The sequence below is a fragment of the Barbatula barbatula genome (genome assembly GCF_947034865.1).
Source record: "Barbatula barbatula genome assembly, chromosome: 13".
Classification (NCBI taxonomy): domain Eukaryota; kingdom Metazoa; phylum Chordata; class Actinopteri; order Cypriniformes; family Nemacheilidae; genus Barbatula; species Barbatula barbatula.
In genome coordinates this window covers 18,673,934-18,777,775 of record NC_136776.1, presented here as the reverse complement: position 1 = coordinate 18,777,775, position 103,842 = coordinate 18,673,934, and the positions used below count along the sequence as shown (strand labels likewise).

Below are 103,842 nucleotides of genomic sequence, written 5' to 3'. Positions count from 1 at the left end.
AAAAGTCAATTTCCATTTCCACATATCATCCAGCAGGGGGGACGATTTCAATATCTTCTTTGTAACAATTCACACTTTTACCAGAAGAGAGCTCTAAACGCTCACAAATCTTCAGATAAAATGAAAAAGACTGAAAAGTGGATTAATGAAAAGTTTTGTCATCAGATTTCTACACCCTCATGTCATTGAAAACCTCAGTGACATTTTTTTCTGTGGAACACAAAAGGAGATATTTTAAGGAACGTCTCAGTGGTTTTGTGTCCATGCAATAGAAGTCCCAAATAGCTTGATCGCCAACATCCTTTAAAATATCTTCTTTTGTGTTCTGCAAAAGAAACTTATACAGCTTTGGAATGACATGCGGGATAGTAAATATTGAAATAAATTTAGTTTTTGAGCGTGTGCCTGGCTTTAAAAGAAAAGGTCTCGCTTTTAGAAAAAATGAACTTTGTGCATATTCACTATTGTTCAAAAGGTTTATTTTTGAAAGAAATAACCCTTTAAAGGACGCAAATAACAAAGAAACGAAATCTCCACACTTTATTTCTGATTATAATATTTCCAATTGCACTTTACAATAAAGTTGTATTTGTTAACATTAGTTAATTCATTGGCTGACATGAAATTGCAGTGAATGATACTATAACAGCAAGTTTTAATATTAGTTCATGTTAATTTAATTTTTACTAAAAGAGTCTTAAAATCTGTAAACATTGTGCATTAGCTAATGAACTAATGTGAATAACTGCATGGCCAAGTAAACGTTACAAAAATGTAAAAGATTGATTTACCTTGCAAGGTTAGCTAATAAGTTTGCTAACATTAACAACTACGACCTTATTGTAAATTGTGGTTTTTTTTGCGTCCTGTTACATACTTCTTTCAGATACTTAATTTCTCCTGACAAATATGAACAGGTTCAGATGTACCAGATGAAATCAGTATGTGATACAGCATCAAAACAATGGACATGAACAATTAAATGTTGAACATATTACGAGATGATGTAAATTACATTTCATGCGGTGTGTAATGAATGTAAGCAGTCTGCCAAGTTGTAAAGCCGAAGGTGAATGAATAACAAAGTTATTGGGTTGGAAAATGGAGTCGACTCGGGATCACACAAGAGTCGTGCCCTAGTCTGATTCGCGAACCGCCACCGATTTACGTCACTAAATATAGTTCCCGCCTACATTTTGCTAGGACTGCCTGCGAAAACTTCACTCATCTCGTCCAAACACCGAGTGTTTCAAGTCTGACGTCATCACGCAATCGTGATCTTTGGCAAGTTTAACAATCACATGTAGTTTATGTGGTTAGAGTTAGGTTAGGCTGTGGGTTAGGGTAAAGGTTTCATAAGACTTGAAACACCAAGGATTTAGTCAAAACCAACAAGCCGCGCCAACGGATCTGACTCGAAACAATCAAAGCAGAATAGACCATCTGACCAATCAGATCAGAGTAGGCTGGCAGAAAGAAGGGGATTAGACAGATGATGTCAGGAATTGTACAAGGAAAGAACCCAATTTTTGGCAGCGGTAGGTGGTGGGAAAACAATAACTTTAATAGATAAATACACACAAAACAGAAAACCCACGATGGTGAAAACGCAACTAAACAATACAAACTTCAAAAATAAGACAAAACGAGTCAACGAAGGACAGCAAACACAGGGGCATTACATAGGGAACCAAATGAAGAGGGGAACAGGTGCGGGGCATGAAATCATTAACAATCAATGAGGAAACCAGAGGGCGGGGACAAATACGAGACCCCAGAGAGCGCATGGCATGTCTCTCTCACACTCAACACGTGGGTCTGTCATGATCCAAAGCGGCAGAATCATGACAGATGCTTCGCCGAACTAATCAATTGAGAGTAAGTCGATAAGTAAGGTAAGACAACCTGCCTAACTTAACAAAATAATAGTGCTTTTACACCTCGTATGTACGTAAACTTGTTGTTGGATACCACATAAACCAAAATAGGACCTTCAAAATCAAGTTATACTCTTTAAGTGTGCTTGTACTAACCCAATGTCATAGCTAGACAAGCTTATCTCACCAAATGTGTTAAGCAGGAGACAAATAAACTGTGTGATAAACTAAACTGTAAACATTCAGAAAGGAAAAATACAAAGAGCTCCTGAGCTGTCGGAGCCAGTGTGAGTTACCTGAAAAAATAGTGCAGCACAGAGGGTGACAAAAGGCAGAATCTGTCTAACCCAAAGGAAACCTTTCTCTCAAATGCATACAGTGTACCCGAGAGCAAAACAGACAGAGGTTTGGCGTGCTTAAGAATATGCGTGAACCCGACCTGTCTTATGCTTTTTCCAGACCCTCAAAAGCCAAAGACAATCTCTCAATATCGACTGGGACTGCAGCCAAAACACGGCCTGTTCTGCCGCTCAAAACCTATAACAATGGACAGCAGTGCGGCACTCCTTTACCCCCCCCCCCTCCTCTTGACAGTTTGCACAACCCACTCGCCAGTATTTGGCCTTCCCGCAAGCATTCTGGGAATGCCAAAATGGTGCCTGAGTCTGGGTAGACTTTGCGGTGGCGGCACATACCGCGACATCAGCCCGGCGTGATTCATGTACGCCCGGTCGCTTCAGACAAAGCACGATAATCTTCAACGTGATGACAATCGACGCTATGATGAATCTTGTCTGCCAGCGTTGAGGGAAAAAGAGCGACCACAGGAGGGAAGGGAACGAGAGCTTTGTTTTCTCAGCCTGAATGTCATGCAACAACTCATTCTAATTGCCGCCGTAAAATTGTCAAAGACAGATTCAACGCCACAATACTGGGCGCTTTGACAGGTCTGAAAAACTATCATGCTGTATATGATAAAACTTGTTGGCTTTAAACTAAGTGGACTACGGCCAAAAATCTAATGCAACACTGGAAAAAATGTGGATCACGTACAAAACTGAAATGATTTCAAAGTGGCCCTGAAAAATTGACAGATTTCATAATTATTATTATTTTCAGCATATACAGTATATGTGTGTATATATATATATATATATATATACTGGATCTTTTTTTAACTAAAGAATAAGAATGCGAATTTACAAATAACATGTAATTGACTTTACAAAAAAAGTTTCTTTATGGTATTTTTGTATCACCCCACTTCATGGAATATTACCGTTTTTTACAGGATTTTTTTACAGTGTTGATTTGCATAATGCACATTGAATCTGGTAGTTGGAAATGTTTATTTTGCCTTTAACCTTTTTTTTGTGTACAGCCCACGGTAAATGTCTTGAAAGTTTTTTCATAGAGAGACTTTGATCTATTTTACAAAGACATTTATCCATCACTGTTTGACAAGACCCCAAACCTGAACAATCAAACTGCCACCACTGTCTAAAAACGGAGAAAGACAGAAGATGTCCTCGCCAAGCTTTCCAGTGTACCGTCCTCTATTTTCTCAGGCATTCCATCCTGATTTTCCAATGGAACGTTTGCGGGCTGTTTTACCATAGATCAAAGGTCCACAGCTTTGATCTTTCGTCCCAGCACTGCCAAAAGATCACTCCGGTCTCCCTGGCGAACGAACTGACAGGACAGTAGAGCAGCAATGATAATTACAGACGCTTCATTTATGTGTCTTTCTGTGTCTTTCAAGCGAAAAACTGGCATAAACACATACTCTCAACTAAAGGCTGAATTCCTGCGCTGTAGATTAAGGCAACAAGGTGAAGGGCTTCTACTTGTGGATGCTGAAGAGAATAGAAAAACTAATTGGTTGAAAGTAATATATAAGGTTCTGCATGATAGAATTGAAAAATAATTTTGTATCAGTCAGAAGTCTTTGAGAGCCTGCACTGCAAGGTTTGCCAGAAACTTACTGTAGATTTAATTTACAATTTTGTTTTACATTTACATTACATTTATGCATTTGGCAGACGCTTTTATCCAAAGCGACTTACATTGCATTATACTATATATTATACAATACAAGTTTAAACATAAACTAACCAGATTTCTTATATTTTCTATCATGAAACAAGGCTAAATATCTTTCATGTTATGTAAATGAAGAATGTCATTTTTTGCATTGTTGCTGTTCTAATGTCAGTCTCTTCTTGCTCATTTTGAATCTCAAAAGTCAAAGTGTTTTAATTTGTATTAAAGTTTAATCAAAATAGGAAAGTAGTTTTAAGTCTATATAAATCTACAGTAAGCAAACCTGCTGCAAAACTACAGACTATTGATGTGACAATATTGCAGGATTTCTGTGAACTAAAATGCACGCATCAGAACTACGAATAATACCCAACAATTGGAGAAGGGATAACTCTTTATAGAAAGTATTATATAGAGTAATTATTATAGTTATTATACTTTTATTTTCATGTGCCCATGTATGAGGACTATTGACCATTATGGATGTGACAATTCTGTAAGCGGAACATGACTATGGAATAATATGCTTTTAAAATAGAAAAAAAAGGGTTGTAAAACATGTACTTTTACATTTGAAGAGCCTGGAGCTTTCCTGTAGTTCAGTGGTTCAGTGGTCAGAGCAAGGTCGTGGGTTCGATCCCAGGGACACATTCTAAGCACACACTTAGAATCAAATGTATAATGCAATGTAAGTCGCTTTGGATAATAGCACCTGCCAAATGCATAAATGTAAATGTATTCATATAATGGCAAATCAGAACAACGTAGATTGAAAATTGTTTTGAATATATGTTTTCAGAAGGAACATCTGAGAAGCAGAAGGTGTGTTAAACTATATTGATGTCACTTTTTATTTCCTACACTGTAAAAAAAATACAGCAGTGGGGCCTGAAATATTCTGTAAAATAACAGTTTTTTTGTGTAAATACATGTTTGTCATGTAAATTTGCATCTTTTTCTGTAATTTACTGACTAAATTTAGCTAAAAAACTGTAAAATCTGTAAAATTACAGTTTTACATTATAGATAAAAAAAAGTCTTCAAAAAATGTATAACAGTAGAAATAAAATGTTTAGTGTACTTTATGGGAAGATTCATTAAACCCTTTGCTTTCATATTATAGTCATTTCTTACATTTAAATGGCTTTGAAACACAAAGTATTACCTGACAAACCCACTGATCATTTTTGAAGCAAAAATCTAAATGATAATTTATTTAACTGTACAAATCACACTGAAATGAACCTCAAACCAAAATAAACAATGTAATGTAATCCCACAAAGTAATATTTCACACTATTCATGATAAGTTCCGTTGGCATTCTGTGCTTGGGATTTTCCTTCTAAATAGAGCTTTTCAACTGTCTATGAAGTTTCATTAATAAGACTGAACTGTGTAAGGAACAGTGGCATTGGGAATTTTCGTTGTTGCTCAATGTACACTGAAGTGAAATTACGCTGAAATTTAACCACAAACTAAAATGAACAACAGGACTAATATACACACTGTACATACTGTATCTTCAAATACCCCATTCATCACTCTGTTTAAACACGTGTAGCTAAAACATTTTACTCTGTGAATAAAATCCTATGTTCCTTCAATCTTTTGACTAACTGGCGAGATGTTCGTAGAACAGCCAGGAAAGCAGGGGTGTAAATGGACTCGGAGTTGCATTAGCGTGGCTTTTTTGGACGTCTTTCTGCCACGGCTAACCACTTAGCAGGTGTTGCTCATCATTAGTAGGCAGAACATGCTGTTGCGGTCGGTGGCACGTGGATGAAGCCAGGTTTTCATATATGTGGACCAGACTGTGGTTTCGAAGAATACAGACAAAAACATCACAAACCAAACAGAGGGGTTTGAAGGGTTGAAATATATTAAATGTTCTATTCTGCGACAGGTCGAGAGAAGAAGGTATGTTAATGTGACATAGTAAGACAGGCGTATAATCCGAACGTTACAGGAAGTCTGTTTTGCTAAATGGTGAATTAAGCACTGGATCTATGTGCATGTCAGAGCTATGGAACCCATTTCTTTTCTCCGATTTTGATGTTGAAATGTGAAAGCAGATGATTTTAATGTCTTATGATTTCCGTGTTGATACAAAGATTGGAAATCAGTTGTCAGGTTTAACCTTACATTGTTCATTCTTTTCAATAAAACGTTACATAATTTAAAATGACATTTTCACATCAATCCAATTCCTTGTAGTCGCGTTTCAGTATTTTAGAAGTCTGAACGTCATAACAAGTGTACAGACGGATGCAGTAAATGCTGTGTTAACTCAACAATAACATTAATACATAACCTGTATGTACAGAACATTAAAACTGTACTGGGCCTTAAGCTGAGGAATAAGTTAATGTATCATGTGACAATACCAGCTTCATAACTATCAAGTCCCTAATATTTCCATTTGTTGGGAGGACTTTAAATGATGATGTCCATGCATTGCTCTACATGAGAGTCCAGTCACGTGGGGAGCATAGGGAGGAAATGAGTGGATGGATGTCTTCGTCTAGCTTTGTGTCCTCTCCGCGGTTTTCCTCTTCCGTTGAGCGAGACGAACATCTGCCTGCCCTTGTGTTTCCAGCGCAGGGAGGCGTAAGTGTTGTAGCCGTTCTCCTCGATCCGTTCCTTAAACTTGCAGCTGGGGTTGTATCTAACCTGCGGCGAGTCAAATGAAGAGTGAAGGTGAGAAATACAAATTCTGTTGAACAAAACAATATTAAAGCCTTCGAAGTCATTCCATGTTGCAGAGGTCTTAACGCATTTTGCTCTCCGTTTAATCTCATTTTTTTAGTTCAGGAGATACTAAAGTGATCTCATCTGTGAAGATTCAATCTTTGAAACTTCAAAATGGGAAAGATGGTCCGGACTGAGTCAGCTTTCTTGGATGAGCGTGCAGTCTGATAAGATCGCTTGGAATGAGTAAATGTGACTAATATTCATTTCTGCGTAATTCTGCGAGGGTTTGAAGCGAAGGGTGCTTTGGCCTTGAGCTATTCCCGAGGTCTGTCATGTTTACTCTGGGGATCGGAGGAAAGATATGGCCATCTGCAAGTCATTTTATCATGTCCGGGTGACAGATTGCCAGATTGAGATTTCTCCGAGAGCAGTTAAAGCACTCAGACACCATGCAAATAGGCGTCAAACAACAAGCCACAAACAACTGTCTGATGGCACGCACTAACTTCATGAGAACAGTAAACCGCAGCGGACACGCGTTGAGTTAAATGATTACATAAAACTGCCAAATCTTATTTAATAATGATGATTCCTCACTTATTGTTAGAATAGAAGTCTTTGCAATTGTAAAGATTTATCTCATAATTATATCTTTTATTTCGTTCCCTCCGGGCTTGTTCTGGGATGTACCTACCGATCCGAAGAGCGTGCCTTTTTTGGACATGGCGAGGTACAGACCGGTGCTGACAGATTTGATGGCGACAACTCCCACACTGACGGATCGGATTTCCATCAGACCTGAGGAGCGGAAAACAAGGAACATAAGTCTAGTTTAGGAAGGTGGGTGTTCTCTATCAAAAGCCGTCCTATCATTAATGATTGGATTTTATTTTCCCGGGACAAGAGAAAAAAACATGATGCTACATACAACAGGCCATTTTGAATTATGTTTTTTGTGAGATCATCAAGCACAACCTAGTTTTAGACATTGGGTTTCCTTGGAGCCAAGTTGTTTGCCATTTCGAGATATAATGTAGTAAAGCAGGGCTGTCAAACGATCAATCGCAATAAATAAAAGTTTGTGTTTACATAATATGTGTGCTGTGCATATTAATTTTGTATTTGTCACCATACACATACATGCATATATTCAATAAAAACAACAATTATATTAATCAATAAACATTTATATATCATTTCAATTATTGGTGAATATAAATAAATACATTTAAATATTTAATTTATATTTATGTATATGTTTGTGGTTATAAATGAAAAAATATGATTATTTTAACACAAACTTTTATTAAGGATGTGATTAATCGGGACTAATCGTTTGACAGCTCTAAAGGCAATAGAAATATGAAAAGAAATGTAGAAATCTTCAAAACAAGAAAACATTTCTGCAGGAGAAGCAACACTAAGATATTCAGACTTGTTTTCGGAGAATAAATCTTGGAAAAATGCACTGGAGGAGTTTCACTTGATTTCACTTTTAAAAAAAAGAGGAAAATGTGCTAGTGAAAGTAAGCCAAAATACACTTTTATTTAAGATACATCCTTTAAAAACAAGTCTGGTATTTTACGGGAAAACTTACAGAGTTTTTAATACGCACTTAAAACTCTTAAGTAATTCATTGTTGCAGTGCAAATCCAATAAGGAATGACGCTGACGTTCAACATTATCTGTCAAGAGCATCTGTGACTTTTAAGCTTCTAAAACCTTAGAAAATAGACAGCTAGGTGCCTCTCTATAATACTGCACAGGGAAACGGTGCAGACAAATCAGCTGTTGGCTTTGGAGGACGACTGTAAACACAGTAACACATCGAGGTGCTGAATGAGATGTTGACCAAGCGCCAGTTGGGAAATGAAGACAGAAAACACAGGAACCGCAGGATGTGGGTTCAGCTGAACACATGCATTGCAGGTGTCAGGCGAAAGAACTTAGGTCTGGATTTTCGGTTCTCTCTTCAGCCGTGACTGTAATAACCCTCAGTTAGGTATGAGCAGGTGGAGCTGTTTCTATCATTTCAAACAGGGGTGGTTTCCCGGACAGGGCTTAAACCAAGTCCCAGACTAACTTACATGTTGGAGACGTCTTGATCAAAAATAACTTTCACTGACAAAGACATCTCATGTCATAAATGATAAAATATGCCCTGGTTTTAGCTCATCCCTGTCTGTGAAACCACCCCATTGACTGTTTTTGCAGCCTTGTGGATACTTGCTGAACAAAATCTGTAAAAAAAACACACTATAAGATTGTTTTAAAGCCCAATATCTGGTAAGACATCCGACCTGTCTCCCGAATGCCTGGAGCTCACATTGAGTTTATGAGGAACGGTCCAGTCAAATGAACATTTCCAGTATCTAATTTTAATTTTTAATAGGTTCTGAAGCCTGCCAGGTTTCCATATTGAAAAAGAAAGATGCTTTTCTTCTATTTAGGCAGTTTTTAATGTTTTTTTTAGAAAGTCCATGTTCTCTTAATCTTTTGAGTTCTTGTATTATGTGAACTTGTATTCTAGGATATTAAGTTGTATTATAGGATATTAAGTGAACTCACAGTCTCAGGAGTGCACAAGGTATTCAATATTTTGAGGAAATGTCCGGTTGAGCACAATAAAAATGTGGTTGTAGTAAAGTCCAACAATTTGCACAAATCACAATTTAAGAAGCACTCAATACTATTACATATTTAAAATGATTGTTACATCTTTGCTTGTTTGAGTTTCACTCATTAATATTTACAATGGACTTGCAATGGATAAGCAAAATCCAAGTTTCCACAGACGTCGGCAAGTGAAGTCTAGCCATTCTCTCCATCTCAAATGTAACTTCTAAAAGCACTTCACATGGTCTTTACTCTTTCAGTTTTGGCGCTAATCTCCCAGCCTTTACTTCTTGGAAGTCAGCCCACCTTCAGATCATTTGGCCTTTTTAACATTGAAAGCAAATCTTAAAAAAGCATAAGCTCTTAAAATGATTCCTTTGTTGGAATCATCGTTAGGTGAGAAGGAGGAGAGGCCGGGATGTCAATTCTGGAAATAAGGAGAACCAGGGTGGATGTCAGGAGGTTCCTAAAATCATGTTTCCTTCAACTGCCCCTTTGCTCCCAATAGGCTTTTGTTACCTACCTGAGATTTGGAAGCTGACAAGCTCTTAAATAATGACCCAGCTTTTGTCGCAGCGAGGAGAGATCCGCCCACATCAATTAAAAGTGAGGGAGGGGGAGACGGACTGAAAGATGGAGCTAAGTTTCTGTGCTTTTTAAAGAGGGTCTTTAAATTCCCAGGTCGCCCCCTCTAGTAGCCCTCTCTGGCCTGACGCCCTTTCAGGAGAAGGCCTGGGAATCTCTTGTCCCTGGCCGGGTGCTTATAGTTGATTGACGTACCTTTTCAAATTTAGCTTTTTTCTTTAAACGTAGAGGGTTTTGATGTTGTTTTTTTTCCGTATTCTTTCTTTTCTTTTTCTGCAACCTTTTCAAATGGCAACCTTTTCACGGAGGGTCCTTATTGCTGTGCCTAATAGCCGTGACCAGCACCTTTGATCAGATTGGACCCCTCCTAGACGCTTTTGAGGGCACTGAACTCCAGGCCTATGTGTGTGGTGAGCATTCAAATAAGCCCAACCCTGTAACCCCCATTTTATACAGCTTGAGTTTCAAGTGGTATAAGCCCTCTGCCTACTTTTTGACCACATTATCCTAAAAATCCCATTCGCCTTACGCTGTACATTGGGAATGCAGTGTTCGATCACCTTCTGTACATTTGAGGTACACACTCTACCTCACATTAAGGACACTGTCCTACCGAAACCTTGGATGTCTGAATTCGTTTGCTGAACTTTGTACATGATTAAATACTGTGTTGTTGAAGTTAACAAGCACTTTTTAATACTTATATTGGTTAGATGTTTTCAAAACCTAGTGACAAATATAAAGGGTGACTAATAAAAATCATGAAATGTGGAGATGTGGTTTCAGAAGCCCAGCAGCGAAATATTACAGTAAAAATGTATTGCAACTTCAAAATTACAGTAACACATTTTGTTGTGGGCATAGCAAGTTCACTTAAACTATGAAAAACAAAACCTCCTTTCGGTATCTTCCATATTCTTACTATAAGTACAACTGGGGTTATTTCATTTTGAATTCGTCTGTATGTTAACTTCATAATGATTTTTATCCATAAATTGATGTTTCTTTTGAATTTTTACTTCCCAAATTGAACCTAATGCCATTGAACGTTTTATGACAAGGCTCACGGTCAAGTCCATGTGTGGTCAAACACCCTCACCTGTGTGCAGGCTTATGAAATTTACGAGCTTATTAACAGCCGAACGATCCAGGGAGCATTCCAAAGAGCAGAGCCCGCGGCCAACTGTGGAGCTCTGGTCTGAATTTCTGGTTATGCATCATAACCGAGGTCTCCAAAGGTGGGGATGGTTTATTCATTAAAGCCATAAGGCTATGACACATGTCATCTGTACCCGCACTGGAAAACACTGTTTGCATCCTTATGCAGCACACACATAAGGTGGGATTGTGAAAATGACCACGTAACCTTAGCGATACTCTCCTTTCATACTTATGTCACCTGATCGTGCGCCAGCATTTGATGCAGCTTTCCGGCTTGGCTTCGGGTTTTGTTATTCGAATGATGTAAGTCATTCATCCAGTTTGAATGATTCTCATGTCATTGATCCCACGAGACCCTACACGCCAATTAACGTGACTTACGGTTGTTATTGATGTAATGAATGTGAACAGCTAAGATGTTTATAATACCGCGTATTATTAACATCTATAAAGACATGCATGGAAAACAAAATGGCTGCTCACTATGCAAAGTTGGCTAAGCCCCCTTATGTATTTCAGAACCTGCATATGACTTTTTCTACTGTGGAAAACAAAAGAAGATATTTTGAGAAATGTCTCCGCTGTATTGTGTTCAAACAATGGAAGTCAATGGGGGTCAATGTTATTTGCTTACCAACGGTCTTCAAAATATCTTCTTTTGTGTTCTGCTGAAGAAAGAAAGTCACACAGGTTTGGAATGACATGAGGGTGAATAAATCATGAAATGACAATTCTGTTATTCTATTCTAAGCTACACTCCTTGTTAGAAAAAGATTTTAAAAAAGCTATTGTCATATTACAAAACAATTTGGTAGATTTGCTAGTTGTTGACAGTATGTTATTGTATAATGCAATACATTCACTATAGTTTTTGATGTTTTTTTGCATTTCAGTAAAGTTGTAAAGAAAGGACGTCGCTCTGGCAGTACTCTGCCTGGCCTGATTTCTCATTTCGTTCCCACATTCTTGCCATCTCCAGGGGCCGGGGTGGTTGTGTACAACTACGCTGCTCTTTGATAACATCAGTCTTTCTCATCCTATTAGTCTGCTATCCATTGCACTAGAGGGCTGCGTGTGAGGTAAACATGCTCTTTTTCACGATTAAATTGGTCGTTAAATAGATTTTTCGGCAATAGTAAGCCTCAGCAAGATGCCTTGTGGCTTTGATGCAATTACTGAAATACACAAGACCCAACCTTTTTAAGGGATTCCTCAAGATTGTGAAATCCGATGTAATTATTTATCATCACACATATACTTTGTTGATGTGCTGCAGCATAATATGAACAATATTATTTCCGATAACATAAACACAGTTTAGGACTGAACAGTTCACATAAACGTGATAAAATCTGCACCACATTTTAATAAAAGTGGATTCTTTTTACTTTCATATGACATGTGTTGAAGTTAAATAACTTGCCCAAGCATTTACTGTCCAGTCTCATTGTCTCAATGTCTATTGGCTTTAATCTGAAACATCTGTTTTAGACTTGGTCTTTACCTCTCACCCTGTATTACATAGAGCTCAAGTTTTAAGCCATATGTCATATTCGTTCAAGCTAAACTAAGTGAAAGAAAAAAACCATATTCCATGTAACAAAGGGTCATGGTGGGAAAACTACAGTTTAACAGTAACTACAGTACAGATATTGGTATTTTCTTCGTAGACTGGGCTATTTTCAATCCAGTGCAAAAGGGATGAATCTAGCCGTTGGGTTGTAAATTAACCTATGCTGGGTTGTTTCAACCCAAAATTCTGGGTTAACTTAACCCAACGTTTGAGTTTGTCCTTTGTTGACCCAACACTGGGTTGAAAATAACCCAACATTTTTATTCTTCATATTAAACAACAAAACTGATGAGTTTCAATACAAACAGGTTTTTAATTCACACAATTTTTCATCTAATAATCTTTTGAAATTTGCTTGTGATTTGTCAAAGCCGACAAAGTCCAAAAGCTACTACAGTGGCGAGCCTGTAAATGTGAACCTCGAGCATTAAGACCCATCTGTTCAGTTGAGAGTGCATTATCACACTCATTCGCCAGGACAGCACACTTGGGTGACGTTCCATTTTGCACAATTCAGAGCTGTTAAAGTTTCAGGGGCCTGCCCGTGGCCTCATTCTGCCTTTATGGCTCGCTGAATGCAAGCTCTGGGGATTAGCCGGGTCCTTCAGAGGCCATAAGAGCCAGTGACAGGTATCCCGTTACCCCCCGCACACAGAGAGACGGTCCAGGTGAGAGGCACAGAGGCCATGGAGGAGAGCACAGGTCATATGGGGACAAAGAGAGTCATGTCTCTGTCTGCTTGTCTGCCTTGTCTAAATTTACAGGCTTCGTTCTCATATAAAGGTTTCGTGGTGGGCAATGTGTGTTGATGGTGCATAGGTTTGTGACTCATACGTATGAATCTTTTCTAAACTAAAATGATGTAGACTAAACTGATAACATACTGTAGGATGCACTCTGCTATCTATCAAATATGGATTTACCGTTGAATTATTCACATTACAAATTCTCCAAATCTTAGGTTTTTGATTTAAAGCAATACTGGGTATAGATTAGACTAGTTTAGCTATTTTTATCTATTTTATTATGTTATTATATATATTGTATAACTGTAGTTTTAAATTCCTCTAGATTCTATAGAAAGAGAGTTTAGAGATAAGAGTCCCACCCCTGCCCAGTAGTCAAGGAAAGACAGATTCTCACAAGACAGAGGAAGTCTTTAATTAGTCCATTACTGTCCCAGATAAATAGGCCACTTCCAGAGTCAATGGACCCAGGGTCAGAGGCCACATGACATCATCAAGCCCTAAAACAAGATTCCAGAATGTCCAGTTCACCCACTGTATAGTTCAAAGAATAGTAAAGTGAGACACTTTGGACATGTTTACTTCATAAGCTTATCACAAGTCACTTTTAGTCTTCAAATGCTTTGGCTATGTATCCAATTAAGTACTAGCTAGCTTTCTGCTCACTGAATACTACCTAGCATTTTTTTTAAACACCTAAACATAAACACCTCAGGTTTGTTCTGTTAAATTGAGTGTAGTTATCAGCTTAAAATCAATTGTTATTTCAGATTTACTCAAACGCTTTATTCAATATGTTTGGACGTGCATGTTAAAAAATTTATTTGAAACCTTGCTAATATTATTTCCATCACACTGAAACTAAAAGGTTGATGTCGAGTGCATTGCATTAGCTTCTATTCTTTTAAATCAGTCAAGAGAGATTTGAACTTGTAGCATATCGCATGTTCCTTGGAGCCATCAGCTCATTTTAAGGTTGAATGCTAAGCTTCCTCAATCTAAAAGCCTAGAATCCCCTTTGCTCCGCCGCGAGGACCGCCGAGGTGCTAGAGGTTAACAAGGACACGATCTGGTGTCTGTCCTCGTGAGGTACTTAAATGAGAGAGGTGGCACGGATATAAAGCAGACCCCCATAAATGGGGTTTTCTTTAATCATGAAGAAGGGTGTGCAGCAGTGCCTCCAAATCACGCATCACTTCCTTTGCCAGTAAGCTGCTAGCTGTTAATGGCCTGAACAGATAGTTAAAAGCTGATTCAAGGGCTACTTTGTGACTCGAGGCTTCTGTTGTGTTCCACACCCAGGACTATCAAAAGCCTGGGGATTAAGACTGAGGTCATTGTTGCGAGGAGGTTAATTGCACCGAGTTGTATGTGAAGAGATCCGTTTGCCTGCCAAGATGTAGAAAGAGTTGTTCTGACTAAAACAAGCTAGGGGACAAGAGTGTCATCCTATGTGTGGTACTTCTACCTCATCTCTAAACCACATTATCCAGATTCTATCCGGAGAGTCTGGGGGTCTTAATTCCCTGTCACACACAACAACGGCAATTACCTTAATCTAGCGCATAAATCAATTACGTCACCAGTTCTTCTCTCCTTATCTAAACCACCTAAAAATAGCATCTGAGCTGCAAAGGTTGTGTTGCAGTGGCAACAGAGGAGACGGGATTTAAAACAGGGGTGACCGAGCATAAACGAGGAGTTCCACTTGGTCAATCCAAAGCGACGTTTTCTATGGCTGGAGCTGGCTGTGCATTTCAAAGCACTGAAATGAGACGGAGCGAACAGGAAGCTGACAGGTGGCACAATGGGGCCATCAGGTTTTCGTCATATCTGTCAAATCACTCAGCTAGAGAGGCCTTGACCTTAACATTATCCTCCACAGGGGATTTCTGGCCCTTGTCCACTCAAGCCGGCTCACCTGAAACTTTGCAACCGAAATGAGCAGAGCGAAGAGTTAAAGCCGGGGTCCAAAATAAACATGCGCCAAATGAGAGTAAAAGTTGGCTTGGGCTAGTTAATAAAAAATCGTCCGGTTTCTTTATAAAGGATGTAATTGAATGGTTTTATATACATTTATAATGATACATTTTTTGGCAGGTGTATCAAAAAAGTTAACTTCAAGAGGTTTAGCATCAGCCAATGAACTCTACGTTTTACCAGTAGACAGCTGAGGTGTGCTTTTCTTTCAATGTCAAAGTTCAGACTGTCCAACTGCTTATAAATGTACCTTATAATGTATTTGACAAACAATCCCTATAATCAAAAAGCTTGTCAGTACAGTAACAACAATCAATAAATGTCCTTGTAAGCAAACACATCCAGTTTGCACCATTTATGGGTCGGTTCCTACATGATGACGATGACAATGTCCTTGCATGTCACGTCGGGACAGCATATTTCATCGGATCATAATTACTTTATTTCTTTAGGTGAGATAAAGCTGTTGAAATATTGAGTTCACTTGGCTAACCGTCAGAGAGACCCACCTGTTTTTGTTGTCACGACTGACTGATGATTTGTTAAGAGACCAAAAAGGAAATTCAGTCATCATTTACTCACCCTCAAGTTCTGTATGAACCACTTTCTTCTGCTGAAAACAAAGGAAGATATTTGGAAGAATGTTAGCAATTTTCAGTTCTGGGACATCATTGACTACCAAAGTAGAAAAAACTAAAATGGCAGTAAAAGATGCTTCAAACCTATTTGCTTTCCTACATTCCTCAACATATCTTATTATTTGCTCGACAGAACAATAAATATTTTTGTGCAATGATAATGAAAATTGCTAACAATTTTTTTTTGTTGTGGTCAACAGAAGAAATACTCTATTTGTATAACTGTTTCATACAAGTTGTTTTCTAACTATAATTACGTCTGCCAGACACTGTGAAACACACTTCCAAAAGACGTGTTAAAAATGTTCATGCCAAATTAATAGTCATTGCCCTACAACAGACTATAAAACGAATGCGTCTTAATCACATCTAACATAGTTTTTGTATTTGAAGTGATCAAAGTTCTATAACAGCATGTGTTGCCTGAAAGTGAGAGTTAACTCAAAAATAAAAATCCTTTTATCATTTACTCACCCTCATGTCAACTCAAAAGAAGATATTTTGAAGAACGTTGGTACAGAAAAGAAACACAGGTTTGAACAAAATAAGTAAATTATGACAGACTTTAAATTTTTGCCTGAACTATCCCTTTAAGGATCCAAATCTCAGGCCGATAAAGGTACAACAGGGTGGAACTGACTTCAGTGACAGAGTAAGACTTTTATTGCTCTTTTTACAATTCAGTCAGCTGTGTCACAGTGAAATCCCAATAGAAATGTATCACACTGGGTGTGTCACATTCTTATCGTGCAATATTTTAAGGAGCTGTAGATTCAAGGCCGGATTAGAGATTTAACATCATGGGCTCACTTTTATTGACTGATGTATCCTTTTAAATGATGAATACCGTGAATGAAAGTATAAAAGGCACTAATAAATACAATAACCTTTGCAAAGAAATCCAAAGGGAGTCTCATTCCAGACTATGAAAAATGAGTGTAATAAGCCTGTTTCTACTTTTGGTACTTATCCCAAAATGTCAGCCACATTATAATAGACAGCCGATTAGTGTGTTAATCCCCAAATGTCATTAATGTATACGAGGAATCCCCTAACAGTCGCTCAGAGGCCAATATTATTCGAGTCTACAAGATACACTGTCCGTGTCAAGCCAAGCTTGAGGGTGAACAGCTGTAATCAAAAGGTCAATTCAGAGCAGCTAAAATCCCGTGAGAGTGCTTCAAGTCGCCACTGCCCAGTTCCTGAACCTGGTCACAATGAGACCGAGTCTGTCTGTCTGTTTAATTTCGCCCTTCGAGCTGAGAGAGGTGGACCATGTTGCCTTTGGCAGATGTAAGTCAGCATATGGAGCTCCATGAGCGAGCCAAGCTTTGGGTTCCCAACTGATCTAATTAATACTTGTTTTACGTCCCTCGCAAAAGGTTAGAATAATAATAATTATAACTAATGACTTCTCATTCAGGCCTCAGTGTCAATTTTCTTAAAACATTACGTAAGTAGAGCGATACCTGCTAAACTGTGAGTCTGTCCATGGATAAATGCACTAGTGGGCAAAAAGAGTACTCAATCTATACGTTTACATGTAAATATCGCTACTCTCCTTCTCGAATCTTGTATATTTTGTTTATTTTATTTGCCAAATCGTTATTTATAAGTCACTCTTTATGTTTGTCACCGTGTCAAGACGATTCTCAAACTTTTTTATTGTAAGGCCCCCCTCCTTGAACTTAGAATCTTACACTGAGAATCTTTCTGAAACTAAAACATTTTCAGTTAGACAATGCTGGAACATCAATACATTTCGTTGGTGGTTTTATTTTTCTGCTGTTTATTTCATATACTCTTATATGATTCATTATAATTCATTAAATGCAACAAAAAATGTGGCCCCCCTGGATCTATCTTGGGGCCCTCAAGTTTGAGAAACATGTGAATTTGGACATCCGATGTTTTGGAAGGCCAGAGACGATATACAAAAAGAGTCGATACTGCTTTATGTAGTCAGTAGTTGTGGTTGTTTTTGTCACCATCTCATCTAAATTGACATTTGAAGTTTAATGACTTGAGTATGACAAAAGTAAGAGCGGGTTAGTTTATTTACCCCAGTAGTGAACCCCAAACTACGAATAAGGATGAAATAACATGAGCTGCGAGGTAACCGTCAATGACATTTCAACTCGTTGAAAGAGAAGAGGTACCAAAGTTAAGGCAATTTGCGGGTTTCTCTCTTAGGATGTTTGTCAATTTGTGTCTTTTTTACTTTCCCAGAGACCGAACACCTGGGAAGAGGACTTCCAGCATTTTCTTTATATACTCTGTACCACTGTCCATCGGAAGGATTAAAAAGGATGGATTTGTCAGGTTTTCTTTTTTCCTGGCACCAAAACCTCCAAGAGGCCCCCACAGGCTAAATGTAAGCAACATTCCTAGACTTTCCAGAAGCGTCTGGAATCACCTAGCACCCATGTGCCCTTACCGCTCCAACTGTCACACAGACCAGGATCACTTAGACACTTATGAAAGTAGAGTATAACCTCTCTCTTTCAGTTAACCTTAGCATGTTTGTTTAAGGTAGACAAGAATTTGACAATACCATCCAACTTTGAAACTTGTGGATGACAGTCAAGACAATCCTTTAATCCCTTTTCTAAATTCAGCATTCTGAAATTTTGATACATGTGTTTAATAAGTGAGTTGTAGCAAAAATAGTTATTTAAAACATATTTAATTCTATGAAACTGGCATGTAACAACTAAAAGAGCTGAGCTGATATGGGGCTTCAGTGATGAATATGACATTATGTGAATTCATGTTCAACTCCCATGATTCTACGTGGGTTTACACGCCAACTTTCAGTCGCACACAATCTCTCCTCTGTGGCCACTACAGGCGTTCATGGACTGACAGTCTCGCTTTTTGAAATATGTTTTAAATAATTCCACGATATATTCAGAACGGGTGGATGATTTTCTTCCCGTGACTCGGGTCCAAGCTCAACACACCTATGAAATCACGGCAAAGGTAAAATGGTAACATCTGAAGTGAGATGCACAAATGCGAGGGGAAACTTGGTAAACATGACACAACTCTTGTAAATACAGGCGAGATGGAAGAAGGAGAGCGAAAGAAAATGGGAGATGGAGGAAAAGGCCTGGCAAACTGCAAAGTGGCTATATTTTAGCAAATGTGACTTTTCTGATTATCCCTGTCGCATGACTCTATTTCCTTAAGCGCCATGTTGTTGCCTGGACTCAAGTCAAGCATTTGATGTCCTCAACCGCATACGCCCAAGACTTCAACGGCATTCTGTTCAAAGCCTAATGTTAAGGGAAAAAAGAGCTAAGCTGGTTGTGTCTGCCAGCAAAGTTTTAGAAATACCTACAACATTAAAAGTGAAAAAGTAAACAAACTGGGCTTGGCAAAATCCTACAGTGGGATTCACAGAAAATACTGGGTTAAGATGTATTTGTTTTCTCATTCCCAAACCCACTGCAGATACAGTATCAAGTCGTGGCTGGTGCTGTAGATAGTACTGCAGTCTTAATGTTTTTTTAAAGATGATTTGACAAAAAAGCAGGTATAGCTGTGAATAAGTCCAATTTAAGTCAATTGGCATCAATATAATGAAAATCCTGAAGTGCCAGCTCATGGAGAAAAAATAATTAGAGCCAGACTAAGGTTTTCAAAGCTAGTTTGTTTTTAGTTAAGCTTCAAAACCGTTCGCACAATTTTGCGAGCCATTTCCTCCAGGGTTCTTAATTTTGTCCTGACTCAATCAGGGCTATCTGAAATAAGCATCGGAACAAATAGAACTTGGGACAAAAGCAGCATGTCTTATATTGTTATGACAGAATCCTCAGAAGAAAATGAAAGAATTCCATTCCAATTCTCCCAGAAAAGCACGGCAAGGCAAAAGAAATGACACTCACGCGTCAACTGACGAGCAAAGGAAGGAAGGATGGATGTTACATAAACGGTGGAAATAACGCTGGATTTGTTGATCGTTTGAAACTGAAAGATGGCGCGGTCTCAGTACTAAAAGATGCCGGACATGAAACGCACGAGGTAAGTCAAACTAAGTCATATGTTTGTTCTTTGGTTGGCAATTGGCGTGTACATGCGGGATTAACGCAATGATGTGTTGTGTGCGCGTGCTGTAGTTCCGGCCCACTGCCTGCCTCCAGCAGATCACGTTCTTCCGGAAATAAACGTACAACTGTATCTCTCATTTATAAATTTGATCAAACTAAATACTCTTCGAAGATACGATGTATTTAATATTACTGTATAGGTAGTCAAGATTAATATGAGATTGGCAGAAACTGAGTGTGTTGCCCGATCATTAATGATATTTTATTTTCCTATTTCTCTAAATAAATATTAAAACAGGATCAATTTTCTTTATAAGCAACAGTGCATATGCTCTTTTTAAAAAAAACATACATGAACAGATTTTTCCACAATGTTTGAGCAGAAATCTAATTAAAAGGATAAAATGTTATTATGTTTAAAATACATGTTGTAAAAAATATCTCATACATTAATGTTTCGTAAGTAAATGTATCTTGTTTGATGTAATTGTATATATTTTTATATCTAAAACACACTGGTACACTTTTTGTGTCCAGTCCAACTTCCACCCCCTTTTGATTTTCACCCCATGCATTCATTCTTCTCTTTAGTGCTTCACATGGAAGCCCTTTTCTCCCCTCAGCTGTTCCAGTCTGCATTTTGCTGGGTTTTGATACAATATTTTCCTACCTCAATTAGCCAAGGGCCCGTTGACTAATTCCAACTGTTTTTGCACCTGAGAGTTTGGGAGCGAGAGTTGGAAAAAGTGAGAGGGAGTGGGGCTGTTTGGGCAACGCGGCAGTGTTGACGGACGCAGAGGGCTAAGCAGAGGGCAAAGTGGACAGCGGCAAAGTAATACTAACATGATCAATGCATGCTTTTGAATTGGAGAGCTGGCTTGAGTAATATACAATAAGTGTCCTAAGTTCAAATTTTCTTAGGGCTGTCAAAATACTTTGCATAGATGTAGTTCTGTTATACATTTGGTACCTGTGTTTTGAAGCCCTATTTCTTATTTATACTGAATAGAGAGAAAAATAAGCTAATATATTTCTACTAATGTGAATCCTAATGGCAGTATCGGGATATCATAAATGCAGGATATCTTGCTGTGAGAGGGACCGCTTTGCAAAAAAGGAACTTAATTCAGAGTCAGGAAATGAGAGGATGGTAAGTAAATGTGAAGCAAATTACCAATCAGAAGCATTCTAAGTTGATGTGACACAGACCTGGAAATAATGTCATGCAACGGTTCAATCTGCACAGTGGCAATAATGCACACACACAAGTCATCCCACTGTGATCTCTACAGTATGACCCACATCTGATCAAAATAAATGTAAACGTACCAGAAAAATGCAATGGGAGGTAGTGTCAATGGGATTCTGGGAGCAGTTTTATGTGGAATATAGGATTAACTTGATGACATGCACATCTGGGCGATTTATGACCATAAGCTTTGTATAGACCGACTGCACCTGCTATTTCAAAATGTTCTCCACAAACATATTCTGTTCTGGCACTTTTCAAAGTGGAACTATAATATCAAAATAAAGTGCCTAACGCAAGATGGTTGTCTTAAATACACGGTCCTCTTTTAGGGTAATTTGAGACCATATATACATTGCAAACCTTAAACTGGTATTAAGTCTTACAAATAGCTCACAGTGACATTCTACGATAAAACGTTTAAAGTGGGTTTCACCTTCATCTGAACTTCAACTTCTCTTCTTCGGTGTCATACAACCTACCTAGCACACACTTTTGCACACACTCCAAACAAAAAAGTCTGACACAAGCAGAGATAGTGGAATCCAGAATCATAAAACTTCAATAAAAGGTCAAGTGATAAAAATCATGATGACAAGATCATAAAACAAAGCCTACAACATAAGCCCCATTCCCTTTCTGTAGGTAAACAGAAATGGGCATCTACTCACTGTCAGCGTAATTCTTCCGACGGGTGCCGTCTACCTTGCGCGTTTTGTCGATGCAGAGAAAAAACTTGTTGGCGGAATAGAGGCGTCGCAGGCGGACGTCACCCTCTAGGTGGTTGTAGCTGCGTGCATGCCGTTCCAGAGTCCACGAGCAGTTTGTGCCCTGTGCCAACGCCTGAAGGGGGTCATGCCCCTGCGCAGGTGGGCAACCTCCAAGAGCAGAACAAGCCAGAAACAGCAAGGACAGGCATACCAGGGGAAAAGGATAAGATTGAAGTGACAACCCGGGGAGGGCTGACACAACGGAGGTGAGGTCGTTGTAGAGACCAGAAGTGGTGCGTGTCCATTTGCACATGATGGGTCAGGCTCCCAATGTGCACCTTGCGAAAGTTGTCGGCATTATGCTGGTCTTCGCTGGGCAACCTGCCTCACCAAGACCCTGTAAGCGTGAACATGGGATGAGGGGATAACAGATCCTTGACAGGAGTCATTCAATCAAAGCGTAGACAATGTGACCGGCTTCAGATGATGGCTGAAATTGCTTGAAATCCGCTGCCGGTGTCTCCTTCTGCCAGTCTTCCTTTTCAGGATGATGACTCAAAACTTTGCAATTCCATTCCATACAAACATCTCAATCTTCTCTGAGGGTTCAGACAACATCAAACTTCATTGAGCTGTGGAAGTTTGTGTCCTGTGTGATGGCTGCACCTTGCAGGGCTCTGTCTTCCCAGCCGGGGGCAGAACAAGGTGAAATGTGAGGCTGCCTGACCTGTGCCTGTGAATGAGTTGAGTGAATAAGCGTATTTAAATGAGTGTGTGTGTGTGTGTGTGTGTGAGAGAGAGAGAGAGAGAGAGAGAGAGAGAGAGAGAGCGCATCAAAGACGAAGTAAAAGGAGAGAATAAGATAGAGGTGGCAGTGAGAGCAAGTCTGACGGACTGAACGAGGCAGTAAAGCTGTAAATGGGTGTCTTTCTCTCTCTCACTTTCTGTACCTTGGAGTCTGCCTGCTGTTTGGTGGGGTGGCTCAGCTCTTTCCTGCATTTTATTCAGGGCAGGGCTTGCATCTGGGGGACTGAGAGTAGATGGGTGGGACCTGGATTGTTCATAATCACTTTAAATGTCACTTTTAATATTGGTTTATTGTAGTGTTATTCCCTTTAGGTAAATTATCATCTGTTGGTGTGCCAGTGTCGGGAATGCAGAGTATTGAATAAATATATATGTAGCACAAGCAGAGCCATATCAATTTCATGTCCTGTCTTTATTTTGGCAGGCGAACTTAAATAAATGGTGTTGCCATCCCAGTTCTATTACAGATCTGTCTTTGAAGGAGTTAGCCATTCAGTAAATTACATAAATTTAAAAGCGGAGAACTAAAGTTAGTCTATAGAACCACTTAAAACAATTATAAATGTATGTGGCAAATATAGGTAATGGTTTTATGAGAGTTATAGGCTTTTCCAATGCATAATTTTATCCCACTTCTGACCTGGTGAATATGTCTCTGAAATATCATCCAGGTACGTCTGGAAGTCCAACATAAATTACACTCTAGAAAATGCTGGGTTATTTTCAATACAGCAATGGGTCAAAAAGCTACAAACACTACCGTTTGGTTGGGTTGTAATTTGATGTATGTAATCTAATAACTCCGAAAATGTAATTTAATTTGTTTCGACCCAAAATTCTGGGTTGTTTTCAGCCATCGTTGGGTCAAATATAAAGCATTTTCAGGTTATTAAAAACTTTGGCTGGGTTCATCCCTTTCTGACCCAGCATTGTGCAGCCTGGGGCAGAGCAGGGGGGTGAAAATGATCTTGAGGTGTGCGTTTTACCAGGAAGAGACAAAGTCATTCACACTTTGTAGCTAGTTAACTAAATCTCTGAAGCTTTAGCAGTCATACTTGGCCTATAAAAGCATGTGGAGACAGCAGTCTGTAGCATTTCAGCTTCCCGCAGTCATTCACAACTACTTGGTCATATTGGCCTTTGGGTGTCCTGCCGCTGTACTTCAAAGCTTCAACTCACTAACCTCAACAATTTGGGTCACATACATCATCCATCACTCCCAATTAGACCCAACTGAGGTGGACCCCAACATATGGCATTTGGCCTACCTTTTCGCTACTTTAAAAATGGATTTCTCAGAAAAGGGAACAAAATAGCCTAAATAATTCCAAGGATGTTATTTGCCAGCTGAATTAAAAGTGAACCCGTCCATGCAAGAAAGCAATCTTGTACCCCTCCAGCACACCCAAACCACCCCGGAAATGAAACCTGCTTCCTTGGAAAATGATGGTAATTAGAATCTTTTGGGGCATTGTGAGACGTTTGTGCCCTGGGATCAAGAACAAACCTCTGTCCCCATATGAATGTCAGATGTGGAGCTAACATGTTGGTCCCTAAGTAAAACACATGAACGTAGGGTAATATTATTCAGTCTATGAAATTAATGATACTAATAATACCTTTTTGATTGATTGACATTAGGGATGCATGATAAATTATCATATTGGTATCGGCCAATAAATGGTCATTTTTAATGTTATCGGTTAGGGCTGGGCAAAAAAATAGAAAAAGAGATTCATCGTTTTTAAAATGCGGTCGCACAGGGAGCATATCGTTCATTCATTGCTTGATAAACATGGCGGATGCGGGTGTGTCGAATCGAGAGCTTGTGAATCGAATCGGAACCTCAGCATCGATTCCCAGCCTTATTAACAATATCCACATAATAAAATATAGGCCGATAAATTATGAATCATTTTTCTGTATTTTAAAAAACTTCAGCCGCACGCTGCTCACAGTTTAAATTCAGTACAGTACTGTCTTTCTGTCATGATGATTCGCTTACAGTTATAAGCAAAACATTGTTGATGTAGGTACAGTATGTAGATGACTGTGTAAATTGTTGGAACAAAACCATATTGTTTAAAGCCGATTGCCGTCTTAATTCTTTGTCTTGAGACCTGACTGTTAGACAGAAGTTCCTGGGTTGCTCTGGAAAAACATCTATAATTTGATTATTAAATAAACATTATACTAGAAAAGTTAAATATTTGAAGAATCTTTAACTAGTGTAGACTTGGTGCATGGTTTTCAGGGGGAAAAAAGAGAACTAATGGACCTTGATTTCTGCGGTGAATGTTTTCAAATAAAAGCAGTTGTCCACTTTTTGCCTTTTGTTGTTTCAGAAAATGTCATATTTTAGATACTGTATATCAGCCATTATATCTATTGTTAAATAATTAACGGTTATCGGCCAAAATGTACATATCGGAGCATCCCTAATTGACGTGACTTCACATAAAAGGCAACTTTATCTTTAACTCAACACATCACTGGCCTTCAACGGGCCTTTGCTTAGCTCCCATGATGCCATGTCTGTTGCGGCCTGAGAAAATCTGTGCGCCGTGTAGGATGCTCACTGACAAAAGGAACCTAATCTTTCCCAGCAGGTCTCCCATCAACTCTGAAAGTGTATGAATGAAGATAATATCTCAGTAATGAGGCATCAACATTCTCCGAAAGGGCCTGAAACCCGACCTCCCTCTTTGCACTGATCTCCCCCTAATAGCTCCCATTATTAATTGTTTTCTCTCTCTTGCTAACATACGGACTCTCCTCCAGTACCCCTTCATCACCCCCTCCTACACCCTTCCCTCTTTTGCTCTCAACTACGCATCATGTAGTATCATACCATATAATGGCTTTATTAGAGTTATGATTAAAAGTTATGAGCTCATTAAAGTTATGCTACCATACTCTTAAACGCTCATGACTTCCCGCTAGATTCTTCCGACGCAGGTGGCCAAGATAACCAGAGTGCCACACTGTGCGGTCGCACACATAAACATCCGTTTCTAATTCAGGATCTGTCTGCTGCCGCCACAATTACAGATCAATCTGCAACAAGCCATTTGCATTTCCTCCTTCGTGACCATTGTCCATTGTAGCTAAAATCAGCGATAAGTTAGTATTCTATCTGATTAGCAGATTCGAAGTCTTTATCCTTTGTGGATAGTTGACTGATATTCAAGTGGATAAGACACGCTGTTACTTTTTTACGAAAAAAGTTGTAGGGCATATCATTCAACACTCAAGATAAACTCGAACGCGATAATCGCAGAGATAGAGCTTACAGATGTTGCACATGTTCGGTGCGAAGTCGAGCAAATCTATATCATAGATCTATAACCAGTGCCGCTAGGATGTTAATCTTTCAGACGTTTATGCATAAAGACTGTGAATTATTGCTATTGACAGGTGTGGAGAGATTTTTTCAAAACAGCTCGCACGAGGGTATTCTTAACTTGTGTGGTTGTAAATGACACCAAGCATTGGTATATTTGAAGGACTAAAATAAGAATTAAATCTGAAGTGAGATTCCCCCCCTTTCCAGAATTTTTCATGTTCCAAGAAATTATCATAAAACCACTTACTACCAACACCAAGTCACACAATGCGTTGTCAGATCAGGTGAACATTTAAAAACGGCAGCATTTCCGACCAAAAACTAAGAAATACACCACTCCTTTAGGTGTGCAAAGAGGTCTGGTTATCAGAGTTGCAGAGAATGGCAGCCTTGTTCTGGCTGGAGTCTTGAATTGCTCTCTTCTCTTCTTTTGTTGACAGGTGATCACCCAGTAATGACTGTCACACGAGAGTTTAAAACATCAAATGGGTCTTTTAGAGAAGGAGTCCCTGTAAACCACAGCGGAGGACAGTCTATGATCTACCCCTACCAGCCACACACTCCACTCATTGAGATCACTGGCATCATAGGCACTGAAAGGAAGCGGGGGACAATGCAAAGGTACATCGTTTTTGACCGTATAGCTGATTGTACCGTACTCTTCTTAAGGGTAAAGGGTAATACAAAAAAATTGCTTTCTTAACATATCTATATGGTTGAAAGATATACCGTACATGTGTGTTATGGTGTGAAATAGCAAATATTTTGAAAACAAACTGTTAATAATGTATTATTTTAAATGATTCATATTTATAATCAAACGTAGCATAACATAGATTTATCTTAATTGTTCTTTTCTTTATTTTTGCTCTCACACAAAATGACATATTTATGGTTTATTTGTCAACTACCCATCCAGTAAGTACATAATATAAGTCAACTTGTACTTTATGAACTGGTTGGAAGTTTAAAGTTTTTTACACTGTTAATGTTGAAGAATAAATATAATAAATACATTAATACAAAAATGAAAATATGATTAATACAAATAAATAAACAAGTAAATGAAATCAAATTCATGTTTATATTATTAAGGCCAACATCACAACTAAAATATTCACTTATCAAGTGTTCCAGGACTAGATTTACCTTAGTAAGTTTACCAAAGCCTCCATAATTAAAATACACACTTAAAAAGACGTGTGCACATCCATCAGATCAGTTAAAAAGACATAATGTCTCACACAAGTGTGTAAAGATAAAACCCGTGGCTTTGTCAAAACCACTGACGCTCGCGCATGATGTGACCTTGCTAGGTCGCCCAAGGTGATCTTGGCAAAGACCGCCATCTAGAGTCTCTAACCTAAATGTTAGTTTTATTAAAATAAATACTGCAACAGTTTAGGCTACTACAATCCTCTATTATAAACGCACTTCGTAAATGCATTGTCAAAATAACAAAAAAAAACACGCGCATAACTATATATACAAACATCATTTAACGGACAGCTATTCCTTTTACCTTAACGTAAATAAATACATTCCCTAAAAATGTTTTTTTAATGTTTACTTAAGATTAGAGGTATATCATCATGGGCATGGTGTTTCATGCTATAAGAAATTGGGTCGATTCGCTCGTTGCTCTTTTGAGCAGGTCTACCTCGATGTATCCTCTATCTGCAATCGGGTCTGAACCAACATGGCGGCCTTCTGCACGCGACAATGCGGCGGCTGAATCTATCATGTCAACATGTCACTTTTAACATTGTGTGCCTTTTCAAAGGGCTTAACGCGTAGTTGTGCGGTCGACAGGTGCATGCGACTTCTCGATGCGGATTATTGCCGCATTTGTCTCAAAATACGGTATAATGGAGGTGGGCAACTGCGAGGTAAAAACATCTAACGTTACATGCTGTCATGTGTAGTGCCCTTCAGATCACATTAGTGTTGATTTTTTGTTTCGGTACTACACTACAAATGTGAGTTTGTTTTATTGCATAAGACGTTATGTAGATGCAACATGTTAGTCGGTCGCAAAGATGGATGAACGTAAAATGTTTTTGACTTTTGTTTACAATGTTAAATATCACCTACACGCCTACTTTGTAATGTCTTATTCTGTAGTCTAGCCCCATAAACACTTCGGTTTGTAAACTTTGTATTTGATATTTCTCTTCTTTTCAAGACAATCCACGGGCTCCAGTTTTCCAACGAAACTATTCGGTCGTTGCTAAGAAGGTGGATGGGAAAAAAAGATTCTGGGAACAGACTCAGTTGGTGGATGGTATGTTTATTTTTCGTTATATTGTTTTATCCTTTGTTCATTTCGATTATTTTTAACAAATAATAGACTTTTTTCCGTTGTCAAGTAAAGTGCCTGCAGCCTGGTATAACAAGAGAGGAAATGAATCATATAAGACTTGTATTTAAGTATTTGTTTTCAAAGCTGACATGTCTCTATATATGTCGAATAGTTCTAGAGGCCCGAATCCAACAGCTGCAGTCAGACGTCATTGTCGACGTCAAACATTCAAAGGTTCAACTTGTCAAAGCCCAGCAAAGAGGAAAGGAAACGTCACCAACCAACAGTCAGAAGAACTCGCCAGCTACTAAAAAGGGAGCCTCAGAAAGTGGCGTATCTTTCAAAACTCACGCGAGTCGCTGGATGGAGAAACTCAAGCGTGAAAAGTGGGATCAACCCAAAAAACAGACTTTACAACGGACTCATGATAAGCCACTTGCAGGTAAAAGCAGCAAGGGGAGTTTGATGCTTCCTTCTACATCTACAAAGACCATCACAACAGGTAAGAAAATGACTCAAGTAGATGATTCCAAACCTCCTGCGCCTGCTGCAACATCTTCCAAAGGTAAAGAACGAAGCCTCCAGAAAAAGTCTAAACAGAAGGTCTCCAGAGTCTCAGAAAGTTCTGCCTCCAAGTTATCAGGAATGGAGAAGGCTTTAAACATCTCCAGCAGTGAAGTGGGCAGCGTCCTGGAGATGGAAGAACCAGCAGTGTCTGTCGATAAAGAAATGGCTGAGGAAGAGGAGCTAGACTTAGACAAAGAGCACAAGCAGCAGACACAGAGCGCTCCAGAAAACCTTCTGGAGGACAAGGAGGGCAACCGCTATGGAGATCCCCAGCTCAGAGTGCGCTGTTACTTGGAGGCGTGTGTTTTTACTGACGATGTAGCTCGAGCTCAGCACTTTCTTCTGACTCATCACCGACACCTGTCAAGACGGAAGCACCTGTCGATCAGTGCCTACAATATCATCATGAGAATGTGGGCCAAAAAAGTATGTAGGCATCTGTTGCCATCTACATTCTGACAATTGTTGTAGATGTTCAGGATTTAGAGCAAATACAGTTCAAGTCGGCAGTGGTAAAGCTAATTTGTTTCTTTTTTTTTGCAGGGTTCCATCAACCACATCCGTCGCCTGTTCATTCTTCTTGAAGAAGCAGGTCTGAAACCTAACGTTGCCTCTTACTGTGCGGTGCTGGAGTGCGTGGGCCGCATGGATGAGTCCTCATCATTGATCATTTCCAGGTGACCACTTCAATGGTTTTCAGTCACAACAGATGATGTCATCACTGACGCAAGGGTTTAATTTCGATTTGTATCTTGTTTCCTTTGTTAATATTGAACTGTATGTAACAATAAAATATAGAGGCTAAATCAGGGCAAACTTTAATGTTTTAAGGAGGTCTATGTCTGTGTATGATGACATAAATGTTTGTTTTTGTTTGTAAACCACACTGTAAAAAAGCTCTTGATGGTTTTATCAATGTGGCACAACTGCAGGACGTGTCACTAGATGTCAGTGTTGCAGCACCGGCCAGACTTCAGTCTGCATTGTCTACAATGCCATTGTCACTCTATTTAGATTCCATATAAGCATTCAAATCCAACTGATAAACATGCAGATTGGTGATGGCACTCATTTAAACGCCTTTTTGAGTTCATTCCATGTGATTATCCGCTCATACAGCATTGGGCGCTATGAATATTCTAGGTCCACCTTGACCATTTCCAAAAATAGAAATTTTTATTGTGGTCGTTCAATTACAGAGGATTAACTCAGTCCCTTGACAGACTCTCCCCTGCCTTGCATTCACACAAGCTCCTTGACAGAATCAGGTCAGAATATTATTTTGGCTTTTTATTCTCCTCGATCAAGCTTTGTTCCCGCCACCTTTATTATATTTTCATATTTTATGATATTTTGAAAACATTGGTAAAATTAGTTTTATTACATTGACGAAAGCGCTTGTAGTGCTTTCTTGTACAAGACTCAGTGGAATGATGCTTGGGTGTTCTTGGTGGTTACTACGGCATTACGTCATTCAGTTGCTAAGGAGTATTGGGTGGTTGCTAGGATGCTTTGAGTGATTGATGGTCTGTTGCTAAGATGTTTTGCGTGATTTCTAGGATGCCTTACGTGGTTGATAGGGTGTTGCTAAGATGTTTTGGGTGGTTGTTTATTGGTCAAAATGTTAGAAAATATTTTTACGGTGCTTTCTGATTGTTTTCAAGCGTGACAGCCTCCGTCCCTGTTCACTTTTGTTATACGGAAAAGTTCCATCATTTTTTGTTAGAACTGTTTCTTTAAGGTTGTCCGTCTTGTTGTTTCTAGCCTGTTTTTGTGCTTTCAGTAAGTGCTAAAGGTAACAGCTTTAAAGCCAATATGGCACATGTGGCAGATGGCCGGGTGGTCGATCACTGTAAGCTGATAGCAAACACACTGTACTCTACTGCAATGGAAGTAATCTTTCCACAAACCCAAGAGGAGCCTTTTCTTTTAGCCATCTCATTGTTCTCCAACTCCCCATAGATAATTTTTTTCTTCATAGTCTCATTTTTCTTGTTCGCAGAAATACCTTTTCGAAACTGACTAGTCGTGCAATGCCCACGCAGTAATCGGTCGGTAGGAAGATGGGTTTACCTGACCCCCGATCAGATGGGTGCTTTAGAGGCGAGTTGCTGTCAGTGTGAAAAGTGAAACTGGAAAACTTAGTTGGGGTGGACGGTACATTTATTTAAAATAACAATTTAAAATTGTGGTATTGTACCGTTTTGTCAAACGTGCATTGACTAATAAATATTTTCCTATAGGAATTAGAATCTTGAGACAGTTTAATGGGATTACGGTTATCAGTCAAAGCCTTGTTTTAGTTAAAATAAAGAAATACAAAAAAAGTTGCATGTCTTTGCATTAATCGGCTTTCTCAGTCATTGAACAATGCTTCAGTATTAATATGCTTGTATAGTTGGTCCACCTGTCCCAAGAGAGAATGTTCTTCAGAGTAGTATCGCTTTCACAAGGCCTCACAGCCGACCTCGATAAATTCAGCTTGTTGTGCGTCCACTAGAGGGAACTGATGGCCTGTGTCTGTATGTTCCATCCCAAAGGAGCCTGTTGCTTTGGAAACCATTGAGGCATCACTGCATTTTCAGGCAGGCCTTAGGAATAACCCTGTCTGGCTTGCCTTCGAAATCACTTGAGGTTAATAGAATACAATGGCGCGGTTTAATCCGTGACTTTGTTTAGTTGGCCGAATATGTTTTAATATTCCAATTTTGCATAGCTTTGAAATAATTTCCGGCTTGTTAATCGCATTGTAGTTTCATATATCATATTGCTTTCAGACTAATAATGGCGGCTTGGATTAGTTTTAGCTAGATAAATTGATGCGATAAGAAAGTTATTGTACACATTTAAGCACTAACTGTTTGTGCAGATATTTTGTGTTTTAAATAAGATAAATTTGAAGATATAATGTATCATATGCAACTTTTAACTCAATCAGCTCTCTGAGAACTTTAAATTGATCCTCTTTTATAATACCACCACAGCCAACAGAAGTGCACGTTTGTAGAAGGTTCTAGATGTTTGTAAAATCCTTAAAGGAAGGCCATCATCACCTTTTCTTTATTTGTGCCAACTACACCTCTTTTTCTTTCATCCCGAGTGATAGAATTTATATTCGGTCAACAACTGGAACACAGCTTTACTCCACAAAACTCAGCGGTCCAACTGCGTTGGGCATCTGTCTGACTTTTTCTTGGTTTAAGTAACCACAGATTTGTAATTCTTGGACATATGGCAGTGACCTATCTGACACGACTATTAGAGGGAGAGGAACCTTCTGTGCGAATTTCCCCGTGTCAATGCAAATATTTGACATTCCGCTCCGACACCCTGCCAGTCTCAATGCCACGATCCCAGGTGCTGCAGCCGTGGACGGTTTCTCATTATAAGTTTTTTCCCTGCATTTGGATTATCAGGGACTTGAGTATTTGCCTACTTTGGCAATTCAGCCCACAATGGAAATGAACTTGAGTGGGGTTCAAGCTTTGTGCTGGGATGACCAAGAGGGTCTTGAGTGTCCTCCGTGAAGGTCAAATAACCAACAATAGAAGACATGATGAAGTGAGGTGCGTGTTTAGTCATTCAAAATTAAAGAAAAGACCAAATGACGCTTTGCCTTCGAACTCATTCTTCAGACACTAAAGTGACAGGGTTGGTTAAGCGAGATGCTTAAACAAACAAGGCAATGTTTTGTTAGTGCCACATGTTTTCAGTCAACAAATGCTGTATTTATAGTTTTCTCTGGATATTACTCAGGAACATTTTAGTACTGAGAAATAAACAGTTCAGCTTTAATTATTGTTGACAGAAGGATCTCCTTTCTGGTCCACCTAGGTGCCTGCAGCAGATGGCGGTGGATGGCATATCTGTGGACGATGTGTTCAGAGACTGTGTGTTTAAGAAGGACGAGAGAGACGTGGTCCTGAGAGCCGTTCGAATGGTGCAACCCGAATACCAACCACATTTATCCAAAGAGCAGCCACTATGTTCCTTGCCACTGGTGAAACGGTTCTATGCTGAGGTACATTTTTCTTTGTTTATTTTGTCTAATCTAGACTATGCTTTATATTTGAATTAATTTTATGCATGAATTAATTTCGTCATTTACCAGAGTTGTGTATGATATATTTCACCCAAACACCGTACACATTTCATCACCCATTAAAGACCTTGTTCCCATTCAGGAACTCTTCTTTAAGGACTATAAATCCTGTCGTACCCAAATACCAGCATCTCTATCATTCCATTAATGTAATTATTTTGTTAGCGATCCGCTTGAAAGATATGTTTAGTGAACTGCAAAAATGTAGGGACGCAGACGGACGCATTTAAACGAAGATGCTTTTTATAAGAAGATTATGTACCTCAGGCTGCGTTAAAAGACCTGCCTGAACACGTCTGTGTGTCAAAAAGCCGAGTCTCACAACCGTGACAGCTGTCATCCGCTATTTAATTCCTCCAGACAAACGTACCCAGACTATTTTTGGCCGCACTGGGTATTGTTATCAGGACAGTCTACTCCACCACCAATTACCAGCCAGCCCCCTTTTTTCCCTCGTTGATTCATTACCGCAGGTGCACACCAGCCCATTTGTAACCCACACCGACCACCTTTTTTATTTGAATGGAAACTTTCCTGGGAAGTTCACAGGAAGTGGGTCGTCTGGAGGTCTTAGCTGAAAGTGCACTCCACTGGATGGGATGTTAGTCCATCACAGACATATTAGAGTGTTAGTAATTCCCAGCAGACATTTATGTAATGATATATGTCAGAAATGCTCACAAAACTGCTCGCAAAATGCGATTTGGTCGCAGTCTGGAGGCCTGATATCATTTTTTTAAGGTTTTGGCAGATGGCCGTCTAGCAAACTGATATACCCCCGCCACCGATGTCATCGTCCATTGCAATGTTTTACTGTAGGCATCGTCCGATGCCAATTTGGGAGACATTGCCCAACTTAAGCATCTGTTAAAATCAACTTCGTCTTGTGGTTTCTGCAGGAACTCAAATATTATGACAAGATCTTCTCTGAATTTACTTTTAAAAATTAGGTGAAGTATTTACCTTTAGTATTAAGAGGTTAGTAATGCAATATCGCTCGAGAAAGGAGTGTGATAGTGCTCTTATATCAGCATGGCTTTGAGGCAATACAGCTTAAATCTTAAAATTACAAATAAATACAAAAAGTTCTTATTTAGAGGAAGATACAAGAGGATCTATAGTTGTGTAGTTAAAGATGACACAGCCACACACGTGCCATTTATTTTCCCCCTAAATATACATGGAAGCATCTGCGTCTTCATTTCACGTGGGAACAGAACGACACGTCCTTAATGCAGAGGTCAGCGCACGCTTTTCTTCCTGTCAGGCGGCAGTTCTCTGGAAATATGGGCCTCTGCCGAGCCGTCCCTATACACAACACAACCTTGTGTTCTGCCTGGCCGGGCATATTTGTAGTAGTCATCGCCGCCGGCATGATTTATCCCACCATAACCTTTTCGCTTATTTTGGCCGCCGTCCATGCGATTTCTGTTGAGGACAGATTTAGCGGACTCCCTCCTTCCCTGTCTCCCTGGCAAATATTAATGCTCAGGCCTTTCTGTCCAATCAAAATCCTTCCATGATGTGTTCGGTGATAATTCCCAGATGTCTGTGCAGACCGCGATGCCCCCCATCCCCCCCACCGAATAACAAATGGCTGCACATGTCAGCCGTTCAGAACGTGTCACGTTTTCTTAGCATCACTTAGAAGGCTGTTGCAGTAATATATGCCGTATTTACATTTTTATGAGACCACCCATTTGGCTGTCAGCCAGAACGCTAGACTCCTGCATGGGATTGCTCAACCTATTGATCAGCCATCTAGGTGTTGATTTTAATTTTTTTAAAGTAGCCTTAAGAGAAATTCTTTATGTATTAGTGTCAATAATGTTTGGAAAACTCCAGAGCCACAGGGTAGAATTCACACGGCCGGGAAACTGTGGCCTGGTAGCAATTCAGATATGCACTTGCCCTGGTGGCTTTTCACTAGCCCTGGGGAAGTTGCTATTTTTTTAATGAAGTGTAAATAGTCTTAGGATTTACGGTAATCGCACAAATGATGTCTTAATGTTTATTTTAATGCGTTTTAATCCCTATTAGACTTCACTTGCAGTTATAAGAAGGCAGTAATATTCAGTATAAAGCCTCCGGCTAAACCGTGTGCTTGTTGTGTAGCGAATCGTCTAGGGCTCACTTACAGTACACACATAGCTTGTTCCTTGTCAAAGCGTTATGAAGTCGCTTATAATGTTTCAAGGAATCCAGCTTAAGCAAACATCCACTGTTTTCAGTGGTAATGGAAAACAGAAATATTATGGAATCTTGATATACGTGTAATACATGGGATTTCTAGGCCTGTACGCTGAAAATATTGTCATTTTGTATATACATTAATATGTATAACAACAAATATTTACATAAAGCATATATGTAAATATTATATAGTATATTTGTATTATTTATACAAATAAATGACACGTATTTCTTAAATGTATACATGTATTTCTATAAATAAAAAAACACCAACATATATTTTATAAGCACAAATGTTTTGTAATTGATTAATCCCGATTTATCGATTTGGCGGCCCTAAATGAAATCTCACATTTGGTGATAACCGCGTCTTTCCTTCCGGTTGTCATTTTACCTGTTCCTTTGTGTTTTAGAGGGAAGGGATCTCGTATCCTAAGATGGACTTCAGTCTGGCAGAACTGCGGGATCGGTTCAGTCGTCAGCTTGATATGGAGGCAGCGACCACCGTCACCATCGACTCCGTGGAGGCCATGAAGCCTATCACCAACCACATGGCCAAAATGGTACAAAACCAAGATGCATCTTGTCTGTTGGTGATGTAATGTGATGTTAAGAGTACTGTAAATGCACAAGTAAAATATTTTATTTATACCATTTTATATTCAGATCAAAATATATGTGCGTATATATATATATAAATATATATATATATATATTTAAACTTTAGCTTGTGGGCCGGTATCAATATTTGGTATGACTTGGTGTAACACAGTGGGAATCCTCAAACATAGGAAAGTACCATAAAGAAGCCTTTTAAAGTCTCACACACACACACACATGTGGAAACTCCCAGATGTTCCTCGCAGCAGTCAACACATATTTTTCCAGGTTCCAGATATGTACCTGTAAACGCAGACATTTGTTCAAGCTTCCACCTCATGCCTTCCACTCCAAACTCTTTCTGCGTTGGCATTTTACTCCACTGCCCGTGGTCTTTTAGACGTGAACGGAGAAAGGTCCCTCGCGTCTCTGCAACATTTACGGTAGAGTCTAATGGAATACAAATGCGTTGTAATGCACCCCCCCTGCAGCCTGGTGAAAGCGTCACCCTTCCATTGCGGGGTCATCAGATCCGATCCCTGTCAGCCGGCTGCTCTGCTGCTCCGAAGGGAAAGAGAAAAGCACCCGATGAAGAGATGACCCAGTTTCTGCCAGGCGGCAACGACTGCATGATACTCCCGAGCTGTGTTGTGCGTTGCATTCACATCGTCATATATATGAGATTTCCATTTTTAGAGTCTAAAGTAGAACTGGTTTTACCTTAAATTGAAATTTAATAAGCACATCTCCACCCCTAATCTCAATCACTTAATCTAATGTAAACTTTTCTAAACAGTATATTGTGAACAAAATATCATGACAATGGAATTTTGGGGGCTTTTATAATCGTCAATAATAAGAAAGGAAATGTGTTCAACGGTCTTGATAATGCCACAGTTTTCTAAATTATTTTCTTTCCAAACTTCTTCTGAAACCTTCAACTGATGCAGTCCAGATCATCATTGTTGTTCAATCTGAATTTAGTGCTTTTGAATAATGTTACACGAATGCAATGAAGCTCAGAAGAAAAATGTACATGTATTTGAATATTTCTACAGAGAGACTTATTAGCCACCCAGCGAAAACGTTGGGAGAAAGTTCTGCTTCAGGCTCTGAAAGACAGGAAACAGATATTAGCCAGCAACAGCCAGAGGACATGGAGTACCTGTATATACCCTTACCTGTGTATCTTGGATGATCGGGAGTATGTGAACATCATGCTTCAGGTACCAAGGAATCAAACCTAATTTACAGTAATTTGTGCTCTTTTGCATTATGACACTTTTGTACAATATGATAGCAAAGATGTAGAAGGTTATCATTGACTCGTGAGAGAACATTTACTTAAGTCTATTTTGTTTCTTTATGTTTATCCCTTTTAAGTGGAGGAAAATGCTAAATGCTTTAGTTTTTTGTTTAATTGTCTTATTTAGACTTTAGACAAACAATCACCCAGTGGTGAATCTTTGCTGATCATGGCTGAGGAGATGGGAACCAGAGTACACAATATGTACTGCATCCAACAGAAGAGCCACGGCCAGATCACAGACAAATTGAGGAACATCTACAGCTCGTACGCTGAGCTCCTGGCACACGATTCTAAGGTATGATGTAGGGATGTTAACCGATAACCGATAGTAAACTTTTGACCGATTAATAGTATCAGTTCATTGATTTAAAAGGTGTGTTTATTTAAGTTTAATAATATTATTTTAGGTTAGGGAAATTTACCGAAATGAGCATCCCTAGTATGATGGGAATTCGATCCTAAAAAAAACTGTAGCTGGAATGGACTGTCAGTTTTGCTGAGTGTGCTCCAGCTTTAAAAATAAACTGGTGTATACACGCATTTGCTTTTATATTCGATTTACTGTTTCAAAACAGATCAATGACCAGTTGCCACGACAACGTTGGGTGAGCCTCGAGATGGAAATGTGTAACGGCCCGTCTCTTTTGAATGATGACACCCCTTGGCCGCAGGTCCTGATGGTACAACTAGGCAGCTTCCTGGTTGACCTAATGGTACGAGAGCTCAAAATTAAGGCCAATATTCTCAATCCCGCTCAAGAAGAGAAGCTTATTCCCATCCTGTATCACATGTACACTTTCCGAAGCAGTCGTAAGGTAAGTACATTTATAACAGTTCTAAAATAAAAGGGAAATAAATAAATGTAGGCGATCAGATTAGTTTTCTAGTTTTAGATATAATGTGTATCCAGTACAGACTCTGACGTCTGAGGCCAAGAGCATAAACCATTTCATCCTCACCTCGTCCCCTTCCATAACCTCTCACAGGCACGAATGTTTTCATGAATTATGCAACCATATTTTTCTATACAAATGATCATGGGTCAATGGGGGAACACTGATTGCTCTAAATCCTTTTTTACCGTCTCCTTAATTACCAGGCTGATTTTCCAGCAAAAGGGCTTGAGGAGAGAAAGACAAAAGCGAATCGAGAGATTTTTTTTACCCGTTTGTCCCCAGAGTCTCATTCCCGAACATTATGACCGTCTCACGGCATGGGCTTTAAAGATGCTGTGATGCTGGGTGTGCAGATGGCCCGTGCAGCGGGGAGAAGCTCTCGGTTTAGCGTGTTTGCTTTGTGGATTATTTATGTGACATGAATGCTGTCAAGTAGAAAATGCTTAGATTTTCTTTGTTTTAGGGTATTTTTACATTCCTGTTATCTAAAAGACCCTCAGTTAAGTTTATCTTAAATGTATGCCATGATGCTAGGGGTTTGTGGGTGGTTGCTATGCAGCGTCTGGGGTGGCTTGTAGGTCAAGCCAAAATTCTGGATTCTAGATATGCAACAACTCAAGTTAATGTTTCTTGAGGATACAGTAGGACATATTTTCAAAATGGTAAAATGTAACTTTTGTCTGTACAAATCTATATTAGATTGGCTTCATCAAGCCACACCCTATTGTGACACAAATGCAAAAGGAGGCGATGGAAACCAAACTTACCTTCGACTCCTACGTCATACCCATGTTTTGTCCGCCCATACCCTGGACCTCCCCTAAAAACGGCGCATACCTGCTGTCGCCCACGAAGCTGATGCGTTCAACCGATGGAGCCATCCAACACCAGCTTCTCCTAGAGAAAAGTCGTTCTGAAAACCTCCATGCCGTGCTGGACTCCCTCAACCAGGTGGGCAACTGCGCGTGGAAGATCAACAAACCTCTTCTAGACATCATCATCTCGATCTTCAACGACAAGGGAAGCGACAAGCTCTGCATTCCCCCGCCGTTGTCCGAAGCGCCCGAGATTCCACGCTTCAGCCCTCACGACCCTACGTACACCCAGGCAGAGAAGGCGTACATGAAGCGGGAAGGCATCAAAGCCAAGAAGAAGGTCGCCGAGATGCACAGTCTCCGAATGGATGCGCTTTATAAGCTGTCTATCGCCAATCATGTGAGGGACGAGATGTTCTGGTTTCCTCACAATATGGACTTTCGTGGGCGTACGTACCCCCGGCCGCCGTATTTTAACCATCTGGGTAGTGACGTGACCAGGGCATTGCTGCTGTTCGCCGAGGGAAGACCCCTCGGACCTGAAGGTCTTAACTGGTTGAAGATCCATCTTGTGAATCTTACTGGTCTGAAAAAGCGTAGCTCACTAACCGGAAGACTGGAGTATGCAGAGAGCATCATGGAGGACATACTGGACTCGGCAGATCTTCCTCTTGACGTAAGCGTTTACAATATTGGGAAAAAACACAACTTGCTATATTTGGACATGAAAATATGCCACAACAAAACAATTATTGGCTATTATAAGACTTGGCAATATTGACAACAGTCACGGTTTAACTGAACATGTATGTACACCAATAAATCTGAATAGATCGTCACTGGAAAATAAAACAGAATTTTTACACACAGATGTCAAATTAAGTAAGGAAATAAGATTGCTAAACGAAAAGAAAATAACAAAACAAAAAAATATATTATTTATGTTGTCAGCTCAACCAATAGGATAATCAAATGTCATACATTAAAACAATCTAAATTCAGAAGCTCTGAGGTAATTTTTTTGTGATCAGTGATACATCATTATACTTGTGAGTACTACTCCACAGTGTATAGTTTATTCAAATCTGTTTAGTCTCTTTTGTATTATTCAATTATGTTCCCAAACCAAATGCAGCATGCATTATTTTACTCGCACCTGAGCCACATTTTGTGTTTATTAAAATGTTTGTCACATTCCACGGTCCCTAAAGCGCCATGACCTTTTTTACAGGGTCGCAAATGGTGGATGAATGCAGATGAGCCATGGCAGGCGCTGGGTTGCTGTATGGAGATAGCAAATGCCTCACGTGCGCCCGACCACACCAAATACATCTCTTATTTCCCTGTACACCAGGTACTGACTCTTTCTAGATTCACAGCGTGAAATAAATAAATCCTGTCCTGTCTTTGCTTTTGAATTATGAACATATTTGGCTTTACTTGAATGCTAAAAAAGACCTTGCCAATTCAATAAAATACGTCTGCTGATGCCAGATGGCACAATGTTTTACAGTATCTTACATGCTTTTGCATTTTAATAATCCTCGGGGGTAAGTTAACATGTCCTTTATTGACTTTTTTATTACAGTCTGTGGCTGTTTAAATTTTTTCGTAAAAGCTGCTCTTGTGAGTGAACGTTTTCACATTCTGTCTTTCAGGACGGCTCATGCAACGGTCTCCAACACTATGCTGCCCTCGGGCGGGACGTTATTGGTGCTACTTCGGTGAACCTCATGCCCTGTGAAGTTCCTCAGGACGTCTACAGCGGCGTCGCTCAGCAGGTCAGTCGAACTGGGGCAGCAGGGGGCGGCAGTGGCTCTTTCTGCCTACTGTACTGTTGTTTCAAAACCTTCATAAACGCAAAGATCATAAGAAATGTTTTGCTTTTGACTCAGTTGATTTGTATTGTTTCACATTTAAACTTCAAACCATCAGTGCTGACAGGTGGACACTGCTACAATATACATGGGGGATGTAAAAAGGTTTTGGGATCACTTTGAACAACTGAGTCGACTGAGTCTCATTTTAGACGATATCTATTAATCTCCCGTCTACCGTTCTGGGAAGACTAAGCGAGTAAACTCTAAACTCTGTCCCTTCTGCAAAAAAACATCAGATTGTGCTTCTTATAGAAACAGAGAACATTGCAGTCTTTTCATTGTGATCCTGGCACAGTGCTGAATCAAAATGTGGCATAGATACAGCCTCATTGTTCCCGAACCCTTCATGAGAGCTGTTTCACAGGGTAAGCTCTCCAGAGCCCCGGTAAGACAGTCAACAGCTTTTACACCTCGTGTGAGTAATGAAGTTGCTCTGCCACTCCATGCAAATGAAATTTCATACAATTAGAGCCACAAGCATCATTAAAGGGTCCAGTGTGTAATGTTTTGGAGGATCTATTGACAGAAATGCAATATAATATACATAACTATGTCTTCAGAGGTGTATATATATAACATTACACAATGAAGCGTTATGTTTTGATTATCTTCGAATGAGCTTTTTCTATCTACAGACACCGCGGGTCCCCTTGCATGGAATTCGCCATGTTGTTTCTACAGTAGCCCTAACTGGACAAACTGCTCTACGGAGCGTGTTTCATAAATAAGATATCTCCTTCGGTGAAGAAGTGAAAATGCGACGACATCTTTGTCCTGTGTCAGCCACCATAGTTCATAACCTCATCGCTAGAGGCTGCACTAGACATTTAAATATCGTAAAAGTGTATTCAAGCATTATTCGTTTTTGAGGAAAAGGCTGAAACGTAATGAATATAATTTTTTTACGTTTGACAAAGTCATATTACGTCAAACTTAAATGTCCTGTCATATCATACCTGCAGCACCATTTATAAATCACAGATTTTTTATGTTGTTTCATGTCGATTTTAATACGGGATGTTCTGTCCCGTCTCGTAGGTGGAGGAGTTCAGGGTTCGAGATGCAGAGAAGGGTCTAAAGATCGCTCAGGTGCTGGAGGGCTTCATCAACAGGAAGGTGGTGAAGCAGACAGTGATGACCGTGGTCTATGGCGTCACTCGCTATGGGGGCCGTCTGCAAATCGAAAAGCGACTCAAGGAAATCGATGAATTCCCAAAGGTGACGCTTCTCGTTCATCTGTGAAACAAAACCAAAGTTGGCTCAGAGTTCAGCTGTCTCGACATGACACAAACCTTGTCCTGTGTGATGTTTGGATGAAGGTGGTCTGTACCTTTGAGCATTGCGGTCTGGTTTGCGTTCGAGCGTCTGACAGTTAAACGTAAACTCTGTGTCATGGGCACAGTGCATTTTGTATGTTATAGCCATACCATTTTTGGCATGGACATTAGAGTTAAGTCAAGGTTGAGCATAGCATGTTTTATTCAGACAGTCACAAGTTACATTTGTAACACTCCAGTGACCTCCTCAGAGAAAACCTAGTTAAAGGATGTTACCTTTTCTGACCAATGTTTAAGATTTAAAGGTGGATTATAAAATCAGTAAATCAACCCTTATTTTGGTCCATTTTATGGCTTGCTTCACTTCGAATGTCTCTGTGCGTGACGTGATGTGAGGATTTAGTTTCCCTGCGTTTGCATCACTCTTGATTTCCCAAGTGTGATCCTCTGTGGGCAACCATAGAAACAAGTGACGCTCCTCTACTCTCTCCATGGGGAGAATAAAAGGGGAAAGAATTATCACCTGTAGAGTCGAGGGATCTAATTTCAACTCGCTGCTTGGTAAAGCGCACCCGATGTTGATCATTTGGGATTAGGCGTCTTGTCGCTGACATTTAGTTTTAAGGTCCAGCTGTTGATGTTTCTGTTACCAAACGTATTTTTGGGGATATCGCGGCCTGAGGGAAGCCTCAATCCATGCTGGATGCTGCTGTTACTCTCTCTCTCTCTCTCTCTCTATCTCTCTATCTATCTCTCTATCTCTCTCTCTCTCAATGGCTCTGGAAGAATCATTGTTTTGGCAGTTCCATTTGACGCTGCCATTGGTCCAAAAATCACACACTGTTGCTTTAAAAACAAGTGATTGTATGTGTATGTGTGCATATCTGAAGACGTGACTTTTTTTGTATAACTTTTATCCCCAGGAGTACGTATGGGATGCTTCACATTACCTGGTGCATCAGGTTTTCAACAGCCTAAAGGAAATGTTTACTGGGACGAGAGAGATTCAGGTATACAATATCATTGTTATTAGAACCATTATACTAGAACAGCATGTGATACTGCTTAAATGTGTAGCCAGTGGCCTATTTTTACACGTAAAATATAAAACTAAAATCCTTTCTGCTACTGTTTAAGAATGAAAAGATTACGTTTGTTATAGCAAATCGTTGATGTAGTTTTTTCGGGCCACATGCCCAGCTCGCGAATTACAGCTGTAGGTGAACGCAACAGATCAAGAGCCGTCCTTTCACAGTCTCCCGTCGCGCTCCCCCAGGGATACAACCAGACATGTGAAATGTCCTCCACCTCATCTACAGACGCAAACAGCTTCCCAAATAGGTCAGACGCTATAGAGCGAGGGACTTGAGTTCAGGTAGTTGATCATTTCACAACCCACCCCAAGGCAGGCCTAGTACGGAGGGGTGCTTTGAGACCGAGCGCTCTGATGAATGGATGCACTTCAGGCAAGGCCTGCTTCCAGATGAATAGAGGAATTTATCTCCCACAAAGTGCTTCCGAGGTGCACCTTGGGAGTGTGCCATATCACAGGAAGAACTGTTGCTGTGGATCAGCAGGTCCTTTAAACACTTCCCACCTGTGCATCTGGATCTTTCCAACTAGCACAGGAGGAGCCCCGAATTGAACTTTTTTGGGCTGCCAGTTTAGCGTGTTATTTTTCAGGCGAAGTTAGCACAGCGGACAAATAACAGATGGTTTTCTCGTCAAGGTTGGGGTTTTCAATTTCAGTTTTGCTTTTACGGTACATGGGTCCGATTTATTATGTAATTTCATTTTAAGAGTCTAAAAAGTTCAGTTTCAAATAAATGCATCCTGAAGTTGATGTTGTGACTTTTTATCTTTGTGTCTCAGGATTGGCTGACGGAGAGCGCTAGGCTAATTGCTAAGTCGGGGCGAACGGTGGAGTGGGTGACACCACTGGGACTTCCTATTGTTCAACCCTACCACAGAATGAAGAACCAAATGGTAAGCGTCAACATCGCGAGAAAAAAACCTAGTGTTGTGCGAGGTGTGATCCGATAGCTTTATAGGTAAAGTCCCAAAATCCTAATTTAATCTGCCCAGAGTGATTATACTCGAAAATGAAAGTTCATTCAACACACATTTTCCCATACAGCCCTTGTAGTGTTCTTCCTGTAGATGTTCCACTTTACTTCCTCAGCAGGGAGTCCGTCCTCCCTCCACCTAGCAAGCCCCCTGCTCACTGCTTGTCAAAAAGGTCTTGTGCCGCTTGGAGTGAAACGATGGACTAACACGGTCTAGGTTTGCATGCAGACGGCCCGCACCGCTGTCAGATAGTATCAGCCACACAGCTGAGGTGGCACAGCGGTGGTCCGGGTGCGCGGGGAATCCAGCAGAGAGCATCTGGCAACCCGTCTGTTTCACAATTGCTGATTATTTGCTGCCACTGCTGTTGCTAGGCGTGGCCTAATACCATATTTACTAGATATCCAAATATTTTTCCATAAATGAAGCCATGTAAGATGGGGCACGATATTAAAAAATTATTACTTTTTTGGGTCGGTTCATTAAAGAAACAGTTCGCCCCAAAATTTTAATTCCATCTTCATTTACTCGCCTCGCGTTCTTCCAAATCTGTATAAATTGCTTTGTTCGGTGGGCAGAGCAGGTCGTCGTCATCTTAGCAGGTCGTCGCCATCTTAGCAGGTCGTCGCCATCTCAGTACATATTATTGGACTTTTTATGTGATTTCTAATGAACTTCCTCATTAATCAAAGGGCCGGTGCCCCCTGATAAATTCTTCACAATTTAAGCCCCTTTCTTTGGCTGTGTTGGAGACGTGAAGGCCGTCTATGGCATTTCTGGTACAAAACATCAAGCCACAGGCTGTTTGAAGACCATGTAATTAATGCTCAGCGCTTATTTTTCAGCTTAATTATCATTAGCTTCTAATTGTAATGGTCCGCTTGCTAAATTTAGCATGAAAACAGCTGCTTATCGGAAAATGTGTGCCGCGTGACATGGTTCTTTTGAGTTCTAAAGGCCCTTTATCCTCAATAGCAGCGGATGGGTCAAGGTCAGAGGTCAATAATGTACATCACCATTTAGAGCATCAACCTTGGTGCAGCTAGACTATATTTATTCTGCCCAGCGATTGAGACAACCCTCTCCAGGCGGCCACACCAGGGGTTTGCGGTTCTCCTGTAAATGTCACACTGACGAGATTAATGTAGCACCATTAAGACCCCTATTAATCACCAGCGAGCCCCAGCTCTAACTCCACCTGTTAGCTGCAACACCCCTACACAGATGAACTGCATGATGGATCTTAATGACCCTTAATGGTGTTGGGTAAAGGATGGGTTTATAAACCCTTTTTATTCAAACGCTATCTGTTAATATCTTCGTATTACAATTTTGGTTTCGTTGGGTATTTATGTCTTCCGGGACACGTAGTGGACTGTCAGGTTAGGTTTTGGGTGTTTCTCATATTGGGCAAGTAGTTCATGAGGATTTTGGTCCATGTGGGTGTGAAGCTGTTTGACATGATGTGCTGAAGCAATCTCAGGTGTGAGGAGCATTAAGCAAAGCCAAGAAAGTCTGATGTTGTTTTATTAGCTGTGGGTTATGAATCTATTATTTTCTATTAACTTCAAATGAAATTGAAATTGTGTGTTAAATCCAAAGTTATCAAAGTTTTGTATTTAGATATATTTTATTAGCATTTTGAATTAGCTTTTGTCTATTTTTTAATAAACATTTACTGTATATTTATTTGTTAGCTTTTATTTAATTTTTTTTATAGATTTTGATATCTTTTTAATCAGTTTTTATTTTAGTTAATTTTTTTTTGTTTTTAAATTTTTATTTAGTTTTAATTTTGTTATGTGCTTTTAGGTTTGTTTAGTTTCCAGTTAATCATTTAGTTAACATAACATCATTTCATAATTGTTAATAACAATTTAAACGTCAAGCTTTTTTACTTTGACAACAGATATTCAATAAGCTAATGTTTATTTGAATTCAATTATCAGAAATGTTTTAATAGTTTTAATTTTGGTGTATTATAATAACCCTGGTCATATTCAGCATTTTCTTAAGCGGGAATTTTTAACTTGCAAACAAAAATTTGATTTAATTTCATCAAAAATTCTTAAATGTGCTTTTGTGGAAAATGTGCTCCGCCCCAGTTGTCGATACCCAGTGATGTCACCAGGGCCACTTAAGTTTAACTATAGTGTGCTAGTGGTGTTTCAGCACGGGCCCTCTAGCATAACAGAGGGGAAAATAGATGGTAAATGCCATTTATAGTTGACATTTTACTGCTTCCTATTAAATTTGAAGGTTTTCAAGAAAAGTCCAGTAAGTCTCTTTTCTAACAAAGAGGTGCTTTCTATCTATTTTTGCAATACAACCTCACAAGATACTCGGATTCAATGTCAAAGTCACGTAAACCCTCATTACCTTTCAAACGTTCTGTGTGTGCAATACAGAACAAAATCCAAATAACTATTAATCTCAACCTCCTACTTCAAACTTAATAAATCCGGCGTTTTATCACGCCGTGGCAATGTGACTCTTCAACCGAGGTCACGTCTCTGTGATTTCATCTCTTCCAACCCACCCTTGATCTTTCTTTGAATGGGAAATGGTGTATTAATTAGATGCCGTGGAAATGGGAGCGTGACACCGTCATAACAAAGTCAACAAATAAGCCGGGGTGAAATCGGCGGTATTTATTCTGTCCCTGTGCGGCCCTGTGTCTGTAGATAGAGGGAAAGAAATGGCACTTGGGAGGGAATCAGACTGTGGATATGCATCGCTTAAGCTAACTAATGTGATTGTTTGCTGCTAATCACTTTAGAGGTCACTTTTGGAGGCTGAAATGTTTCTTTCACAAGCCATACATCAAGTAGAGTCTGTTAATATTGTGAGGAAGACAGCGGGGTAGAAAGCCACAGGGAATCGCATGTCTCCTGTGCTTTGGTGGCCAAACGCTTGAGGTGCCCTTGAAAAGAGCATGTGTGAAATGTTATGTGGGTGGGATCTGTTGTAGTCCCTGTTTACAGTTTGATCCCTAAAGGATATATAGAGCCGTGCTGATGTTTACTGCTAATGCTCTTATGATCCAGAATGTTACCTTTCAACTTCCACATCCTGCTAATTGGCTAAAGCTGAAGTTTTGCTTGGTCTGAAAGGTAGATCAAGAGCTGGGTGCTTGATGATGCAAGGCAAGATGTTTTTATATCGAGAAGATCAGGGTTTTGGCCTTTACAGCAGTGGATGATGAATCATCCATTTTAATTTATCTTTTAGCAAAACGTGCTGTTGTTTTTGTGGAAAGGTTGAAAAACTTCATGCTAGGCTTGGAACTTTGTTACAGCGGTTTCATTGCTGTAATTTTTGTTTTGATGGGGCTTTGTTATCCAGGTGTCCATTTATTCTACCCATATTTCACCCTTATGTCATTCCAATCCTGTATGACTGACTTTCTTCTGCAGAACACACAAAAATATATTTTAAAGAATGTTGGTGCCCATTGACTTGCCACAAAACCATATCTTATTTTGTGTTGCATAGTAGAAAAACGTACATGTTTTGAACGACATCAGGGTTGACACGAATCTGGTCAGGATTAAAGAGCACTACAGAATAAGTGAGGAAGATACCGTCCCGCTTCTCCAAAGTGTGTGCTGATCAAGAGCATGTGTGCGCACAGACAGCTGTCCAAACCAGGAATTATTACATTTCAGATAGGAATCCCTTCATCACTGCCCGGGCGTCACGCCAGCAGGACAAGACGGCTTGCTTTGGTCTCGCTTCCCTTCGTTCTGAGTTACTCCGAGCAACACAAAGCAACAGATCAGTGTATAACACAAACAGTTGCAGTCTTTGATGTCGTTCGGCCAATACATTTGCTTTGTTTACTATAAAGCATAGCTATGACTGCTTTACAGAGTTAATATTTGTATCACTTTGACACATTCATTGCAAATTGTTATTTATGCTGCATAATACCGTCCTATTATAATTTACATATTAGACTGTGTTTTCCGCTAATGAAAGGATGGCGTTTAATGATTTGATTTAAAGGAATAGATCATACAGAAATAAAAATCTTTCATCCCTCATTCACCCTCATGTTGTTCGAAACATGTGACCCTTTCATCTGAGCAACACAAATGGAGATATTTTATCAAATGTCTTTGTGGTTTTGTTTCCATACAATAGTAGTCAATTGGGTCAGTGTTGTTTGGTCACCAACGTTCTTGGAAACATTTTGTGTTGAGCAGAAGAAAGTCAAACAGTTTCCAAATAACATGAGGGTTAGTAAATGATGAAATTATTATTATTTTTGACTGAGCTATCCCACTAACCTTCAGTAGTCAACAATTATTATGGGTTCTATCAAATGTGTTGCTACGGAGTTCAAATCTTTTTCTTGAACCTGCCTGATATCTTCTGTGGATTTTGTTGCTTCTGTTAATGAGCTTTATTAGACTCATAAATCTTTTTTCATTAAATGGCCCCATCTGGTTTCACCCTTCACCCCACACTGTGCACGTTAACCCAGAGGTTTTTGGAATCTTTTTTAGTGACCCATTTATAGAGCCAAACCCGGTTATGATGCATTTAGGTCACAATGACCCTGAGAGAAATATTCAAGAATGAGTAAAGCTCCCATGTCTCTGACGGGTCCTATACTGTGAGCAGTCGCTCACTCAGGTGTATCGTGTCTTTGCATCTACGTGATGGATTGCAACCTTCGCTAAGGTTGAGCTACTCTGACTGTGTGAATAGTATACTTGTGTGGGTATATGGGAACATCTCTCTTGTTCGCATTCTGATTGGGAGTGTCCTACTCAAATTTCTGTCAGATGTCTTTGGGGAAGATCGATATTAAAACTTGAAGGTCACTCTGGCGCGTTTAGAAAGACTATTGATTGTAATATTCGTATGTGTCGGTTCATACTTGAGGTCAAAGAGGCAGGTTGCGTACAGGCTTTGTAAAATCGAGATAATATAGATTTCATCTCTTCTATCTCTTCTTATAAATGTTTTAATAGACTTTTATATGGAGTTAAAAAAAATTAGCAGGTCAACAATCTTAGAGTTTGACTTCTTGCAATATGAAAAATGTAATAATTGTTTGCTTTGTGTCGTAGCCACTTCCACATGGGATGCTCAAAGTCTCTCTTTGTTTTTCGCAGCTCAAGAGCAGCATGCAGAATCTGAATATCCACATCGGCCATGACGCCAATGAGTAAGTGTCTCCATAAAACTGTGACCCCTGCATTGATACGTCCCTGATCTCTGACCCCTAACCACATTTCCATGCACTCCTATTAATAGTGTTTTTACCTTCATAGCAGAGGACATGAGGATTTATTTTCTCATAGCCGCCATTTGTAACACTTGCCTCTCTGTCGCTATCTCTGTTTGAAATATAACATTGCAGGTTACATAGGTTGTTAACATTTGAAGTCAATGATGTCATATTGACACTTCTAGTGAAATGGTGCTCGACAGGTCAACTTATAAATTCTTGTCTCACTTTAAAAAAGTACCTTTGAACCAATTTGTTTTCCGAATCTTGATTAAAAATCATCACTTTTTTATATTGTTTGCTCTAAGAGGCCATCCACTCGAGACACGTTTAGCTGTTCATGTAAATATTTTGTATCGTATCGACGTTTCGTCTACACTGATCCAGCATTTTGGGAGCCGGAAATCGCTATATTTGAAACCCGGGTTCCAGAGTGGATAAATCTGAAAACGCCACCTTTGCATTTTCGTGTGTACAGCCCATCCGTTTATTTTTTGAAACCATGTTGTCATCACCCAAATGCGCAAAGTTTATGCGAATGCTCCAAGCGTCACACACTGATTCGTGGTTTATACCACATCGTTTTGAGTTGGTTTAAGGGTTTCGTGTGTGTCCATATATTTCTTGAGGTGATGCTGTGAAAAGGGACGATAAAGATTGGATAGGGAAAGCTCTGGGCACATGGGCTAAGTATTAAGTATTAACTTTCGTGCTTGATGAACAAAACACAAGATTATGCCAGAAAGCACATTTCGTCTAGCCTTCAACGAGTGAAATAATGTCTTAAATGAAGGCAAAGAGTAGTGAAAATAGGAAGCGCATTAGACCTTAAATGACTCCTCTCACTAATGTTAATCAAAGAACAAAAGAAAAGAGGATTTCAATTAGATTTTGTAGCTTTAATAAGGATTCTTCTGTATTTCATGTATTTAGCAGGAAAAATTGTAAAGTATATTTCTGTCTATTTCTACCCTGTTAGACACTTCTTATCATGGGTTGGATTAGCAAAATAAATAGTGTACATTTAATTTCACTATACGTGTGCGATTAATCGCAGTTAATCGTACGAAAAGGTTGTGATTAATCGTGATTACATTTTTATCTATTGACAGCCCCAGTTAAAACAAAACTGATCCCACATCGGCACTGAAGTTAAGTTCCATTCTGTGCAGTATTCACACAGCTTGACTGGTTTTAAATGTGTCTAAATAGCAAACTGGTGAGTAGCAGGATCACTCTGTTCTGGTGCCATCCGTGGCCGGCCAGCATTTATTATGTATGGAGACCCTGGAGACTATGACACAAGCAGAAAGACCCTCAGATGAGACGAGTGGCATTTCGTGTTGAAATGTCACTGCGGCACGTTGTCGGTGTCATTTATTGAATGGAGGGCTACACGGAATGGACAATGATCTCACATAAGCAGTGGTTTTGTCATCTGCAGACACGTGTTTGCATTCGGAGACGAAGATTATATTAGGAAAGAAAAATCTCAGGAAATGTCATGCATAAACAAGTTATAAACAACATCATCTTTTATCAAACAAACTTTTCTGTTCTTCCATCCAAACAACAAATGCTCAATCCATACTATTTAATACACCCGCTTCGTTTTTAGCTTTAACCAAGCATACTCCTCTACACTTAAGAAATATCTCTTATGCCTCCTCTGACAGCTTCAGATGCCATCTATCTGGTTCACCTTCCACCAGAAGCTGCGAGGACACGATTAAAACCACTTACAACGGCCCTCAGTTTTGTGCACTTGTACTTCCCTATCGCTGCCTCTGATAGACAACCACAGCAGAACTGGGTTGAGACAGGAATCGTATTAGCAGAACCTCGGGTGTTGAAAGGGATCCCCGTCACCGTCCTCCCCAGGCTGCCTCGCTCTCCAGAATCACTCTCAGCTAGACCGACAGCCGCCCCTGCAATCGTACGTCTCTCGCAGGCTTTGAGAAATAGCAGAAAGCCACCGGTGTCTCCGCCGAGAACAGACACCGCCATCCGGTTCCACTCAAAACCGGGCGACAGGTTTCGGTGAAGCCCTGTCAAAGCTCTCCTGTAGTACTTCATTACGGCATATGCAGCTTTCAGATGTTAGATATGCGTATAGGTGTTGAAAGAAATATTAAACCCTCATGCTGATATAATAGAGGTTTTCTGAGGACAGTTACAGGTAGATTGCACACTACCCATGCATGACATAAACCACAAACCGTGTACTCAAGGACTCGGATGTCCCTCAAGGGCTGTTATTAGAGGTTTGAATAGGCCCTTATTAACGTGAAGACCTGAATAAACGATGAAATTAAGAGGGTGTTAGCGTAGCGCCTCTCTCGTGGCCGTGACCTGATGCCATCTTCAGATGTTAGCCGATATACTGTAGATTCTATCTTGGTACATTCAGTACATACCATAATGTGCTATGAACAAATGCACATTGCTGCTATACTGTACGGGCGCCTTCTGAGTAGGGCTGTTGAACGATTCATCGCGATTAATCACATCCAGAATAAAAGTTTGTTTACACAATACACTGTATGTCTGTGTATTTGCATGATTGTTTTTATATTTATAGCACATAGGAAATATTTGCACGTCATTTAAATTGTACGTAAACATTTATTGACTTTATATTTTTCTTAAAAACATGCATCTATGTGTATGTTTTTATAAAAACAAAATGTATATGCACAGTACACAGACATGTATTATGTAAACGCGCTTTTATTCTGGATGCGATAATTGTTTGACAGCCTTACGTCTGAGTGTTCAATCCGCTTCACTCTTGATGTGTCGCAGTGTACAGTTATTGACAGTAATTATTGTTATCGTGTTAAAGTCCCCATGAAATCAAAATGTTCTTTTCATTCATTTTAGTACGAATATGTTAGCCTTAATGAATGGCTGTTGCATATTTTGATACCAGTCTTTCAACCCCACTAAATGGTAACACTGTGTTTTCTTTGATAACTCGCACACCAAATAGGTTAGAAAACACCCTTGGCCTAATTCACGGTGCTGTTTCATTCACCGGTTCCTCTTGCGCACGAGCCCAGCTGTTGACATACAACACAACTCACCGGGGAGCAGACATGACCCCTGGGTTTGTCCCGGCGTATCCAAAGCCCTGTCCATTCATCTCAACTTCTTTAGGAGTGAAGAACTGGTGTGGACCACCCACAATGCCATAATGTGCTTTTTCTCTCTGTACTCTATCAGCAGCTGAAGGACTTCAAGCTTACATTAATATTGTCAACATCTACAGTAACGCGTCAGACTTTGATTTTCACTGTAATCCCCAATATTTGCATTTATATGCATAAACATTTGCTGTTTATAACATTTGAATAGCTCCCAGCGCTTTGGGAATCACTGTTTTTATTAGTTGTAGCGACACACATTAATATATACCTGGAGCGTCTGATATAAGGGTAATGTAATATCTTGAGCCGGTATAAGCGCACACGTTACTCTCAGCCGGTCTAGCAGGTGCTTGGCGTTCACATGTGTCTAAGTGTCTAACTCGAACGATAATTATACTGCCCACCTGTTCAGTGATGTATGTCTTCCGGCTCTACAGGTGTGGGTATGACTCGGTGAGGAGATTGTGAAAGCGGGGCCCCAATTATCCAAGTATGCATGTACGATTGAGGGAAAATGAGTCTTTCCTTCTTACCCAGACTTTTCCTTTTTTTTCTTGTGCCTTATTTAGGAAACCAGACAGCATGAAGCAGAAAAACGCCTTCCCTCCTAATTTCATCCACTCGCTGGACTCCACTCACATGATGCTGACTTCACTGCATTGTTACAGGTGATGAGCCAACTCTTACATTACACATCATTCATTAGGAATCGATTAAAGGTCAATTCTCAGCTAAATTTGATGTTTTAATCTCATATCTTCCCAAATCTGATTGTTTGTTTGTGGCAGGCAAGAGAGAAGGATTTGAATATCTGAGGTCCATCTCTGAGCCAGAGTTACTATCGTTTTGTTTGTAGTTTTGATTTTAATTTTGAATAAGATTTTATATTTGTAGCTTTTAGGTTATTATTTTGTGTACTGCTCTGTAAGTTATGTGTTGTAGTTTTATTAACATTTTCATTTGGCTTTTTACATTTTTTTAGATTTAATGTAAATTTTTGTTTTAAATTTAGCAATTTTGTTTTGTAATGTTGACATTTTATTGTTTATTTTTATACTGCTCTAGAAGTTGTTTATTGTATTTTATTTAATTTTAAATGTTTTAATATTTTATTAATGTCTTTAGTAAATTACATTAAGATAGCTTTGATCTTTGCTCTCTTTTGCAAATCTTGTGGTGCACCATTTATTTAATCCTCTTCTTTAAAACGTTGAAAGGTATTCTTCATAATAAGTTATGTAATATTTACTCTTTTGTGTTGCAGGGCCGGTCTCACATTTGTATCTGTCCATGACTGTTACTGGACCCATGCTTTAACTGTGGACATTATGAACAAGGTGTGTAAGGATCACAGCGTTTACTGCAGGATGAGTTTAATGCATATTCTTTCAGCAGGAATGGGTGTACGGTTTGAGGTTAACCACTTAAGCTTAACTTCCAGATGTTAGCATGCTAAATTCAGCATATGTTCAAAAACTAACCCTGTCGGGTTATTTCGGTATTGAATGGCCAAACCTCTGATCCTCTCAGCTGAAGCAGTTTTTGGAGAGTTGCCATCAAACAGATGAGGCTTTTTTTAAATATGTATACGTTTTGTATTTGCAAAGCCCCTTTATTTAGATTTTAATAAAAAATCTCAGATTATTATAACAAACGGGTGATGCATATATTCGCAGAAATTAAATACAAAAAACAATCTTAATACATACGTAATACTGCTTTTCGCTGCTATCCTTATCTCCATATTTCTTGATTTTACTTTTTTGCCATAAACCATTATTTTCAGTCACCCTTTGTTTGTTTCCTGAAAAACAGCTAATTTGGACATGCCAGGTTTCAGAAAGACAGTAACGTTTTAAAAATGAAATTTTAATATTAATAGAAGTTACAGTAAATGAAAAATAAATATTATCAATGATAAAGAACAAATAACAATCGTTTATGTGACATTAGTACACATTTAAACACAATTACAGTTTATTATTAGTATTTATTACTGTTATATTAGTGTCAAATCCAGCGAACCCGTTTCATGTTGACATTGACCATAAGCTGCTCACTGGATGTTAACCATCATTTAATAAAATTTGCTACTTACAAAAACGTACAGTACAAACTTTACAGTATCTATATCCCAAACCATATTCAGCCGTTTGCTCTTTTACTTTTATCTTGTCCCATCCCTTTCAACCCCTGACGCTCAAAAGACTGTTTTTAAAATGCGACCGTTTGAAAATAATGAGAGCCCAAAATCTGAGAGGAGAGGCGAGGGGAAGATAGTATTCAAGTCGGCCAATAAGTGGTCATAATGATTGACGGAGTGCCCTTTGTCATCCATCCTCAGGTGTGTCGTGAGCAGTTCGTGGCTCTGCATAGTGAACCCATTTTGAACGAGTTGTCCATGTTTCTTGTGAAGAAGTATTGCAGCAAACCTCCGTAAGTCCCACATCTGCTTCTTTAACTGTCGAATTACATTAGAAAACAAATTCATATACATTTTGTCAATACATTTTGTTCCATAAATGCATTTATTTTACGAACCGTGTAAAACCCTACTACAATATTTGAAAGAAAAATGAAGATGATGTTACTTAAACCTCTTTATTTCTAATCCCACAGCGATGTATCCAAGCCAAAGAAGTTTCAAGAATACTGGAAGATGGTTAATCTCTTAGCCAAGGTTCCTCAGACGGGTGAGTTAACACATTACCCATCACATCCTCAGCGGCTCGACCCCCTGTGATTGACAGCTCGGCGGCTTCGGGCTCTTGCGTAACGATTCGTCTTCCTGCAACCCCGCACATGTGCTTTAAATGTGTGTTCATCAGCGAGATAGATCTCATTAAACTGATGACAATTAATTCTGTCAACTGGTTAATCCAGTTACGTAACGTAGCCCGGGAGGAAACGCACAGGACAACATACATTAGCCGGCGAAATCGGAAACATCTGTCACGTGTTGAATCAGCAGAGGCTGAAAAAGTAAATACAATTTCTATAGGGAATAAACGTCAGTGTTCAAGGGTCAAGAGCATTTAATGTCAGCAAGATTTATTCACTGTGTAACTGAGCGCGTCGATGTATTTCTTCGATTTTGGTCGTGATAATTACAGCTGAGTCAGGAGGAGCTATTAGATTCAGGCGTGTTGTTGAAGAAACCCAGAGAAGTCAGTCACTCAGTGTTTTTCCAGGATCCCATCTTATTAACACTAATGAAATTGGCTCTCTCAGGGGACAGCCTGTTTTCTTCAGAACAAGGTTACATCTTGTGCCTTGGTGAACGCGCATTAAAACCACCCACAATTCCATTCATGAGACGGTCAGTCATTGCTGAAACAGCCTATCACAATTCTACATTGTTGCGAAGCAGCTTTTCAGCAAATGCATATTAAATCATACAGTAGACATAACAGGAAAACCATATAGAAATAAAACCTCTGTAAAATATAGAGACGGCTTTAAAGCAACAACATAAACAAACGTATTGTGGCCCAAACTTTACTTCCAGTATCTGCAAATAACAATTAAATGATTATCTAGCAAGTTAAAAGTGCGTCTAGCCAGTATTATTTTGGGTTACCACCGGTGAAAGAAACGTTATTTGGCTAAACTTAAAAGCGACAGTTACACCACCCATTCAACAAATTGTTTATATAATAAAAAGAACATACAATCAAATTCAACAAATTGTTTATTTAATAAAAATGACATTCAATCGAATTCTATGAATTGTTTATTTAATACAGTTATTATACAATAAAATGTGAATTTTTATTCATATTAATGAACTATAAAGTTATATTAGGCGAGTGCGTGCGATAAAATCCTCTATAGAATAAATATAGAATACATGCTTTACTAAATGTAATAAATATATTGTCTGAGGGATTGTTATAAGACCGATGTATTAGTGCTATTTAGCACGACTGACCAATCAGAATCAAGTATTCCAGAGAGCCATGTAATAAACCTGCCATTTATGCCATGCAAAGAGATTCATTGACAGAAATTGTCTTGCAAGAAAATGTTCATTACGCTGCATTGTTGTTTATGGTGACTTTCCGCCCATTTAAGCACATTTGACCTAATTTTGAGAAACAAGTTAAAACGAGTTAGTTTTATTTTTTTTCATGATTTTGCAGTAAAATATCAGAGACCCTGTGGTACCCATTTTGCGTAAACCTTTTTCTGGACACACTTGTAGTGTTATAAAGCAGAAAAAAGGAACTGCCTCTGGATCAGTGTTGTTTACGTCGTACAAAATGATGTATAGAAGTAACAAGTAATATTGTTGCTAAAAAAAAGCACACATGAATGAGAGCGCACAAAAAAAACATTAAACCATGTTGTAATAACGGTTTAAGCTGGGCATCTGTCTCTTACCACCTTAATCCATTAACTGACCGCCACCCCGCAATTTCAGTTGACTTTATAATGAGCGCTTAACTTGGCATCTGTTTAAAGTGTCAAATATTTTTTCTAAAAGTCTAAGTGTCTGTGTAATCATGTAATTGCTCTCTCGCAGGTGATTTCGATCTGAAGAAGGTGAAAGAATCGGTGTATTTCTTCAGCTGAGGAGCGCATCGTACTGCTGATGGACAGGTTTCATCAGGAAGCCAAGGGCTCTTCACAGACCTCATCAAAACCGATTGCTGCTTTTCGCTGCGCCGAGAGCGTGCGTGAACTGGTTGATATCTTCGAAATGTATGCGTGTGTGCGCCCGTCTGTCTTGTCATATTCTCTTAAAGACATCACTTAAGCTGCGAAGAAGAGCAAACAGCAGGAGTCGCTCGTGTGGGTGCGTGTCTGCGAGAGTCCTTTGCCGGTACGAAGCAAGAACGATCTCTCAGCAGGCCTGTGATCCGCTTACGAGGGTTAACGCTGGGCTTAGTAGCCGAACCATCCCGGCTCTCATCGATTTCAAGGCAACCCATCTGAAAGGTTCTCGCTGACATTTCCACTTGGATATGATTGACCCCTTGTTCACACATTCACAAGAACATTTACGATAACAGAATGCTAACACGATACATGTTTAACACACTGTTGAAGACGTACTATATGTCGAAGACTTTTAAGCACTTAAATGAGTTTTGTAAATAAGGCCTTTTGATAGATTCAGTATAGAGGAGCGGTGTATTATGAATGAGTGCTTATCAAAATGTGTAAACATGGCATCGTCGAGAAATAAAGTCAATATTTTTGCACGACGGGACTGCGAAAGGTTAATTGCTATTGAAATTTCAAAACCCAATACATCGCCTCAACTCACTCTTGCTCTAGTTTTTCTTTTCCGGAATTTCTTATTCAAATAGGCAAAATGAACCAAAACCGATTAACAGACGTCATTACACAAGCGTTGACAACAATCATTGGTTCATATCGTGGGCTGTCTCCATATAAAGGTTGCTTTAGCACAAAATGTATGAAGTCTAAAAGAAAAACAAATATTTCATTTGTTGTAAAACATGTACGGAAGAATATGTCACTTTTATAATTTTTTATTAGATAAGGACTTGAATATTGACAGCCTGATATATAGAAGTTTTAGTCGTAATGTAACAGAGATGAGAATTTCAAAATTGTGTTCTGTACTCTTCATGTGAAGTTCTCATCAGCATCAACCCTCCAAAACCCATATTTCACAGCGAAAAAGTAAACAAGTTGCTCTCAAATCAACTGATTGGATGAAACTCTGCCGTTAATCATTTCTATGCTGGCTCAAATCCACCAGACACCGCTTAAGAAGTCAAGCACTCTTTAACCATCAAAAGAATGGGTTTCGTAAAAAAATAAGCGTTTTGGCAGTCATGTTTCTCATATTGCTAAACAGTCAGCAGCAAAATAGGTTTGAAACGCACATTAAATTTTCAATTCTTTCGGTGGATGCATTTGTGTATGATTTATCACATTTATAGATGTAACTTGAAAAGTAAAGCTTCAAAGCTTTCCCGATTGTCCATGTTTGGATAATTTGACTCAGAGGTGCATCTTGAAGCGGCCGTTGAAAAACGTTATTGTTCCCGATGAACGCTACATGCGGCAGATTTAGCGGAGCTGGCTGAGACAAAACCCAGAGTCGGGTTCATTTTCATAGTACTTGTTTCCCCAAAGTGCAATGCGTCTGTGATAGAGCCTGTCAGTTTAGGGAAACTGAGAACAAAAAAACGCAGTGAATGAGGATGAATGACTTAATTTACCCAGGAGACAAATGTATCCCTTTAAATATGTGTCGAACCACACATTTGAAGGATTTATTTTAAACATCACCATAATGGCTTTTTACTCAAGTTGGTCAAACTTTGTAACGTAAGTTTCTCATGTCACACGTCGTGATGTTTTGCCCTCATTTATTGCAAATTTTGTCATTCTTTGTGGAACACAGAAATAATGTTGTGGGTAAGTAGAAGTGAGACAAATATTCATTTCTCATGGACAAATCACGTCATTTCTGTGCTGCAGTTATTAGAATTTGGCAAAAAAAAAGTAACACTTGGCTTAAGTTGATTTTTGTGAAACATAAAATGGACAAATATTGCATCATTACTATCAAGCTATAATTTTTTTAATAAGCATACACGGCGAAGTTATCTCTTGGACTACAAAGCCCAGAGCTCATTTACTAGACTGTTTTTTTTGGTAAGGAAAAGATTATTCAAATTAACATTGAACTTTATACCCTGCATACAATTCTGCACAAAATCCTGTGCCTGTTTCATACTCAACACATGGCTCAGGAGAAAATAAAACAAGCTACAACAGCGCTTATAGCTACTCACTTCTAAGATGTGAAATGTATGCACTGTAATAGAAGATTATAAATAGATTTTCAAGGAATCGCAGACCAAGAGGATCTCAGCTTCTCATTAGGTACCCTTGGCGAGTGAGTTATTTAGCGTTGCAAACAACAGATAGTGGATACAGTCACATTTCAGAAGCGAGTAATCGCCGACAATGTACAGATTCGCATTCTTTTCTCATAACCTTACAGTCCCTTGAAAAAGTGTGAACCTCTCAAATCATCTCAGATGTTTTTCATCACTTACCCTCGTGCCATTCCAAACATGGTAACCAAACAACATTGATCTCATTGTACGAAAATAAAACCACTGAGACATTTCTTAAAATATCTTCTACAGAAGAAAGTTTGGAATGACATAAGGGTGAGTCAGGAACGTAAAGATTGATTTGTGTCACAATACTAAATCAAGACATGGATTCATTGTGTGTAACAGAGCTAACACGCACACATACACACAGTCTTAGTCAAAATCAAGGCAATGAAATTATATTCATTTTCATTTCATATAACACACCTTTACATGTATATTTCATGTTAACATTTTCGTTTGGCCAACTTTGGTCTTAAGGAATAAAATAACTAAACAGTTCCATTCCAGTAAGAATTACAATTACTCTTCAGTAGTGGTTTAGGACTCTGTTCAGCAGCCATTTAATACGTCATCATTTTCTTAGTTTTCTATAACAATAATGTGCATAATAGGTTAAATATCAATCGTCTAGCCGGTCCGTCTTAAGAGGAGGGAAAAAGCTCCTACATTGTGATCAGAAGCAGCTATGTTACGTTATTTCGACTTACACCAGTTTGTACCTTAATACTACAGTTTATAAAAGGAGGTGGATATATTTGTAATCTTTGTGTACAGCTACAAAAAAGAATACCATGTTAAAGAGGCAAATTGTGTGTGGAAGCTACATTAACATTTATATTTTAGGTACAATTTAAAAGTCCTGATCGTGTAAGAATTGTACAGACATGTTCTTGTGGTATGCTGTCAAGTCTGAGGGGTCTCTTGTGGCCAGTCACACCACGTACATTCTGAGAGTCAAATCCAAGGTGTGACCGGGAACGGGAAAAAGTTCTTGGTGAAAGATAAAGTCCACACGTTCCTGACAACAAGAAGTGGCCACCAGCTCCATCTCCGTCACAAATTTGAGGATAATCTCGATCTGATATGATGTTCTGTTTCTGGCAGGCTGGTTATTGAATCCTTCTTGGGCAGTCCTGAATCCAGGCTGGGTCGCATCTGGGGGAGAGAGGCAGGAGGGAATGCGCCAATGGACATTTGGTGCGGTAGAGCCATTCTTGGAGGGATGCCACCTCGAAAACCTACCGACCCTGAGAGGTTCTGAGGGGGACCGATGGAAGTAGAGGAGACTCGAGTGGATTGGGGAGGGCTTATGGCAGCTGGCTGCGCCATATCCTGGGGTAAAGACAGCTGGGAGGCAGATAAAGCTCGGACATCCTGGCTCAGAGCGCTCCTGGGGCGTGGTAGACGATGCGTGGGGCTTGGAACCTGTTGCTGAACCAGGGATAGCTGTGACCCTGAGGGTGCACCAGGGGGGCTGGAACCATACTGAAATGTTCGACCGATAGGTGCAAGGGGGCTGTGGACAGGTGTGCTGGCGAGAGCTGAAGCGAGGGCTAGGGTGGAGTACTGGGACCCTGGAGGTGTCTGGCTCTGGACCACTTGGAAGCGCCGCACCATGCGGGGAGATCGAACTGCCCCGGAACCCACTAGAGAGTCGCCCATCTGGGGGCAGAAGCTCATGGCTACGGCCTGTTGGAGAGTCGCAATGGCAGAGCTGGTGGAAGGTTCAAATATGTTGCCATGAGTCGAAGTGGTCATAGACATGGCCCTGGGTCTCTGCAAGTCCCCTTCTTTAACCAGCTTAACCATTTCCCGATCGTACTTAACAATCTCCTGGATCATCTCGTTCTCGTGGTTGTTGAAGACGCCAGAGTTAAGATCGTGCTGTACTTTGTGCATCAGGATGGAGTTCTTCTTGCCTGGAAAAGGTACAGATTGAGAACAGTTATAGCATCGTCTGTGTATCCATGGTCAAGTTTCATTCAAAGGGATAGTTCACCTAAAAATGTATATTCTTTGATCATATCATTCCACACTTGTATGAGTCTCTTCTGCAGAACACAAAAGAACATATTTTGAAGGATTATGGTTACCAAAAAACACTGATAAATCTTCATACATTGGAAGTCAATGGGGGTTAAAATATCTTCTTTTGTGTTCCACTGAAGAAAGAGTCATACACAGATTTTGAATGACATAAGGGTGAATAAATGATGACTATCCACACATATTGCACATATTCAATGCAGTATTTAAATTCACAGTTGGCATATTTGTCTAGTGTCTTGTGAACTGGTAAGCCCAGAGCCCGGGTAAGGAAGCTATGATATATGTGTCCCTCTGCTGAGTCACCGCTATGCTTACTCTAACTCAAGACATGGCGCATGTCTATCACCTAAACCCTGCTGCTAACACACACCAATTTGCAGCTAAAATGACATCCTTCGCACAGTTCCCGCCAGCAGGACCCCATCATCACCTTCGTTTCATCTCACCTTCAAGTCCACGCACAAATAACACTTTCTCTTGGTTTCCTTTTAGTTCCACGGCTACTTTGCGTACATCATAGGATGCGTGACATAGCAAACATACCCTGTTTCCTTGATCTTTCAGACATGCCATATAAAAGCAATTATGACACTGTTTACATTGATAAATCAGATAATAGGGTATTGTGATGCGATTGTGATAGCAGATCTGCAGTGTGGCTGGAACATCAACCCTTCCATGAGCTGAACTGATCCTTTATGGAATCTGGCTGTCATGGCAACAGCAGCGGAGTGGCCCATATGTAAACAACCAAGGTGATCATGTGACAAGGAGTGACATCAGCACACTGATCTTGGGAGATAAGAAAAGCATCCTGAATGGATGCCATGTGGGTTGGGGAGGGCAGGTAGGCAGCCTCTCTTGGCAAAGGACATGTTAATGTGCTGAAGACAAGCCAGGATTGGCAAAATAATTGTTGACTAACTAATTTTGGAAGGGACTGGCCCACAGATGTGACCAATGAAAGTCCGAGCGTGGATGCTTTCCTGTAGCTCAGTGGTAAGAGCATGAAACTAGCATTGCCAAGGTCGTGGGTTCAATCCCAGAGGATTGCACATACTTCGAAACAAATATATAGTATAATATCGCTTTGGATAAAAGCATTAAATTAGTTATATGTGACTTGTACACCTAAGAATGTTTTATGGCAATGCTTAACCTGTTTTATGCTAGTGTCAGAGTTAGCTGTGTCACATTTTTCTCGAAAGAACAAATATCAATTCAATCCTCAATGTAGCATGATTTTCTTTTATACTTGTACGGAAAAATACAAATGAAGAAATCCATCGCTGTATTTAAACATCTAAAACAGTCAGTATAGATATTTTCTAACAGCTTCAAGTTAACGACATATGGTGATTTTATTTCAAAGAACACCACAGTATTAGCGTTACAACCAACCATGTAGGATTGCCAAGTCCACACTTTTTGATCCACTGATATTGAGCAACTTTTAAACTGTTGCCATGGCTTTTTTATTCTGCAAGCAAAGGTTTATTAAAGCCATTTTTAAAGTATGATCGGTAAGAAATTATTTATGAAAACAGGCTGTGATTAGAACTATGATTAACCTCTATATGAGTGATTTTAAAGTGATAGTTTCCCCAAAAAGGACAATTCTGTGATGAATTACTGACTGTCTGGTTGTTCCAAACCTATATAAATTACTAAGAAAAATATTTTTCAACGAATGTTCGTAACCAAACAGTTCTTGGCCCCATTGACTACCATAGTAGGATCAATGACAGGGTGTAGTCAAACTGCCCAAGAACTGTTTGCTCAAAATCACTTCTACATATTGAGTTAAAGTAGTAGGGATGGGTCATTGGGCTAGTTTTGTCACAGAGATCTGGCAACCATGGCACTTTTTTGCTACTGTCCCAGTAATTATGTGTTACTCTATAGGTAATTGACATACCTATCCGGTCAAGTCGGTCAATGGCAACCGTCTCAAATGCTCTTCTCATCATGGGATACTCTTCCAGGACTTCATTGAAGTTGTCCACAGAGAGTGAGAACAGCCGGCAGTAGGTGTCTGCACGCACGCTGGCGGTTCGTCTTCCACGGGTCAGCAAGCAGATCTCTGAGAAAGAAATAAGACCTGGTTATGGTTCAAGATTAAGGAAAGATTGTGAAAATGAATTATTGTGAACCAACACGGAAGCTGAGAAAACCAAATCTACAACTCATTATATATTGGACACAATAATACTTATAAAAACTAAAATCAGACAATGTTAATCTTAGGATGTTGGGGCAGGGATGTGTTAGCTTTGGCACTTTGAATCAACTTGCAATATAAAGTATATGAGATATAAGATTGAAGACTGAAGGGTTTGACTCATCTAGGGTCAACCCATCAATTGGGATCTACTCGGCTGGAAATGTGGTCACACTTCAGAGGGTTGGCACATCTCTCTCTCTCTCATTAAAGTTCTTATCACAACCAAAATGTCCCTCATCCCTACAGAGGAATGCTCCACTGTGGATACAAGTGGATTGTGCTTGTTTTAGAAAATCAATACATCTTTTATTGTGAGTAACGTTTACATATTAATAAGGGCATATTAGATGAAAGTGTGCTTCAAGGTTGATCACGCATAGTTGCTTAGAATACCCCAAAGCAAAAGAAATGATTTCATACCTTTCAAAGAATGAGTCAGATAGCTTTCTCACTCTAAAATTTTAAAGATCCTTGAGACACTGTTTGGGGGTTCCTTAGATGCCACACTGTTTTAAAAATCCTATTTATGTTCTTGAGGAATTTCATTACATATTCGAAGATTCCAAACTTTCCCTTGAGATCCAAGTAGTTCTCAACAGGGCCAGTGTGGCATCTAAGGACCTGAAATGGGTGCACCAGAAATCTCAGTTGCTAACACTCTTCCAAATATGTTTCTTTGTGTTGAGCAAAACGAAGAAATGTATTCAAATTTGGAACATATTGAGGGTGACAGAGTATGTTTACATGTTTGTAAGTTTTTTCTTTGTGTTTTTGAAAAGTTTCACATACACACGACAGCGTTATCAAAACGATCTGCATTTACATGGATCAGGGAAAGCAAATAAACACTATGTATTATGCATGCCAGGCCAGTGGATGGTGCTGTTGCGCTATAAAGAAACCCTACGTTCTTGCGCACATCCGTATACATTGTATTAATCCAAAAGCGCTTTTAATACACTTTGCCGGCCAATATGGAGGCCGCCAATATTGTTTGGGGAATACTCGCACATGCCTACAGACTAAGCGTGTAGTATGCATGCGTATGACGACATAGTTTTGGTAAATCGGCACATTTTGAGACCCGTTTTCAAAAGTTTGCGTTTTCAGTCCCCCAAAATGCCATCTTCGTGTAAATGAACAGCCAAAACGCTTAGTTTTCCTTTTTTAGTTGAAAACGGTCTCGTGTAAACATTCTCTCTACATTTTGAGGCTAACTTTTAGGGTGAACTATTACTCGAAGTGCGGACGTGTGATTCATAATATCTATCGGATGTGAAATCTATAAATCGCAAATGATCGGGAAATAGCGTGCTATATATGAACATTTTCATTAATTTAGCATTTTTCACGCTTTACGATCAAATCTGTGAGAACGCGCATTTTATTAATGAGGCCCCAGGTTTGATAATCAAGTATCTTTGATGATTGACATATTTGATTTATTATAAGCCGATACATTGGCCGCTATCATGCGACAAACCGGTATATTGATCAAAACTGTATATTTGATACAGCTAAACAAGAAACTAACATGCTGCCTGAACTGCCAAAAAAACTCTGAGAAGCACCTCCAATAATAACCCTGCAAAAACAGCAGCCTGCCACAAATCACGAATGCCCAGTTTGGGTTGATACATCCCACCGTGCAAAACAGAAGTGTCAAATCTTTGATTAGGTGCCTTAAATTTCACCCCAGCTGTCACTTTTCACAGCTGCACACGGAGCATGTGATATCACGTGCAAGCTCTTAATCATCACAACTGCACGAACAAAGGTGACATCACAGAAGCACATGGAAAAATGATACAGACATTGTGATGTACTGTAACATGCCTGCAGTATCACACAGAAGTGAGTACACCGCTTACATTTTTCTAATTATTTTATTAAATATTTTACAAAACTGAAGAAATGACACTTTGCTACACTGTAAAGTAGTGAGTGTACAGCTTGTAGAACAGTGTACATTTGCTGTCCCCTCAAAACTACTCGACACACTGGCAACAAAAGTGAGTACACCCCTAGATGAAAATGTCCAAATTGGGCCCATAAGTCAGTTACGTTAGCTTTGCGGCTAGAGCATTAATGTGGTTTTACTATACTGTGTTTACTGTTTAGTTGTGGGTCCTTTCTAGAGATGCACGGTTGGAGGTTACAGCCGCGGACGGCGGATGACGTGAAGAAAATTTATATTTTAATCAAATTCGGGCGGGTGGCGGGCGGTTGAACCAATCAAATGAAAAATATATGTAAACATTGTTAAATATTGTTATCTGACTATGCCTACATCCAAAAAAAATCAAGCACACTTTGAAATGGCCAAATTACTGCCTGATGTAAATTTTACTTAGTCGAGTCTATGCAGACGGCTTGTTATTATCAGAGATGGAAGTACGTGAGAACCTCAATTTAACGGAAATTAAGGAGAGTCTGCAAAACCAGCTCTTCCTAGTCGTCACCCTGACATGATGATGTGTTTTGTGATGCGGTTGTGGATGAAATAATGGCCCATCCGCGCATCTCTAGTCCTTTCGCTTACATAAGTGTCTTTATCGACACAAATCGATGCCATTTTGTAACCTTAGTATCTCTGTTTACAAATAATCTTTATGCCTCCAGGAGCTGAAATGTAGTTGTGTGTCTATGCGGAAAGACAAATCAGAACAGACTGGGGTAGCCGACCAATCAGAGCACAGTGGGCTTGTGGAAGGGAGGGCTCTTAGAGAAACTGAATCTTCGAATTGCTTGGAGGGAACCGTTTAGATATCTTTGTGAAATGGGGTGATATTAAATGCATATTTGAAGAAAATTACAGCGTTATTAGACCTTGGATGCATTTAAACCTGTTGTCGGGTACTGAAATACAATATTAGGACACTTAAAAATGGAACATAGTGGGCTCTTTAATTAGCCACATTGTTCTTATCTGTGGCCCTCGTTCAGGACCCCGAGCCTGTGGTATGTTCATAGTCTCATTGAACTCTGTGCCTCTCCTGACTGTGGCCCAGCCAGACCATGCCCTAAAGACTGTGGAAAAAGCACTGGCTTTTTTCTGGATCACCAGCGCCCGGCACTCTGTCCTTGCAGCATTTTAAATGGGACACAGCTCGCTGGAGGGAGAAAGGAAGGAGACATGCTTAAATGTCAGTGATATTTATCACTATATTCTCAGCGGGAGGCAGCTGTTAGGGTTTAAGAGGGAGCAAAGATTCGACGCAAAGATACACAAGAACGTAAACATCACGCATCCTTCAAAGTATCTTCATAATTTGTGATCTTAAAGGTATTTTCATCAGAATGTGAAGTATATTATCTAAAGTTATTCTGCAGAAATTTCAAAGTATCATAATTTTTTGCATAAAAATTACTGCGACATGCATCAAGTCTTACAATAAATGAAATGATCGCGATGTGTGTTCCTACCCCCAAAATAAGAGCCATCGGAGAGCTTCATGCCTATATTCCCTTTGGTCAAAACACTGACTACGCCAAGCTGGATGAAGTACATCTTCTTGCCGATGGTGCCCTCGCGAATGATGTAATCTCCTGGTTGGAAGACTTCGAAGCGGAGTTTCGTTAGCACAGCCGTTACAAAATTGGGATCTGCATTTGCGAAGAGAGGCATAGACGCCACCAGCTTCCGGCAGTTGAAGTTGACAATTTCCTGAAGGTGGATAAAAAACAAAGAAATTAATTCTACACGTTTGGCAGTGCTTTCAGTCTTTACATTTTTTTATCAGTATGTTTTTCCTGGAAATCAGTCCCATTAACAATAACGCAATGCTTTACCAAGTGAACACTGTACCTCTCGTAACGGCTCGTTCAACTCCTCCAAAATGCTTTCCTCATCAAACATCTTGCCCTGGTATCGATGCTCATAGTAGTCGTGGATCTTCTGCCGGAAATCGGCCGGAAGTTTATGGAAAGACATGTACTGCTCAACTTGCTTGTACTGAAAAGATAGAAGAACACGCAATGAAAACTTTTAAAGAACATCATTGCTAACCAACATTTCACCAAAACACCAATGTGTGAGTTGCCATGTCAAAAGCAACATGCCCTCTGTTGTGGAGAGGAGCGGGATCACTATACAAAGTAAATAATTAAACATACAGGCTTGTTTTTCTATTGGAAAACATTGGGCGTTCCTGCTATTTCTGGAAACATCAAAGCGAGTTATTTGCAGTGGATGTGACCCACTCAAGACCATATGATAATGTGATGTTCTCCAAGCAGAAGTAATAGATAAACTCTATATTTCTGGCACGCTCCGTGTTGATTATTTTGTCTGTTGTTATGGCTTTCTGGTTATTATTTTGACCATGTATGCATTATTGTATGAAAGCGAATATAACAGAAAGGTTTCTGACTAAAGCCAACTAATGATAATGAATCCAACCAAACATGTTCATTAAAACATGGTGACCACTTGGCGATGTTATGAAATAGTATACTGTATTTAACCGGACAGCAAAACGACATAAGTGTCAGATTTAGAAAACGACTCCAAATATTGCAAAGTAGCAGGTTAAATAACAGTCTTCATTTTGAATGGTAGAGCATGGCGGTTATAAAGTGTGTTAATAACAGCTTTGTAATGCGTCACTGCGACAGTACCTCACACACTGATGTATGAGGGCAATAATGGCCAACAACAAGAAAATTAAAAAAATTTAGATACTATGTCTTTACCTTACAAGATGTCTATCTTTCTGTGTGTTTCTAAAGGTTACAGTTACTTTTGTGTCAAAAAGTCTAGATTCTATCACAGACAGTTTGCTCAATTTGAACCATGTGTTACAATATTTGTGAAGCATCATCGCGTCCTCTCATCTGTCATATCCCCACAGAAATCGACTCTAGCGGGTCATGTGCACAGTGAGAAAATGATGTGGGGGAAGGTTGACGCTCCTTAGTGACCTCGTGGATGGAAAGGTGGTGTAGGATGAAGGTGGCATTTGGGTAATAACTGTCGGTATGTGCGCCGTGACATACGCTCAGCTTTAGACGTGCCTTGGGTCGATTCTCAGAGGGACTAACAGGGTGCGATCTGATGCTCATGCCAGGGATAGAATCCATACATGGATGAATATCAAGAAGTAAAAAACAAAACTGAGGAAACTAACAAAAGGAAAGACCCAATAACCATGTGTAGAGCAAAGCAATGAGAGGAAAAGGTTTCCATGTAATTAAATCCAACAATGTCTGACAGATGTAGAAGCTGTAGCTCAAAGGTCCTCAACCTTGTACAGGTCAAGGAGCCTTAGATGTATAGAAACAAGGAACATAAATCTCTGTTATACAGCATGTTGTGTAAACTAAAGTATTTGATTCTGTTCAATAACGACATATTTACATCATTTTTATGATTCTGACTTTACAAAAGTATTAACACAAGCATTCTCGGTACGCAGGCAATGTGTGAGATTAAGCAGGAGCTATTGACAGAAATGCAATATAATATACATAACTATGTCATCAGAGGTGTATAAAGACCTTACATAATGAAGCGTTACATTTGTATGACCTAAGAATGAGCTAACGCTGTTTCTACAGATCTACAGAAGCCCTAAACGGACAAACTGCTATACAGAGAGCGTTTCGTAAAAAACACGTTATCTGTTAGCATGGACACTGTTACTCATCATTGCTTTTGGCGGTGGGTGAGGAATCATGGGAGGAGAAGTGAGTGACTTCAATTAGCTCGGAGTGGAAATCCCATCATGAAGCTGTTTTATAAAAAGCCTTTTGTTTCTGTAATCCGCCCTGAATCCTAATCTAATTCCATTCTTAATTAATTACAACTGGATAAGAGAATTATACAAACGCACACGACTGACAGGAACAGCCAGGGGTGCAAACACACCCTGTATGCCATTGTGCATCAGAATAAATTACATGAGAATATACTGATGTAACCAAACAACGGCGGTACCCAGTGACTTGCATCGGTTTTGTGTCCATACAATAGAAGTGAATTATTTTTGTGTTTGCAGAAGAGAGAAAGTCATACAGGTCTGAAATGACAATACGGTGAATAAATTATGACTTTTTTTGATGACCTATCCCTTTAAAGCTGCAATTCCAGCCATGTCTGTTTGAAACCTAAAATATAAATGAATCCATGATTTCATTGCATACTATAAAAATACAGGAGTTCTGAAATACAGGAATGATTTTGGACCAAAAAGTTGGTCTCTGTTTAACACTGACACAACCAAGTTTATATATTTTCTTGCACACCATCAGTTAGCAACCTTGACACGTCCAGTTCGACAAACTCTGTAATTTGCACTTTGTCCCTTTCGATCAAGAAAGCCTCTTTTCTGTTGTTTTCGATTCAGTCAGTCTTGAGTAAGACAAGGTGTTGAGCCGAAGACAATTACGCAGACCGTGTTGCAATCATGATTTAAAGTCTGTGTATAATCTGTTGGAAAGACTGGAAAAAACTCGGAACCAGGATCAATGTCAGATCTGGCTTGTGGTGAGGTGACAAAACGTCTTTACATTTTCATTGAAAGCACTGGACGGACGCATCGTTTCTATTTTTGACGCACTACTCCAGGTACAGCAATTTTCCCATCCCCTGATATACAGTTAATATTTACAAAACAACAATTTACTATGAACGCTCATTCAAAGCTATGACTGGCCGTTTTTTAATGGAGAACACTTTTTTTTCACTAGAAGGCACCAAGGGAGGAAATTTTCTGCCGTTTCTTTGACATGAAAAAATACACATGACATCTTTGAATAGAGAGCAATATATAGGACAGAGCTAGCATTGGCCTAGCTTCAATCAAACAAGCAACAGATCTGGCAACATCTGCGCAGGAAGATTAACAATCATAACTTTTTGGATTTAGGAAGCTTATGCGGTGTTGTGTAATATTTTTGGAGATGATCACCTTTGTCCTAAAATACCCGACTGAATGAGAATTCTGTCACCAGTGTCGTTTCAAACCCTGACAGTGGATAGTCGATCCAGATAGAAAAGGGTTTGGAGCGACATGAGAGTGAAAGACAAGTTTCTAAATGTTAATTTATGGATGAACGTTTTCTTTAATTCTGCTCATTCTGTCTCCAAATGAACGACTGAATTACTTTTAAACTGGGCCAGCTCATGAATCGAATAATTCAGTAAAGCCACTGAAACATCAGAGGGGCGGGGATGCCTTTCAATGCCGTAGAGATGGTATATTTCTCATCATGACCATCTGCCAAAGCATCGAGGTCATTGTGGTCACAGAGGGAAAGGGTTGAAAGTCTGTTTCATGTGAATTGTACTGGAGCTTTCCATCCATATGCTCCGTCGGTTCATCTACAGCTGCATTTAAAACCACAGAAAATCTGATGCCAACTTGGATTATGGTTTACGGTTAAGTAATAATCAACGTAATGCAAAACCCTTATATCCTCTGTAGTATACCTAAAATGAAAACGCTGATATTCTTCTCAACTTCTACATGAGAAAAAGTAATAAATGATTGTCAAATCAAATGCATACATCACATACCTAGCGGTTACTGTATCTCCATTGTAGCAGTTACTACGCCATATGTCATATTTAATGTGATCAATCATTTTAACTGCAACAGTCGATTGATACAGCTGGATCATTACATCTCAGCACACCTGTACATACAACCACAGATCCCTTAGGGTGCATCTGAGAGAAAGCTGATCTGAGATCTATATAATCATAAAACAGGTGCTTGAAAGCCATCGTTGAGTAATGCAGTTCTCATTACGTAATGCGTAACGTCCCATTCATTTGTTGCTTTGTGGCAATCTGTTGGATTTTGCGCAGGAGGATGAGTTGGACGTGATGAGATGATGGGGGACCCACAACGTATGTATTCAAAACCTGTATATGACTCTTTATTCTTGGGAACATGAAGATATTTTGAGAAATGTCTCAGTGATTTTGTCTCCATACAATGGAAGTCAATGGGGGGTCAGTGTTGTTTGGCTACCAACATTCTTTAAAATATCTAATATCAGAAAGTCTGGTTTGGATTGACCGAGGGTAAGTAAATGATGACAGAATTATAATTTTTAGTTAAACTTTAAGCACGAGAACCACTATTCGCGTCCCACCTGTGAGATCCCCTTCGCCGTGAATATGCACAGCAATCATGAACCAGACTTCCCATCAATGTCAGTGTTTTGGTACAAATGAGCCGCATTAGATGTTTATTCTGTATAAGCAGGATTAAACTACGAGCAGTCAACCATATTCTTTTTTTTCAAAATCAAAGAATAGCTTTTGTGAAGTTGTTACCACACTCCAGTTCCCCTCGGCCTTAACAGCCCTGCTATCAGACAATAAAGCGGCTCTGTTGCTAATGATTAACGAAGAGGAAAGTCTATCGCCTCAAGCAAGATTTGATGAGCTCCACTGACAGCTCTTCTGGGGAAACTCACCATTAAATCATTTCTTCAAGTGTTATCCTAATATATTCAGAGTTTAGAGTAAAAAAGAGATAAGTTTTAATAAAGACTAGCAGAAAGGTGTGCCTCTATACATTTTGTCTTGTTTTCCAGTACAAATGTCTAACAATTCTTAAAGCAACAATTTGTAGTTTTTCGACCTTAAAAAAATTATTTCTGTGGTAGAACAACTCTTAACCGGATTAATTCTAGTCCCGCTGCTACATGAGCAGCCCCTTAGCGGCTACAAACACACTTGGTTAGTTCTGTGTTGTAGGTCGGTATACACAGCCCAGCCAGCGGAGGAGTGCAACATGGCTTCCAAACAACGTTTCTGCATTGGCCGGTTCCATCAGCTTAGTAAATAAATTCACATGTGCGGTGACCACGGGGAAGCTTATACAGCGACATTATTTACAACACTGGTAACAGACAATTGCGCTTATCAACCACAAGGGGAAACCCGTGAACAAAAGTTCTATAACTCAAAGTAAAATTACTCAAAATTAAGGGAATCTATTCCTAAAACAAGCTAATTATATCTGTCAGTAAGGTAAGAAAAGTTCAAGCTTCAACAAGCTTTAAAAAAAAATTAAAAAAAAAATTTACTGAAGTGAAATAACTTAAAATAAAAAACTTGTTTTTCTAAACAATGAAGTGAGTTTTTAAATATTTGCAGCGTCGTAAGAAAATAAACTTGAATTACAAGATAGATTGACTTCACAGGGACAGTGACAAAAGAAATCAAAGAAAATAAAGTTTCTTTAAATAAAGTCTGAAAGTTTTTACTGTCTCAACTAGTTGGTACGTTGACTTAAAGTTTATACTAAAAACACATGTTGAATTATGTAGTAAAAGTCTAGATAAAAACATAAACTTCCATAATTCAAATATTTATTTTATAAAAAGAAAGACTAAATCTTTGATTTGAGAATTTGTAGATATTTGTACCTGACCATCAGTCAAAACTGCTAAGCAAGACTATTTTTAAGACACATTTTTATCTGAATTGATTTGTAATGTGACCTGACTGACGGGATTTTCTGATAACTTGAAACGCAGAACTTTTTACTTGGTTGTCCTTAAAAAACATCTCTTCACTTAATACCCTATTCCACACACCAATCATCATCTACTTCCAGAAACACGAAACAAGCCATGTCCAGAGGGAAGTCAGCACAACCCTGCACACTTAAGATAAACCCAATAGTTCCTGACACGTCACAAGCTGCGAACCGAGAGTCGCAGGTGTAAACAAACACCAGATGCCGTGTTTAGAAATCAAAGACGACCAAATTACAGCAGTGGGAGGGGCAGACAACTGATCAGATGTGAGGGAGAGCAGATTGCGGAAAACTCCCAGAATCCTCGGCTGTTGGGGTAGCTGGCCTGAGAGGTTGCAAACAGATGATGGGGACCGACTTTGATCTGGCGAGATCAAACGATCGGCGACACATGAGAAGGTCATCTGCAGGTGTTTCGGTGCGTGTGTGTGTGTTTAGGCAGCATGGCACCCACCTTCTCCTGGTACTGGCGACGCGACGAGTCCAGCGACTGTATGAGGGCGGTGGCGTGGCCTATGAACATGGCGTAGCAGGTGGCTCCCACGATCATGCTTAGCATGGTCAACCAGATATCGGACATACTCTCAGGGGCCTGGCGTCCGTACCCGATACACAGCATATGGCTCATGGCCTTGAACAGGGCGAAGGAGTACAGCTCGCTCCAGGAGTCATTCTGGAAGGAGAACAAAAGGGACTTTGATTACTTCATGATGAAACGAATATTGTGTTGATGATGTCCATGGCAGATCTTAACTAAGGAGCTCAAAACTCTAACTAGCTTCTTCTATGACTAGCTATGAACTTACTGCACATTCTATATTCTCTCTCTCTGCGGCTTTAGGCAATTATTGAGTAGCTGTCTGATTATTATTTCAGCCGGGATGATCTCATAAAGTCTCCTCTCTGGCAGATATCTGCATAAGACCTCAGCTACCGCACTAAGATGCTTCGCTTCCTTTCATAATGGGCTGATTTTACAGAACTGACCTGACCGGTCCCCACGGAATGTGCTTAACCTGATTTGCATTCACTTCGTGCCGGGTTTAGACAAAGCTATGACAATTCTGAATCAAAGAGATAAAGTCAAGGGGGCTGTGGTTGACTTTGAATGATGAAGCGGGGGATGTCTGGGGCGAGAAATGGAAAACGGGGCGATGGGTAATCAGTGGAATTACTTTGTGAAGGAGATAAGATGAGGAGAGGCTTGCCGGAATTGGCATGGAGAAAGCTATATATAGTTGCAGAGCCTGTCTGTCTGTCAGTCCGTATATTTGTGGTTAAATACATATGTATATGTATTTGTATAATATATGTAAATAAGCCTCAGAAGAAAAAAATGCATCTGATTGCTTTGTTTGTTTGCTTGACACATGCTTCTGATGACTGTATTTACCCGTCAATAAGCAAAAGTAAACCACTAAACGTCGACTGAAATGAATTATTTCTTTACATTTTTTAAATGTACCTTCCACTGCAAGATTTAGTAAGTATTTAAAAAAAGATAAGTGTTCCAAAACAGGCCTTTTAAACTAAGATACAAAGAATACTTTCAGTCTACTGTCACCCAATCATTTAATAGAGATATACTCAAAAGTATTCTAAGTATACTTAGCTTGTGGGTGTATTTACTCCCACCCATTTACTAATTTACCGATCGAGTAGCCTATTAAATGTCCAGTGTATGAAATATAGCAGAATCTAGTGGTGAGGTTATGAATTGCAACCAACGGCTCACTCCACCCCTCGTTTTTGAAGGTGGGTGACACAGGGCGTCGTCATGTTTTCGCTTCTTTGCCAAAGGAGATAACATATTTACGCAAAGTTAAAATATGAAATCTTGAAATCTGAAAAGAGTAAAATCTTAAACTCTATTCTAAAACATACATGCATGAGGCAATTTGTTTCTCAGTTTAAAAGTATGCAAATGAATGCAACGCACTCCAATACCACCCTTATGCCTTGTGTTCGACATTCTGTCCCTGCTAAAATGTCTAAGGAGATAAAATGATAATTAAGTACTCATGCTTATACATAAAAATAATAGAGGTTGAATGCTGTATAATTATTTTAGCATGATTTGTACTTTGCTAATAAATGATTTGCACACATTAAGATACACAAGCTTTGTAATTATGCCTACGTTTGCATACTTAGCATGTATTAAAACTTCTGTTATTTGTGCCCACTGGGACTGAGATGAATTAAGAGACTTTATGGCTAAATTGATTTAGCTTGACTAGCATAACAGTTGGTTCCCATACATTTTCTTGATAAGAAGCCCTATGGAGATGGATTGAATTAAATAAAACCTGGACTGGAACACACTATACAAGTCAATGAAATGGCAAACAACATGCTTGTGTTTGTTGCCAATTTTCATTTTGAATGGTTCCTCAAACTTGAAGCACACTCGACCGTTCTGGCACGTGGTTTATTTAGGATTCTAGCCGTGCAAACACAGATTTGATGATGCTAGGTCATGGATCACAGGCCTCAGCTGGATCAAAAGGGATCAAAGGGGTGCATTGATCAATCGGGTGCTAGAAAACACAGCGACAGGTGAACAGCTAAACCACCTGGAACTATGAAAGTCAAAATCGAATTTCAATTTTTAAACTCAACCTTAAAGCAATGGTTCGCCTTAAAATGAAAATTATGTTTATTCAATCTTATATTAAACCCTTTAAAGGCAAGTGAAATAAAAGGTGATTTTTTTTCAAATATACTGGCAACTTTTGTCCATATAATACACATGAATAATAAACTGGGACGTACATTTACATTTTAAAGGCACAGTTCTTGTGCTTTGGATTGTTTACACATCAAAAACAGTCATATTTCTAAACTATTGCTTAACTACCCCTCTGCGAATGTGAAACATTGATGGCTTAAACAAGGACTTGTTGATAAACCCAGACACACACTTGAAATGATGGGACAGATCGTTTAATGCTGCGCATTTCAATTCAAGTGATCTGCCTTTCAAATTCTGCTGACCTTGATTGCTGGGCAATGTCAGCGACAAAAATACCTGCATACTGTAAAATCTGTCAACGTATCGCATCGTGTCTGAAGACATAAGAGCATGTCACAAAGACTACGAACAAAATGAATGACCAGACATGGAATCCCCAAATTGATCAGCATTTACCAGAACATCCGATGAATTTCATTCCTTTCTAGACTTCCTTTGTAGATATTGGTAACCGAACAATGGTGGTCACCATTGATTTCTATTGAATGGACACGTAGATATTGGTAACCGAACAATGGTGGTCACCATTGACTTCTATTGAATGGACACAAAACCAATGCAAGTCAATGGGGACTAACGGTTCACAACATTTTTTCCAAATATCTTCTTTCGTCTTCTGCAGAAGAAAGAACGTTATGACATAAGGGTGAATAAATGATGAAAGATTTTTCTTGGAAAAGTTGTCATTTGCTAGTGGTCGATGATCCTTTCTGTCACTAATAGTTCACACTAGAAGCCTTTGCTTCACATACAGTGCATGTGAATCCTTAAGTAACCAAAACATAAATCGTACGTCCAGCTGAAGTCGTCTGACATTTCACACTTTACAAGAAAGAGTTTATGGTCCCTTAATGTCATCACTGTAGCACACACTCAAACAATGCCAGACCAGACTAAACAGGGGCTCTAGAGCAGAAGGGTGATGGTGGGCAGCAAGGGGCAGCTCGATCTAAGTCTCTGGTGGACTTTGAAAGTGATTAAAGCCCCCACCAATTGTGGAACAGCACCTACACCAAACTATTTGTTTGTTTCTCACTTAGCCATGTGGGACAATGACCATAAGATTTTGAGTTTAACCACCTTGTGGCATCCTGAAGCTCTGACATCCACCAAGGGTTGCCAGGAATTGCTTATTTATGAGGTGGTGGTGGGTGTTCGTGAAACATATAAAGGGTTCCCTTGTTGAGGATAAAGGTTTTTAATATTTTATGAGAGTTTAGGAATACATTTTTAGAAAATAAACCAAGATACATGCAAGATGTTACAAGGCAAGACTTACCACCATCTTGTTAAGGGACACCCAGCAGTCCGACGGGAAGTCCTGCAACATGGGCACCAGGAACTGCAGGCAACCGTCCCAATGGCACAGCAGAAGCATCATGCCAATCAGATTAAAAATGCGCATCACGGCGCTGGCCAGGTCATAGGTCATGTGAAAGATCTGCCAGTCAAGAAGAGAGCAACATTAGATTTGAGTAGCTAAGGGCAAAGAGAATATTGAGGATAAAGCAGAGCATTACTTTTTCTGTAACAGAGACACAGGTAATTGCTCTTCAGTTTGAAGGACAAGCAGCTTTAGAGGTTTTGATTTCCTATGAGCACAATTATCAAAGGTTTATCTTTTTCATTTTTGGAAGGATTGTCCTAACAAGCAATTGTTTCTGAACCCTTGCATTACCTTGCAGATTATTTGTGACCTCTAGATTTGTTCTTGTGTGAATATGCCAAAACGCCCATAATGCACTGGAAACAGCTGGACAGGGTTTGCGCCAAAGCTTTATCCAATGGGTACTATCCAGTCTGCCGGATTAGATTCAACGACCTGTCGGGTCATAACGGTACAAACATGCTTGTGAATGGTGAAGGAGGAATGTGCCCAAACTGATATCACGTTCTCCCTGACAGAGGAACTTGTGACCAAAGAATGAGTCTCTAGGAAACAACAGTGCGCGCAGTCTGTTTGTGGTAACAAAGTGAAGAGGACTGCTGCTTGAAAAGCGATCTGGCAGCTGTCCAGGGTAATGCCTCATGTGGCTGAGTGAGACAGTCTCGACACTTGCTTTCTGTATCAGAAATGATGGCTGTCACACCTGAATAAAGCAAAATGCCCTAAATAGAGACTAAGCCAAAAACAGAGATGCTGTTGAAGAATCCTTGGCTGTGCGGTAATTGAGATCTACGTCTACGGAGCTTGTTGCTTTATCTAGCTGAGTAAAAGCAGGGACGTGAGCTTCAAACTGATATTAAACAAAACGTAAAACCGGCAAGAGCATGACTGTTGAAGATAAACATAAGGCCAACGGCTGTAACAAAGTCTTTGATTGGGTTCAATGATTTTAAACAATGTGGAAAGCACTGGAAGTTGTTGAAATAAACAATCCATGCTAAATATCAACAATACTTTTTATGACTATTTGTTTTACTATTATTATTTATCACCATTTATTGTATTATTATTATTACCATTTTACTTATTTATCATTCATTTATTTTGCTGCTGTAGTTGCTGTTTTTCTCGCAAGTGATTCCTGCTCACACTTGGTCTTTATAATGTTTGACTAACGAAATGTTGTTACAAAAAAAAACATTTGCACTCATGTGATGTCTTGTATAGAGCGGAGTAATTGACGTCACGGTCGACGTTGCATGCTGGGGCGGTGCCGCCATCTTCGGAGGTTGTTTGCACGCGATTGTTTTGTTTTACTACGGCTCTCAACTTGCTTTTACATACAGTTGTGTGAAGAGAATTAGAAGCGGTGGGAAATATGAATAAATCAAGTTAACAACATTGAACTGAACTCGCTAGCAGAAAAGAGCCACTGCCACCTACAAATATGGCCACCGAGCCTTTAAAACGGCGTGAGGTCAGCGCAACATTCTCTATAGAACAATGACTTTGTTTGCATATGCACCAATGCGATAATTCATACCTCTGAAGACATAGTTACATATATGATATTGCATTTGTCAGTGGACCCTCCTAAATATTACACACTGGCCCTTTAAGGGAAATGTTAAAAAAATGCTTCTTGCCGATCGGCCATTCAATTAAGAATACTTAATAGCACAAAAATGAACAGGTTCTTCATATAACACTCAACAATTAAATTCTCATTGACTAGGGTTCCACCATCTGGTCACAATTTCTTTGAAAGAACTGTTAAGATTTATGTACCTGCCTATGCAATCAAGAGCCATAAGGAAATCAAACTCTGGGCAGAGCGGATGTTGCGCCGCTGAGCAAGGTTGATTCAGTAATTGAGGTCCATGCCCGCACGCATTACCACTGTGTAATCATGACCATAATTTTCCCGTTTGATGGAGAAAATTACACATATGAATGAATCGTTAGTCAGTTCAACCCCAGGCGAAACTTCACAGTGGTGTCAGTCGTAACAGCCGTTCTGTGAGTAATCAGGTGAAAGATTCTCAAGAGCTGTGTCAAGTGTTTTTAAGCATCGGTTTGGTTTCGCATGCAATTTCGATGCAATGAACTGCTTTTACCATCAGTCCATTGCTGTTAGTAATGTTTGCAAAGGTTGATTACTTAGGGTTACGTTAATTAACCCCAGAGCCTAATTGGTCACCCACAAAATCACCTAAAAGGGGATATTGGGGATCAATGAATAGCATCATTGATCGCATTCGCTCTCTTGCAATCACGCACCAGAAATAAAGTGAACCAGAGTTCAACAGGAAAATGAACATATGGAAGCATGGGACTCTAGAGAGACTTTTGCATTGACGGTTACCCACATGGTATACAATATATGTTTGTCCCTTGGGTTTCAAACCCACAGAACGGGCTTCTTGGAAACTGAATCCATTTTCCATCACAAACAACTCTGAACACATACTGTTATTGTTGACATTGACTATCATTGATCTTACCTCCTCCCATTGATGGATGTAACGAATCAATCTGGACAGTCGCAGGAGTCGCAGCAGACTGAGGATCTTGGTGAACCGGACGATCCTCAACGCCCTGGCCGTCTTGTAGACCTCAGAGTCAATCCCTTTCTCCACAATGAGAAAGATATAATCCACTGGTATGGAAGATACAAAGTCCACTACGAACCACGTCTTGAGATACTTTTTCTTGATCTTCACAGGGTCCAGTATTATCTCCGTGTTGTCTTCGTAGACAATGCCTGTGCGAAAGTTCAGCACCAGGTCCATGAGGAAGAATGTATCGGACACAACGTTGAAGAGAATCCAGGGCGTGGATGTCTCCTCTTTGAAGAAGGTGATGCCCACGGGAATGATGATCAAATTGCCCACCATAAACATTAGCATTGTGAAATCCCAGTAAAACCTGTAAAGGAAATACAGGTGAACAGTCATACAACAGGAATTACGACTGAATAATATTCTAATGAAATTGCAAAACATGAGTTATGATGAATGCATGGGTGGCACGGAACGGAATGGATAATATATTAAACTCTGCATATTACTAAGACATCAAAAAATATGCTCTTTAATACAGTATATCATGCAATTGTGGGTTGAAATAACTGCTTTTGAGAGAAATAAAAAGGCAAAGCTATCTAAGAATCCTCAAAGCACGAAAGGAATCATTAGTTATGGCTTAATGCATAAACATTTGTTATATGAGAATGTTTTTTATTTAATATATTCCTTGGACGTTTTAAATCCAATGGATTCGGGCACACCCTGTTAATAAAGGAATGCGAGTCCTCGTGCGTTCACTGAGACAGGGATACACCCTATAAATAACCCGAGCTTTGACAAACACGCAGCTCGCAGACAAGAGGAGAGACGCGAGACAGGCCCTAATAAAAAAGAATTCGCGTGATGTAGCGCCCATTGGATGAGATCAATATTGCGAAACGTTACACCAATAAATAACAGTTACCCAAACCCGTACAAGGTCACCGCAAGGACGCAAATAAACACAGATGCATTGGGGGCATAAACCAGGATGAACCGGGGTGTGAATTCTTAACCCGATTTTAAATAATGGGAAATGAAGGTCCAAGTGGACTCTTTTGTTGAGTATCAGTCGTTTCTGGCGCTGTCTGTGGTACTGGTACCTAAACTTCTAAGGCGATCATAACGGAGCTCTTTCGAGAAAAGGTTGTAATATGAATACGTGTTCAACTATATTAATCATAACGGTGTTGAAATGCAACGACTGGTTTCTTTTCACAATCAAAACAATATGGGATCACCCACCAGCCTAACTACGCGTGCTTAAAAATAAACAAACGTGAGGACTTGAAAAGAAAGAAGAGACAAATGCATGAATCATCTGGCGCGCTCGTAACGCACATACACACAATGACTAAAATGCGTAAAAATCGCGGATGCTCGTGTTGCAAAACGATAAGGGTAACAATTCGTGATTTCTCATATAGAATTGAGTACTTGCCTACTCCATTGCAAGTATATATATTGTGTACTACAAAGAGTGGGGAACCCGTGGACTTTGGTTTAATTGATAGAAAATCAACCTGTTTGTATTCGAGAACGCCCTCTTTGCTCCGAGTCCTGGGAGAAAATTAAGCGCAGATCACCGGAGAGTATATATGAGTGGCGGCTTGTAGAACAACAAATAAACCATAAAACAAAACAATGCTTGTGATGTCACTAATGCAATTCGTTAATAGTTCAGAGTACGCGCAAAGCTGGCACATCCGGACATACATGTATTTGCAAATTTGAAGTAATGTCTTATATCATGCAAATCGTTTAGTTTAAAACAGATCGTGCGCATTGTCCTGTGGCGTCATGTCCAAATCAGCTTTCGGAAGGCCAGAGGAAGTAAAGTTTAATTTGCATTACTTTATCCTGAGGGGACAAGGGGATGATATCTGAACTTGTGTAGTATGCGTCATTTATAATAATAGTTTGTCCGGCTTTTACGCACAAGGTTTCCATAAATAGTCTGGCGAATTATGCACACCCGACGACATGAAAGTACAGATGCCAAACTGGTTCATGACTGATCCCAAATCTTACAAAATAATCAAATAAAACACATCTGAACCCTCCATGATCGTGGCTAACTGTGACCGTAACAATCTTCACAGGGTGGCAATCTCACTGTTCCTTTAATTTCAACGTCCTTACCTGAAATCACTATAGGGATGAATAATCCAATTGCCAGCAGATTTGACTCGTTCTTGTTCCTTTTCCACTGCCTTTTGGCTGCCAAACATACGCAGTGAGAATTTATTAACCCCGGGTTGCAGCATGGAACTAAACTGTCTTTGCATGTAAGTTTGATTGTCTCTGGTATCCCCTTCATCCGCCAAAATCTGTCCATCTTCAGATTTAGGAAAGGTGACAGAATTTCCTGGTTGCTGGTTCGGGGTGGCTCCGTGGGCAGGTGAGGATGTTTTTCTGCTAGGCGCGTTCGAGAAAGAAACTCTGGAGTCTCTCTTGTCTGCTGGAGCGTTTGGGGCCCCCAGGCTCGCCGTCTCGGCCCCTGGACCCTGTGCTGCCAAAGATCCCGCAGGTGTGACAGAGCCATCCATGCTGGCGGTGGTGTAGTGGCATACAGACGCTGGGAATCCTCCACCTGTATGCTTCTCGTGTTTAGAGAGAATTGAGGACAAGCTCCCGGAGGTGACCGCGTCTCTTCTGCAATCTCCGTTGATTACGCATCTCATACCGGTGCCCTCCTCACCTTCAAAGCCGGCGGCTTCTAGGGTCCTTTCCGCGCCAACCCTGGTGACCGGGTCTGTGAACCCGGGGACATCTCCCTGGCACAGGAACGCCGATTCCGTAGCGCGTCCACATGAGACAGAGGCGAAGTCTTTGTCGTGCGCGACGCGTAAATCATTGTGGTTGGAGATCCAGCTCACTGATGCCGTTGCTCCCCCTCCTGGTGTTAAATTCGTAATCTTGGAGGAAGGGTCAGGAATGTCGCTCCTCTGTGTCTCTTTGTGGTCTTCATCGCCGTCTTCTGTTTCGTCCATGACGGGGTTGCTTTGGGGTCTGTCCTGACGCAGCCAGATTGCGAAAGCGCAGACGTGGACAGGATGCCTATACGGTCCTTCACTCTTCCCAATGTCACCAACATACTAGGAGACAACTACACCAGTCGCGTTGCCATGGCTGCAGTCGCAGTTGCTTCCCTTACCTGGTAACCCATCACAATCACTACTCTCTCTCTCTCGGAACAATTAACGAAACATTACGCAACAGAGGAACAGATGTATGGATATTAACCCGAAAATGGACAAATTGAGCACAATTTCATTCAAGCAGTAAAAGGATGTTGCTTAAAACCCCAAACGCTTGCGTTTTCAAATTCAGTTTTAAGCAACAGCCTTTTACTGCTTAAATGAAATTTAGTTTTATAAGTATTTGACGGCTTTCTTTTGAAAGTTAAGTTGTAGATTTGACATTCTGTAGGACTAAGCTCAATAAAGGTTTAATAAAAGCTTTTACAAACTCTGTAGCCTGCCGCGTAATATTGCATAGTTTAAAATACTTAAACTTACAAATGTTTTTCTTGCTACTATATAAACTGTGATTTGAAGTACTGTTACAGTCCTGAGAGCGTTCAGTCACGTATAGTAGTCCCTCTCCCTGATTTTGGCAAATAATTGAGTACATGTCGCCACCTGCCGGCGATTTAGAGAACGTATTCACAGCGCTTCATTTTCCACCTATCATGTTACAGCCTTATTCCAAAATTGATTCAATTTATTATTTTCCTCAATTCCACAAACAATTCCTCAGAGACTGTTAAATTTGTTAAAAATAAAAACGAATAAAGCACATGTACATAAGCCACTCCATAGTAAAAGGCATATCACAGCCGGCCTGGAGTTTGCCAAAAAGGCACCTGAAGGACTCAGACCATGAGAAAAATAAACTCTGGTCTGATGAAACAAAGATTGAACTCTTTGGCCTGAATGGCAAGCGTCATGTTCGGAGGAAACCAGGCACCGCTCATCACCTTGCCAATACCACCCTTACAGTGAAGCATGGTGGTGGCAGCATCATCCTGTGGGGATGCTTTTCAGCGGCAGGAACTACTCAGGATCGAGGGAAAGATTAATGCAGCAATGTACAGAGACATCCTCGAAGTCCAGAGCGCTCTGGACTCAGACTGGGGCGAAGGTTCATCTTTCAACAGGACAATGACCCTAAGCACACAGCAAAGATAAAGGAGGGGCTACAGGACAACTCAAGGACATTCACAGAGCCTAGACTAAAACCAGCTTGAGCATCTCTGGAGAGATCTGAAAATGGCTGTGCACCGATGCTCCCCATCTAACCTGATGGAGCTTGAGAGATCTTGCAAAGACGAATGGGAGAAACTGCCCAAAAATAGGTGTGACAAGCTTGTAGCATCATACGCAAAAAGACTTAAGGCTGTAATTGGTGTCAAAGGCGCTTCAACGAAATATTGAACAAAGGCTGTGAATACTTATGTATATCTGCTATTTTCGTTTTTATTTTTAATAAACTCAAAGATTTCAAACAAACTTTCACAATGTCACTATGGGAAATTTGTAGAATCTTGAGAAATAATGAATCGAATCCATTTTGGAATAAGGCTGTAACATGACAAAATGTGGAAAAAGTGAAGCGCTCTGAATACTTTCCAGATGCATTGTACACATTCACCCAGCGATTAATATTATATTGCCATTTACTCACCCTCATGCAGGTACGAAGATATTTCTTTTCTGTGTAGAACACTTGGATAAAAACAATCTGAATTATGTTGATTCTGTCCATTTTCCATATGATGAATTAATAAGACTGTCAATCACAATCTACATAACATCAGAATGAATAAGGTTTAAGTTACAATGCTGCAGGTTGTCATTAAACTGTATACATTTTCTTCAATAAAAACAAAAAACAATATTCCAATGTTAAAATCAAATACGTTTATTTAGATTGTGGAAGTCAGTACAGTTGACAGTGTATTAGATTTCCTATGACACTAAGGCAAAATAATTTATACACATCGAACAGGGTCTTCAGAGCATCTCTTGGAAATATCACACATCCAGACACAACACTTCTTAATGGTTTAAGTATGACTTCTGAACGGTCTATATCAGAGTATCATTCAACAATGAAGACTTTACATCCACTTACTTCATCTAAATATATAACCATCGCGTCACTCTACAGTGTTACATTAAAAAATTTGGGTAACAATATATAGAGTTAATTATCCGAGTAGCAAAGGAAACACCTCAGCACTTGGTCCTTTAGGGTTAGTGTGACGAGGAAGGAAAAAAACAGTAAATAAGAGTCAGAACAGGAGGAAAAACACATTCTTGTTAGTCTTGTTAAAATGGAAGATTCTTAGCCAAATAAAACCATGAAATTAAATGTTTCATTCAAACAATGCACTTATGTGTAGGAATAAAACAGCCAACCAAGCAGCTAAAAGATTATGATGATCAAAATGAGCATGTATGTTAAGCTCTCTAAAGCTCCTGCCAATAAAACCTAATTGACCTCATGCAATATTTGGAGAAACTGGACATTGTAGAGTTACGATGTCGCTGAACAATCATCGTATTAGGCTTGGTGTTTTTAGAAACTTGCTTTGTAAAAGAACCCAAGACGATAAAATAAATCAGTTGATTCGCACAATAAGGGATTTTCGCTAAACACACACCTATATCGAGAATACGATCATGCACTTATCTCCCAACCCCCAAACCACTTTGAAAACATCTGCTGGCAGGACAAACACAGAAAAGGGGAGACCACTTAATATAAAGACATTTACGCTCAAGCAAAAGGAACTCGCAGGGGATTTGCACTATAAAGTGCTACTCAGCCACTCAACGCTTCAGCAGTAGTCATCGGGATACCTGAAACGATACTGGAGCTCAGCTGAATGTTGTTTTTGCAGAAATCGAATAGTAGAGAAATATGGGTTTTCTGGTCTGGCCACTACTCACATCTTAGTTGGAGTTTCTTTGCCGGACATTTTTGTCTTTGTGGTTCGTGGCAGAGTTGCTCTTCCTGAAAAACAAGATTTTACACAAGTTCACTCTTTGACGCGTAGACAGATTTCCTGAGCTAGACTACCGTGTGGGCTAGAAAACGCTCAGTTTTGTAGAGAACGATCTACACTTCAATCTCAATAACTAGTCAGGAATAGAAGTAAAATACTTACAGTGGGGCAGATCCTGAGTCGTCATCTACAGGCATCAGGGAAAATAGAAAACGAGAAATCGGTTAAAATACATTTTGCAGGGTTACACATACAGTTATCCTGTCTAGAGTCAACTTCTCTAAAATGTAGCTGACAGTTTTAAGAGGCGGGGAAATAACTCCACTAACAAATCAGTTGGCCTAATAAATGATTGCATATTGTGACTTATTTATAATTCGGTAACGTCTAATGTTAAACTGCATGAGTGATCTAAAAAGTTATCTAAACGTTTTGCTACAAGTATATACAGTTCTCACTTCTAAATAGGATTCATGCATCTTGATTTTCTTAAAAGGACACGTTCAGTGGTTTTCAGCCCAAAACTTATTGTAAAAATTTAGTCAAGTATCATTGTTTGTAATACAAACCCACCTAGAGCTGAAGTATAGAGAAAGATGCTGTCCCTTTACTACGACTACAAAAACTCACTGCAAAGAATTGCTAAATCAATGGGGTCGCAAAAATGTTCGTGTGTAGTTGCTTTATGGCTGCCAGGAGGTTCTGGGTGCTTTCTTCCTTTAAAAACAGGGTACCAATGATATTCTGGTCTACAGCTATTCTGAGATTCTTTTTTTTGTGCCTATTATCATCCACCAGGCGCTTATCTGAAAACACCAGATGGGAGAGCGTTAGAAGACTTCTCCTGTATTGTTTTTCAGTCTGCTTGGTGTGGTATTTGTACTGCCGCTGCTTTTACCAAAATCTGAACATTTTTGCACACTACATCTCGAAAGAATGCTCAATGCCTCACTAAACTTAAAAATGTTAAATTTGTTATACAACAACTGGCAAGTTTGGGCTACAGACAATTATACACAACCTAAAACATTTTAAAGGGGGGCTAAAAAACCAACAAACGTATTCTTTGTTTAAAGAACTCAATTTGTAAATGACACCTTTGCCTAGTTGAAGGTTCTCATGCAAAGAGCATGTCCACACACTCAACAAACCAGCAGTCAGAGATGGAGTTATACAACATCACCATTAATGTCATAAGGCTGCACTCTCAGAAACAAAGACCCAGGTGAAAGCACTGGAGTATTCTGGTACTCAAGATTACCATGCAGAGAGAAAATGATGCAGAGAGCATGCAAGGAAATATAACATGGACATCACCTATAATGTCACCTTAGTTATGCATAATACCTTGACATTTGAAACCCATTTGAAACCGCAACATGTCAGACTCCGCTAAACCCTTTCACTGGCTACAGGAGAACCATTAATTAACTTGCTTCGTAAAACGGAGTTAAATTATTTTGTTTAATTTTCAGTCTCGGACTGCCAGTGAAGGAGTTGTAAGTTTCAGCCCATCTGGGAGTGCATTCCAACTCCCCAAACCACCTGTTTAAGCAAATCCACTTCAGTCTGACATGCAGTTTTGGAACACTTACCACAACGTAAAAGCAGCAGCGAACAGAAAAAATAAACAATGTAAATCATAAAAATAGACTCTAAGGCACAGCCATACACTACAGCCAAATAAAACAACATCAAACTGAAACAGGGATCTTGCAAAATTAAGACTTGAAAATACGAAACATCCACTGAAATTTGTACGTTCACAAAAAGATGGAAAACCGTTACGACGTGAACGGTTCTTGCAGCATACCGTCTGCGATCTCGTCAGGCTTTCTCCTCTTCTCGTAGATGAAGATGACGGTGACGAGGATGATTACCTCGGCGACGATGCCGAGGAAGGGCCAAAGGGCGGCCAGGCGGCTGCGCACACGCAACTGGATCTGATCATTGGCTGATCCCACATCACTTATGCCGTGGCACTGGTAGTTGCCCATGTCGCCGTTCATTTCCAGTCTCTCAATGAACAGAGTGGTTTTGTTGGGGGTGCTCTTGAGTTCATACTTCTCGTCTGTGCCATTGATGATGGGGACCTGTGCGTTGATGAGGGCAGATCAAAGGAAACAGCTGTTCAGTTTCAACTAGTGAGTTTAGTCTTAATGTTATACATTATATGAATATGCATTCAAACATTGTCTAAAATGCCAATTTAATAATACGGTGAATATCAAAAACGGAATTCTATTTCTGTCATCAATAGAATGTGTGTTCGGGTTTTATTTTATTAAAAACATTCTGATTAATCACAATAATTGCACATAACAAATGTTTTAATATATAATCTAATAATTTCACATTTAATCTTCAAATTAATGAAACAGATTTCTTTAACAGCATAAAGGTAGGAATTATACAGAAATTCTCAAACACTTTACAGTCTCTATGCAAAGTTAAATTAAATAAGAAGTCTCTTTAAAGCTACAAAACCCACGGAATTCCTTTTTTTCTTTTGTTCTTTGATTAACTTTAGTAAAAGGAGTCATGGCAGCAGGTTTAAGAACATGGCCCCTTTAAGAGCTGTCTCTACACATACCTGAAGCCACTCCCATTTTCACAACTCTGCATTCATTGAAGATTTTATTTAACACGTTGAAATCTGCGCTAACTAAAAAGCTAGACAAACGGGCTTTCTGGCATAATCTTGTCGTTTTATTCCTTCTAGCACGAAGGAGAACTTAATACTAGTGCGCTGTCTGACAGATATTCAATGATGCAACCTTTAGCCTTTGACTGTAAACAGCAGACTGGCCCTCGCGTTGCATTTTTGCCACGTCCCACAGCTAGAAGCTGTCCATCTTCAATGAACGCGTCAAAACAACCGTTTCAAATCGCACTCAAGTGGTTTAAAAGCCAGAACATGAAGAGCGTGATTGTCTACAGTTACATTATATAAAGTATTACTAAATAAACAGATGTTGTGTCAATAGTAAAGTATTTTAGCGCGTTAATCTGAAAAAAAAGGATGATAAACAAATATGTTAACGCATTAAAACATTGCTACCCCCAAATAATTGAAATTCTTAGTAAAACCGTCCAAATTAAGCTTTTAGCTACCTTAGGGGTTCCATCTTCAGGGACCTTGTACCAGCTCCAGTCAGTGGGCAGGGGGTAACCGTGGGCCACACATACTAGAACAGCCCTGTCATTCTCATTTCCATATTCAGAGTGTTTGTATGCCACTACATGTGGGGCAGCTAACAAAGAACAAATACAGCAGAGTCATATACAGGCACCAATAGTAAATTTCTGCACAGATACGGATTCAATTTTTGAGTTATTTCAGCAGATGCCAATAGTTTACTGGTTATATTTACACACATTAACTTAACTCTAAAGATAAAATAAACATTTCCTAACTTTCTGAATGTTATTGATTCATATGACAACTATTAATTAAAACTGGTGATATTGCTTAATATTTTCTATATACGGAGCACAAATTCATTAGTTGTTTTTATAATGTCAGTCGATAGCTAAAATTGCTGTTATCGGTCGATACAGATTATTGACAGAAATATAGGTGCATCTCTCTACTAAATACACAATATAGCCTTAAGCTAAGGTGTCTCATTTCTCACCCCAGCTTACTATTAGAGACAACAAAACAGACAATATTGTAGTATTGTTTTTCACATTATAGTTGTAGAGTCAACAGTTCTTACCTTTAACCTCAATGGTGGCATTAACCTGAGGTTCTGTTTGGAAGACGCACGCATATATCCCAGCAAAGTGGTAGTCAATCTTTTCAATTCTGTCGAGGTGTGAAAGTAAAAACAATTAAATTAGACAACAACCACATATTAACATTTTGTTTTCATGGAGCAACAGGGAACCTTCAACATGACAGCAGGGCTCTACCATTAAAGGCAAGAAAATACACAACTAATTTGATCTGGTCTCTATAAAGTAAACAGCTTTTCCAGTGTGCCGCTACGGCATCCTTGTGGATATTTTTTCCATCCCAACAGTTCTGCCTCCGTTCTTTGCTCCAATGGGAAATAAGGTCAGTGAGCGTGGAGCGCCGCAGGGCGTTAACACTGCTACTGTCAACAGTCACTTCAATCATAATTAATAATATTTAAAACCTTCCCCAGATTATTAAAGGATTAACTGACATAACACTACTTATAAATGTATGTATAATAAATATACAGAATGCAAATTAAAAGGAACATACTGGTATTCAGTGTAGGGGTCTTGCTTTGTTGACTTGGAGGCATCAATGATCTTGCCATTCCTAGTCCAGTAGTGGCCTTTGATTTCAGAAGAGGGGCTGGTAAGGTTGCAGCTGAGAGTGGCAGAACTCTGGTTATTGACCACCACTGGTTCAGTCATAATGGTTGAATCTGCACAGGAACAAAGTGACAAGTTACACCCAATACACCATGCCAAATCCGATTTCTTTACATGGACTGTAAAATATTTTACTCCACAAAGCTAAATAAGTAGGGTTGGGTATGGGTAGATGTTTTTTTTCAATACAGGTGCCAAATCCATTATTTTAAAACCGTACCGGTGCCTAAATCAATACTTTAAAGAAAAGAGCAAAAAGACACCGGTGGATGACTATAAAGAACCAAATATTCAATAAAAAATTATTGTGACCGCATTTCATATTCAAAGATGCTATGGTGTTTACCATTTACCTCGTTTATCCTGCAGCTATCCAACTAAATGCTCACCATAGAAATGCATTGAATATATCAAAAGATTAAGTCAATTTACAGAGAGCGCTCTAGGCTACATACATGAATTATTTTAAAACAGACAGTATGTCTAGTGGAGTATAATCATACGCCTAAACATGCAGACAGAGTAAAAAGCTTGACAGACTGATGTCTAGAGATCAGACTGACAGAGGCTAGCGGTGGGAATCACGAGTCGATTCAGAATCACTTTTTGATGTACTAATTAGCATATTTAAGATGTCATCGCACCACACTTGCGCTCAGAGTGAGACTAGTTGGTACTTTGGCGGACTACTCTTAGAAGGGTCACGTATTGCATTAATACAACCGAGTGCCCAGTGAAGCCATTCTCATTGTTGTATTCTGCTGTCAGACATTAAAAACCAGTACATAATAGTAATTCTGGTAATTAAACAAGACTCTGTGCTGTATGTTAAGCGGCAGTCCCATATTGGCATCGGGTTTCGGTACCCAACCCTATAAAGAAGTTAAGTTTAAGCTTATTTAAGTCCACCAACCCATGGATGAAGTGACATTCTTAAAATTACAATTTAGCATATCAAAAAACATACAAGAATGATATGGAACATTCCTGTTCAGATGTTCACTACAATGTGCACATAATGGCACATTGCGGTAGCCCACACAAAGGAAGAGCAGGGGTACGTTTGGGCTCTGAGCTACAGGGAAACATTACGGAACAAGTAGTTTTATAAAGTCCTTAGTCGGGACATTTTGCAGTAAAACAGTGGGCTTTTTGCAGAAAAGTGCAAGGAAATGTAGTGGTACTTACTAGGTTAAGTAGTGTTCTAAGACGCAGGGTACCAAAAGGTTTACCCACAACAAGAGCCTTCTGATGTTCCAGTACAATTAAAATGGTTTCAAAACTTTAAAACTTACAAAGACATCTTAAGACGTTATCTGAGCCTTTTTTTCAGAAATACATTCGAATTACTATAGCTTTAAAGCATTAACACGAACACTAGCATTAACATGGAGTAATGCAAACAGGCACAGATATGGTCAAAAAGGGTATCAGATTACTATGAAGTAGAAGATTAGAAGCAGTGTTGTTGTGTGTTAGTAGGTCTTCTTGGTGTTTGGTCGAGGGTACAATTGTGGGCATAGGGTGAGGCAAGGGAATCTGAACCTACAGGGCTGTCTTCTAGGCTAGTGGAGACAATGCCTTCTGCCTCCACAATGTCACTCACGTTCAAACACTAAAACGTTTGCTTGTGTCCGAATCCACTTGACTTTAGGTGGGGTCCTGAGGTCATTGCGGTCAGGATCGTTGGACGCACGGCACTCATAAATGCCTGTGTCGTTGAATGTTAGGTCGGTGAGGAAAAGCGTGCTGGTGGAGTGGTGGACATAGGTGGCGTTGATGCGTACACGGTCGTCTCTTGCACCTTCAAAGAGCTGAGTAATGATCTCATCTGGCTCCTCACCCTCTATGAACCACCACTGAATTTCAGGAATGGGGTCACCAATGACCTCACAATGCAGCTCTGCACGGTCCTCAATTAGTTTCATCTGAGACATGGGCGATTTTATGAAGCTCGCTGGGTATTGGATTTGACAGATGAAGAGGGCAAACCGATTTGATTCGGGTTAAGTGCGAACAGTTCATTGAGATGAATGATGATTAGAAGCAAGCAGGCAACAGCAAAGAACAGAAGAGAAAAATAAGAATGTTAGAATGGAAGACATAAAACAGGCATGTGTCAAAAACAATGGATTTGGGGTATCACCATGTGAGCCCAGGCTCACATGAGTGTTTCATCACTTTATGATACCAAAAACAAGAGTAGCAGGCACTTAAAAACAATGTTTAAAACATGCATTAAAACTCAATTAGCTTAGCAAAATGTAAATGAACAACAGAAAGTATGAAATTTACATGGCATGGAAAAATGAAGAAAAGCAATTGCGATGACCAATATGAAGACATTGATGTATCCTAAGCTGAAAATGCCGAAAAGTCTCAAATTAAAACAATGAGACAATGAAACTACAAAGTAAACCTCCAATTTATGTACACTAGTGTAGACCCAAGTAGCTTGTACTCCAAAGAATAACATTCAAAGGTTGTGCCGTGCTAATCCCCCCTCGGAGAACGTGCACCGGAATTCTTCAGATCACCTTAGAACAATACACGCCCTCCACAATAACTATATGCATAACAGTGTTGTAGAAACATCACTCGACATCAAAGACAAGAACCGATCTGCCGTTCTTCCTGCAGTCTAGCACATTTTATTCTTTTTGCTTCTAAACAAGAATAAAGCGCTTCAATGTTTAATCTCTATTCTACGAGAGAGCGGTTTTGTCTGTTAGCCATGGAGGGGTAAAAACATTGGTGGTCCACATTATTGCACTGTGACTCCACACATGCCTTGGGCCTGAAATAACATATGCCCTTTGAAAGCATACGAGCTTCATCCATTTGACCATCGTACAAAGGTCACCTCAACAACATTCACTTAGTAGGCAAAAGATTTACACCTCAACCTATTCCACAAGACAAAATAAACTCCAATAGCAATTTAGATGCATACATTAGTAGTTTGATTTAATGTGTTAATATAAGCCAGACATACTGACCAAATATTTCAAGCTTTAAATATAAACAACACACTCATTGGCCGTCAACATAGTGAGGTCAACTAAAGTACAATGACTTGGTCCAAAGTCTGCCACAACTAACGGAAACTTTCTGACTTATTGACTAGTCCAGATTGAATAAGTTATTTATCTATTCATTGGCATAAAGTGTGTTTTAATATCTTAATAGTTTCTTGAATGCTTAAAAAAAAAAAGTCAGCTTTCTTGGCATGGTTCAACATGCAACATTATTTTATCTGAAAATGATGAAACATTATTTAAATCCAATGTAAAGTGATGCCATTTAACTAGATCATAATAATGAAAACTCAAGACAAAACCTGTTGATCCAACTAAACGTGATTCTATGAAAGCGGTCATTAGGGGCAAAAAAGGAACCACAATTTTTCTGTTGTTTTGGAGAAGTGCTGAGCCTTATGTAGAAATAATTTCCAATAGGGGCAAAAAAGGAACTACTTTTTTCTAAGGCTAGACAAGAATAGTTGATTATTCGAATATTTGTTGGATGGGTTGCATTCGATTTCCAATTTCAAGATTCGAATATAATTTTTTTCCCTAAAACCTGGCATCCCCACGAAGCTGTTCCAATTCACGCCTGAAAATGAATCACTTTAAATTCATTGAGGACAAGACAAAGACAGTGTGCCAAATATGCAATTTAAAACTGGCCTACCACAACGGCAAAAAATCATGCGAGTTCTGCGAGTACTTGTACACCTATAAAAATGCTAGTTTGTGACTTATTATCCATTAAGCAGATCTTAGTTGTTTCAAAACAATTAATGAAAGATGCTTTGTGCTGTTTGGTCTACGCAGTACTGCATGACGTCGGAAAAACCTAATATTTGGAGCAGTTTGGGGCCTGGTAGGGACACAGGTTGAATGTCACTATGTAGCGCGTTTTTTGTCTTAAGGAGACCGCTGAAGCTGAATGAGGAATTTAAACAGGCTCATGCCCATCATTCATTTAAATCCATGCCTCTGCCGTGGTTGGCAAGCAAACTTCGTTCGGCGCCCGAGCAAAAAACAACCAAAAATTTTTTCTAAACAAACGTAATAAAGGAAACGAGATAGATCCAATTTACCAGTGAAAACTAAACTAATTTGTTTTAATGGCCGGAACGGTTTCAAGCGTTTCCATGTAATGCATTTAAATCCATACTCCAGCACAGATCTCAATTAACTTACAGAAACTAAACAAAATATAATTTTCCAGAAAAACAAAGCTATTTTAGTGTCACTTCCGGCTCACGCAGTTTATTAAAAGTGAAATAATTCTAAACGTGTCCACATTCAACCACGATTGCACCTAAATGCTACACTGCGTTCCTTTGGATCCGCAGAAACACACCCGCCCACACCTGCAGAGTGACGAAGAGAATGAATGCTTCAACATAACAAAAAGGCGAACAGACACAGATATTCCTGCCTTTATTAGAGAGCAGCGCCTGTCTCTAAAGCTTCGAATATTCGGTGTTGATTACCACCGAAGCTCCAAAAATGGCATTCGGACCAGCCCTATTTTCCTGTGGTTTTGGGGAAGAGCTGAGCCTTATGTACAAACACAATTTCCAATGGTGACCATGAAGCCGATAAGGTCTGGATTTGAATGATCATTCAATAGCTACTTTGAGAAATGATGTCACCAGATCACAGAGAAATCCGTGCCTCGATTATATTTTTAATATGCGTGCAAACAAATTCACCTAGGTAATATGGCCTAATATAACTTGCTAATGCAGAAGGGAAACTTTGGTAGATGGTAACTGCTATAACAAAGGTTTTATTATCTACAAGTTCAGCCGGTTTACATGGATTTCTGCGCGTGGGCCATTTACAGTGATGGAACATTATAATGAGCTTAAGCAAAGCCTTTTACTGACAAAGGACGGACTAAAAGACTGAAAATCGCTGCCCAGATACAGGCTGGTATTTATCATTTACTAGATGATTGGACGAAACACTACTCGATTACAGGGGAACAATGGCCTCAATCTGAGATATTTCATAATGGTTTTCACAACTAATGTTTCACTAGACTTGCCAACTACTGCAAAACACAAACTAGCTTGTACCGGTTTTAAGGACGCCTGCTGCTTTGTGTTTAAATCATCATTCGCTACACTAGATTACATGACATGCCAGGCAAGAGTACGCACATATTAACCCTGGTCGAGACATGCTGCTCTTTGAGCCTCGTTGAAACAAAACAATAATTAAACGTCACGCAAGAAAGATCGTCTCCAATTTAGGAACTGTATAAACGTTAAGATGGCAACACACACGAGGACGGATTCGAGATTATTTACCGTAAAGAACGGTGCGCTTTGTACACTTGGGGTCATTTTATACGGTCATGTTTTACGCTGTTGCTAACAATTAGCTAACGTCAGTCCGTTTGCGCGAAGAACGTAAATACGCGATGTTACGTGATTGTAGAGATGATGACGTTTCTAACATTATGAACGTGCAACGCATTTTAAAAACATATCAGCTGTTGCTATAGCTCGGCGAGCTCGAGCCGTGTCTCCGTGCCTTGACAGTTTGCAAATGCTTCCTGGCGGCTTTCGCCGCTTCCAAACCTTTCGTTATCGACACATTTCACTCGTTTCGAGGTTATAAAAAGCGACGTTAACGGCTTGCTTGTCGTCAAGGGCCGCGCTCGCGTCAGCTTCCACGTTCATTTAATAGGCCTGTGGAAAATGAGCTCGCGAGCTAAGTGATCAACAGAAAATGAGACGACTTACCTGTCCGGGCATCAGCTTGGAACAAACACGACAGAACGGCAATAATACCGCCGAACAGCCACACGCTTCCACTCCTTGTCATGGCGACGTATTTGAAAAGATGTAAAAGTGTAACGTTAGGTCTGTTTAAAGCGGTAGAGACGACCCGACACGAACACCGAGATGAACCTCGCCGTCCTTTACTTGTACACGAGAGCGCGCACGTACGCGGGCGAGACCTTTACGTCATCACGTCCGGTGTTTAAACGCAGCGCAGGCCCTTTTGTCTGTATCCAATTAACACACCGCATACACAAATATATATATATATATATATATATATATATATATATATATATATATATATATATATATATATATATATATATATATCCAGAATAAAAGTTTGTGTTTACAATATATATGTCTGCGTACTGTGCATATTCATTTTGTATTAATAAAAACACACATACAAATATATAGATTTAGGAAACATTTACATGAATTTATGTATTTTATACATAAATTAAATAATATTGTTAATTTATATAGACATTTATATAATTTTTTGTTGATATTTTTCTTAAATATATACATACATGTGTACGTATTTATAAATACCAAATTAATATGCACCGGACATAGACATATATTTTGTAAACACAAACTTTTATTCTAGATTAATTGCTGCACAGCCCGAAACCTTTTGGTTTTGAACAAATGATCTGTTAAAACAGATATATGTCGTTTCTACCAACCAATCACGATACCCTGTAAACAAATTGGTATATCATTTATAAAAAGCTTTTAAAAGCTTCTCTAGAAAATAGCAGACAAATAAAGCAAACGAACGAGTAAATAAATATTCTATTAGGTTTTTGGAGATTTTTGAACACTTTGGCGGCAATTGTTTGTTAACATCAATGAGCATCCCTAGTTTTTACAGTATTGTCAATAAATAACGTTAATTCTAAGGGTTACATCCATGCGCGGAGTTTGCGGGGGGGCAGGGGGAGCATTGCCCCCCCTGGCGGCTGAAACGGGTAATTGCATTGTTTCAACAAAAAAAATAATTGCATTCTTTAAAAAAATTATATATTATAAATATCTTAAATAAGGATAAGGAACTGGCTGCGGTTGACGATGGGAGCAGCCAGGTTTTCCTCTCTTGCGATCCTTCACATCGAAAGCGACATTACGGCCAAGCTCTCACCTGAGACCATTATCGACGCATATGCTGGACGCAAAAAACGAAAATTACTGTTGCACTAGTCTGGACAATGTCTAGGTCTGTAAATTTGATTTCTCTGCCAAATAACTGCTTTAAACTCAACACACTGCTTTCAATATGCTGTCTTTTGAGGGATGGGGACGGGGGTCCCACTGATATAAAAATTAAAAGTGGGGAGTATTGTGTGACTGTCAGTTGAAAATGTTCCGTCTTGTCACACTTATAAGAGAAAGGCAATTTTGTATCTATGCATACTGTACACATACACATGGCGTCTTTTTTATTTTTTCCCCTTGTCTCAAAATGTTTTAAATGTTTCATGAAGTACAACAAAATGCGAAATATAACTTGTTTTTTAATCGCTCTCATTGCCACAATGTGTTTTGAAAAAAGGAAAGAAAAACTTTAAAAATCTTTTCGTTTTGGTTGAAGATAATATTTTAACAAAAGTGGTCCGCAATTTTATTGCGTTGATCCTAATTGTGTCCGAAGATGCGATGCAGTCAAGTGGCTTACCTGTTTACTAAAAGAATGATTGTATTGTTGTACTGTTTTTTCTTCTTCTTTGGGTTAAATATAAATATATGTGTTTATTTAGCATGTTTGTTGTGTCCATATGTGTTAGGGCTGTGTTCCCCAATTGATAGCCCAGGTCCCAGCTGCTACAATGACTTTTTTTTTTTGCCCCCCCTGGCTCGAATGTCAAACTCCGCCTATGGTTACATCTTGTTTGTATACATTGAGATGCGTAATAATTTCATTGGCTAGAAGGCCTTTATCTCTAGAGTTTGTACAAGAAACGTGTTGGAGGTCAATTTTATGCATCCATTTAGTACAAGGTTTTCCCTGGTGTTTTTATAATCTGTCATCAACAGCGATTCATACTGTACGTATTGTTGGCTTTTTCCGTTCATTGTGTAACTACTGTTCAATGAATGTTCCTTCCTTGGACAATTATGTTCCATCTATGCGAAGCTATTTCAGGTCACTTGCCGGATCCTTATAGTGCATAAAGCACTCCTCATTGTTTTCTATGTATTTAAGTTGTTGCCAGACTTTTTTTTGAAGTTTTGAATGTGCTATGGTACCTCATAACATGATGACGACAGAGGTAAAACATTCATAGTCTAATACCATGATATCTTACTTTCTATCATAATATCAAGTGTCTTACTGTCTGTTGCGTATCACATTTTTCTCAATGCACAACACAAAACAGTTTTACAACTATAGTTTAAACCACGTAGGCTGTTTATGCCAAAAACAAAAGTGTAAGTCTAACACATAAAGGCCTCGACTCCTTTATGTTGGATCCTGCACTCCAATGTGAAGTGCCAGTATAAAGCCGATCACAGTCCAACAGAACTAAATGGCCTAACTAATGAAAAGAGAAACAAAACACAATAAGACGCCTAACCCGATCCATGAGAGAAATATATTTACAAACAGCCCTACTAATATTAACCATTTCCAATATTTACTTTACAAAATCAAACAACATCAGGATAATACCAACAATCCCAAACAAACAACCCGCGAACTAATAAACAAACGCACAAGTAATCAAGTAACACAACACAAATCAGTGATTCTATACACAACACATTTTAACATCAGCATTTCACACAATGTCAGGACAGTCAAGGTCAGCTCCCCATTCAGGCGACAACCAACTGTTTACATCCTGGCGTCTCTGTGCTGTGAATCTATTTAGGTTTAAGTTACATACTATCACCGGCAGAGGGCGCAATTGGTTTTTCTACAACCGATGTTAGTCTTGAGCAAGACTCATCTTGGGCCACACAACACTCAACGGTCACAACAAGTAATAGAGACGTTCTTATTAATGTAGATAACAGAACAGCATATTGCTCAAAATACAGCTTTACAAGATCTGTATGCCATACAAGATTTACTGGATATTACAAAACATGAAACCCTCACCCATTCTGAAATGTTTAAATACTTAGTATATAAATGATGGCTTTGGCATCCTGATGCACGGACTCTTTCTGCATCTGCCTTTTAAGTTGTGTACTTAAGTATTGTTTCATGCTTAAAAGGGAAACCTTGAGACTTTAGGATTGAAAGGAAATAAATTATTTTCTGGGACTGTATCTGGAACAGTACCTTGAGCACAATCCCATGACGGCTGTAGAAATGAAGATTTAATGATCTCTAGAGACATTCTAGACATGAATCCAGACCTCGTACCTATTGAAGTGCCTCCAGTTCGGAGAAAAAGATCAGAATCTTGGAGGGTAGGTAGGAGTTTCCGCATAATTGTATCTGAGCCAATCCCAGCGCCCCTGTCCGTTCTCCTGACTGTACTTTCAGATATCATTTAAACGGTGTGCGCTCAACACGGATATCTGGAAGAGCGGGAATGTTTTACAACTGGGAATTAGCGTCATGAAAATTATTCAGCATGATTTTCTATGCTTTCATCTGGCCAAGGTATTTCAACAGGCTTACGAAGCGTAGTCAAACATTTACAGATTTGAAACAGTAGACAATGCCTTGTAGAATTTATTATACAAAATCGTTCTGCTTTTCAGCCTGTTTTGGTATTGCATTGCCAAGGTGCATAAAAATACTTGGCTGGGATAAAGCGTAGTTACCAGAGCCGAATCATAATGAGTACTTCTACAGATACTTTTGCAGTAAACCAGATTAGATTACGTATAGGTTAAAAGAATAGTTCCTTCTAAAACCTCATGGCCAGATCATTGAGTCAGCACTGAATCACCGGGTCAGAACCGAATCATTGCACTGTGAATGAATCATGCGGTTCTGATTTCACAGAGAAAAAAAGCAGTTTAACAGTTTGGTATAGAAAGTATGACATTCTTCTTGTGGTTTGTTTGTCATTTCAAAGCTTCGACAGCTGCCGTCCCATCCACATTCATTACATAATAAACAGTGGCCAGGATATTCTTCAGCGGGACATTATTTTAGCCTATTAGATAGAAAAAAGGGTCAAATCACCGATTTTTTATTTTATTTTCTATCATGTTTGCTCTGTTAACAGGGTTGTTCAGTTCATGATGTGTTCAATTGTTGTAGTAGGCCATTGGGTAAGTTTCATCTAATATGTGTGGGAGCCCTGAATAGAGGAATCTGACAGCACAGACGCTGCTATGTTTGCACTCATTAACTCGACTATTGTATCCACTGTTCCTCATGCGACACCCCCACGTCTGAGTCTCCGAGTTGTCGTATTTGTGTCTGGAGAGTTCCAACAATTATTCAGGGCCATTGAAGTGGGTCTGTGCACTGGATGTGGCCTCTCCTTTAGTGCATGCGTTATTTATTCACTTGACCCATAATTCCTTGTATTTTCATTTTAGTTCAGTTTAGTGTGCAAGAAAGATGTGAGCAACAGAGAAGAGATTTATGAAAGAACGTGGTTCCGTCTTAAAGGGGTCGTTCATCCCAAAAATTGACAGAAATTCTGTCATAATTTACTCACCATCTTGTCAATACAAACCTGTATGACTTTCATTTAACCGCAGAACACTAAAGAAGATGTTTTGAAGAACGTTGGTAACTGAACAACAGTGGTAGCCGTTGACTTGCATTGGTTTTGTGTCCGTACTCCGTGCAATGGAAGTCAAAGGGGACCAATGTGGTTTAGTTACCAACGTTCTTCAAAAAAATGTCTTTACTTTCTGCAGAAGATCGAAAGTCATACAGGTTTAAAATGACAAAATGATGAGTAAATGTAAATGTAATTTTTATTTTCGGGTGAACTATCCCTTTAAGATCTGCTCTCAGATTTGTGACCAATTGTGTTTAGAGTAATATGTTGATATTTCATGGACACCTGTCATCCTCACTTTATCCAGATTATGTTAGAAGTTAAACACGCTTCCCTTTCAATCGCAGGCAAATACGACAGACTGGGACGTCCCAAGTTTCTGAGTCATCCTTTAGTTTAGGTTAAACAACTGGACTTAATCATCGACGCTCAGTCAAGTATCAGACGGAAGAGTAATATAATGGGATATGAGTTATCCACATGGAACCAGCTGGAAATCTTGCATCATACAGGGCGAAGAAAACACACCAACATCATCATTTATTCACCCTCATGTTATCGAAAACCTGTGTATTACTAGAACACAAAAGTATGTATTTTGTGTCAATACAATGGAAGTCAATGGGAGTCAGGCATTCGGTTATCAGCGTTCTTTAAAATCTCTACTTTTGTGTTCTGCATAAGAAAGTTATACAGGAGATGAAAAGTCAGTGTGAGTGAATGATGACAGCATTTTTATATTCGGGTAAACTGTCTCTTTAACACATCTGTGAGCCAAACAGGCTTTGTGCAATCCAAGGTTCTCCGTCTGGAGTATTTCTCAATGGAACTTTTCCACCTTTCTCCTGCGCTCGCCAGATTTGTTCTTTGCTAACAGACGAGGGCCTGAAAGTCATACTGACACAAACACACCAGCAGCCAACAATTTATTTGATGCTTCAGCGGTTAGTTGATTGATATGTTATGACTGTGATTGACAGCACGGCATGTTCTAACATGCTGCAATGTTCTTTTATTCATGACTTGTGCCCCATTGCTCCCGGAAAAATCCATCGTTGGTGGCACAGGGGCCGTGGTGAAGCTAGATCGCTATCGGCCTGTTGGAGAATATTAAGCAGATCAGTCAATTGGACTTGGTCAAGCCTCAGTACATTAAAAACAATACAGCTGCTCGAGACTAGTAATGACGTTAATGGTGGAGATAAGAGGGAATGCATCTGGCTGTTTTTGTGGTCGGCACGCCAGACGTCAGAGTGGGGGGTTGAAAGAAGGGGACTGTCCAGCAGGCAGCTCATGTTTCTAGAAAATAAACCCCATATGAGAGAGAAAAATGCTTCGAACGTCAATAATAGGACATTTTAATTACAATCTGTGATTTAGAAACAAAGCTAGAAACAATATGGTTTTGTATAATTTTGTTCAATTCAAATGCATTTGCTTTACCAAAACCAAACACTTCCAAAAATCATACTTCTTTCATCATTTACTCACCCTCATGTCATTCCAAACTTGACTGGACGTGATTTCCTTTTTCTGCGGAACACAAAAAAATACAGTTTGTAGGGGTGACCAAACAACATCGTGCCCCATTGACTTCCATTGTATTGACACAAAATATAACACCGGCTCCGCCGACCACGCCCCCTTCAACAGAGCTCTCTCACACTCCGCACAGATCACACTCTCCGGAATTCTAATTACACCCACGAGCCTGGCGTGACACAAAACGGCTGAGACATTTCTCAGAATATCTTCTGTTGTGTTCCACGGACGAAAGAGTAACATAGAATGAATAAATGATGACATCATTTTTATCCTAGGAATCTTTAAAGAGACATCAAATCTACTGTGTCCTCAGAGTTCGAAAATGAATTGACGTGTGTGCTGTTTGAGGTAGAATACAATCATTTGTTTAATGAAATAGAATCATTGCAAGGGCCGAAGTCTCAACACCAAACTCCAGTGAAGCCTTAGACCACACAGAGAGACATCAGGCAGTCGACAGATACAATCTCTCTTCGGTTTGATGTGTACCACATTGAAATGAGACATTTGGAGCTCGCATACCTTCCCATGCCTGTGCCGCAGTCTATACTGTTGTGAAGTCTACTTCCATCGAAGGAAAGGCAGTTTCTTGCGCTGGCTAACCTTTAACCTTTGGTTTGGTCACATTATGGAACTTTTAGGTGAGAATTATGGCTTAACGCAGAAAAACGTTTGCACATGCACTTTTAAAACAAGCAACTAAGCAATGGTGAGAAATAAAGAGAAAATGTTTTGCCACTTCAGTGGTGGTCTACGTGAACCCTAAACGGACAAAATCCAAATATGAGTTAGAATCTATTCTTTAAACTTCATAATTTCTATTTTTGTATCAACGATATTATGTTTATGGAGATCTTTTGGTGTATGACCAGAACAATACCGCATGTTGCACTTGTTGATTTAATAGGCCGATAAAATGTGTGTGTGTGTCGACTGTGTCGTACATGCATTTGATACTCAAGGAACGTGTCCGGAAATCAAAAGGAACCCCTCCGGCTACCTGTTCTTCCTGTATTCACTGAGGAAGTGGAGGTTGCGATACTTAATGGATTTCAGAGCAGACCTCATTTAATGTTGACAACATACAACTTTACTGCTGTGTGTGTGTGTGTGTGTGTGTCATTCTAATTACAGACTTGCACTTCCTGAGCATCATATCCGTTGTGAATCGGTAAACTGGGCTGTTAATGACACACCGTGAACAAATTACTAATAATGTGTGTAACAACACAACTCACGCACAAGTACTTTTGTCACATCCCATTAAATATCTCAGTTGTTTCTTCTTAAGTGTTAAAGAACTTCTGGTTCTCAGATTTGTTCCTGTTAAATTAAATGCCAGTAATCTCAGACCCCAGTGTCCCCTAAAATCAGATTTCAGAATGAATTCAAACGTCATATTCCTAAAAATTGTCTAAGCTGTTTACTCATACGTGTCTATTTGTATTATGTTTGTGTCACATTTTAGTTCTTAGAAATAATTTCATGAGAAACATTTGAAACAAAGTATGAGAAATTGTAATTGTGTGGTCTCCTAAACAACATTAACGCTGCTCTCTA

At 39.5% G+C, this 103,842-nt stretch overlaps 4 protein-coding genes across 5 annotated transcripts; 1 reads left to right on the top strand and 3 right to left on the bottom strand.

Moving 5' to 3' along the window:
• Positions 1–5,778: 5,778 nt before the first annotated feature.
• On the bottom strand, positions 5,779–22,897 carry fgf22 (fibroblast growth factor 22). Its single transcript, XM_079470788.1, has 3 exons — positions 21,885–22,897; positions 7,307–7,410; positions 5,779–6,591 (listed from the first exon to the last, which is right to left on the bottom strand). The coding sequence occupies exons 1-3, from the start codon at positions 22,234–22,236 to the stop codon at positions 6,397–6,399; spliced, it is 651 nt and encodes a 216-aa protein (XP_079326914.1). The 5' UTR covers positions 22,237–22,897; the 3' UTR covers positions 5,779–6,396.
• A 4,842-nt stretch (positions 22,898–27,739) lies between these two features.
• On the top strand, positions 27,740–58,283 carry polrmt (polymerase (RNA) mitochondrial (DNA directed)). Its single transcript, XM_079471578.1, has 21 exons — positions 27,740–27,965; positions 28,262–28,360; positions 28,551–29,371; positions 29,489–29,622; positions 32,780–32,966; positions 35,654–35,803; positions 36,899–37,066; positions 37,274–37,444; positions 37,725–37,964; positions 38,745–39,536; positions 40,092–40,214; positions 40,519–40,641; positions 41,779–41,958; positions 42,941–43,027; positions 43,890–44,003; positions 49,211–49,263; positions 53,045–53,143; positions 53,740–53,812; positions 54,820–54,911; positions 55,095–55,168; positions 57,001–58,283. The coding sequence occupies exons 1-21, from the start codon at positions 27,827–27,829 to the stop codon at positions 57,048–57,050; spliced, it is 3,969 nt and encodes a 1,322-aa protein (XP_079327704.1). The 5' UTR covers positions 27,740–27,826; the 3' UTR covers positions 57,051–58,283.
• Positions 58,284–59,021: 738 nt separating this feature from the next.
• On the bottom strand, positions 59,022–82,843 carry hcn2b (hyperpolarization activated cyclic nucleotide-gated potassium channel 2b; the record flags this gene model as incomplete). The annotated part of the gene is made up of 8 exons (XM_079472053.1): positions 59,022–61,287; positions 63,336–63,500; positions 67,068–67,308; positions 67,450–67,596; positions 73,596–73,814; positions 77,176–77,337; positions 79,788–80,211; positions 81,993–82,843. The coding sequence occupies 8 exons, from the start codon at positions 82,841–82,843 to the stop codon at positions 60,422–60,424; spliced, it is 3,075 nt and encodes a 1,024-aa protein (XP_079328179.1). The 3' UTR covers positions 59,022–60,421.
• Positions 82,844–84,752: 1,909 nt separating this feature from the next.
• bsg (basigin) lies at positions 84,753–96,268 on the bottom strand. 2 transcript variants are annotated; one of them, XM_079471296.1, is made up of 8 exons: positions 95,987–96,268; positions 90,104–90,272; positions 89,589–89,677; positions 88,981–89,120; positions 87,680–87,959; positions 86,029–86,053; positions 85,811–85,874; positions 84,753–85,720 (listed from the first exon to the last, which is right to left on the bottom strand). In XM_079471296.1, exons 1-7 carry the CDS (start codon positions 96,066–96,068, stop codon positions 85,814–85,816), a joined length of 846 nt encoding a protein of 281 aa, XP_079327422.1. In that variant the 5' UTR covers positions 96,069–96,268; the 3' UTR covers positions 84,753–85,720; positions 85,811–85,813. The 2 variants fall into 2 exon arrangements, with proteins under 2 accessions (XP_079327422.1, XP_079327421.1); XM_079471295.1 differs by lacking the exon at positions 95,987–96,268 and adding an exon at positions 91,826–92,174.
• Between the last annotated feature and the right edge of the window lie 7,574 nt (positions 96,269–103,842).

Bases quoted from the DNA above. Each gene is read 5' to 3' on its own strand.
- bsg (XM_079471295.1), bottom strand. From the start codon at position 92,156: ATGTCTCAGATGAAACTAATTGAGGACCGTGCAGAGCTGCATTGTGAG. The intron at 89,678-90,103 runs GTATGTTCCTTT...ACACCTCGACAG, and splicing joins GACCCCTACACTGAATACCA to AATTGAAAAGATTGACTACC. The intron at 89,121-89,588 runs GTAAGAACTGTT...GTTCTTTGTTAG, and splicing joins TGCCACCATTGAGGTTAAAG to CTGCCCCACATGTAGTGGCA.
- fgf22 (XM_079470788.1), bottom strand. From the start codon at position 22,236: ATGTGCAAATGGACACGCACCACTTCTGGTCTCTACAACGACCTCACC. The intron at 7,411-21,884 runs GTGAGTAGATGC...TCCGCTCCTCAG, and splicing joins TCGGAAGAATTACGCTGACA to GTCTGATGGAAATCCGATCC. The intron at 6,592-7,306 runs GTAGGTACATCC...GACTCGCCGCAG, and splicing joins AAGGCACGCTCTTCGGATCG to GTTAGATACAACCCCAGCTG.
- polrmt (XM_079471578.1), top strand. From the start codon at position 27,827: ATGTCACTTTTAACATTGTGTGCCTTTTCAAAGGGCTTAACGCGTAGT. The intron at 35,804-36,898 runs GTACAAAACCAA...ATATTTCTACAG, and splicing joins CCAACCACATGGCCAAAATG to AGAGACTTATTAGCCACCCA. The intron at 43,028-43,889 runs GTATACAATATC...TTTGTGTCTCAG, and splicing joins CTGGGACGAGAGAGATTCAG to GATTGGCTGACGGAGAGCGC.